At 43.2% G+C, this 144,179-nt stretch overlaps 2 protein-coding genes across 6 annotated transcripts in view; both read right to left on the minus strand.

Moving 5' to 3' along the window:
- The window catches only part of LOC121868786 (vacuolar protein sorting-associated protein 13D-like), a 226,289-nt gene extending 219,223 nt beyond the window's left edge, over positions 1–7,066 (minus strand). For 4 of the 5 annotated variants that reach the window (XM_042369702.1, XM_042369700.1, XM_042369703.1 and 1 more), the window contains exon 1: positions 6,876–7,061. The gene's annotated coding sequence lies outside the window, so the exon portion shown is untranslated. Of the gene's footprint in view, positions 1–6,875 lie in introns of all 5 variants that reach the window. The other variant, XM_042369704.1, reaches the window with a different exon arrangement.
- Positions 7,067–36,536: 29,470 nt separating this feature from the next.
- On the minus strand, positions 36,537–95,518 carry LOC121868787 (insulin-like growth factor 2 mRNA-binding protein 1). Its single transcript, XM_042369705.1, is given in 12 exon segments — positions 36,537–40,962; positions 41,608–41,751; positions 44,215–44,313; positions 47,456–47,647; positions 49,411–49,686; positions 59,594–59,759; positions 62,039–62,187; positions 62,472–62,765; positions 72,166–72,247; positions 72,249–72,285; positions 89,561–89,932; positions 95,432–95,518. Coding segments are annotated over 11 exon segments (1,551 nt in total). The 5' UTR covers positions 89,577–89,932; positions 95,432–95,518; the 3' UTR covers positions 36,537–40,866.
- Between the last annotated feature and the right edge of the window lie 48,661 nt (positions 95,519–144,179).

A 144,179-nucleotide genomic window follows, 5' to 3' on the forward strand; every position in this document is an offset into this window, starting at 1 on the left:
TCACTTCAATTAAGTGATATTAAATGTATATAAAGACTTAGGCTATGTTATAGTGGGATTTTAAACAGTTCTGCAAGTACAGTGTGGTATGCATAGACGGCATGTGTTTCAAAGTACATTTTCAACCTAAGAACATCCGTAAGATTGGAACTCGCACGTAATCCGGGGACTGCCTGTATTGACAATATACAGTCTTTGGTAATACCTGGTACTTCACAAAAGATGATTGGCCTTAGTGTTTTTGGTCTGGTTAACCTAGGTTTGGTTTGATTAGTTTTCTTTACTTGATGAACGATAAATTGTAAAATGCAACAATATTTAAAAAAAACGATAAGGAGGGAATGTTATTATATCTTACAAAAATAAAACAGTAAATAACTGTAGTATTTTAGAATAGGTTAGGTCTGGTAAGTTACTTTTCTTAATGCCACATTATGAAAAAATTTTTAAGAATACAGTGGTCCCTCGGTTAACGAACGCCTCGGTTAACGAATTACCTTACATAAGAATTGTCATTTCAGTTAACGAACAAAAATTCGGTTAACGAAAATCTTACGAAAAATTTTTGACATGCTTTGGCTTGCTCATCAGCTGGAAGATTAGTCCGCCAATACAGAAATCGGTTCTTGGACTTACATTCGTTAAAATTGGAGTAAAAATCAAGAAGGTTGTACTATTCAATAATTTTCCAAGTTTTATATTAAAATTTTTAGTCATTTTAACACTTATTTAACATAATTGCAGTACAGGGAACTAGTTTTTGGTGTGCCCATCAGCCACTTCACTCACCCACCAAGGCCTCAGTTTGTATCTCTGTTCAGTGGAGGAAACATCTTGCTTGTGGGTCTCTTGAACAAAGAGTATTTTTACATTTTTACAGTACAACTGTTGGTCATTCTGACATTTATTTTACATATTGACAATATATAGTGCAGTGCAGTGTTAATTTAAAGAAAATAATCTTGAATTACACCAAGTGAAATTAAAATTTTATGGGTGAAATGACGGCATCAAGCATGGGGTGATTTCTCTTCCACCCCCACTTCCTTCTCTTCTCCCTTCTCCTCCATCCCCACTTCTAATTCCCATCATCATCATCATCATCAACCAGGAGCCTTCTACATACACACCACAAAGTAAGTGTACTTTAACGCATTTTTTTTTCACATTGTATGTAGTTTTCGGTGAGCTGGAACCAATTACCCAAAATCCATTGAAACAATGGTTTCGGTTAACGAGCGACCTTCTGGAACGAATTGTGTTCGTTAACCGAGGGACCACTGTATACAGTATAGCTTTATCCAGGAAAAAGAATTATATGAAACTATCCAACTCTCAATTACAGAAAATAAATACAGGGGACCCCCAAGTTCGCGGATTTTTACTTCGCGGATGACACCCTGGATGTACCCAAGATTGTCTGTGGGTAGTTTTAAAGTTGCAGGCATTTTCGCGGCTGGGACAGGGTGCCATTCGTTCTAGAGACAGTAATTTCCTTTACCTGTATTGTAAATATGTGTGTGTGTGTGTGTGTGTGTATAGACACACACACACAAAACAATAATAGCGTAATTTGAAAATACTATCACAAATAATCACAAAGAAATGTATTAAAAATGTGAGTTTACCCTCACATTCGTTCTCTATTACAGTACTTTATTAATAGAGCACGGATGGAGGGAACTCACATTTTTAATAAAAAAAATTCTGATTATTTGTGAGAGGGTTTTTCAATTATTATTTATTTGTATGTGGGTGTATGTGTGTCCGCGCGCACGCACGCACGCACACACACACACGCACACACACACACACACACACACACACACATACAATACTGTACTACAGGTAAAAGAAATAATTATCCTAAGGACAAACACATAAAGGGAATACAGTATACAGTATTGCCCCGCTTTACACGGTTTCACTTTCCGCAATTTCTCATTTACGCGGTACCTTGCCAGAACCGGACTTTCACTTTCCGCGGTGCATCTTCTCATATACGCGGTGAAGTATAATTATTTTTTTTTATTTAGCTCATAAAATTCATACAAATTACCCGGCCAGAATATAATTTACATTGCTTGAATTCTTACAATATGATGACCATTTGGAATATAAACATCATGGATTTTGCATTAGACATACAAATTTTAGATCTAATGTAATAATTTGGTTTAAACAAAGCAAATATTTTATCGCTTGTGCAAAATATATGAAGTTTACATTCAAAATATTCCCTGACCTGCAAGGAATCCAGAAATGTCATTATATTATCCTAACTTTAGTCTGAGGTATTATTTATTACTAAACGTTAAAATCTAGTGTTTTCACCCAAACATTTCTCAGAGAGGTAGGAGCTAGTGAGCTGGGAAGAGGGGGGGAGGGGATTTGAGTCCATTATTTGAATGGACATTAACCTGGCGACTGTATTTCTCTTAAATATTAATTGTGTGAGCATACCATCATAAAATTAAGATGTTATTTTTACTACAACAAAGGTATTGTGTCAGAAAAAGTGGAGTTTGGGGGTCGGGCCAGTCTCTATTGGAATTAATCCCATATGTTCTGTTGTTCACTTACCGCAGTTTTCACTTTCCGCGGTACCCTGTGGGTTCAATTGACCGCGTAAATCGGGGTACTACTGTACATTTTTTTTTACACAAGTAAAAATGCCCCCCCTCCCAATGTTATTCACGGATTTGGCGATTCGCTGCCATATTGAGAACCTAACCCCCACGAATTTGGGGGCCCTCTGTATGACAGAGACAGCTCTTCCGAATAAAGAAAAAAACACAAAAAATTGCAACTGTGATAACATAAACTGTAATGTACTTCTGCATATTTTAGTTTCTTAAGGTAAATGAGCTTTTATTTTCTATGGAGAAAATTCCTTAAGTTGGTGCTGAGGCCAGACCATTGATAAAGTACAGGTACTGTACTGTATTACTTAATCTTGTCCCCAACCACTGGGGTGGCAACCTTAAAACCATATACCTGTATACTCTATTTAACCCAAGTACAGTATGGCTGTTGAAATAAACAACAGTCCCTAAGTATGGCTGACAGTGAAGATTCATTAGTGACCATAATGGGAAATTAACAACCAAAATAGCTTTCCTAATATTTCTAATGGTCATTTAAATTAGTTGATTTTTATTTACTTCACTGATGCATATTTATTGATATGAACTGCTACCAATGACAATGGTTTCTTACAAAGTGGGTAGGGCTTTGAAGATGAGAGAAAATTTAGTGAAAACACTAAAACAAAACACCAACCAATAATGGTAGGAGAGATGGTTAGGACCACAAGGACTTTATGGAACTGCACCAAATTTTCACATGTTATTTGGATGACACTAAATGTAAGAACCTGCCCTAACCTCACCTAACTTCCTAACCTGTATACTGTATTATTATTTAAAATTTCTTACTGTCATCCAAACAGCACTTCAATAAACACTAAATGAATCCAATCCAATATAAATCGTGGTAAATTTGCATAAGTGGGCCCCAATGCAATTGAATAACAAAACTAGGTATATGTTTTCCAGGTGGTTTTTGAAGTGTTTTGAATGACTTTGATGTTCATTTCTATTGAAAATCGCTCATTTTGCGATAACCCCCCCCCCTTATCCCCAGTTTTGGGATGGAGAAAATCATAAAAACCAGTGATTTCCGATAGAAATGAACATCAAAATCGTTCAAAACACTTCAAAAACCACCAGGAAAACATAGTTTTCCTAATCTAACCTAATTCTTATCCTCGAGCCCACTAATACAATACAGTACAGTAATACCTAAATCTTAATAAACACGCCAGATGAGATAATCGTTCGTTTATTGACATGTAAACAAAGACTGCGATGCTCCCGTATAGCTGACGATGTGAAACTAAAACATGGTCACCATGGGAGATCTGATGGCGCCATAATTACGGCAATTAATTTATTTATTCCCCTACAAAGTACGTAGACGTGAAATCACTGGTATATGATCTGTATTCATTGTTTTTACCCCATTATTTCCCTCTCCTTTAATGCCCTGCCCACTAACTGTAGTACAGTAATTTATGATCAAAGGATAGGCTAAAAGGAAAAAAACTACAATGTTATCATTTCGATTTTAATACTCAGTATCATCCAAACATCTGAAAATTTGGTGCAATTCCATAAAGTCCTTCTGGTGCAAACCATTTCCTCCACTATTACCCACCAATCTAACCTTTGAGAACCTGACCTAAATTTTCCTAATCTAAAACAATGCATATTTTTACAAAAATCTTACCTTATTTACCTGATTAAGGAGCATATAGTGATTCTATGTGCCTAGTTTCTTACACGTTCAAATATGTTTATTCCTTCTGTACATGATATAGACAGGATCAGGTTACAACAACACTGACGGATTTTAAGTTCATGAAAGGCGGCGTCACACCGGCATTCCTTCATCGATATTTTGTCAACTTTCAGAAAATCGTCAAACATTTTGTTGTGCACCATCACCCGCGTTTAGAACCAACTTGCCAGTTTCCCTCATTCGACAACTGTCAGCAAACAAGATGGATTTAACTAGCGAAGAAAGCGCAGCAATTCTACGCCTTTTTTGGTACTGTACTGTATATGAAAAGTCCTGGTGATCCCAGACAGCAGCGCTGCCTTATCTGGTCCACCAAGAATTCGTCAGAGAGGCGTGTCCATACTTGGCAAATTACTTTATCTGTTGGCTCAGTCATGTTGTTGTTATTCTCGTGTGGTGAAAATGTAAACAACATATGCCATTTTCTTACCCTTTTAAAATCACGAAATTAAACATAATAATTAGTAATCTTGGGAAGAAGAGTAATAATTTCTTCAAAATAATTTTAGCTTTATATTTTAAGTAAAAAAAAAAATTTACAACTTTGTAGTATCAATTATAGATATTGAGTTGACAAAAAACCAACGATAACGCAGATGATTTGTGAAAATATAGACGAGTAATAAAAAAGTTAATAATAGAAATGCTAGTGTGATGCCACCTTAATGACACTTTCATGGGATACTATATTCATTTCATATTAACACGAGCTTCACATAATCAGCTTGACCAATTCAAAGACACTAATTTTTCTCTCGAGAGAGAATTATGAATACTCAATAATTTCATCTAGAAGAATTCCTTCGTGTTATGGCTTCTTTGTGACGAATGCATACACAAAAATAAAACAAGAAGGGAATCACTTAATACTCCTCCACCAGTTAAATTAGGTAAATTTTTGTAGTCAGTATTAGGATTTTTTGTAGGTTAGAAAGGGTTAGGTCATGTTCTCAAAAGTTTGACCAGTTATTAATTAGTGTTCTATTTTACTTTATCCTCTTTGCCACTGATCAGTCTGTTAACTGCTTGAGCATTCGATCACATCTCTGTTATGCACTGTTGGCAAGTACTGGGCATGTACTAGCTCCAGAATGTAATCAGTACCTGTACCATTGTTGATTAAGTCTTGGTCTTGAATGAGCCCACACTCAGTGCTGTCACAACACTGGCAGCCTGTTACAGAGTTCACAATTCTCACTCCAAAAAAGTATATGCCCTGCCCACTTTCTGCAATTCATTGTTGTATCTCAATAAATGGTAATACTGAGCAGACGACTTACACCAGGGGTTCTATTTGGTTAATATTTTTCACAAATGTTCTTTGGATTATAATAAATGATGAAAACAATACGACAAATTTTAATTATAAGTATTTGTTATAGTTTTTTCTATCAATTATCATAAATCACCTGTAGTGGGCAGGGTATGAAAGATGAGGGAAATTGAAGGGTATACCATGGTGAAAATTTGATCATATGACACTAAATCGATGTCTCTACATGCTTTGTATGTTTGGAAATTGTTCACTGTAAATATTCCTAAAAAAAATATCAAATTGTTGGCCCATGGTGTTGTCCACTCTGTTCTCACACAACAACCGACCTGCTCAGTCCAAGCATACTCTCGCGTCCACCAAAAACATAAAACTACACCATGCTAATTCCAGAAAGTTGCTTTCATTGGAACCAGATATCCAAGTAAGTATATTCTGTTTAATATGACGGGGAGCCCCCTGGCTAGGAAGTTAGGTAGGTTTCTTTGGTTTGTTAGGTCAGGTTTTTATTAGGTTCTGTGGGTAAAGTTTTAGTTTCGGTCATCTGCAGAATCTTCTAATTTAACTATGGAAATCAATAGTTTAGACAATTCTAAGACACTTTTCGTTGGCATTTTCCTCGCAAATAACCTGACCTAACTTCCTAACTGAAGGCTCCCCCCACCCTGGCATTTGTAAGTCATTTGCGAGGGTAACATCATAAAAGGAAAGTAACTGTCTAAACTACTGATTCCAATACTTAAATTCCTGAGATTCCCCAGATGACTAAAACTAAAATAATACCGTTCTGTGCAAGGTAACTTTTTTTTTTATTCGGTCTATTTTCCAAACGTGTGAAAAAAAAAAGAATGAAATCAAAGCATTCTGGTGTTAGCCATCTGCTCCAGGATTACCCCATAAATATATCAGTGATGAAAATAAGGGTCAAATTATTTTAAATTGCCATGAAAAACATGAAAATCCTATTTTCGTTAATAATTTCCCATTCCGGTTGCTAACTAATCTTTACTTGGCAAACAAAATAAACATGTTCCTAAATATGGCTGAAGAAATGCACTAACTTCAATACACTAAATCAATATCTAACGTTAGACATTGATTAAAATAATATATTTAGTTAATATATCTCTTAAAAAATCACTAGAAATAGGTTCCGCAATTTCAGAAAGAATATTTAGGTAATTGACACCCATGCATTATAGACATTTACAATTCAATTAAACATAGTGAGTTTTCTTACCCCTGTATTCATCGAGCAATGAGTTGGGAAACATATGCCATTCTATTTGATTAATATTTTCCGTGGTGTGTAGTAGGTTCATCCCGTGCCCGTCCACTGAAGCTCACATACAGCTGAGGTTACTATCATACTGTGGTCACGTACCTCGCTAACCCACAGCCGAACAGGAACAATTACTGTACACTTATTTATTCACAGATTATCCTCTCGTTTTTTTTTATTGTAGTTGTTTTCTAGTATTTGGACCTTAATTGGAGTGCGTTCTGAGGAAATTTAATTGCTTAATGATGAATCCCAAAAAATACAAATAAATAACAAAAATAACACAGAATTGCTATTACTGTACTAAATTTCCGAAACCTTAGCGTATTTTACACATTTCAAAATAATGACACAAATTTTCTGACAGTTTATTATTAGGCTAACAATTTTATCCACTCACGAAAATCACTTAGACAAGGAGAATTTTCAAGGAAATCTGTTGTATATTTTGTAATCATAAATAAGAATGTTGCAGTCCTAATAATGAAATCATTGTAAAGAATTTGAAAAATCAGGTTTCATTTCTTTCAAATATATCTTTGATATATTTTACGCAAGGGATTATGGGTGATATTTTCATATAAGTTTAGGACCTGCTAATGCTTTATTCAATCAGATGAACGGCGAATGATTGACTGGTAACATGATCGAGCATTGATAATGGAGATCAGTTTAACAAGGTTTCTGAATAGTAACAATAGTTAGTGTCGCAGCACGAGATCCGGAAGGCCAGTCTAGCGCCTGTCTGATCAATCAATCAATCCGAGTACCATTCTCATTACTTTTTTTTATCCTCTTCGCCACTGATCAGCTCGTTAGCCGCTTGGGCGATCGGTCACGTCTCTGTCACGCACTGTTGGCAAATACTGGGCATGCACCGGCTCCTGAATGTACCTGAACCCGCTCCAGTGTTGGTCAAGTCTTCTCTTGAAAGAGCTCACACTCGGTGCCGTCACAACACTCTCTGGTAGATTGTTCCAAGAGTTCACAACCCTCACTCCGGAAAAGTTTGCCCTCACGGTTTTCTGGACTTGTGGCTTCTTCAATCTTGAGCTGTGACCCCTTGTGGGGCGAGCGTCCGCCAGCTCCAAGTAAGGACACTCAACTGAGTAGTGCCCCCTGAGATGCTTATACACCTCAACTAGGTCCCCCCTTGCCCGTCTGTAGTATAAGCTAGGCAAGTTCAGGCGCTCCAATCTCTCAGGGTAGCTGAGGTGCCGAAGTGCAGGCACCAGTCTGGTGGCCCTCCTTTGAAAATTTTCGGGAGGAATCCACTACATCCCAACGAGATGACGAAACTGCATTATTTGAGACTGAATGTGAGAAGGACCGAGGTGTGTATGTTGACAATGAGCTGAAGTTCTCGGGCCATTGCGAGAAGAAGGTAAATCAGGCAAATAAATTATTGGGTCTTATAAGAAGGTCGTTCAGTTATCTAGACGGTCCGTCCCTCGTAACGATCTTTAAGATTGAAGTGCTTACCCTGTACTGCGCACATCATTGTCAATCCTAAAAAGAAAAAAAAATAATTCATATTACGCTACATAATATTCAAATCCGCCTAGCTTGTAGAATCTCACAGAACGGGAAACATTGATAAAGGATAACTCACCTACTCAATGTTACTGAATCATGTGTTGTATTGTACCCAGGTACGGTTATTTAATATTAATTGTATGTATTCATAGCATTAAGGAGAACTCAATGATCTGGAAAAAGGATAAATGTATCAGAACTATGTGAGGTGTTGGGAGTGACCCAGAAACTATACTTGAAAGGAAATATCTTGTATGCATCGGTGTGAACTTAATACACCTCGACTCCTCGGGTGACGTATACCCACGACAGGTGCAGTGATCAGAGAATCTTATGTCTGTGTTCAAGTAGTGCAATGTGTGAGAAGATCCCTAATTACAGTTTTAAGTGAAGTGGATACCCACTCTATGAACATTCAGCTTTGGTTTCAAGGCAGCGTCCATTGTACCCGGCCTACCGGTGTGAGTTGTTGATATAGCCCACTTAATTTCCCCAAGAACTGTCAAGCCCGAACCGTGTTCTAGTATGTAAGTTAGGATTAAAATATGGATTTCTAAGACACCAGGTCACAATAAACGGGAAAATGGAGATGTGAGAACCATAAGAAATCAAAGTAAAAATTAAAGATTGGAAACTGTAGGCCTACGCAGTGAGGAGATGCAGGGCACTGCCCTCAGTATCCTTCGTTCTCCCATCACCTAAAGTCCCACGCGGTTGGAGTGCCTTGCTGGGCGGCGGCCATTATCCCTGTGAGTGCCCCACCATGTGAGGTGACTACTCCCAGCTATGCTATTCCACTGCGAACCTGTGGATTCCCAGCATACCACCCCAAATGAGTAGGAATACATATGGAAATGCTCGAGAAGCTCTGCGGTCGTCACTTGGAGCGACTTATAATACCAGGTGTAGAAACAGTACCGGTATGTCTCTTGGTGTAGCCCTCGTCTCTACCCACCGAGGGCGGTGTGCGAACGAGGTGCCTGATATGTGTACCTAGAAATTACAAGGAGTCCCATACTTGCAGGTGTGGAGTGTAACAGGTGTGGTGAGATGGTGCTACAGGGAGGTGAGATGGTGTTACTATGTATGATGACCTTAGGTGCTATATTCCATACAGGTGGAGCAGTCTGACGTGTTGAGTGTTATTGTAAGAAGAGTAACCCAAAATCTTCATTGTTCTTCTGAGGAAGGCCAACTCATTTGTGTTTTACCGGAATGCAGTATGTTTTATAAGGAATAAATTAGTTGAGACATGTAATGGTTTCACCCTTTCCCCTTATCGATCTGGTCAATGAAAAACCTAACCCAATGCCTAGTCCACTCTGCCCACTACCTAACGAGCTACATACTGCCCAGAGGGGGTCTGGTGACAGCAACCCTTAAAATTAAGACTATAGTTAAGCTATCCCTTTAGACTTAGTGACCCCAGAATCTGGCAGTATACCCCATCTGGAGTACTGTCACCCCGTCTGGTCCCCGAGATATGCTAGAGACTGTCAGTTGGTTGAAAATGTTCAAAGGAGGGCCACCAGACTGGTGCCTGTGTAAGAGCGCGATTCCCTTACTTCATATTTTATCTTCCAGATTATTCTTTTCTGTTATTATTATTCCATACTATATATATATATATATATATATATGTAACCGGTTGGAATTACTGGACTTTAATTTCTCACTAGACTTGGGGTTTATTAAAGATTATTAGATGGTAATTGCAGTGGAAGCGCCCCTTTGAGAGAAATCCCGAACCAGCACAAGAACACTTAAATTTACTAAACAAAATGAATTGTCCGTGACCCGTGGAAGGATAGTGTCTGTGACTGGGATGAATGAGACACACTGTAAAATTTAGACACTTATATTCCCTCTAACACTACAGACACAATCAAATAATGGTACACCAATATGCACACCTTTTAACCTGAACTTAAAACACACTTGACAAACTCCACAATTAGAATAACATTAAACACATCCTGTCAGTTCGGAAGGAACAACATGGCACTTTAACTCTCATTCAGTGGTAGTACACCTGGGGGAAAATTCAACTACTACTATCAACAGTACCGCTGGTAACACCAACATCCATGGGTTCAATACTTAACCTGGGATACTATATTTCTACTAGTCAACCCCAACCATAGATTATTAATACTGCTCCATACTTATAGCCAAGATCAATGTATGGACAACAGCCACCAGGCGGAGTCCATGGTGAGGGAGATGTTTACACTGACAGCAAGCTGAGGTTCGCTCGCAAGGAGTGCCTGGGGGTAGACTCTCTCCTCACGGCGTTCTCTGGGTAATCTTGTCGTCTTGCCATGTTAAAGACATCCTTCAAGAACCATCTTGCCCATAGGCGTCCATCGAACCTCAGTAGGGGTCTCAACACAAAGTGCCTGGAGATGCGTCGAGGAAAACTCACGAGAAAATGTATGTCTAACTTTAACTATACAAAACATACGTCTGGCAACGATACAGACGATATTTACGTTACTCGACTTATTTGGCCGGGATATTTCACTATGTTAAAACATGAACACTGATATTCACAAAAATTTACTAAGTTAAACTGACTTAACATGACGGCGAGAAAAAATCATTCACATACCTGGAGATGCGTCAGGAAAATTCACGAGAATGTGATTTTTCCTTGTGCATCGGTATATATGTGAGCCTGGGGCACTTCCCGCCCACGTATCCCTACCAGAAAGATTAATCTCACCAACAACAGACCTTCTATTCAAATTGGTCGCTGTACACCTAGCTGTAACCATCAGTGTCACAGGTCAGGCTAATTTTCCACATCTATCTTTATAATCTAATCAGAGGTTGAGCGTGTCAGGAAAGAGGTGAAATGGAGTTACATACGCACTAACAACTCTACTTGCCGGAAACCACAGACCACAGCCCAGGAAGAACAGCCGTTAGGTCTTGGAGATTTTGAGTTTGACAGAATCTTTTCAGTAGGTTAATGACTTTTTAAAATAGACAACTGACACCAACTAAACTACAAACATCAGGTTCCCTGATGTTTGGGCAACAAAATAAGTCAGTGCCAGATTTAGACCTGTGGAGGCCCATGGGCAGCCTCTTTGTGGAGGCCCCCCTCATTATAACTACCCAAGAGGGTGGGGTGGCGAATGAAGCGAGTCTAAACATCTGGGAGTTCCGGGGGGCGCTGTTAGCCCCCCGGGAAAATTTTGAAATTTGAACACTTCTTTGGAGAATTTTGAAGCCATATTCAGTTATATTGAGGAAATTAGAACATTGAGAAATTTTTGATTAATTGTATATTTATTGATAGTGTACAAATTCCCAACACACACACACACACACACACACACAAAAGTGAGACATGACTGGAGTCATTCATGTAGTTTCAAGTCGACCAGCCCTGATATAGCTACTACCGCACATGTCAAAAAATTTTGGAATTCTAAATATATTATTAGCAACACAAACAATAGCATTCATTAAAAATATACGGTCATAGGAAAAGCAGGTATTCACGAATTTCAAGGAGTAGCTAGCCTAATTTCTATCACGCTTCTTGCTGAACATAGTTTTACGTGATGGAATAGATAAACATGAATTTTAAAGAATGAAAATAAAAATAATCCAAATGAATAAACAAATAAATAAAATATTGTAATATGTGGATGCCCCTTGGCAGCTGCCCACTTTGCCCACTCCTGAATCCGGCCCTGACTTCAGTAGCGATCGGAAATTCATGGATATCCCCACGGACGACATAAAGATATGCCATTCAGACTGACAAACTCGACACTCACTTACTTGACAAGTTTTACGAACAATAAGGACAGTTGAAACTTTCAACACCACTCACAATGGATCTTGAATGTCCCAACTGTAAACAGACATATCTAGGTTGCCTCACCAATTGCAACCACAGTTGCAATTTCAAATTCTGTCATTACTAAGGAATAATGAAGTCTCGGGGCTATTGAGCGTAATATGAATCGTCTTATTTTACGTTAACTGATGTGTATGACCGTGGTCGTTACACCTGCACTTCGGCACCTCAACTACCCTGAGAGATTGGAGCGCCTGAACTTGCCTAGCTTATACTGCAGACGGGCAAGGGGCGACCTAATTGAGGTGCATCTCAAGGGGCACTACTCAGTTGAGTGTCCTTACTTGGAGCTGGCGGACGCTCGCCCCACGAGGGGTCACAGCTCAAGATTGAAGAAGCCGCAGGTCCAGAAGACTGTGAGGGCAAACTTTTTCAGAGTGAGGGTTGTGAACTCTTGGAACAATCTACCAGAAAGTGTTGTGACGGCACCGAGTGTGATCTCTTTCAAGACCAGACTTGACCAACACTGGAGCAGGTTCAGGTACATTCAGGAGCCGGTGCATGCCCAGTACTTGCCAACAGTGCGTGACAGAGACGTGACCGATCGCCCAAGCGGCTAACGAGCTGATCAGTGGTGAAGAGGATAGAAGTAAAAAAGTAAAAGATAATACTGTATATGTTTCTTCCCAAGTACAATAACTTCTCCACTTGTTTACATTCCCAGTTGCCTTATCAATGATTCAAAATAAATAACTCAGTAATAATAAAACGACCTTTTGTAAACCATATGGCACATATTTTATCCACTTCGCCACTGATCGGCTCGTTAGCCGTTTGGGCAGGGGCGGATCTAGGTGTGTCCTGGGAGTCCGGACCCCCTTTTCATCAGAAAATTCCAATACATTTTAATTAATGCAGTATTATACTCAGGCTTTTTTATAGTAAAACGTAATTACTATTGCCCTCAGAATATCTCTCAATATCAAGTGCACATGGCTTCGAAATGTCCATGTTATTGGTCAGATTAAAAAAAATGGGGGCATACAACGCCCCCCCCCTCCCAACGCCCCCAGCTGGGTGGGCTCGCTGTGCTCGTCATGTCCCCCCACCCACAACTTCTTGGGCCCACCTCCCCTTTTGATATTCCTGGATCCGCCCCTGTTGGGCACTCGGTCACTTCTGTTACGCACTGTTGGCAAGTACTGGGTATGCACTGGCTCCCGAAGGTATCTGTACCTGCGCCAGTATTGGTCAAGTTTGGTCTCGAAAGAGCTCACACTCGGTGCCGTCACAACACTCTTTGGCAGATTGTTCCAAGAGTTGTCAATCTACAATTCAAAAGAGTTTGCTCTCGGTTTTCTGGACTTACGGCTTCTTCAACCTACTCGACTGAGTAGTCCCCTCTAAGATATTTATAAACTTCAATTAGGTCACCCCTTGCCCGTCTATATTATAAGCTAGGCGGTTGCAGGCGTTCTAATCTCTCTGGACAGCTGAGGCGCTGCGGCACATTTCCAGATATATTCAAGAATCCGTACATTATTCCGTACTAGCCAATAATACGTAAAAGAGAACTGACCTATTGTCTAGTAAGATGACAAGTGGCGAAGAGATGATGATACACAGGTAAAGCGTGTATTTTTCACCCATACGTTTTGCCGTTAAGGGTTAGCGTCCTGCTTGGCCCGGACGCATATTCCTGAAGTCTATTGTTATACGGCACCATTAGAAATTACATGGAGTCAAATGAGGGCAATGGAAGGTCCATCGCTAAACTAATTATGTGAAAATGAGAGTTTCGAATTTGTGTCTGTTAGAGATGCGTGGTGCAGAGGTAACGCGCGCGTAACTCTCACCAATATGTCAAGGGTGCCAGCCTGGGTCGTGACCCTCCCAAATATCACAGGTTCCCAGTTTCCTCCTATACTAACACTGGATTGCCCAAACGGCTAGTAAGTTGATATTTAACGAAATTATAAATAAGATTAGTGATTTTGTTGAAGTTGTTCATGAAAAAATAATTTTATTTTTCCTGGCTCGTTAAGTGGCACCACGTGCGCAAATTGCCTAATGGTACTGTATAACAATGGACTTACGGAATATGTAGCACGGACACACGTGGGAAGTTGTTTTTTTTACGGGGAATAGTCCACCCGGGCTACGTTTCGGTGAACAGTATTAGTATATGGTAACAAATTTAAAATTTGTTTTTAACGTTATTTGCCGGAAATAAAGCTATTTAGAAGAGTTAAGAAAATTAATTTGGGTGGATATAACAAAAACTAGTTCCTGTACCTTATCAGATAAAGACGAATAACCAAACCCAGATAAGGAATTTTGAAGACAAAAAATGTCAGTAGATAATTTTACGTGATATTGAGAAATAATAGACTTTAGGGAAGTAGTATTTTTCAGTTTTAAAGCGACTGGTAAAGGCGGAGGAATACTGGTTTGGACTTGGAGGGAAACGTGCAGAAGGAACTGACCTCCAGACCCAGGCCATGAGGACGCTCGCTCTCTTGTTACTGGCTGTAACTGGTGGTGCGCTAGTACAGTCCTTCAGTAAGACACAAGATGAAGAGAGCACTACAAGGAAGGTACAGTGCAAGGTAAAGTTCAGAAGTGGGAAACATCTCAGCTGATACGTGACAAAATGTTTGATGACTTGAGTTAGGATTATACTGTACTCTTATTATGTTATTATCGGGCGGATCCAGGGGTTCGGACCCCCTTTTCATCAGAAAATTCAAATACTTTTTCTTTAATGCATTATTGTACTCAGATGTTTTTGTACAGTAAAAAGTAATTACTATTGGCATATGGGGAGGGGGGGGGCTTACAGCGATCCCCCCCCCGCCTCATGTCGGATCGGAATTGCAGTTTTTGTATTTCACGTAATTTTTCTTCCTATGAAAATGTTAGTCCGTCGCCATTTATGAAGTGTTGTCACATGAACACTAGCGACTGTTACATTGTATCATGAACCTACTTAACCTAACCTATAATTTCTATAATCGATGTAAAATCGTTCAACGCTCGCCAAGCTTTAAGAGAAGTGATATGCAAATTATTTTTCAATATTTATGGTTGAAATAATTACTCGCGGAATGAAGTGGAAGATATTTTAGGTAGTTGATCTGTACAGTGGAAACTTATACTACTGTACTGAGTTTCCTACACACACACACACATATACCAGTGCTCTTTCGGCCTACATTAGGTGGATTGCCTTTTTAAGTGAGTTTGAAGCTCCTTCAGATAAATTGCTGCGTCCGCTCGAGTCGTGACGAGCTATTATTAGTGGTGGGTCCATCATCCACGACACTGTTCTCATTCTCCATTGCTGTGTGTAATTGACAATGGTAGAGACCGTTGAGGGGTGAGTGTGATAAAGAGTGGGATGGAAAAAGGCCTGTTAACCTTTCTTAAAACCATTAAAGGTTGGAGTGTGAATTTCATCCACATCCAGTATCAGGGTCCGACTAATTACCCAAATGTAGCCGCAATGAAGTCAAATAATGGTCCTACATGAATAAATCGGACTGCCAATCACTTCTCGACTGGTATTTGGTGTCACTAAGTCACAAAAAATTGGTAAACTTAATTTAATCTGAGTTAATAGATCGAGTGCATGTGCCTAACCTAACCTAACCTAACACAACTCAGATTAAATTAAGTTTACCAATTTTTTGTGACTTTATGACTCCAAATAATAATCGAGAAGTGATTCACAGCCCGATTTACGCTTGTAGGACCATCATTTGACTTCATTGCGGCTACATTTGGCTACATTTGGGTAATTACTCTCTCCCTCGGTACATGCACGCGATCTATTAACTCAGATTAAAGTAAGTTTTCCAATTTTTTGTGACTGTGACACCAAATACTAGTCGAGAAGTGATTAGCAGTCCGATTTATTCATGTAGGACCATTATTTGATTTCATTGCGGCTACATTTTGTTACATTTGGGTAATTAGTCGGACCGCAGTATCATGGTTTAGTACTTTTACCATTTTGTTTTAATCCTAACTACTACTAAATTTTTAAGTTTGTCATAATTCATTCTTCTGATTGCAGGAGACCAACGAAAACGCTTATCGCAAGGACAAACGGATCTGTCATAATGGTAAGTTAAATTGCTAAGATTTTTGGTTGGTGTGATTTAACAGAACACCGAAGTTCTCCATGAATTTGTTAAGAAATTAAATATGGAGCCTTTGATTAAAGTAGCAAGGGATTTCTTCCTCAGGCTGCTTGTTAACCTTTCATCCCCCTTATTGATTTTTATCACTGATTACATGTAATGAGGCTTTTAAGGGAATGTTCACATTTTTAGTTCCACAAGTGACAGACAATATTGTTTTCTCACATAATGCTAGACAAGTAAAGGAGAGTTAAGTGCTTGTCAAGTCTAGTCTTGAAACGACACGCACTCGGTGCCGTTACAACACACTCCGGCAGGTTGTTCCAGGAGCTCCCAACCCCGAAAAAGTTTGCCCCCACAATTTTCTGAACTTGCTGCTTCTTCAACCTCGAGCTGTGACCCCTTGGGGGGCGGGCCTCCGCCAGCTCCAGGTATGGACACTCGACTGAGTAGTGCCCTTTGAGATGTTTAACACCTCAATTAGCCCCCCCCCCCCTCTTGCCAGTCTGTAGTACACGCTAGGCAGTTGCAGGCGTTCTAATCGTTAGGCTACAAGCAGTTCCAACTCTTCTTTGGACTGAAAGGTCTTACAGAACACTTATTTGTAAAACCTGTTGAGAAAAAAGTTTTCCGTAGTTTCTTTCGATTTTTAAAAATAAATAATAAATTTTGTTATTATTCAGCGCCTAAAACTACAAAATAATCACGTGTCTACTAAAATATTAACTTCATCAACCCGAAAAATATTGTGATAATCCTACTACGAAATTTAATATAAAAGTTAACCCAACGTAGGTTTATTTGAGTTATGACGCAGTTATCAGTACTGTACAAGTGTGAGAGATTATTGACTGATGAAGTTCTTGCAGAGACAATACGGTATTCTGCAGTGCCATGAATGAATGGAAATGGAAACACTGATATGTGCTGGGAAAGGATTGATAGTGAGAAATATATTCTTAATTTTAAGTAATAAAAAATATCTGTATCGTGTAATGATCCTCTGTGTTTAGTGTCTTGCTGTAATTCATTTGGTAGTGCCATTGATACATTGGGCAGTAGAGTGAAACTGATTTGCATTTCACTTGTCCACAGGATGTGCACGAAAGTTCGACGTGTCTCCAGCTGAGAAGGAAGCTTGTAGGTTTGGCTGCAAAATCATGCTTAAAATAAATCCACATGAGGTGAGAATATATACAAGTACATTTTATATGGCCACAGTGTAGGGCATATTGTTGTTAGGAGCAGAGGCAGAGAGGCGCCCTTCTTGAGACTGTGATTTATAGTTAGCTCGAGACTGTGTTCTATAGTTAACACGAGGCTGTGTTCTATAGTTAACATGAGGCTGTGTTCAATAGTTAACAAGGCTGTGCTCTATAGTTAACATGAAGCTGTGCTCTATAGTTAACATGAGGCTGTGTTCAATAGTTAACATGAGGCTGTGCTCTATAGTTAACATGAAGAGGTGTTCTATAGTTAACATGAGGCTGTGCTCTATAGTTAACATGAAGCTGTGTTCTATAGTTAACATGAGGCTGTGCTCTATAGTTAACATGAGGCTGTGTTCAATAGTTAACATGAGGCTGTGCTCTGTAGTTAACATGAGGCTGTGCTCTATAGTTAACATGAAGCTGTGTTCTATAGTTAACATGAGGCTGTGCTCTATAGTTAACATGAGGCTGTGTTCAATAGTTAACATGAGGCTGTGCTCTATAGTTAACATGAGGCTGTGTTCAATAGTTAACATGAGGCTGTGTTCAATAGTTAACAGGAAGCTGTGTTCAATAGTTAACATGAGGCTGTGCTCTATAGTTAACATAAAGCTGTGTTCTATAGTTAACATGAGGCTGTGTTCAATAGTTAACATGAGGCTGTGCTCTATAGTTAACATGAGGCTGTGTTCTATAGTTAACATGAGGCTGTGTTCTATAGTTAACATGGGGCTGTGTTCAATAGTTAACATGAGGCTGTGCTCTATAGTTAACATGAAGCTGTGTTCAATAGTTAACATGAGGCTGTGTTCAATAGTTAACATGAGGCTGTGTTCAATAGTTAACATGAGGCTGTGTTCTGTAGTTAACACGAGGCTGTGTTCTATAGTTAACATGAGGCTGTGCTCTATAGTTAACATGAAGCTGTGTTCTATAGTTAACATGAGGCTGTGTTCAATAGTTAACATGAGGCTGTGCTCTATAGTTTACATGAATCTGTGTATTATAGTTAACATGAAGCTGTGTTCAATAGTTAACATGAGGCTGTGTTCAATAGTTAACATGAATTTGTGTTCAATAGTTAACATGAGGCTGTGTTCTATAGTTAACACGAGACTGCGTTCAATAGTTAACACGAGGCTGTGTTCTATAGTTAACACGAGGCTGTGTTCTATAAACACGAGGCTGTGTTCTATAGTTAACACGAGGCTGTGTTCTATAGTTAACACGAGGCTGCCGTTTTGGGGCGACGTGAAGCAAGAGCTTGGCTCTGACGAGCCGATGATCAATGTAACAGCGGTCTGAGCCATGCATGGCTCAGGTGATGAGGACATCTCAAAGGTATCTTTCTCTGACAATGACATAGTCAATGAGATGCCAATGTTTGGATCGTGGGTGTTGCCATGAACCCTTGAACTTGTCAGCTTGCCTAAACAAGGCATTGATAATAGTGAGGTTGTGTGAAGCACACTTGCTGAGGAGGAGTAGGCCATTGGGATTACACTTGCCTAGTCCATTTCTCCCTATGGTTCCCATATGTCAGCATCTCTGCCAACTCTGGCATTGAAGTCACCTAGGAGCACAACCTTATCTTCTGGGGATAGAGGTTAGCACTCTGACAAAGCTGGCATAAACGGCCTCCTTGATGTCATCCTCTGCATCTAATGTTGGGGCATATGCACTGACGAAGAATGCATGACGTGAGTGATTCAGTGTGACTCGGAGCGTCATGAGGCACTCTAATATGAAGCGAACACAACAAAGTTATCAGGTTGATCAGTGTGAGAATAAGGAATTACGACCATTTTGTTAAAAGTCCTGGGTCAGAACAATTACAGTTTGCGTACGTGAAGGATGCGTACAGTAACGTGGCCAGGAAGTACAAGTCGGGGGGGGGGGGGTATCGGGAATAAATGCATAAACCTGCGGAGGCCGATGGCACCAAGGAGTTCCTTGGATGGTACAGTGTATTGTGAAGCCATCAACTGTTACACTACCCTTTATCATCCCTCAAGCTACTTTTATAAGTCATTAACAACACTTTAAACTTAAGTTCTTTTAAACTTTGAGCCTGTGCTTAAGGCGTTTGTTTCTAAAAAATTTTACAAAGGAGGTACAGGTATGATAACATCACAGTATTGTATGTATTAGAAAGTCACAGGATACAGTATATTACTTTTTAATCAAACTAGGTCATAAAGATGTAGTACAAGGTGGTTAGGTTAAGTTAGGTTTAGGTAACATGTAATAGTTTCACCTAACAAGAAAGGCCCCCTAGAAGATTAGAGTTCTTCCTAAACCAACGTTTGTCTCGAACCTGCTCGGTGTGCCCTAGGATGTAAAACTGACTGGTAGAGCAATATGTTGACATGCCAACAATGCTGATACCAAGTGAGGATTGCAGCTGATAGTAGTTAAGTGAATTAAGAATGATGGGAATATTTATATTGTTTGTGTGTGAAATGAGAATTAATGTATACATAGTGTATAGAACAGATGCCTGTGTGCACTGGGTTATCCAAGTTCAAATATTTCATTTATTTTCAGCCTCCTAATAAAGAAGAAGACATGGTAGGCATAAAGGAAATTGAACAGCTTGTCGGTAACAAAACTTTTCAATCGTATAGGGAGAAAAAGCAGCCAGTTGGCGTAAAGGAAAAATCTTTTGAAAACGTCTCTTTCGCTCTCGGAGGAAAGGTTGAGAGTAAGGCAGCGTCAACCAGTAAAGTAACACCAGAACTTTCAGCTCACCATACAGTTACTGGTGCGGAGACGGAAAGACAAAAAAATATCACAGTTGATATTCTGGGTAAACTTGGGAATAAAACGAAAGGGAGTGAAACTGTAACAACGCACGGGAAAAGGGGAAAGAAAACTCTGGCAAAGAAGGAAAAGAAAGGAAAAGAAAAAATCTCACTCGATCTTAAAACTCTGTTAAAGCGGAATGGTTCAGCTTTCGAAAGAATAACGGAACCAAAGGCAATGAAGTTACCAAGTAAATTTATTAGTACAGGAGAAGTGAAGCCGACAGGTGCAGTTGAGAAGTCCATATCTAAAGTAAGAGTGGGTCCCAAAATGAAACCCCAAATAATTAAAAAGAAAATTCCTAGTAAGGTCAAGGAAATGAGGCCCGTTAAGAAAGTGAAGCTTGGGAAGGGAAAGAAGTGGGGAAAGGGTAAGAGAAAGAAGGTAGGATGGAAGGGTAGGGGAAAGAAGGGAAAAGGGAAGGGAGGATTGAAGGGAAAAAGGAAGGGAGGATTGAAAGGAAAGAGGAAGAGAGGATTGAAGGGAAAGAGGAAAGGAGTATTGAAGGGAAAGAGGAGGTGGGGAGGAGGATTGAAGGGAATGAGGAAAGGAGTGTTGAAGGGAAAAAGGAGGGGGGGAGGAGGATTGAAGGGAAAGAGGAGGGGAGGAGGATTGAAGGGAAAGAGGAAAGGAGTGTTGAAGGGAAAGAGGAGAGGGGGAGGAGGATGGAAGGGAAAGAGGAGGGGAGGAGGATGGAAGGGAAAGAGGAGGGGAGGAGGATGGAAGGGAAAGAAGAGGGGAGGAGGATGGAAGGGAAAGAGGAGGGGAGGAGGATGGAAGGGAAAGAGGAGGGGAGGAGGATGGAAGGGAAAGAAGAGGGGAGGAGGATGGAAGGGAAAGAAGTAGAATTTCTTATCACGTTACTAAGTGTGGGAGACAGAGGGGTAATTCACGATTTTTATGTATTTGATCTAGTTATTTGTGAAGGAAATGTTATTATCTTTATTATTTGGTACAGGTGGGTATTATATGTATTGTTTTGAGTTTTAGTATTGTGATATTTTATTTTATTATATACTAATATGGTTTTCTTGAATGAAGTTGGCTAGAGAGACTAACATTTTTAAGCCACAGTGTATGATGAGAGTCAAGTAAATATGTTTATTTTATGGGGAAGTTTATTTTTTCATTAAAGGAAGATAGTAAAGAAAACATTTTCAAATACAAAAAAGATATACTATGCACCGTTGTGGAAGATATGATAAATTGCTGGAGTAGATACTGTATTAGAGCAAATTTATGTATTGGATGAGATGAAAACAAAAGTACTTTTGTGATTTGCGAGTTAACAATGTAATTTTATTTAAATTTTCTCTACTACTTAAGTAATGAAAGTATTTTTCACGTGTTTTATATCATTAAATATTTAAAAAAGTTTTGTTTTTTTCGTTTTATCCTCAATCATAGTTTTAGTGGTTATTCTTCTGTGACACCCAGACTTATTCTACCAAGAGACAATCAACCTATACACTTCCTGCCCTTTTCCTTACACTTGGTGCCCTCGTCTTTATACTTTGTCTTCATACTTTGTCCTCTTTGTCCTTACATTTCCCACCCTCTTCACTAAACATTTTCTGTCCTTTTCCTCACACTTCCTACCCTCTTTTCTTTACACTCTCTGTCCTCTTTTTCCTTACACTTTGCACCTTCTCTTCCTTACACTTCGTCACTCACCCAATTTCCCCACAACACAAAGTTGACAGTATTCTAACAAAGACAGGAAGAATGCGACTTACAGTAAGGATTACAATATTGATTTCAACATGTAACACACTTCAAATAAGTACTGTGTATTTAAAATATGCAGGAGTCCAATGAAATAAAAAATTAACTTTGCAACTCCTGTTGTCTTAGTCTATTACCTTCCCAGCATCTACCCTGCCAGCCTATACCCTGCTAGCATGTGTTGTGTTATATTGTCTCACAAAAAATCATCAAAAGATTTTTTTTTTTTGGTGGGTGTATGTCAGGGAAGAGAGAAAACTAGGAACTAAAAACTATGATTAATAACTGAAATGATTATTTGAGAGTTTAAATGAGTGGAGGTTTGTAAATCATCTGAAGATTAGCCACCCCAGCTTATTTCACCTTTGGATTAAATTCACTAATGTTACCTGTGGGGGGGCAGGTTAGACTAGGTTGGCTAATCTTAAGGTGACTTAAGCTGGGGTGGCTAATCTTGAGGTTAAATAAGCTGGGATGGCTAATCTTGAGGTTAAATAAGCTGGGGTGGCTAATCTTGAGGTTAAATAAGCTGGGGTGGCTAATCTTGAGGTTAAATAAGCTGGGATGGCTAATCTTGAGGTTAAATAAGCTGGGATGGCTAATCTTCAGGTTAAATAAGCTGGGGTGGCTAATCTTGAGGTTAAATAAGCTGGGGTGATTAATCTTAGGTTATATAAACTGACTACTGAGGTGGTTAATCTTAAGATGAATTAAGCTGGGTTCGTTAATCTTAGTTTGTGGTACAGCGGCATTGCATGTAACTCACCAATATGTCAAGGGTTCGAGCCTCGGCCCGGACACGTGAGAAGGATGTTACCCAGTGTGACCCTACCAAACATCACAAGTTTCCCGGTCCCTGGTTTTCTCCTGTACTAACGCTGGATGGAGTGGCCAAATGGCTATTAAGCTGATAAGTGGCCAAAAGGACGTTAAAAAAAATGAAATACCCGTAAGTTGGGTTAGCTAAACTTATGGTGAAATAAACTGGGAATGCTAATCTTCAGGTGGTAACCCATTATTTACACCTTCTATGTGAATGGATATTGACAAGGAACTTAAAGTTCTCGGGTCATTGGGAGAAGAAGGTGAATCAAGCAACGAAACTAGTAGGTCTTATAAGAAGGCTGTTTAGATATCTAGATGCTGATTTCCTGTGGCACACACACATGCCCTACAGCCCTAACCTCCAGAGGAACACACACACATGCCCTACAACCCTGACCTCAAGGAACACACGCATGCCTTACAAGCCTGATCTCCTGCAGGACACACAAACATGCCCTGAACCCCTGGGGGGGACAGACATGCCTTACAGCCCTGAACTCTTGGGGAACACAATCATGCCCTAAAGCCCGGACCTCCTGGGGGGAACACACACACACACACACATATGCCCTACAACCCTGACCTGGGGACACGCGCACACACCCATGCCCTACATGCTTGACCTCCTGGGGGACACACTCATACCTATAACCCAGACCTCCTGGGGGACACACTCATACCTATAACCCAGACCTCCTGGGGGACACACTCATACCTATAACCCAGACCTCCTGGGGGACATGCGCATTCCCTACAGCCCTGACCTCCTGTGGCACACAAACATGCCTTGCAGCCCTGACCTGTGGCACACAAACATGCCTTAGAGCCCTGACCTCCTGGGGGACACTCATACCTATAACCCAGACCTCCTGGGGGACACGCGCATTCCCTACAGCCCTGACCTCCTGTGGCACACAAACATGCCTTGCAGCCCTGACCTCCTGTGGCACACAACATGCCTTGCAGCCCTGACCTCCTGTGGCACACAAACATGCCTTAGAGCCCTGACCTCCTGGGGACACACACTCATACCTATAACCCCAGACCTCCTGGGGGACACACTCATACCTATAACCCAGACCTCCTGGGGACATGCGCATTCCCTACAGCCCTGACCTCCTGGGGACATGCGCATTCCCTACAGCCCTGACCTCCTGTGGTACACAAACATGCCTTAGAGCCCAGACCTCCTGGGGACACACTCATACCTATAACCCAGACCTCCTGGGGACACACTCATACCTATAACCCAGACCTCCTGGGGACACACTCATACCTATAACCCAGACCTCCTGGGGGACATGCGCATTCCCTACAGCCCTGACCTCCTGTGGCACACAAACATGCCTTGCAGCCCTGACCTGTGGCACACAAACATGCCTTAGAGCCCTGACCTCCTGGGGGACACTCATACCTATAACCCAGACCTCCTGGGGGACACGCGCATTCCCTACAGCCCTGACCTCCTGTGGCACACAAACATGCCTTACAGCCCTGACCTCCTGGAGTACGTACGTACACACACACACACACACACACACACACACACACATATTCCCTATAACCCTGATCACCTGGAAACACACACACACATGCTCTACAACCCTGACCTCCTGGGGGACACATACATGCTTCCTTATGCTTATCAATGATGCCCTAAGAGAAACCTCTGCTCGCTGAGAATATGTTGACGACTCCACCATTGGAATCAGCGTCAACAATTCTGCTCCCGACTATACCGCCCTTCAGGATTAATTGAACAGTCTCCAAACCATACCAAGACCATGGTTATGCACATCAACCTCTCCTACGACGTTATCCCACCCCCTCCATTACTTTAGGTCCCAACACACTCCAGGTTGTAGCTTCCACTAAGCTCCTCGGCATCACCATAGACAACAAACTAAATTGGAAACCACACGTCAGTGATGTCAAATCCTCCAGTTTCCGTTTCCACCTCCTCCGTCGACTCAAGTCTTGGGGAACACACACACGTCCTACAACCCTGACCTCCTGGGGAACACACACACATGGCCTACAGCTCTGCCCTCCTGGGGGTCACATGCCCTACAACCCTGACCTCCTGGTGGACATTCACATGTCCTACAGCCCTGACCTTCTGAAGGACACAGCCTACAGTCTTGACCTGGGGGACACACACACACACACATGCTCTACAGCCCTGATCTCCCGGGGAACACACACACATGCCCTACAGCCCTGACCTCCTGGGGAACATACATATGCCTTACAGACCTGACCTCCTGGGACACACACATGCCCTACAGCCCTGACCTCTTGGGGGGGACACACACAACCTACATTCCTGACCTCCTGGGAGACACATATATGCCCTACAGCCTTGACCTCCTGGGCGACATACACATGCCCTGACTTCCTGGGGAACATACATATATGTCTTACAGACCTGACCTCCTGGGAGACACACCCAACCCATGCCCTATAGCCCTGACCTCTTGGGGGACACACACACAGCCTACAGCCTTACCTCCTGGGGGACATACAAACATTCCCTACAACCTGACCTCCTGGGCAACATACAAACATGCCTTACAGCTCTGAACTCCTGGGGAACACATATATGCCCTTCAGCCCTGACCTGGGGGACACTTCCTACAGCCCTGACCTCCTGGGGGACATACAGGTGCTCCTCTACTTAAGAACGTTTAACTTACAAACTTTCAGAGAAACAAACATCATCACTGAAGGGGGTTACCTGCCAGAACAGGTGTTTCATGCGGATTATTTTGAAGAAAATTCCAGATAGAACAAACATTACCTAAGAGGAGAAGAGTGAGACAGGTTTTAAGGCTGTATTAAAGGGTATAACTGTAGCAAATATCCATCTTTTCATTTTGTACAATATGTTTGGTATCTACAAGAATAAAGTTGGGCTTACAAACAACTGGACTTACAAACAAGCCTCAGGAACATAACTCGTTCGTACGTAGAGGAGCACCTGTACACACATTCCCTACAATGCAGTGGAAAAAAAGCTTACCTTTTAGCTTATCTCCTCAGTAATGGTAAAGGAATTACTGTATCAAGACTATATGTATGAAAAATATTATTGCAATATACCTGCATGTTATATTTTGGGTACTTTGTATTTTAACCATTATGTGCTCACGAAATTAATAACAATGTGAGAAATTAAGTTGAATATGGTAAAAACTTCTCGGGTAGGTGTTTCCTCGGATCCCCCAGCTCAAATTTTTTTTTTTCTTTTTTCAACACTGAATCATATCCCTGACTAAGCTAAAGGACTACATTTTTTCTCTCTTGTGCGAACTATGAGATGTTTATACTCAAATTAATCGCTATATTGCAAGGATTCTAGCAAATTTGTGACATTTCCTAAGAGAAAAACTTTAAGCCTAAAACCACCTTCACCCTCTAAAAATCCTTACTGTATTGCCTTCTGGGGGAGGAGAGGAGGAGGTGCAGTGTTGACAGCCAGGAGGGGAGATTATCAGGGGAGGGACGTCAGGATTATACAATAGAGGGAGTAAGATTTTTACTTATAAAATGCCACTGACTTGACTTAGCAGAATATAACTTGCATTGCTGGAATTATTGCAAGGTAAGTATTAATCTGAGTAAAAACATCCCATAATGAGTACTAGAATTTTTTTTAGTCATTAACTTAGTAATTTGAGTACAGGTTGTGATAATTGTAATTATTTTTCCACAACTTTCATAGCATTACTGTTGACTTTTAGTAGTTGTGGAACATATCCTAATTTTCCCCATAAAAATAAGTATTCACTACTGCATATGTGTCCCGAACCATCAAAGCAGCCAGACTATCGGGATCCAACCAGTACATACTTACATCTAAAGTGTCGGTTTAAAAAAGTTCAGTGGAAGACAGTTCCCCTGATGATGATATGATCATTCCTGATGCCCAGAGGTTTAACCTCTTTGTCCTGGTTGACGTTCCGGAACGCGCGTCGTTTCGTGGCATTGTTTGAATGCCTCGCGTGGGTTATCAGGTTCCAACATGATTATTTGCGTGTCACGCCACAAGCTCGGCCACAGGGAAGCTTCCTGAATATAAGTACTATTGTTTCATTTTCACTGTTTGTCCATTTTATTATGTTGTAATAAAGTAATATTGCTGAAAGTAGTGTAGTATTACTGGAAAATAATATTTAATTGAGGAATTATTATTCCAATAATTATTTACTTGCTCTCTCAAACACAAAGACAGCCTGGTGACAGACTGCGTGTGTCGCCAGGCTATTTTTATGAAAAAAATTGCAAATAAAATTCTAAATGAATTACTTATAGGAAGTAAGTATTATGATCAGTAAATACTGTATATGCAGTACTGGCCATTCCGGACACAAAACCAAGCAGAAAATGGCCGCTAAGTGCATAGTGACCACGAGTGCTAGCCATCAAAACAACACTGTCCCATTACCTCCTTTGCCACTGTGCCCCCAGGGAAGCTTCTAGAGGGTCAATATATAGTTTCTTAATTCTTTTAATTGCTTTATCATTTTAAAAAAAAAATTAAAACATTCTTGGGGAAAGTTTATTTTTCTTAATTTACCCCGCGTGGTATAAGGGTGGGGTGTTTTCTTCTTATCCCTTATATTCTTATTTCATACTTCTTTCTTTGTCTTATTTTCTTCATTTGTTCTGTCTAATTATTTCATTTCATAATTACTTCATAACCTCTGAACTTTGGTAGCATGGTGAGGGTTAGGGCACATGGGTTCTGTAATTCTGGTATCTAGTTATTGGACAAGAATAAAGGCAGATACTGAGGGAAAATGATACCCCTAACATACTCTAAAAATGGTTTATTAATATGAAATTCAATTTGATTAAAGATGTCATTAACATACAGCTACAAGGATCAACTCCTTGGCTTTACTCATCTGCAATTCCAATTAGATACTTTATCGTCTGACATCATTACTGGTTGTACATTTCAAAGAACACACCACATGACAAACTTACATATGGTACCTTCACTAGAACTGTTGGTAGTACATATGGAGGATGCACTCGCAACACATAACACGTTATTACTGATACTATCAATTTTTATGGGTTCACTACTCAACATGGGATAATAATATTTTGGTTAATTATCTCCAATTATATAGAACACTAATACTGTGGACCATATAACTGTAAGGAGTGTCCCAGGTATAACACTGGTGTCTCAACAAATGAAGATCGCTGTTATGGTCAGTTGTAGTCTGACACACGGCGAGAGTCTGGGGTCTAGTTCCCAGGATGCGGACTTGAGCAGTGAGGGCCTGCACAGAAACTGCAGGTGATCATCCTCGTGCACTCCTAGGAGTGGTGTTTCCACGATTGGCAATGACCACAGATTTTTATGGGTTTCGATAAATTGGTCGAGAGGACAGTTGTGAATAGGTCCTACATTCACCTTTGGGGGAAGGGGGCCCACCCACCAGCCAATGAGTTCGTTGGATGGACGTTTGGAGACTGAGTTGATGCGGCGCTCCATGTCGAGTAGTTGTGGGAGAAGAAGAAGATCGCCGATAGGGATTTCCCAGGGTACGTGACGAACCATTACCTTGGTACGACGAGTTTCTGGGTGATGATGGTGAACTTCAGTATCACCTCCCCCTAAGGAGTAGGAAGCCCACTTAAGTGAGCAGGCGTACCGTCTCGTCCAAGTGTGTGGTGACCATTACGGCTGTAGGACCTCGGGGGAGGCTAAGTCTCGAGTCCTGAAGTGGAAAGCAGTGACAAGAACCAGGTCGTCCGTGTGCTCAGAGGCATGTCCCGAGGAAAGGCGCGGCGGGGCAGGGAGACGAAGGGAATCCTCTATGCCCATCATCAGCGGACGGTCGGTCATTGAGCCACATGTAAGCTCACTTGGGGACCCCGACAACAGGAGGAGGTCACCCTTTACAGCCTCAGACGGGGTGCAAGGGGGAGCCATAGCCCCTGCTGGAGACCCTGACTTCTGAGGTTTCTGCTTCTTAGACTTGTCTTCAAGATGAAAGTCGTCATTATCACTGTCACCTATTGCCGCCGTCTCCAACTTACAGGAGAATTTAACGGCGGGCATAGGTGTTGGCAACACTGCAGTTAGGGAGATAGTTTGGCTTGTTTCGGGTGGAGTGGTAAAGATGTCACTGCTACGTCACACTTCACATTGCGCAAACTTGAAAATCTTCGACCAGAGGGACCGGGTGGTAAGACTTTTTTTTTTTTTTTTTTTCAAACAAAAATTAGAAAGTCCAAAACTTAAAAAAAAAAAAGTGTGCCATTGTGCTGATAACTGGGTCTTCCTATAATTCTCTGCACAGAATCGGATTAGTAAACTCGCTGAATTCGTCAGAAATATGACTTTTAAGGAGCCGTCTCTTCCAGCCTTTGTTGACACCCACGGCACGCATGCGCGTTTTCACTCACTGGTCGGCAGACGTCCTACGTAACCCCCTTCATCCGTGAAGAACCTTAAAACTTCCTCGGGAGGAGGAGATGGAGTTTCCTGGAGGAGATGGGCTCGGGTACAGCCGAACCACCTTCACTTGGTCTTAAAGCAGTGCCATGTCCACGTGGTGTATGTACAGTCAGGGTCAAAAGTTCACTCCTTCCCAATATGAAGCAGTATCAACCCCAAAGGAGAACAGCACACCTGCACCAAACGATAGTCAGAGTAAGTATGTTCAGAGACTCATTCCCGCAATTCGGTTTCACCACGGGAGAGAACTTTTGTCTATGACTGTACAATCCTCCAAAAAAGTATCATTAGCCATGGGATCAGTGTGATTCGAGGCTTTCTGAGCAATGTTACTTGACCTATTTCTGAACGGTTGGTAGTTCTACATCCACGACGTTTGAGCATGAATGAGTATACTGCATACATTTTCAAATGATTCATACTTTAATATAGCTTAATGTTATATTGAAGTATTTAGTGAGTCGTGTAAGGATGACTCCTTCCTCCAGTTGTTGTTGGTATGGCGAGCAGACATAGCAAACTTACGAGGATGCACTGTGGATCATACCAGCATTTCATCTGGAGTTTCAAAATGAATCAATGGAAAACCTAATGATACTTCTTGGGGGAACTATACATTATTTTTTTTACAGGGATTAGCCCATCTAGGCAAGGGTCACCGACCTACATTGTGGCCTGGGGGGAAACAATTTTGAACCAAATATAAATACAGAAATTGAAATAAAATCACGAGTGAAATATTATACATATGATGTGTTGTCAAAGTCAGAGAAACAATTGAGACCTGCAATTATATGTAAATGAGGCAGAAAGTCAGTCAGATCAACAACCTGAGACTTGTCACAATATTTGTGATGCCATATGGCAGCAGGGTCTACCATTAGACAACAAACTAGGATTCCAATATCTTACCAGGCAGTAGTACCTCCCGGTTTGATAGATGCCAACTACCCACAGTGCATGTATAATTCCTCCTTTATGGAGGGAGAAAAGAATAACAGCAAGACCTGCTACAGGACACAAAGGCAGACCCTCATGTTTCATCATATCGCCCTTTGGTCTGCCTGCATCACAAGCTCAAGAAGACAGCATCTGCTGGGGAGTACAGTTAAGTGTATACAATAGTATATATTTTTTTATTTACAATATGTTGTGCGTGTACAGTAGTGTTTCCATAAATAAATACAGCTGTATGTCTGTCCGACATGAAAATATTCCAGAGAAGTGCCATTTTTTCTGGGCATAAGAAAACCCATCTCGATACCCACATATCTCTCAAACCCAGAACTGCTCTGTACAAATTATTCTGGTTAATGGGGGGATTATTCAGTCCCAGCTGCTGGCAGTTCCAGCACGTGTCATCTTCCACAAGCAAATTTTAATTCAGTGGCAATCAGTGCAGTGCTAGATCATTTTTTGGCGTTTTCATTTATTAATGTGTCGAATAAACTGTATGTAGCAAGGTCTGTGTTATTTCCATTTAGCAGCTATAAGATCATTAACACTGGAGACACACACAACGTATGCCACACATGGTTGTAATGTTTTTTCTTCGTCACTAACCAAAGTTTTTTTTTTTTTTTTACGGGATTAGCTCCACCCGGGCACATCGGGGCCTGGGGGGCAATAATAATAATAATAATAATAATAATAATAATAATAATAATAATAATAATAATAATAATAATAATAATAATAATAATAATAATAATTCAAAGAAGTAAAATTTATAATAAAAAATACAAAAATATAAATAATAAAATAATAATGATAACAATAACAACTCTGCAATAATAATAATAATAATAATAAAGAACCATAACAAAGAAAAAAAAAAGATCAAGAGCAAAAACAATATATGTATGTTGTGTTGTCAAAGCAAGAGAAAGAAAGTCAAATCGGAAACCTGGGACTTGGTCACAATTTTCGTGATGCCATAAGACAGCAGGGTCTAACATTAGACAACACATTATGCTTCCAATATCTTCCCAGGCGGTAGTACCTCCCCGTTTTTTGATAGCTGCCTACTACCTACTATTGTAACCTTATTACAGGTTGACTATCACTTATCCGAAATGTTTCGGATTTCAGACTGGTTAGGTTAGGTTATTTTATTTATTTTTTTTTTTTTACGGGGATTAGCCCACCTGGGCACAAGTCACAGACCCACATCAGGGCCTAGGGGGCGAAAATTTAGTAGTAGTAATAATAATAATAATAATAATAATAATAATAATAATAATTAATAATTAATAATATAATAATAATAATAATTCCTAGGTCTAGGTCGTGTTTTTCACTTTCGATCTTTTTTCATTCTTGTATTTCTTTATTATTATTATTTTATTAATATTTTTATTATTATTATTATTGTTATAATTATTATTGTTATAATTAGTACTGTTATAATTAGTATTGTTATTATTATTTTATTTTGGTGTATTTTTTATTAAAAATTTTGTTTACTATGAATGATTATTATTATTACGACATTTTCGCCCCCCAGGCCCCAATGTGGGTCAGTGACCTGTGCCCGGGTGGGCTAATCCCCCGTGTAAAATAATAATAATAATAATAATTTTTGCTCCACTAAAAAAAACTTTCGGTTTTCGGAATTTCGTATAAGGGATTGTCAACCTGTAGTTATAATTTGAGAACTTTGTATAGCAATAGTTTAACAATTTACCTTAATTATCAGTAATTTATATCTTACTTGTTCACAACTTGCTTTGTAACCAAGGAATTTTTCTTCTGGATAAACATTTGTAATTGTATTTTTTTTTTTAAATGTTGTACATGTTAAAAAAAATTTTCGAGGTAGTGTAACTTCACGGGGATATGTGACATTTGTGGCAACTTGGGGATGTGTGAGGCTCTTAAGAGCTATTTGTCTCCGAGGAGGCTGATTGATGCTCCCATAAGGTCTACATGATGCTTCTAGGGGTGCTCATAAGTTGCTAGTTGTGTACAACTAGTAAGGGCTATGTGATGACACCAAAGGCTGTCTGTTACTGTGAGGGACTGTGAGGCTACCAGGGGCTAGGTGCCGAGGCTTGTCTGAGCCCCCTACTATAGAGATAGGTGAGACACGTCGACCAAGGTACACTGGTAGCCTTGCATGATCCAGGTTGGGTTCCCCTTATGGGACCCTGTGTACACAGGTTGTAGTACCATAAGGGGAACCTAACCTAGCAGTAACACCCTCTGATGTCAATCATTACAATAAATATTGGAACTATTTGTATAGTAACTTACTGTGTCGTATAGATAAAAAAAATACATATTTTTCGTTTTTTATATTAATCCTAAGAAAAAAGTTGAAAACAAAAGGGTTCCAAAGGCAAAAATGATAGAGCCAACTTTTCTACTTTCCCAAAAAGTAGAAAATCTATTTACGATCTTTTGAGAATTATAAAGATTGAAAGTTCGAATTCTCAAAAGATCATAAGTTATTTTTTATCTTAAGCTCGAACTTACGATCTTTCTAATTCTCAAAGGATCGCAAGTTCGAACTTAAGAGAATAAAATAACTTACGAGTAGATACTTACAATCTTTTGGTAATTAGAAAGATCGTAAGTTCGAATTCTCAATAGATCGTAAGTATCCACTTTTCGGGAAAGTAGATTATCTACATCGATGTGAGCCTGCACTGCCTCCTGCATCGGATCTGGAAGTGCCTCAGGGGAGGAAGCTCGTGCCCAGTCCTCCATTAAAGAACAGGCAAGGGAGGTGGGGTCAGGGTGGGGAGGAGGCCTCCGTCGAGTACCCCGTATAGCATTTATCAGATTCCATACATATGAGGGTGACGACTGGAACGATAGAGCCCCCGTGAAGGATAGCCAGTCCGCCTCACGACTCAGCTGATGCTCCTGAGTTGCAAAGGAGCACCAGTTTTTTAAGTCTGCCCAGTCCTCTGGAGAGCGAGACCTCCGTATGGCAGAGTGGAGACCACGGGTTACCTGCCGGAGATGTCTCATGGCAGGGATACGATACCAGTAGTTGGTGGCACTTCTGGGGTGACGGGGAGGGCGTGGAGGGGCAGCGCGACTGACAGAGTCATACACGGCATCAACAAAATCACCACTGTAAGAATCAAAGGACTGAGGGACAACATAGGAATCCGCCCAGGTAGAAAAGTAAAGGAAGGAACAGCATCTTGTGTGAGACGAAGGCAAGGGGATCGATAAGGAGCTGATGTGGGGGCAGAGGAGAGCCTGAGATGGGTAGTAATGGCAAGATGGTCACTATACAGAGCAGGCTCGGTGCAGACAGTAGGATGAAAGGAGGTATGACCGTTCAATAGTAAGCCAACATCAAGGAAACTATGGGGGAGGCGAGTAGGATCGTCAGGACAAAGAAACCGAACATCATCATCCCCATCAAGAACTGTGGAGTGGGATAATCTGGAGTAAGAGTGGGATGGCAGGCATTAAAGTCACCAAGAACAATATTGGGAACCCCATCATGGAGGTCATGGAGAACCTGGGGGTCCAGAGAATCACTCCTGAAATGAACATGGACTACACGAAGGGTCCGGTCACCAAGAGTAAGGGAGACAAAGTAATTCAGATGGGGGTCCAAGTGAGTCGGGTGAAGGGAGACGAACAGATGGAATGGTGTTATGCACAAGGGTGAGGAGGCCACGAGCCTCCCCACGGTTCCGAGGCAGGGTGTAAACAGAATAGCCAGAGAGGCGGAGTGGAGTAACATCGTCTGTGACGGTTTCCTGAAGTAGAGCAACATCTACTTCATGGGAGAGCACAAACTGGGCGAGGTCTGTCCAGCGAGGTCTAAGTCCCTGGATGTTGCATTGTAAGAAGAGGAGGGAACAGCCTCCGGTGAAAGATGATTCAGTGGAGATAGACAGGGCTCCGGAGGAGGTACCAAATTCTGTTTAAGATATTGGAGAGGGAGAGCGAGGGATGGATCCTCCATCTCAGGAGAAGGAAGGAGGCTGGTCACCAGGGCTTGCAAAGTGCACCCCTGTTGGGTCAGGGTGTCCAGATTGAGTTGTTGCCTCTGCAATGTTGCAATTGTCTCCACAAACGAGTTGAGTTGGGCAGAGAGAAGGTTGATTTGCTTGGAGTGGAGATCCAGGCAGAGTGATTGTTTCCATAGAATCAACTTGGTGTACTTGTGCAGGAGCTGGAGGTGGCGGGGAGGGCCCGACTGGGCAAGAGGTGGTGGTGACGGAGAGGAAAGGTAAGGACTCGGGTGAGCAAGAGGTGGTGGTGCTGGTGAAAGACAGCTGGGGTCGAGGTGGGCGGGAGGTGGTGGTGGTGACTGTGTGGCAGGGTCGGCAACGACCTTGTTCCAAGAACGGTAGGGAGGAGAAAAGATGGGTGATAGGGGGGGGATGGTAGAGGAGAGGAGATCAATGGGAAATCCTTGGCGGATGGAAGAGGCGGTGGTGGATAGGAGTGAGGTTTGGTGGACAGAGGCTTCGTCAGAGATGAGGGCGGTGGAACAAGGTAAGCGTTCCCCGAGCGAGTGCCAGGACGCTGTGGGCAGTTGGCATTCCAGGTGTGGTGACTGCCATGGCAGTTCACATACAGTGAAACAACTGGGATTTTGTTCTGAATTTTCGCTTTGCATTCCACTGTGTCGTGAGGACCTGCACAGAAACCGCAGGTGATCATCCTCGTGCACTCCCAGGTGCGGTGTTTCCACGATTGGCAACGACCACAGATTTTCAGGGTTCCGATAAATCGGTCGAGAGGACAGTTGTGAATAGGTCCTACATTCGCCTTCGAGGGGAAGGGGCCCACCCACCAGCCAATGAGTTCGTTGGATGGACGTTTGGAGACCAAGTTGATGTGGTGCTCCATGTCAAGTAGTTGTGGGAGAAGAGGGCGAATATCATCGATAGGGATCTCCCAGGGTACGTGGCGAACCATTACCTTGGTACGACGAGTTTCTGGGGTGATGGTGGTGAACTTCAGCATCACCTCCCCTTGGGGAGCAGGAAAGCCCACTTGAGTGAGCAGGCATACCGTCTCGTCCATTTGTGTGGTGACTATTAAGGCTGTAGGACCTCGGGGGAGGCGAAGTGTTGAGCAGTGATGGAAGAACCAGGTCGTCCGTGGGCTCAGAGGCAAGTCCCGAGGAAAGGCGAGACGACGAAGGCGCTACGGGGCAGGAAGACGAAGGGAATCCCCTATGTCCATCGTCGGCGGAGGGTTGGTCATTGAGCCACATGTAAGCTCAATTGGGGACCCCAACAGCAGAAGGAGGTCACCCTCTACAGCCGCAGACGAGGTGCGAGAGGGAGCCCGAGTCCCTGCTGGAGACCCTGACTTATGAGGTTTTTGCTTCTTAGACTTGTCTTCAAGAGGAGTCATCATCATCACTGTCACCTACTGCCGCCGTCTCCAACGAACGGAAGCGATTAACGGCGGGCATAGGGCATGTTGGCAACGCTGCAGTCAGGTGGAGTGGTAAGACGTCACTGCTACGTCACAAACTGGAAAATCTTCGATCAGAGGGACCGGGTGGTAGGACCAGATGTTTTTATCAAACAAAAATGACAAAGTCCAAAGGTTAAAAACAAAATAGATGTCACCGTGCTGATAACTGGGTCTTACTATAGTTCTCTGCACAGACTGGGATTACCTGGTAGTAGACTCGCTGAATTCGTCAGAAATATGACTTTTAAGGAGCAGTCTCTTACAGCCTTTGTTGACGCCCACGGCATGCATGCGCGTTCTCTCAATCATTCTTTGTCATTTAAGAAACACCACTGTCTCCATGACTGGCTTAACCTATAACCAAGAAAATTGTAAGAAAAAAAATGGCATAACAGCAACGATTATAAACAACAATTCAACAAACAAATAAAATAACATAGTATAAAACAATAATGTTTAAATATAAATAGAAATTATTGATGTGTATATACAGTACAAAACTTTTGGAAGTACTGTACTGTACATAGATTTTATATAGATTTAAGATATTGAAACCCATCTTGGCATGTTCCTAAAACATTTAGTCTACTGTATATTTTGTTTGTCTTTATGAACTTTCAAATGTGGAAGGATTTTGCTATCAAGGAAGGTAAAATAAATACTCTATTAACCTGAAATTGTTTATTACTTGAACCAGTAGAGAGGAGAAGCAGTGGCTGGTACCCAAATGTGGTGGTTGTGGAGTAGTTGTGGTGGTGGTGGATTGTGGTAGTGGATTGTGGTGGCATGGCCTGGATCTGGTATTCAAGCTCAGCTTCAGGCAGACTGGTTGGTTACAGTAGAGGCATAATGCGGTAGGATGCCCCTCCAGGCTGGCCCAGGATTGAAGTGGTTACTTGGCTGAGGTGAGCCCCCCTTCAACAGCAACAGCGGCGCGAGGCACACGGTGGGAGGTGCAGAGGAGGCGGGATTGATGCTTTGTACACTGATGTGGAGCGCCGCTGGGTCAGGAGGACACAAAGACTGGGCAGATGAGCCAGACCTGTTGTACTGAGGCACCCTCCAAAACAGAGCCAATGTTGGTTCTGAGAAATGTGGCCAGCTGAATAAAACACTGATCAACCCCGGGACCAATTGACTATTGGATTTAGAGGGGAAGGGGGGTGGATAAAGTCAGAGGCACCTTGGAGAAGGGGGGAGGGGGAGGGGTTATGAGTGCCTGTCTGAAGGCGCAAGGCCCCACTGGCCTCGGTTACAATTACCCACCTGACTACCATCATCCAAAGTTGCCAATAACAATTGGCCAAACAGCAACATTTTGGACTCCATGGCCACCAGGCATTATATATGTAACCTTGAAAAGTCACTGGCACTCAACCTTTCCTATTTGATTTCAAGAATAAGCAATGTTCAAGTGACAGCACTCAAATCATTTCAAGAAATAATATAAGTCAATAATCCATATCTGATAATGATTTAAATAATCATTTATAACAATAAAAATGTTGTATCCTGGAACCAAATAGGAGAGACTGCTGTCTAATAAACTTATGGGCCACAAGGGGACACCTTGGAACAATGGAACCCTCAGCATGGCATAGATGGAAGTGGTGGGGTGAAGGTCTGGCGAGGACAAACATAGCTCATTTTATATTACAGAATCCCAGTCATACCCACACCCACACCACCTACATCTGCCGCCCACAGTGGGAGATACCGCAAAGTAGCTCTATGTACGTTAGCTACAGCTGTACGTACACTAGGGCTGCAAAGACGACACCTTCCAAACACCAGCGAGTGGAAAGAAAACCGTAGGGTGGAAAAATGCAATATATCCTTTTACCTATTATTCGAAAACAACAAATAATAAATATAATAGAAAGAAAGGGAAAAAAGAAAATTTGAAAGAAAGGAAAAATGGTAACAAAAAATATGAGAAGGGCTACGACAAGTAGGGTTGGGGGGGATGGAAAGGAGACAAAATAGACAAGATAAATCTGGGGTGATATGTCAAAAAGCAAGTAAGCACTGAGCACTCGACAAAATATTAATGTTATATGAAGAAAATATATTCTTCAAATACAACTTAATAGATTTAAAACATCCTTTCTTTCCACCCGGAAGTCTTCAAGTGCTGCACAACTAATTCCAAGAAGTGAACCATGATGGGTAAGAAGTCCTCATACATAATCTAAACATAACAGCTAAACAAACTTGAAGAGTACTATGAAAGGAGCCCTTTGCCTGAATACTTGCAGAAACAAAAAATGTGCCAATTTGGATATGCAGGATAGATTAATGTGTGTTTTTAATAAGTGTGATAGTGAATGTGGGGTTGCAACTTCTGAACTCCCAGACCAGTAAAACGATTTTTCATCAGATCATATTTTTCTACAAGCATCCAGACGGAGGGGCCCGAAACCTGTCATCTGAAAGGTTATCCAGTGAGGAAACTGTTACATACACTAGCGCAAAACCAAGTGCTGTTTATAATCAGACGACAAATGTGGTACCATTGGCGATTTTGAATGCAAGATAGCATTTCAATAGGACTTCAAATTTCTGTTGCAATTAGTAAATGAATCACTGATGCAATATTTAAGTATCATAATCACCAATCATATCATATACAGTCCAGTGGGAATACAGGCAGAATAGAATTTTTTTCATAACCGTAATCAAACAGAGCATCTACATGGAACGCACCTACAACCAACATGTATCTGCAGAGGCTTTGGCCTGTACTCCACAAACATTACTTAAAACCAGCATGGCAGAGGAAAATAGTAAACCAATTAGATCTAATAACAACATTTACAATTAACACAGCCAATCACATTTCAAAGCCAGTCTATGCAAGAATCTTTAGCTGATTTCAAGTTATGTTTTAGAATCATGGCCTTCTTGTTGCCCAACACTGAAGGCACAGAAGGGGAAAGGGCATGGTATAGTTAACTTAAAACAAGCCCAGTTGTGGTTCTAACAACCCAGTATTTTTAATAGCTGCTATGGGCTATGGTACACCAACAGGTGCAACTCCCTAAACTTAATTGGTCATTGAGAAGCAGTTGAGAGCTCTGAATGGTATGTTGTTGCGAACACTCACACAGTTACCAAGAATGCTGGGATACCAGTGAAGCCACAAATTAACTAGCCAGTATCACATATGGAAGTTTCCTTTACTATACCCTTAACACTTCCATTCTTTGTAATGGGGCAATCAGCAGCAGGTCTCAGTCCCACAGCATCCTAGCAAGTCCTCAATTATTAATTGAAAATTAGGTACAGCAACAGCTGATAACACACATGCAAACACCCAAGAGACTCTCACACAGAATGGGTATGTAACAGGATCAGCTGATCATACACATACCTTTAGGTTAATAATTTCTTGGCTGCCTCTTAAGCGTAACTGGAGAAAGTGGTCCAAATTCATGCATATTTACATATATTTCAAACAATTCAAGTGCTGATCATGTCTCATACCTTTTAAAGGCAAACATTGCAACCATTCCCCTTAGTACAATGCAAAATTGATTAGTATCTCTTGGTGCTTTCATCAACATTAAATAAAAATAGGAGAAGCTTACACAGGATAACACAAATGGTAGAAGGGAATTTCGCATAAAGTTTCAAATGAGGAATTGCTCTGGTGCTGCAGGGATGAGGGTTGGCATAGGAGTGAGGTAGCACAGGTGGGGTGGGGGTGAGGTGTGCGCCCCGTGCCGCCACCCCACAGTCACAGATGCAGCACATGGCACACCTGTGCTGCATCAATCAGCTTCTAGAGTCACCTGAGTGAAGTATTTCAATGTTCATGGTACTACAAAATCAGTGGGCATTTCATATAGAGTATACATCATTTCCTGTTTTGCATACATTGTTTTGTTTTGTGAGTTCGGAATTTTGATCCCCTGTAATAGTTTCTTAAAATTTCCTTGTCAAACTGTGGTATGGTGTCTACCTTTATGGAGTAGCGGAAAACGATGCGACTTGAACGCATGCCAAGTCCCCCATTGAGTCAGTCTAGGATCTACTGACCTGAAGAGAGGTGGTATGTGGAGAGTGCTGACAAGGCTTTTTTTTTATATAGCATTTTCCATGCTACATTACAATATTTTCCTTCATTAAAAAAAATTTAACAAAAAAATTGCTCCAACAATGTATCAAAAATAAACTTTGCTATAACTTTGCGTACAAAAAAGACCATATTATAACAATGGTCCATTATATTCCACAAACTTTTGTACTAGTTAACTAAACAGCGGAGCCCTGATATCAACAGTGCCCACACTAACTAGACGAGCAGACAACACCACTTCAACACAAGCCACTGGGCTAAAAGTTGCTTGGTGTCTAATGACTCGTCTTTGCTGGCCGCGAAATTGACTGGTGCAGCCAACAAGTGTACACAGGGGGTCAGAACTCAACACAGGAGCCTCAGGTGCATTCAACGTATGCACACACATGCCTACGTGCACACAAATGTGCACAAGCGGCTTGGGTACTACACAACACAATGCTCTCTCAGTTACTTGATGCACCTTTGTCACAACTCGTGTCTGGGGCCCAGGACGGGTGACAGCCAAAGCAAGCGCACATCACACTCATTGTATAATGACAAAGGTATTACCTGAATATCTCTTTAAAGGCAATCACTAGAAGCATTTCACATCCGCTGTAAACAAAATCATATTCTATGATAAACAAAACAAGACCCTACATATACATCAACGCAAATCAATCCAACAGCTACAATGCAAATACTCTACTTCAGACAATCCCCCTGAGATACGTGATGCGTTAGTCAAGCTCAGGTCAACCAGCCTGGGCCCCAGAGGCAAAACAAGCAAGCAAGCGAGGTCAAGTGAGGGAAGCCGCCGACACACACAGTCAGTCCTAAGCTCCAACATCTCCGTCTCTTTGGTATGTTGCTTGGGGCGTGGCGCTGGCATGTGGGCAGGACTTGGTTACGATGTCATCTCTATCAATGACCTCACTGCATTCGTGATGTCAAGGGTACCCGGCTAAGACGCCCACTGCTGGGAGCTGTTGACATCTGGATGATAGCTCTGATACGGCGTTGGGCTGACTGTGGATCAGAAATCATAAGCATTAGTACAATATTGAACAAACCTTTATCTTATTTAACCAGTACAGTAATTGCAAAAATCTGGTTGAAATCATAAACAAATCATGTGGATTTAGCCTTTCACATTGTTAGTCCTGTAAGTGTCTGTCTTCAGCCAATCTCAAGAATAAAATGGAGGCATTTTCAGGTTTCAGAACAGTAACACTCATGTCAGTAAACATGGATCTTTTTGCCAAGACTTTCTCTGAAACTTTCCTTCAGAAATTCCAACCAAATAACCAAAACACTATTATTACATAACAATCATGTTCCCTACCAGTCTCAAGAAAAAAAAAATTGCATGTGGAAAACATTGATAATACAGACATATTCGTGGGAAAAAATAAAAACAATCAGGAAGTGAAAAGAAAAAATGGACAGAGGAAGGAAAGAAATAACAGAAGGAACGGGTAAAAATAAAGATTATAATTTTTTTTTTACTGTTTCATCAACAACTCCAAATGTTACAAAATATAGCAACACCCCAAGACATAATAATAAAAGTAGTGATAAATGCTACAGTATGAAACTACGGCAACTACTCACTACTACTAGTGGCCTAATATTAACTACTGTATATATAATATAAACAAACAAAAAACTGACCTGTACAGAAAAGAAGGGGCCTACGATGTGGACGGTAGTTTCTTCTGAAGTAGTGGATCCTTGCTGAGGAAGCTTGATTACTGAACCTGTTTGACGCTGAAGGTCACGCACATTTTGACCTCCTTTACCAATTATACGTCCAACCTGTGAAAGATGCAAGTAAATAAATACTGTATGCAATCCTGCAGATTTATGAACAAACATGTCAGTGCAAATGGTACTGTCACAATACCATTAAATTACATAACCAACATTAGATTTCATTTCTTTAGGGCTTGCAGTATGTTGCTTCAACACAAGGACATCAGCAAAACATTTTGCTGTTCTAGCAAGTCCTATCTGAACCAAAAATTACCCAAAGAAGGAAGTTAATTTTCATTAGGGGTGCACCGAATAAGGTATCCGGCCAGATAATAGCAAATGTCCAATATCCGGCCAGATAATAGCAAATATCCGATAGCCGGCCAGATACCTCTCTTACCCAGCCGGATAACCAAATAATAACTGGGTTACTAGTGGCTTTTCTTCAGCAGAATAATTTGATTGGTGTTAACCAGAAGAATCTTTCCTTGCATTTTACAAAAGAATCTATAAGGGTACCAATATAAAAAGGTAGGTTAAAGGTAAAATTAATTTTACTTTAAAATGAAAAAATTTGACTTGGTTCCAGCTGGAAAAAAATAAATTATTGGTACCTGAAGTTGAAACCAATCTTAATTATTATCCAAGTAAAATTTGCAACAACTATAGCATTTAAATTAATCATATAAAGCAATAGGTTGTGAATTGTTGCTATTAATATTATAATTAGGAAAATTAGCTAATTAGCTATTTTATGCCAACATAAATTCTACAAAATGAACCAAATTCAACATGGTGCTATCAATTGTGTACAGTAAACCCTTGCTATTCGCGGGTTTGCAATTCACGATTTTGACTATTCACAGTAAGCAGATGGTAGCTAGCTTACGAGCCTGCCTCCAGCACAACGAGTCACCCCATGTGCCTGCAGCATCTCCTCACTGCGCTCAACCATTGCCTGTGACACAGCATCTCGTGTTGTACAGTACCGAAAACCTTAGTGCTAGCTGGAATTCCTCAAACCCGGAACTCTCCAATAGCTGGAATTGAAATTTGCTTGGAATTTTGGGGGAAAATTCACTAAATTCTGGGTTTGGGAACAAATTCTGAGGCTGAAAATCAAAAGCATTTTCTGAGAGAGAGAGAGAGAGAGAGAGAGAGAGAGAGATATAAAAAAATTTATTTCTGGGTCTGGGAACAAATGTCGATCGAGAAATAATGTGCAATTTCCTGAAAATCTGAGAACATCACTCAAAATATGTCTGCTCAGCGCCTGAGGACAAGGGTTTCCAGCATTATGAAAGAATGCATCATATTTAGCTGTATCCTCACATGGTTGGTGCATGGGTGGGTTGACCAACAGCTTGGGTAATGCTGGATTTTTCTGCTCTTGGTCTATTTATAATTACTGTGCAAATATAAATATTTCTTTAAATGTACATAAAACAAAAAATAAATAAATAATGCAGTGATAAATCAATGTAATTCCGAGCTGAGCTAACAAGGCAAAGGGTGAGGTGATGGAGTCAGGTGGTGAGGTGACATGCCAAGACACTAACACAGCACACACATTAACAGCTAACCAGACGACTTTCTCAAACCCAGGAAAATTCCTTATCCCCGGAATCTTTTCCGGTTACTGGGAAAAGTTTATGAGTGTCTGAAGTAGACATCTTGCACACACAGACACTGGCCCACTTCCCCAGAATGTTTCTGGGTGCTGGGGATGTTTTCCTCTAGTCTAAACTACTGGAGTCCGTAAATGCAGTTCTAATTAAGTTAGAAACTCCATTTCTTTACTATAATAATCCAGAATAGTTTATCTAAAAGTTTGGTTCAATAAATATATTTAAAAAATAAAAATCTATAGGATATGGGTGTGAATGAAACTGTGTTACAGCAAAGACTTATTTTCCACTCCCATGGAGCTGTGGGGGATTAATGGGTTTCATGTAACTGACCTGACCTGATGCAATGTCAGGTGGAGGTAGGGTGGGGGGTATAGTGGTCTCATTACTAACCTTCTGATGGAATGTCAAAAAATTATATTTCGGAATATAAAATATTTTTCTTTTATTTAATTTTCCTCAAAATACATGAGTATATGAAGAGAAATTGTAAACGGGCAACTGGCTCAGTGCCTGCATGTGGTGGTGTGATTGACAAGTCTACGTGTCTTTATGTGAGTTTGAGGAGTAAACTATACAGTGACTGTAAAAAAATTATCAAACATGGAAAGATTATTTGTAGATATAATATCATTGAGTGTTTGAGAATAATGAAGTAAGTTAGTGCAAAGGTACTTGCAGAAACTAATAATATAACCAAGTTGAGCTCAAGAAATATAGTTTATTGCATGTTTTCCTTGGACACAAGTTCATGACAGTATCCACTTTATGTAATTAGCCATTTTAAAAAAGGACTCCTGGTCCCAAACATTTTGGATGACAGACTCTAGTATATGCAGGTTAAAATTTGTGAAGAAGTTTTGAAATTTGTCTCACATCTTAAGTGTCATCAACTCACCTGTGATGATGGAACAACAATCTCCACAGTTAATCGTACATCCTCTACGCCAACACCATAACCTTCCTCACGTATCTTCTCAAAGATCAGGAACTGTGCCTGGAAAAAGAAACCAATTCTACAAACCACAAAACTTATGAACTACTGTGACAATAAATGGCACAATTACAAAACATAATGAGCCTCAAGCCAAGTGTTTGCAACAGTTTGGCAAGTAAATAATAAAAATAAAAATGACAAATCTAGTTTGAAAAAATGCACTTGAAATGAATATGTACAGTACACACATTATAAGAAATAGGAAAATTTACACAAATTAAGACAAGTACATGAAATATTGTAGAAGTGTTTTTTGGGAATACCTCATTTATTGCAAAAGATGCATTCCCAAAAGTCATTAAGAAAAATGAATTTGCAAATATTGGGGCAATTTTCCCCCAAAAATCAAAGTACTGTATAGTAATGGTGAGGGGGGAAGGAGGTGCAATGGAGTCATTGGGAAGGGCACTACAGGACTGTCTTCCACCTTGTCTTGTAAATCATCATCTGCTTCAGGCTCTGCTCTGGGGGTCAAACAATTATCCAAAATTGTTTGACATGTACAGCCCATTTTCTCTTTGCACAGCTCACTGTAGCAACTTTGAGGTACGTTCATGATTGGTATCACTAGCAGTAAAGATATGCAAACCTTCCTCTATACATTATGTGCAACCCTTTAAATATTTGCTTTGTAGTCAACTGAAGTGAGGTGGGTGGAGCTTCTATATCCTCCTCTTCTCCTGCAGCTTGCTCTTGTTCCAACAACATCAGTTCCTCATTAGACAGATCTTTTCTATAGGACTATAGCAACTCATTCACATCATCTTCTATGATTTCTGCAAAGCTTACATCATTTGTAGGTGTCAATGTGTTACTGAACTAGATGTATACAGTACTTTCTGCTTGGGGAAAACCTTCACAGTCATGGATACACTCTGGCCATGTGTTTGTCCAAACACCAGTCATAGCTGATGATTTCACTTCATCCCACAACTCAGCTATGCTCTCCAGTGTCCATGATAAAACTTTTTCCAGAAGTTGCTACTGTAGGTTTACCCTCCCTATCAATTGCTTTTATGAGTTGTTTAATAGTTCTTCTTAGATAATATGCCTTGAAGATTACAATCACACCTTTATCTATTGGTTGGAGCAAGGCAGTTGTGTTCTTGGGGATAAACTCCACTCTCACATGATCAGAAAGATAATTTAAGTTCATTGGGTGGCTTGGTGCATTGTCTCAGAGGAGTAATGCTTTGTTGGGTATATTATGCTTGTCACATCTTTCAACACCAGGGTAAACATAATTAGTGAATCAGTCTTGAAAAAACTCATTAGTCATTCAAGCCTTCTTATTTGAACAAATAATAGATAGATTAAGCTTGGTGTAACCCTTGAAAGCCCTTGGATTTTCAGAGTGATACACGAGTAAGGGCTTTAATTTCATATGAGCAGCAGCATTTCCTCCCACAAGAAGAATTAGGCAATCTTTTGAAACTTTAAAACCTGATGCTGACTTTTTTTCTGAGAAATAAATGTCCTATCAGGCATGCACTTCCAAAAACTCCGTTTCATCCATCTTGTACACTTGCTCTGGTATGTAGCAACTTTCATCAATAATTTTCTCCAGCCCAATAGGATAATTACGTAGAGCTTCTGTGTTGGCACTTGACCCTTCACTGATATTCTTAATGTTATGCAAATTCAGGCACTACTTAAACCTTTCAAACCAAGCTTTACTAGCCTGAAAAGGTTTTTCTACAGAAATTGCACCCTCCTCTTCCTGCAAATCAATATACAAACTTTTGCTTTCTCTTGAATGATCACGAATTTATTGGCACACTGCATTGTTTGTGATCTTCAATCCACACACACATGAGCTGTTTCATTTAGCATCACATCACTTCTATGAAAATAAAATGTATGGGCAGTTAAAGAAGTAGGTGCTTGAGCACTTGACCAAATTTTGTCTTTAATTATCATGCATTATACCCACTGTAGACATAACAAGCTCTAATGTTTTTTTTTTTTTTTCAATCTGGTTAAGTTTTTTGCTTGCATCAAACCTCCGTAAAGTATCGTTTTATATCCAACATTAATTCCTTTACTGGCGCTGTTTTAGCACCACTGCTTTTACTTGCACTTGATGGTCGCTTTCCACTCATCTTGAATAAGGGTAAATCAAAGAGCTGGGCTCGAGAGATCAAGCATACACACTGGGAGATATAAACACAAAAGAGTACGGCGGAGTGGGTTTCCTACTACCCACACTTGGTGGTACATGTAGTAAACACCAAGAAATTCACACCAAATAAATCAAGTAGAGATATTTTTCCCCTATATGGTGATATTTGTGTTGAAATTTTACTCCATTTACGTAAGGTTGAATTTACAGGCTGTATCCAATGTTTAGTGATCATAATTTACAAATTCTGGAAGGACAAATTTCCGCAACCTGAATTTCCATATAGTGGGGGATATCTGTACTGCCATTTTAAGGTGGTCACGGAACTGGAATGGGAATTTTCCACTTGGTTCAGCCAGCAGCCCAACTCTCCTACCTCCTCTCTCACACAGCATTAACTTCCCACTCCTCAATTTTCTTACTTTATAGTTTTTGTTATACTGTACCTGTATTTTCTTTATTTCTAAGTCACAGTAGATAATTATATTACAGTATTATAGTTGATTATTTGAGAAATCTGAGGAGCAGTTTGGTATAAGGCGAATTTTAGTAAATAGAGGTAATACTGTATTATATTCTGGGTCAGAAACTTGTACATTTTCAGTAGATATAAGATAAGAGTCTTTGAAATGTGGTGCCATAGAAAAATGCTAAAGATAAGGTACACTGACAGAAAAAACAAAGTTCCTAAGATTGGTAAGAACAAAGACAAAAACTTAATTTATAGATTCAATCACAAGATACTTTGGCCATATACTTAAGGACAAAGGGATATGATAATGGTAGAAATATAAATGGGCAAATTAAGAGTTGGGAGATCAGGAGAAGGCAAAGACTGAGAAGGATGAATGATATTAAAAGCTATGTCCCCAAAGATGCAAAACCTAGGAAGACTGATAAAGATACCTTGTAGTGTGAAACTACTGTATGAAGAACAGAGAGCCATAGTTGCCAATCCCCAGACATGAGGGTAGCACCCTGATGGATTGAAAATACATCAAGTAAGGTACAATTACATACCTTCCACTGAGCTTCTGGCGTACCAACAATTGTTACTTTTCTTTCAGTTTGTTCTGTGGGTCGTCCTTCTTCCTCCAAAGGTGCAATCTTCACAGATGCTCCACTAAACCGAATAATGTTGCGAATATGTGAGCCTTTTGTTCCAATAATGGCGCCAACAGCAGAGTTGGGGATATAAAGGAATGCCACTTCCTGTTAATATAAATTAATATATATTAGTTTCTTTATGAAAGTACCAGTAGAAGATGACTGCTAAATGTCAATAAGTACCAAAAGTATCCCCCAAAAAAAAAATAAATAAAAAAACATAAATAATAATAATGCCAACAATATACAATTCTCATGACCTTACAGTACAGTATAGTGAAAGTGGGTCCCATAGGCATGACTGCCTGTTAGGGACATGAAAATACAGCACACTGTATACCAAGCCTTTGGTACACAATGAGGCAGCATGGCCAATACTGCTCTCAACCATATTCAGTAACCCAAGTTGCAAACTTGGGTACTCATTTATCGCTGGGTGAACTAGGAGTGCCCAAGAGTCAAACCACTGACCCCTGAAACAGGAGGAAAGCATTGTATCCACTTGACTGCCACACTCCTTTGACTTTATAGAACCTTTACTTTAAAAAATAAACACCAATGTTCATAAATACCATTAGCATTGAGGTAATTTTCATGATACATTCATTCATCAATTAAACTGTTGCATTGAATTCTATAATGTACACCACCAATTTTGCAGAGCAACATTTACTGTAGTTTCTTCCCAAAACAGCTTGGTAACCAACCAATTACACCTCCACATTACAGTATTCAAGGAACCAGAAACAGTGTGGTTCTTGTGTTGGGCAGGCAGTCCTGCTAGTCTTGAATTTGAATTTCCATATGAATAAGCAATGTGTAACATATCCATTGTGGAGCAGTACTAGTATATTAGTATAACCATTTCCTCACTGGCTTGTCATAAAAGCACACTTACTTCACAAATACCTTAACCATAGAGGAACAGGTTCCTATACTACCTCAATCAGTCTTTGATACCAGGCCAATGTGGCTGATGCCCTGGGCTGAATTTTAAATACCATGATGTTCTAAGGACACATCACTTGCGTAAATGTCACAGTCAAGAGACACCCTCTGTGAACCCATCCTAGTCCACTACACAGCTCACACACATGAGCACTTGTGAAGGGGGTGAATTTTGTTTGTATAAGCTCTCAAAATGAGTTTAAATAAAATTTAATCTCAGCTGGGAAAAGTACAATCCCTTTAGGTATCACCCACAAAAATATTCACAGTCAACATCTGAAGTTATCATAAGTACTCAAGAATGAAGAACTAATTCTTAAGGCTATTTTAACCCCATGGATGATAAAAAAAAACAAAAAATCTTTCAAATTACTGCACATACAAGAACAACTCTATGCTCTAATGATAGGGTAACAAATTTTTCACCACTTTCTTAAAATCACATTTAAAGTATTTTTCTTTAACTTTTTTTTTTTAAGGATTTTCTTGCATTTCACTTTTGTTTCCTTATTTATATTAATTATTTATTTTTCACATTTCAAATTTACTACACAATTGTTACTGGAACATATTTCATTTAAGTTTTAAAAAATATAATTTTCACTATTTTTAAAGCAAAATAATAATTTTTTTATTAGCCCTTATCATCTTTCTCCTTCCCATTTGTAATTTCCTAACCACATTTCAACTTCAAGACTTTTTTCATTTTTCAATTACTACAGACTACGGGGTTTTATGAGTTACTTACAATACTCTTCAAATTCATGAGCATATTTTTTTTCTTCCCCCAAAATGGTTAAGTGATCTAAACTGACAACAAATAGGATAAACATTTTACAATAATAATTTGTTTAAAAAAATAGCACTTTTAAAATGATAGCAAGATAAACAAATAAAAACAGACAACAAGTTACCATTACCTCGCACACCTCTGAACCTTGTGAACCTTGTTGACCAGGTATAGGTGTTGGATACAGTGGTGGATACGAGGTTGGCGATGACCCATACATGCCCATGCCGGCACCACCGCCACCACCACGTGGCAGACCAAATCCTACAGTGGACATCATGGCCATTGGATGTAAACCAGGGAACATTGCACTCTGAGGAGCGAAAGCCTGCAGATCACTCTCGTAGCTCGTCCTCAAGCGGGCACTAATCATATTCTCTGCCATAGCTATATCTTCAATGTTACCCTGCAAAATAATTAATCCATATATCAGTTTCAATTAAATATACAATAAAGTAGGTCAAATAAATGCAAACTTGTTAAATGGATAGATGCTTTTAATACAATGGTTATTTAATTTCCTTGTACAGTGGGGTATGCTATAACGAACGGATCCTACTACGAATATTCCTATAACAAACGGTTTTACCTATAAAATTGAGAATGCTATAACGAATGAAACTCCTACAACGAACATTTAAAAAAAAAAAAAAATTTTTTTTTTTACTAATTTATTGTTTTTGTATTACAAGTATTAATGATATTCTTTATTTCAGGGGTTTAGATGCATATTTATGCACTTTTTTAAATTTTTTACAATTTTATAGTATATTTTTCAGTGTTAAGTGGTTGTATTTGGGGGCCTGGAACGGATTAATCCTATAACGAACAAGGTTCTAGAACCAATTAGATTTGTTATAGCATACCCCACTGTACATCTCCCTTTCAAATTATATTCCACAATAATTTAAGAGCAAACAGACACAGGCTTTTCACTCATTCTTACTGCTGTAACAAATGTGATTTGCTATGGTATTCCCCTTCCACAACAAGGCCCCAGATATCTCTCAGGTTATGAATGTCACTTAAAAGTTTCACATTTACAACAGGCTAATTCTCAACAGTATTTTCTAAGTGGGTTTAGGAATGAATGGTGTGATATTAATGTAGGAGTGTGCTAGAGCAGTTACACTATATGGATGTGGTAGTGGGAGAAGGACAAGGTGAAAGATGCACACAAACTGAGAGAGATGGACAGTCAGGAAGCAACAGAATGTAAAAATGGGGGGAACACCTCTGAGTGATTATTATGAAAGGACATATTGCTGATGGGCGATGTTGACTTGTGTAAAGCGACTTAACTAAAGGTTTGAAGATTTATTTTTGAAAAGGTATACCAAATGAGAATACATTTTCCAGTAGTAAGCATGAATGAATGAAAACAATGAAGGGAGGGAAAAGTGTGTTTACTTGTTCATTTTGTCACCCACCATTGTGCAAGAAATGGCTAGAAATAATATACATATAAAAATCTGTAGTGATATAGGAATTAAGATGTTAGAGATATGTTAGGAAAGACTGGCAATGGCCAAGCAAAATTTGAGAAAAACAGAACTTGAGTACTGTACTGTGCTATATAGAAATGAAGATAATTCTCAGGAAAATGAATAAAAGAAACATGTGTAAACTGAGATAGTTCCTCAAACATGTGTGGATTAAAGTACTGTATTGCAATCTATCCAAGATTTATGGGAACACTTTTGCAGACACGACCGGGAAAGGTAGGCTATGTGCCAGGTAAGACCTAAAATGTGATGAGGTTTTTATAACATCTTATCCAGTGTACTGTACTAATTAATGGCAAGTTATTCATTTAACAGATTACTGCCATACAAGTTAAGGAGGAACAGCAATTAGATGTATCACAGTTATTCACAGATAATATAATGAAACTGTAAGAGGTGGACACACATTACAAACGTATGAAAAATTGAGGCTGTTCACTGCTGGGAAGAATCAAGAGTGAAAAGTGAACATAGGTCCTATAGGCTGGGTGAACTGGGAGTGCCCTGGGAACAAACCAGCAACCCTTAGGGAAAGGAGATGAGTGCTGTATCCACTGCACCACAAGAGAGATATGGAGGAGATAAAATACAGTTTTGTTTATTTGTCAGAGCAACAAAATTAATATGAAATTCAGTTATTCAAACATGTCTGTGGATAATAAACAGGTAAACCTGTTAAAGCAGAGGACAAAATTCATCCTTCCCTAAACATTCTATTCCAAAATACAATGAACCCTCGATGATTTGGACCCAGTAAATTTGGATTTCAAAAGATTTTCTGAAAAAATTTGGGGGTTCTGAAGGCTAAGAAGCCTCCCTGAGAAGCATTCCCAAAACAGAGCAAATCTCATCTTAGACCCATGTAACCAAGACATAGATGCCCGAGGAGGTGGAAAACAAACAAAATTGTAAATTGTTGTTTGTGGGAATATTATTTCCTTCGCTCTAGTAATGATACAATGTTTCTTATTATGTCATCGTAGGTAATTGCATGGTTTAAATGATTTGTTTATCACTGAGCCCGTCCCCATTTTCAAATTAGATTACAAGATATGTATTTCTCCCATACTTATTTTGATCGTACGCCAGGCAACAGGAGCGAGTCAGGGGAGTGAGTGACCGCTAGTTAGCGCATCGTCTGCTGTTATAACTCTCCTCGCTCCCTTCCATATTTCACTGATTTACTGTTATTATTAGTGTTTACAGTGACCCCTCGTTTAACGAACGCCTCGGTTAACGAAATTTCGGTTAACGAACTGCCTTCCATAAGGATCTTCAATTCGGTTAACGAACAAAAATTCGGTTAATGAATTTCTTACGAACCGACCTCAACATGTTTTCGCTTGCACTGGCCGGGCAACCAGCTTTAGTATCAGTCCGCCAATACATTAATCGGTTCTAGGGCTTAAATTCCTTACTATTTTAGTAAATATCAAGAAGTTTATAATATTCAATAATTTTAAAAGTTTAATATTAACTTTTTTAGTCATTTTAACAATTATTGAACATAATTGAAGGTAAAGAAACTAGTTTCTGGCGTGCCATCCAGCCTGTTAACACACCAGACAGGCGTTAGTCTCTCTCTGTTTTCAGTGGAGGTAACATCTTGCTTGAGACTCTCTTCAACTAAATGCTTTTTTTCTGTGTTTCCAAGCAAATTATTGGTCATTTTGAAATATATTTTACATATTGACAATATATAATGCAGTGCAGTGTTGATTTAAAGAAAATAATCTTGAAATACACCAAGAGAACTAAAATTTTATGGGTGAAATGGTGCCATGGGGTGACTTCTCTTCCACCCCAATGCCTTCTCTTCTTCCTTCTCCTCCACCCCCATTCTAATTCCCATCATCATCATCATCATCATCCAGGAGCCTTCTACATACACACCTCAAAGTAAGTGAACTTTTCTACCATTTTTGTTGAATTTAGGAAATTTTCGGTGAGCTGGAACCAATTACCCAAAAACCCATTGAAACAATGGTTTCGGTTAACGAACTTTTCGGTTAACGAACGACCTTCTGGAACGGATTGAGTTCGTTAACCGAGGGGTCACTGTACTGATATAATAGTGTTTATTAGTGATTAATCATGGCAATGTAATCAGGTTAGACTCATCACTGTAACCACCATGCTACTGAGCCAAGCTGTGGGGTGTTATGGTTATTTTTAAACTCATATTTTTGGGCAGATAGATGTAGCTTTCTTCATTTAACTTTATTCAATTAAATAAACACACCATCCTACATACATACTGTGAAAAAGAGTAAAATAAATAACCGTCCTAATGGCAAACATAAAAAGGGAATACAGTAATACCTCCATTAGCCAGAATCCCTCAAACCTGGAACTCTCTGATAGCCAGAATTTAAATTTTTTCGGAAAATCATTCCAAAAGTCAGGGGACCGGTGGTAGATGCGGTATCGTTCTTGCCTCATAAGCGAGATGTCACGGGTTCGATTCCCGGGCCGGTGGAAGTTGTTTGGACTTACTTCCTAGCCCCCATTAGTCCCTGTTCACCTAGCAGTAAAGTAGGTACCTGGTGTAAATCGAAAGTTGCGAATTCATATTCAGGGAAAGTTGTTGGAGCTTCCAATAACTTGATGACATAAAACCACTGACTCTTCAGGCTTCTACGCCCTTAACTCGTGAGACATAAAGGCAAGCATGAACTTAGCATGCTTCCCTGTTGGGCGCTGTAAACGCTTCTGCGCTTCACCTTACACAAGGATGTAGGGGGGTGCCCAATAAATAAATATAATAAAAAATAATAATTCCAAAAGTCGGAATTTTCAGGAAAATTACGATAAAATTTTCCCAGTACCCGGAAAATTCTGGGGATAGGGAAGTTTTTTCTGGGTACCACACCGAGATGAAAACCAGGCGCACTTTCCGGAAATTCCGAGAAAACTTTTCCAGTACCCGAAAAATTACAGGTATGGGGGATATTTTTCTGGGTTCGAGAGTTGAAATAATGCATCATTCTGGAACTTCCGAGAACCTTTTTCCATTACATGGAAAATTCCGAAAATTTCCAGGGATGAAGGATTTTTTTCCAGCTTTGAGAGTCGTCTCATTAGCCGGAAGTGCTCAGCACCAATTGTTCCGGCAAACGGAGATATCACTATACATTTCTTTATACACGAGTTAGCTGGCTCACAAGCAGGGAGTGTATGCAAATGGCAACTGGATTAAACTTTCATTTGGCTTTGATTTACTGGTCTGGCAGTACAGTACATTTTGTTGTAACTTATTTATTGATATTATTTTATTTATTCCTCACATTTACTGCACTGGTACTGCATATATTATTTTAAGAAAACTATGGCTACAGGAGGAAAATACACACAAGTATGTTTTCCTAAACACTCCCTGCTAAAATGAGGGTTGTGTCTCATATACTGTGTGCCATAAAATACGGGACTGTATTTTAAGTGTTTTTATATAATTATTTATAATTTTTATACATTTAGTACATTCACCGGAAGATACGGACATTCAGCTTTTGCAGACAGATGGTCGCCCCTTTTAGTCCGGATCTTCGAGGGTTCACTGTATAGGAAACTGAACAGGTTCATCAAGCATAAAATATCCATTTACTGTAATTACATGCTGAATTAATGCATTCACATTCCTTAAATGCTTTAAGATTCATCACTTCGCAGAGTAAATCAAGAGATTTGTACTTTTAATAGGGAATTTGACTTAAAGTACAGTTCACCAACATATTCCTTGACTTTAAATTGCTTAGTTCATTTTTTAATCTACAGAACTCACATCAATTATTTTTACCAACCATTTATAAAATGTTCTAGACACCAACACCATTCTATAACACTTTTCATCCATGTACCTATATCAATATTCATCAATCCAGGGAGGTCTGTTACTTATGTTGATTTTGATCAACTTTTAATAAGAAAGGTTAGTTCATATCCATTTTGAGGGAGATGGAATAAGCACTCACTCATAGAAGCTCACAGCAAATTTCACTCTACAGTACTTTCTCATTACAGGTAGTCCTCGACTTACGACCTACTCGACATATGACCATCTGGACATACGACCACCTCAGTCGGACCAAAAAATTTTCAAATTAGGTACATATTTTCCAGTACCGAAACGTTTCCGTCCCATACGAGAGCGTGGCGTGGGCTGGGCCGCCTCGTGGTGTACAGCGTCCACGCCATAGTGCGCTCAGTTGGTGATTGGCCGTCGTTGTTGTCGGTAGCGCTGTGTACTGACAATATTTTCAATGTTTTCGGTTCTAATTCCCTTTAAAATGACTGGCAAGCATAAAAGTGAGAATTCTGGTGGTGCTCAGAAGAAACAAATGGCAGAGGCATTTGCTACTATTAATATGGGGATGCAAATGTTTGACGAAATGGATCATAATGTTGAGCGTTTTGCAAAAGTTGACAGAATGATCCAAGATGCACTTGCTTGCTACAGGGAGATTTACAATGAAAAGAAAAGGCAAACTGTGCAGTCTAAATTGGACATATGTTTTAAGGAGTCCCCCACTGCTGCCTCTTCACTCCCTAAAGATGATCCAATACCTTCAACAAGCATGTTAGCCTGTCTGAAGAAAGCGACATTGATGACCCACCCAGCCCTGTCTCCTACTCTGCTTCATCCAATTAATGTAGTCTCCATGTTTAATTAAAAAATTATTGAGGCCCCATGTGCATTCAGCTGACTACATTAAAGGTAAGTGCACAGTAACAATTGATTCATTTTTCATTATTGATTACTTTTACTGTACTGTACAGTGAGTTCTGCTATAACGCGTGTTTTAATAACGCGAATTTGCTCTAACGCGATTTATGAATTAGGAACGATATTTGTATAACGCGAACGCTTGTTTGCTATAACACGATTTTTGCTTACTATTTCTCCAATTTTGTGGTATTAATTGTGAATATGGTAAAGAAGAATATCTCCATGAAGCGTTCTGGTGATAGAATTCCCGGTGATGATCGTAAAAGAAAGGATATAACACTTGAAGAGAAGCTCGATGTTATCAACCTCAAAATCACCCTTCTCCCCCATCAAGTTACATTCATATTTTTTCAAGGTAAAGTGTTACATTTACTGTATGATTTCATTATTAGATATGAATGTAACATTTATTTAGACTGTGCTATCCTTTGTGTTAGGCTAACTACTACATTTTTTCGATTTCGAGTAATCTGCACCTAACCCTATTTTCTCCATAAGCCCTGTTATTTCTATTACGCGATTTCCTATAATACGATATTTTACAAGAACACAATTATCGCGTTATAGCAGAACTACCTGTATTTCATTTTAGATTTTCTAGGTACACTGTATTATTTTTTCATTTTTGACGTACGACCTGGATTTGGATCCCTAACCCGTCGTAAGTCAGGGACTGCCTGTATATGCCATCTTCAACTCTTTCTCTTTACATCACTATTTTTCTTACAGCAAGTCTTGAAAAATGAACTTTACACATCTAGTTTTATGTAATACTTCTGGATCTTGGCAACTCAATACTTTACATTTACACATTCAATGACAAAAAAAAAATTAATCACAAGAATCGCTTAAAAAATATTATGATAGAAATAAATCTTACAAATACCAGGTTGGCAATCCCTTATCCGAAATCCTTGGGGCAAGATGCATTTCGGATTTTGGAATTTTTCTGATTTCAGAATGGTTAGGTTAGTTTTTATTTATTTTTATTTTATTATTTATTTTTTTTTACAGGGATCAGCCCACCTGGGCACAGGTCACTGACCCACATTGGGGCATTGGGGGCGAAAATATAATAACTGTAATTATAATAATAGTAATAATAATAAATCTTAAGTCTAGGTTATGTTTCTCACTTTTGATATTTTTTTCATTCATGTATTTCCTTATTATTATTATTATTATTATTTTATTGTTACAGTATTATTGTAATTATTATTATTACTATTTATTTTATTATTATTAATTTTACTATTATTTTATTATTATTATTATCAGTTATTTTATTTTTTGTGTAATTTTTATTATAAACATTATTTACTATGACTAATTATTATTATAAATATTATTAAATTTCCCCCCCCCCAGGCCCTGATGTGGGTCAGTGACCTGTGCAGAGTGAGCTAATCCCTGTTAAAAAAAAAAAAAAAAAAACTTTCGGTTTTCAGAATTTCGGATAAGGGATTGTCAACCTGAGTACAGAGAACCAAAACAGAATTTAACATACCAGTAATTATTAAATTTAAACCCAAGATATGTGACAACTGTCCAGTTTAAAGAAAATTTCCTTGTTCAATACAGTACAATACAGGGGTGTCCCAGAGTTACAAACGTCTGACTTACGAACATCTGTCGATATGAATGAGGTCCCATAAGGTCAATTATTTTAAGAATACGACAAACAGTAGTAAAGTACGAGAATTAGTTTGTGTGACGTAGTGGCGAGGTGGAGCGAGCGGCAGGTGGGGAGTAATGTTGTCACCCAGCCATGTGCCTTGAGGGAGCATCAGGACATTTTACTCTCACCTCAGTAATATGTGTGATTAAGTGCAAACTGATGTTTTTTGCTTCTTATTACTATTTTTCTGCCCTCATCCTGGCTCCCAAATGCAAACCTAATGCATGTGATAGTAGTGCATCCAAGAAAAGAAAAACAATTACAATGGGAGTGAAAGTTGATGTAATTAAACGTTCTGAAAAAGGAAAAACACCCTCAGTCATTGGTAAAGCATTGGGCTTCAGTCAGTCAACGATCAAAAAAATTTTGAAAGAAACAGAAAATTCTTGAATATGTAAAAAGATCTACACCAATGCAGGTTGTTAAGTCTCGTATTCCATGAAACGATTGCCAATTGGCAATGCAGTATTTTTATTTATTTTTTATTACTATTTATTCCTCACATTTAAATGGTACAGTAGACACACGACAATTCAGCAGGGAGTCATCACCAAGCTGACTCAAGAGACGTGTGGCAGTTTCCTGTATGTCGTGACGTCACATGGGGGGGGGGGAGAAGAGTGCGGCTGACCAAAGTTACAGGCCAGTGCCTCAATACATATATTCAAATCCCATACATACACACCCATGCTCATCAATTTTCTTATTTTACAGTTTTATAATATATTTTCTTTACTTCTCACCCACAGTAGAGTACTGTACTGTATTGTAATGGTGTGCACTTGGAGCACAGAATCCCCAGTTTTTCAGGTTTCCTTCCCAAATTTTTCTCAGGGAGTCAAAAATCGCTAAATTGAAAATTGACAATCATTAAATGAGTGTTATAAATTTTAAATTTGTAAAAAAAAAAAAATGATCGTTAACCGAGGGATACCTGTACAGTACAATGGTGAACAAAAGTTCCTTCCCTCAGCCAGCCACAATGTGACTGAATCCCCTGAGGTTCGAATAACGAAGCAACTGAGGGAGGTGCTGTAATCGTCCAACAAATGGCGTACTGTGTAGTGCGTATGACGGAGGATGGGGACCAAAGGAGAAAAGAGAGGGAGGGCTGAGGGAAGGGACTTTTGTCCACCATAGTACTGTACAGGTATCCCTCGGTTAACGATCTTTTTTTATTTTTTAACAAATTAAAAATTCATAACACTTGATCGCCTCGATCAAGTGCATACGGTGCTCTCCTCCTGTTACAGGGGTCGGCAGTTCAATACCCGCGCGCTCCCAGTTCAACCAGCTGTAAATGGGTACCCAAGTTTACAGCTTGGGCAGTAAATGCAGTCAAGTGCAGTACAGGCCATGCTGCCTCCTTGTGTACCAAAGGCCTAGTATACAATGTACGACCCTAACAGGCAGTCATGCCTATGGGATCCACAGTACATCAAACTTTTAAGGGGTAAAAATACATATGGGACTAATAAAGTATCTGGTAGGAGTTACTATCTCAACATGTCAATGTACAGTACCCAATGGCATGTCCTTGTATTAGCCCCTGTCTCATGGCAATAACAATTATATATAAATTTGGGTTAATACATTTAGTTTATATAATCGAATCACCCTACTGTAATTTTACATAAGCTGTGAGGTGCCATGTGCTGTTCACGTGAGGGGAAATTCCTCTATGAGTAAGCCGACCTTTAGAATGCCCAGCCTCTCCTTCAGAGCTCCCCTCACAGGCACCAGTCTTGACTTGAAGATCACCAGAATCGGACGGGTGACCTAACTCAGTCAAGCTGAGCCCTTGTCCTTAACTAACACTCACAGCTAACATAGTTAATTATGGTGCATCTACTAATAGACTGTGACCAATATAGTTTTACCAATAAATGGAGAAAAGACCATATTGGGTTTGTAACTTAACCCCTCAACTTATTTATATATAAGCCAAGTTAAGGGAACTCTACCCAAAGCTTATATATCCTATCTTCTGTAGTTCATTAATACCCAGACAAAAATGGCAATACAGTATCCTTATTCAATCTCAACAATGCCATACCATGTTGAAAGCATAGGTTTCTGGTCCGATCAGCAAAGTTAAGCAACACGGAGTTTGGATAGTACTTGGATGGGTGACTGCCCGGGAACACCAAATGCTGTTAGCATATATAGGATGCTTCTGGAAATAAGCATGTTGGCTTTGTTGATTATTCTTGGTCAGATTGTCTAAATATCAATGAAAAAACCAGACTGATCAATGATGCCTCAAGATACAAATGGCTAATTCATAAATAGCCTCTGGGAAAGCAATATGCCTGTGGGTTTAGTTTTGTGCCAAACTTGCCAGTACTGTACATTTGTACTTATTCTTATACAATGAGGAAGGTAATAAGTAAACAGATTTTACCTTTATTGTGATGATTCTTTCTAAGTTGAAGCTGTTGATGTCATTGATGCTAGATACTGTTATCTTAGTGCTTGTATCATCCATAATTTTCTTGATAGTAGTTCCTCCCTTCCCAATGATGCGGCCAATAAGGTTGTTGTGAGCAAGAATCTTCAGGGGGACCTCTCTAAAAGGCAATATAATAAAACATACAAAATCTTGCATTATGAAAATTTTTACATTTCATAAGCTGCCTAAAGCCATTTAAAAGCATGAATGTCTATAATAATAAAAAAATCATAAATCCCTATGCCTTATATACATGACACCTCACTTTTTTCTAAATTTAACTGCACATCACAGCCTATAAATACAGTATACTGTAATTATAAAAGGGTTTGTCTATATCACCTATAAATGCCACAAAACCTGTAAATTTTAAGAATATATCCACAATATTGCTATAGTACATTAAAACAGTGATTCAAAACAGAATATGCAACAGTAACCAACCAACATAGGGCTACAGCTATAAATTTCAAATTCACTAATTTCTGCTGACACCTTACATGCATAAAGTTAATTGTTCAGCCTGATTTAAGCCTTGAAAGTTTTATTTGTCAGTCCAATGTAATTCATTCTTAAAATTTTCAAAATTCTTGAAATTATAGTGTGTGTGTGTGTGTGTGTACAGTATTGTATAATATTTCAAGATAAGTTCTCATTACAAATCAGCAGTGAGCACAAATGACTGTGCTGGACATTATATAAATTATACTTGTTAGAATTTTTTTTTCAAAATTACCTTTAAAATACTGCATAATAAAAACTATATCTTTATGCTAAAAATAATGTCTTGTGATAAACAAATGGTTTTTTGTTATCCAACATTTTTCATTAATTCCCTATTAATGAAACTAGGGGGACTGCGGTTGATTCTCATTCATTCCTTAATTTATACAATGCGAATGATTCCTAATTTAATTTCTTTTTATATATGGTATAAACAGTAAAAAAAAAATTTACATAAATCAGAAATAACAATTTGGTAATCATATGTTTCCCATAAAAGGATACAGTGCTTGGCTTGGAATTAGTATTGCTGCATAATATTCAATGTTCACTATTAACTGCCCCCCCTTTTAATATAATTTGTGGCATAATTCAAAAGACAGGTTACTGGAAGTTGCAGGACCAACACTTCAGACTTAATGTAAGTGTAACAAGGACATTTTTTCCGATGGGATCCCTTACACAAAATTCAAGGCTCTTATCAATTTCTAAAATGTGTAGAGATAAGAGCTCATTTCTTAAAGTACTCATCACAGAAAAAAAAGATACTCAAAAAACGATACTCTATGTGTAAACTTGGTTACTAGATAATACATTAACATGTATATTGTAATTGTTTTAAATATTCTAAAATAATGTTTTGTGGCACTTTGCATTACAGATAAGGCGATTTTTTTTTCAATCCTGGCAAAAAATAACCTTAGATTTTATCATACTGTATACTGCACACTACATGGCTGGTTCCCTGAGCATTTAATCTAACAAAATTGTAAGTCATCTTAAAATTCAAAGTGTCATACTAATTACTATGCTAAAAATACAGTATATGTAAATCATGAAGATATGGAATGTTTTAATGTGATACAATTTATATCTTTTGATGTCTTAATCTCTTGGTATACTCCCATGCTTGAAGAGGTGGCCTTTGGCATATTCTTTCCTACATACTGTATTTTCCTACAGGAGCTCTTTTAAAACATTCACTGAAGAACTCTACATGCTAGCTCACCAACCAATCGCCACTTGCTTGCACAGTGAATTGTGTGTGTTTGAAAAAGGTGAGAGTTGCTGTAGCAAGCATACATAACATGGAAATTAGAAGGAAGCAGGAAGACCAAAGCACAATGTGAATAAAAAGTGATACAGAATGGAAAATTGTTATAGAGTATAATGTGGATGTCATGACAATGAAGCAGACTACCAAGTGGTGCTGCTGTATGAACATGGCTAAGGAAAATAATCACCAATGGATGTAAGGGCATCCTCCCACTGTTTCTCTCATGGTTATTCTTCCATGAGTGACCAAGGCCAGCCACCCTACTATTCTAACTGATAACATAAGTTATTAACCAAGGTTTATATTATTTACAATTAGCACAAAGAAAATCCCTCACCCCTTGCTTGTGTTTTCAGCCTCCTCTTGCAGGTCTCCCAAAACCCTGCAATCGATAGTAGTTGTAAAAATTTTAATGAAATGTCGTACATAAAAACTTATCCCACTAAACTTTTTAAAACATCGTCCTGGTTAACTTTTCTGTTACTTCCAGTACATCATTGAAATTATATTAATTATGAAACTGTAATCAATCATTCCCTGCAAATGACTTCATGAGTAAACTGCAGGGCACTGTTTTCATTACAATGAAATAAAAGTACTCATTTTGTTCAGCTTACCCTTTGTTTGTATTATCGGCTTCCTCTTGCATGACTTCTAGTATTCGTTTACAAGCATTGGTGCAATTCTCAGGATTGCCATAGATAGTGATGGCTTTCTCCAGAGAACCAGCATTATCCTTTCTGTGAACATCTACTCTGGCACGGGTCTGTTGAGAATAAATATTCATCGTACATATTACAGCAAAACACAAAGCAGTTTTTAAAAAAAGAAATAAACTTAAATTTTATACAGTTCATTCAAACAACCCTTTTCTTGCTAAGTAGTAAGGAGGCCAAACAGATGTTGATCCAATTCTTGGCATGCAGCAGTTGGGAAGTTACCCCACTCCCTTGGCTGAATGCTACTCAAGTAAAGGGTTCTTCCACCAACAAGGACATCTGATTGCTTATGCTGTATACATAAAAAAAGAAATAGTGATTAAGATCATACCTGCTGTGTGATTGTCCTGATTGTGGACCCTTGACGACCAATGATAGCTCCAACCATCTCGCTCAATACTAAGATACGAAGGGGGAAGTCTGTGTGTCGCTGAGACGGGGAGGTTGCTCCGGGGCCTCCCATGCGTCCACCACTTATTGGACCACCACCCATGGCACCCCTAGGTCCACGCCTACGATCCATTAAACGGTCCACACGAAGAATCCCACCTTCTAAATTGTAACCATTGAGTCGCTGGGCTGCCTCCCTTGCTGCATCCATGGTCTCATATGTTACATGCACCACCTGCAACCAAACATACAATCAACTGAAGGAATACAATTTAGCTCCTTAAAAATTTAACTAAGTACTGTAATTACTGTACAAACTACTGTAATTTATATTTCACAATACCATAACCAATATGTCATGTACAGTATCTCTCTTTTCCTAGACCAGAAAATGTATCTAATTACTGAATAAACACAGGAGAGTAACAATGATGAAAAATAATTCACAAAGCATTATTTGGTCACTACAGTGGAAAATATTCGAGGAGCTCAAGTAGCCTATGGATGAGTCCCGCTGCACTTTTGATAATAAAACCTGTATCATGTTATATGAACTTTTCCTTAATCTACCATTGGCTGAAAAATGGTTTGTGCCTATTCTGGACCAGGCTGGAAAATTGTAAGAGAGATCTAAAATAACTTCTCATTTTAGCATCCACATACAATAGACAAATGGAAAATTGACCGACAAACAAAATCAATCATGCACAGGTAACACTGAATAAAGTTCACCTTGCATATCTTAACAATTCAGTGAATTGTATTACCTTAGAATTGCATCAAAGTTAATTTATAGCCCTTTTATCTTTTGAGAGAGGAGGGGGATGAGTACTGATGATTAAAATGTGAAGATAAGAGTGCCTGGGAATGGAGACTGGTTTATGTGAATGAAATTAAAAGCCGAGTCTCCGGAAAGAGAGAAATTCGGGGAAGTTTAATAAATCCAAGTTAAAAATGTTGAGTGTGGAGGGGCAGGATTATCAACCTTCAGATATGATGGCACATTTTTCAATTGGTATCACATAACATTGATAATTTTGCCCAACATTTTGATATAAAAAAAAAAAGAGGAAAACACAAGGAAAATAATGTACTGTATATATGATCAAAACATCATCCCTGAAAGATGGTGTATACTTATTTTATGAATTAAAACAAATTGACCAAATGTCAGAGAAGGACAAATTATCTTGATCTGGGCTGCTATGTTGTCACACACAATATCAAATACAGTCAGTCCTCAACTTACGACGGGGTTAGGGACCGACAACCAGGTCATAAGTCAAAAATAGTACATAGGAAATCTAAAATGGGTGACTCTTTTTCTTCTCAGCACCACAAGAACTTTCACTTTTACGCTTGCCAGCCATTTTAAAGGGAAATACAAGTGAAAATTCTGTCAGTACACAGCGCGATCACTAGCGTCGGGACTCGAAAATACATAGAGTACTGTAATTTGAAAAATATTTTATACGACTGCAGCGGTCGTATGTCCGGGTGGTCGTAAGTCGAGTAGGACGTAAGTCGAGGAATAGCTGTATATATAAATTATTCAATATTTATTTTGTTTTTAAGTATGGCTCAACTAATACTAATACATTAATCAAGAATAGCCCAACCTTGAATGTAAATGGAAGTGTTTACTGCATTCCATGTAGCATTTGTAATGGAAATTATGTAGGACAGACTGGGAAAACATTGCAACTCAGCACAAGTACAATATTAGAAAAGCATCTGAAAGCAGTGCCCTGTTCGTTCATCTTAAGAACAATAATCATCCCATACATTGGGAAAACAGCTTAGAAGTGTGTAAATCATCATGTGTCACAGAAAGACATCTGGTTGAAGCAAGTTTGATTAGAAAATTGAATTCTATAAACCTTGGTGATGGTCAATATATATATATACATACACAGCTACGCCTCGACTTACGACCACCTGGACATACGACCGCCCCAGTCATACTCAAATTTTTTTCAAATTACGTATTTTCGAGTCCCGACGTAAGTGATTGCGCTGTGTACCGACAAAATTTTCTTTTGTAATTCCCTTTAAAATGGCTGGCATGCTTAAAAGTGAGAGTTTTGTGGTGCTGAGAAGAAAGAGAGACACCCATTTTAGATTTTCTATGTATTATTTTCGCATTTTCGACTTACGACCAATTCGACTTACGACCTGGATTTGGGTGCCTAACCCCGTCGTATACAGGTTGACAATCCCTTATCCGAAATCCTTGGGGCCAGAGGCATTTCGGAATTTTTCGGTTTTCAGAATGGTTATTTTTATTTTTTTTTAGCCCACCCACTCACAAGTCACTGACCCACATTGGGGCCTGGGGGGCAAAAATATAATAATAATTATTATAATAATAATAATAATAATAATAATAATAATAATAATAATAATAATAACAATAACAATAATAATTCATAGGTCTAGGTCGTGTTGCTCACTTTTTATCTTTTTTCATTCTTGTATTTTATTATTATTAGTATTTTATTAATACAGTATTATTGTTATTATTATTAATTTTATTATTATATTTTAATATTTTTATTATTGTTGTTATGATTATTATTTTATTTTGGTATATTTTTTATAATTTTTTTTTATTTACTATGAATAATTATTATTATAATTAGTATTACTATTACATTTTCGCCCCCCAGGCCCCGATGTGGGTCAGTGATCTATGCCTGGGTGGGCTAATCCCTGTAAAAAAAAAAAAAAAAAAAAAGCTCCACAAATACTATCGGTTTTGGATGAGTTGTCAAAATATATATATATATATATATATATATATATATATATATATATATATATATATATATATATATATATATATATATATATATATATATATATATATATATATATATATATATATATATATATATATATATATATATATATATATATACACGCTAAATAAATCACTGAGGTGCGCTATGGACTGAGTATACTGATAACCCATGAAAGAAGAAAACACTAAGTTCCTTTGTGGTTATCATATATATATATATATATATATATATATATATATATATATATATATATATATATATATATATATATATATATATATATATATATATATATATATATATATATATATATACATACAGTAGTATGCTATAACGTAATCTAATTGGTTCTAGAACCTTGTTCATAGCATTCGCTTTTGTTATAGATTAATCCGCTCCAGGCCCCAAATACAACCACTTAACACTGAAAAATATAATATATAAAATTGTAAAAGTAAAGTGCATAAATATGCATCTAAACCCCTGAAATAAAGAATATCATTAATATTTGTAATAATAAAACAATAAATTAGAAAAAAAAAAAATTAAATTATGTTCATGTAGGAGTCTCGCTCGTTATAGCATTCTCAATTTAGGTAAACCGTTCATAGAATATTCAGAGGTGATCCGTTAGTTATAGCATACCCCACTGTGTATATATATATATATATATATATATATATATATATATATATATATATATATATATATATATATATATATATATATATATATATATATATATATATATAAATAAAATTATTACTATCTAACCGCAAGTTTCCTTACGAATACTATCAGCTCTGAATACTGTACATGGAAATTATAGGCTTGGTATGAGGATTATCTAAACAGGTTGAAGGGTAACAGTTGTGAACTATACAAATCCTGTATCTGAGATTGATGAAATATCTTGTTTGCTAATTATTACTGTTATGCTCGCTATAATCTCACCATCACATGATTCTCATTTGCAATACCGTTAGCCGATCCGTGTTTATGTTAAAAGTACAATTAATACCATTAACAAACCCCATCTATATCAAAGCAAGTTGAATTTCAATATTTATTAAGGTTAGTCTAGGGTTGCCATACGTCCGTATTTTCCCGGACATGTCCTCCATTTAGGTCTCGAAATCTTCATCCGGAAGGAATTTTTAAAATTCTTCAAAAGTACGGAATTTCAGCTTCCATCATTTTCTCCATGGAAAAAACATGAAACTGTAATGACGGGAGGGCGTAGGATAGTTGGTGCGTGTTGTTGAACAAAGTGGCGGTATTTGTCAACTTAGCTGTCAAATATTTGATTGATAAGGGGGTAGAAGTTGATGTAAGTGTTTTGACCAAGTTAGTAACCTGAAGCAGTTTGTGGAAGATTAAAGGAGTGATGAAGAATTTAGTAATCTGCCAACACATAAAAAGTGGACCAGATACTTTGAAAAATCAAAGAACATTGAATGCCACTCAGAATTGCTAAGAATTGCACAATTCTTCTTTGCTATATCATCTCACAATGCAAATGTAGATAGAGTTTTTTCACTGATGCAAAGTCAATGGACAAAGGAAAGGAACAAATTGAGTGTTGAAACAATGAAAGGCATTCTGACTGTACAGTACAACTTCCGAGAAACACCTTGCAGTGACTTCTATACCTTTCTAAAGAGCAATCAGCCAATACTGAAAAAGATCCGATCTGCAGAAAAGTATGCATGGGGGAAGAAGACTGCAGCTAAGGGAATGAAGATGTTCAGCCTTAAGCAATGGTAATTTTTTTTTTTTAACATTTCTATACCATGTATGGTGTATATTAGCCTGTGTGTGCCTGGGGGTGGGGGGGAGTGTCGTCTTCGGGAGCGTCCTCTTTTTTTTAATGTTCAGATATGGCAACTGGGCAGTATGGTGAACTTCCCAAGGAAATTAAACGTGCTTCTTTGCGGGCTTATACAATATTGATGAAACGGAAGGAGCATGGTAAAGTTGCTTCAGCATGATTAATACACAATAACTTACCACATCATATCCACCACGAACGATACGACGTACGTAAACACGATTTCGTGACCGCTGGTGATGGGAAGTCGACCATAATTGGATCAGGCTTTTTTTTTTCCCGGATTAATCTCCATAATGATGGATTTCTCTGTCGAAGTACTTGCTCATTGCTTTCCTGGACGTTCCTGCCTCCTGGCCTTCCGCTCTATCTCATCCCAAAGCTACCACCGGGCCAACAGTCTTAGTAAACTGTTAAACAAAGAATATAATTTGAAACTTGACACTTTCTTATTTAAGATACTTTCCTTGACCAGATAGCTTTCAGTTTTAACACAATATAAACGCCAATTCTAATATTAATTATATATTAACTTTATCATTAACGAATTAACTTTGCCGCCCACGAAATGTTTATTTACCTCCTTAGAGTATTTAAATTGAAAGCATTTCACGTGAAAAACTACTGTAGCTTTAATGAGTGAAACAAAAAAAAATGGTTGACAGGTCTCAGGAAATTTATTTTATTTTTTTAATGCAGAATATTGGCAGCGCACACTACCCTGAGTTGATGAATGCTTCACTCGTGATGCTGAGTGGATGGGTGGCTTAATTGAACATTCAACTGTCACCGCATTACTTCAGACGTGTTTACTCTTGTGCGAGTCTTCTGGCTAAACTTTTTGTAAATAATTAACGAATAAGTATGTAAAGATGGCAACTCAAAAAAATCCCGAAGTGACTTTCTTCCCCATTTCAATTTCTTGTGTTCAAAAATGATCATTAAGTAGGCACATAAAGGGCGGACCAATAGTGAAAATCGTGAATTGTGAAATTAATGCTATACGAGAGGTACTCTAAGAAAATAAGGTTGAAGTTATTTCCAGAACAAATTTACTGAAACTAAGAAATTATCGTTCTCAATTAATAGTTCAGTTCTTTATTACAAACGTTCTTGTGCTGTATGTCGGGGTCTAATTGTTAATTGATAGCACAGACATTCCCGGCTACTGTCAACTTTTGCAAAAATCAGCAGGAAAGGACATGGATCATTATGTATACAGACGTTACATAGATGACCAGTTGGTTTCGGTCCCGCAGACACTACTCCCGTGGTATAAGTGTATGATCATTAATGATGGTGAATAATGGAAAGCGCAAACATCATTCCTGAATATATATTACCCGGTAAGAATATTAATAACTATTGGATATTGCATGATATTTACCATCTTGTACAATGAATACAACTCGCGGAGGTAAAGAAAATTACTGGCAAATATCCTGGTCACGGTTATACTAGATTTAAAATAGGTCTCCCGAACTCACCTGCACACTACATTTCAACATAATAAGAAATAAAATTGTAATGACAAATTCTAGGTCAACAGCAATGTCTATCTTGATAGTAACAAAAATAATATGCATTTTATTTCCCCAATTACTGTAAAATTAAAAAGTTAGGTCCACCAATATTTATCACCACCGCATTGGCATCAACTACGAAGTACCTGTAGTGCATTTCGCCAGCGCAACAAGTTATCTTTATGCCAAACCACTTCAGTTTAAGACCATATGGAACTAACATTAACCGAGTTCCATTTCACATTCTACCCATTTAATTTATATGAACACAATGATATACAGCCGCATTCTGCCTAACACTTCTGATGATGTGTTGCTGATGCAGGTGCAACTAAGAACTTTTACACTAAATATATGCATGAACGATATACAAGAAAACAGGTGTTCCAACGATTGCTCTACACTACTTCTGTGAAGAAAACATATAAGTCCTTACGAAACTTCATCGCTATCTTTATTTATTTTTTACTTAGCTCTTGTATTACATTTGATTCGCATGTGAAGAGATTTGCAACATTTACAAAATGAATAAGCTCTTCTGTTTTAATACACAGTGACAAGGTAACTTACTGCTGATACAAAGTGAAACATTGAAATATTTTTCTCGTCACTTCTACTGCAGGTGCTGAGAACAATATTCTAAGGAAAACCATTGCCAGAGTTCAAATTACTTCCCTTCAAAGAACCGTAGAAAATCTTTGTTCCCGGTAATAGTATCTCCAAACAGTATTTCAGCCAAAAAAATGTGTTCATTGTCCAAGGATTTACTTCTTCTGTACAGAAAGTGATGGTTACACTGGCAAGGCCACAGATTGCCTTCTGAATCGCAATATGGTCGAAGGTATAGTTTAAAATTTGTTGATGTGGTTTTTGTAATGTTTTATAGTCTTTCCCACTATATCACATGATGTTGTTTAATAATATTAAAGAACTCATTATCACTAAAATTGGGTCTACATACACAATAAACAGATTTGAATATGGCCATAGGAATCATCTTCAACTGAGGGCGTATAAGCAACTAACAGATTTTTGCTGTTTAGGAGAAACAACCACTTAAGCAAGCTCAGAACTGAAAACACTATTGCAGTAATTGCATGTGATAATAGCAGCAAGGATGTCTGACACGATACTAAGATCAAAACATTATACACGCAGCCATGTACACCCATTAAAAACTCATTCCACACCCGCGTCATATTGTATCCCGTCGTAAAGGTGCCGAATATTTTTTTATATACATATATATATATATATATATATATATATATATATATATATATATATATATATATATATATATATATATATATATATATATATATATATATATATATATATATATATATATATATATATGCATATGCATATACATATGCATATGCATATACATATGCATATACATATACATATACATATACATATACATATACATATACATATACACATACATATACACATAGATACATATACATACATATACATACATATATTATATATATATATATATATATATAAATCACTGAGTGCGCGTGATCTAGGTTATGCTGATAACCACAAAAGGAAAAAATAGAAGTTCCCAAGCATTTATCACTTATATTCTTTATATTATTTGTAATTCATTCCCCAAATATGTAACTGTATGATTCTCAGCCTTCTGGCTGCCAAGCTCTTTCAATAAACCGTTAATTATTATTATTATTATTATTATTATTAGTCTGTACTCACCCCTGAAGATGTGAATTACCACGGCTTGAGAACCATTGTTTTCTTCTTTCCTTGTGGTTATCAGCATATAGTACCTGGATCACAGCACCTGATTTACTTGCATATATATATATATATATATATATATATATATATATATATATATATATATATATATATATATATATATATATATATATATATATATATATATATATTCAACACCACTTCGAAGGATACAATATGACACGTGTTTGAATAATTTTTTTAGTGGTCTAGTTCACTCTCCAGATGAGCGCACTACACCTGATTCCAGTGCACGAGATGTGGCAATGCAACCTTAGTCAGGGCTGAATGCATGGGGTGAAACAGTGAAATTACCGGTTTGTGATAACATACTGTACATCGAACGACGTAACTTACAATGTAACGTGTTTTGCAGCATTGTTTTGTAGCCAACAAACGGTATTCCACAGTTTCACCCAAACCCTCACGCACTCGGGCGGCGTTATGTGGAGGCAACTGTATAGTATGTGTTAGTGAACAGGTGTGTGTACCATGTTTAGTGTTTTCTGTTATTATTTTAACCCACGAAAACATAGCAATAAACGGGGATGTTGACTCACTCAAGGCATTTATACAGAGGTACTGTAGGCTCAGTCAGATTCAATACCAGCAAATTCCACGAGTTTCCCCTCTTGAACCCTGCGCGATTAATTTTGTTGTTGCTGGAACAGTTTCCAACCATAATTACACACGACACTCCTTGTATAGTGGTGAAAATCACATTCAGTGTTAAGTAATAAGCTCAAGTACAGTTACCTCCCGCCGCAATAACACTATAGTAAGATAATTTATGATACTAAATTTGGTACATTGGTCTCCTTTGTTCATTGTTAAGAAAATTATGGTCGCGCTGTCGGCTGCAAGAAGAAAGAAAGGTTCTCTCTGCTGCCCTTCTAAGACCCTCCCAACTGGGGCAGCATTAAGCATCGAACAATTTTTCCTACTATTTGCGAGACACCTAACCAAACAAACGAAGTGAGCATGAACCAATAAATGGTGCAACGTTTCTCTTAGCGATATACAGTACCATCCACTGATTAACAACGAAAGTTCAAGGGATACTCCTGGGTAAATTAGACAACAATAACGAACTTTAATCAAGCGAACCAATTATCAAACTAAAACTTCTTATTCTTTAGGGGAAAATATTTATGCAATCCCACATTCAAAGTCACGTAATTAAAATAAAAAATAATCTTGACCCTTAAACCAGCGTTAAAAAAAAAATCATGGTAAGAAGTACTCCTATCTGTGGAACATGTTAAGTTGGTGAACATAATCTAAATATACAATAACACGGGCATGGGTGAAGATGATACCTGGGACAAAAGGGAGTCACAACACATCGTACAGTATATATCCAGGTGGCAATAACATCCACACCTGGAGGAGCTCAACCCTGCCTTCCTCCCACACATCCACTCCACCAGTCATTCCCCAAAATTCTTCATCCTATTCCACCTCCACATCCCATCCCACCTCAGTCTTTCCTTACTGTAGCCCCCCCTCACACCGTCACATCCTCTCCCCCCCTCACACCTGTCCCACAATCCTCTTCCCCCCCCCTCACACCGTCCCTCCTCTCCCCCCACACCTGTCCACTCCTCCCCCCCTCATACCTGTCCCACCTCCTCCTCCTCCACACCTGTCCCCCTCCTCCTCCTCACACCTGTCCCACATCTATTGTAGTTGCTATCAACTTACCTGCGTGTGACCGTCCTGGGCGTACTTTTCACACTTCTCCACGTCCCCAACACTGCGTAGGACCCGCTCAAGCTCTTCTGGCGTGTACTGGCACCCCGCTCACTACCGCGCGTCTCCAACCTGCAGAGGGAGAAAATGTGTGGAAGTCACTTGCTGGGGGTATGTCCAGCTCACCTGCTGGGGAGCAGTATGTCAGTCACCTGCTGGGGCAGTATGTCAGTCACTGGGGAGCAGTATGTCAGTCACCTGCTGGGGGGCAGTATGTCAGTCACCTGCTGGGGGCAGTATGTCAGTCTGCTGGGAGAAGTATGTCAGTCATCTGCTGGGGAGATATGTCAGTCATCTGCTGGGGAGAAGTATGTCAGTCATCTGCTGGGGGAAGTATGTCAGTCACCTGCTGGGGGAAGTATGTCAATCACCTCTTTGGGGAGCAGTATGTCAGTCACCTGCTGGGGAAGTATCAGTCATCTGCTGGGGAGAAGTATGTAGTCACCTGCTGGGGGAGAAGTATGTCAGTCACCTGCTGGGGGAGAAATGTCAGTCACCTGCTGGAGAAAGCATGTCAGTCACCTGCTGGGGGAGCAGTATGTCAGTCACCTGCTGGGGGAGAAGTATGTCAGTCATCTGCTGGGGAAGTATGTCAGTCACCTACTGGGGAGAAGTTTGTCAGTCCTGCTGGGGGAGAAGTTTGTCAGTCACCTGCTGGGGTGAAGTTTGTCAGTCACCTGCTGGGGGTGAAGTTTGTCAGTCACCTGCTGGGGGTGAGATTTATCAGTCACCTGCTGGGGAGAAGTTTGTCAGTCCTGCTGGGGAGAAGTTTGTCAGTCACCTGCTGGGGGGTGGGTTTGTCAGTCACCTGCTGGGGTGAAGTTTGTCAGTCACCTGCTGGGGAGGTTGTCAGTCACCTGCTGGGTGAAGTTTGTCAGTCACCTGCTGGGGTAGAAGTTTGTCAGTCACCTCTGCTGGGGTGAAGTTTGTCAGTCACTTGCTGGGAGAAGTTTGTCAGTCACCTGCTGGGGGAGAAGTTTGTCAGTCACCTGATGGAGGAGAAGTATGTCAGTCACCTGCTGGGGGTGAAGTTTGTCAGTCACCTGCTGGGGGGAGTTTGTCAGTCACCTGCTGGGGTGAAGTTTGTCAGTCACCTGCTGGGGGAGAAGTATGTCAGTCACCTGCTGGGGGTGAAGTTTGTCAGTCACCTGCTGGGGTGAAGTTTGTCAGTCACCTGCTGGGGGTGAAGTTTGTCAGTCATCTGCTGGGGAGAGTTTGTCAGTCATCTGCTGGGGGAGAAGTTTGTCAGTCATCTGCTGGGGTAAGTTTGTCAGTCATCTGCTGGGGGTGAAGTTTGTCAGTCACCTGCTGGGGTGAAGTTTGTCAGTCACCTGCTGGGGTGAAGTTGTCAGTCACCTGCTGGGGTGAAGTTTGTCAGTCACCTGCTGGGGGTGAAGTTTGTCAGTCACCTGCTGGGGGTGAGGTTTGTCAGTCACCTGCTGGGGGAGAAGTTTGTCAGTCACCTGCTGGGGGTGAAGTTTGTGTCACCTGCTGGGGTGAAGTTGTCAGTCACCTGCTGGGGGTGGTTTGTCAGTCTGCTGAGAAATTTGTCAGTCACCTGCTGGGGGTGAAGTTTGTCAGTCACCTGCTGGGGGTGAGGTTTGTCAGTCTGCTGAGGAAAATTTGTCAGTCACCTGCTGGGGGTGAAGTTTGTCAGTCACCTGCTGGGGAAGTTTGTCAGTCACCTGCTGGGGTGTTGTCAGTCACCTGCTGGGGAGTAGTATGTCAGTCACCTGCTGAGGAGAATTTGTCAGTCACCTGCTGGGAGTAAGTTTGTCAGTCACCTGCTGGGGAGGTTGTCAGTCACCTGCTGGGGAAGAAGTTTGTCAGTCACCTGCTGGAGGAGACGTTTGTCAGTCACCTGCTGGGGGAGAAGTTTTTCAGTCACCTACTGGGGGTAGAGTTTGTCAGTCAACCTGCTGGAGGAGAAGTTTGCCAGTCACCTGCTGGGGAGGAAGAGATGACTTATTCATGTCTCTCCTGATACACCTGTATGTATGTACACACACACTTGCCACTTTTAAGCACGTCTGCTTCTAGACGGGTCGGAAAGCTCGCGTTATCTGGCACAAACAGCAACTGCACACATCGCAGGTGTTCACACACACACACACACACACACACACACACACACACACACACACACACACACACTAAATGAATAAATAAATAAATAAATAAATGTTGCTGTATACGTGCACAATACTTATAAGGTTGTACGTTCTCATTAAAACTTGGGTGACCAGTTTTGCGTTTAACTGTACTTTAAGCAAATAGCAGAAACGGAGTGACTGAATACAACCAATAAAAATATATATATATATATATATATATATATATATATATATATATATATATATATATATATATATATATATATATATATATATATATATATATATATATATATATATATATATATATATATATATATATATATATATATATATATATATATTAATATAAATAAAAAAAAATATATATATATAAAAAAAAAAAAAAAATTATATATATATATATATATATATATATATATATATATATATATTTTTTTTTTTTTTTTTTTTAATGTGCGAGGCGAAAAAACATACCGGTACACCTGTATATAGAAAGGAATGATGCTGTTATGCCTTAATGGTGATCAACTCTGTACTCAACTTACATCATAAACACTACTACGATCAATAATTTTATGGCACAGTTTTCACAGTTTCGTAAATGTTTGTACATCTTAATCACCAGTGTGATGAAGAACAGATGCTTTATTCAGTCAAGATCACATTATCTTGAGGGGTGGTCATCTGGAAGAGTGAAATGAACAGAGTTAAACCATGTCCAGTAACCTTCTGGTGTATCTCTAACAAAGCCCTACATTAACCTCAAAGAACACACCCAAAACGGCGGGAACAGCTCGGCTACATCAAACGGTGCTCGTGTGCGCCACTGAGCAGAAGGAAAAATAAAATAAAACTGCTACTGGCCAGTGTGTTGAGGTGCCTGTAATCACACCAAGACACCGTGTCATTACATTCATCCTGGCAAAAACCTTCAGTCAGGCCAACAACGGTAACATTGGAAGCCTTCAGGGGTGGCAAACTACGACCAGCCTGCCTACTACTACCTATACCTACCCCACCTCCTCACCCAAGTTCAATACTCCCTCCTGAACGTCTATCTCGTTCTCTCTTTTGTCTTGCTCTCTCGTCTCGTATCCACTTTCTCGATATATCTCGCCTCTCTCTCCCGCCTCGCCCACCCGCACGCTCTCTCCCACCCTCTCTCTCTTCCGCCTCCTCTGGCTGGCTGGCTCTCTCTCTCTCTCTCTCTCTCTCTCTCTCTCTCTCTCTCTCTCTCTCTCACCTCCCCGCCCTCTCTCTCTCCCGCCCCCTCTCTCTCTCTCTCCCTCTCTCTCTCTCTCTCTCTCTCTCCCGCCTCCCTCTCTCCCTGCCCTCTCTCTCCTCTCTCTCCCTCCTGCCTCTCTCTCTCTCTCTCTCTCGCCTCGCCGCTCTCTCTCCCGCCTCGCCCGCCCGCTCTCTCTCTCTCTCCCCCTCCTCGCCCGCCCTCTCTCTCTCTCTCTCTCTCTCTCTCTCTCCTCTCCCCCTCCCCGCCCTCTCTCTCTCTCTCCCTCTCCCCGCCCTCTCTCTCTCTCTCCCGCCTCGCCCTCTCTCTCTCCCGCCTCGCCCGCCTCTCTCTCTCTCTCTCTCTCTCTCTCTGCCTCCCTCTCTCTCTCTCTCTCTCTCTCTCTCGCCTCACCTCTCTCTCCCACTCTCTCTTCTCTCTCTCTCTCCCGCCTCGCCCGCCCTCTCTCTCTCTCCCGCCTCCCCCCCTCTCTCTCTCTCCCGCCTCGCCTCTCTCTCTCTCTCTCTCTCTCTCTCTCTCTCTCTCTCCTCTCTCTCTCTCTCCTCTCTCTCTCTCTCCCTCTCTCTCTCTCTCTCTCTCTCTCTCTCTCTCTCTCCGCCCGCCACCCTCTCTCTCTCTCTCTCTCTCTCTCTCTCTCTCTCTCTCTCTCTCTCTCCTCGCCCGCCCCCCCCTCTCTCTCTCTCTCGCCTCTCTCTCTCTCTCTCTCTCTCCCCTCCCGCCCGCCCTCTCTCTCTCTCTCTCTCTCTCTCTCTCTCTCTCTCCCGCCTCCCCGCCCTTCTCTCTCTCTCGCCCGCTCCTCTCTCCCGCCTCACCTGCTCGCCAGCTTTCTCTCGCCTCACCCGCTCGCCAGCTTTCTCTCATCTTTAGTGTCTCTCGCTCTATTTCTCGTTTCGCTCCATCTCACGTTCTTGTCTTGCTCGCTCTATCTATCTCTATCTCATCTCCCTCGTTCCTGTCTCGCTCTCTCGTCTCGTTTAATTCCTACCCCCCCCCTCTCTCTCGGCCCACTACCACAGCGGCACCACCAGAGCCACTGATTCCTGAGAGATACCAAGAACCTGTGTCGTGGAAGATAACAGCGGCACCACCAGAGCCACTGATTCCTGAGAGATACCAAGAACCTGTGTCGTGGAAGATAACAGTTGATCCGCCAAGCCCTGACACGCCACCCTCAATGTGTATCTCTCTCTCTCTCTCGCAAACACTCAACTTGATTCTGGTTGCAGTTAGAACTTGAAAGCATAATGATGGAAGTATTACTGATAGCCACCATGCATGATCTAACGTGATTCTACAATTTGGATGTGGCGTTTGCAAACTTGTAAAATTCTGTCGTTAGAGGAGGACTTAAAACACCTGCAGTATAATAACAGCAGCTCAACATACATCTTTTCAGCATAATACTCTGCTGTGCCCCCCCCAAAAGGTCAGGTCACCACACGTCATCACTCATAGTTCCTGTACATGTGGTAGGTCCCTAATTATGTCAAGCCCACACATCATCTACGTCTAAGTAGGCAAGCTTGTACTCCACATGCTTCCCTGTTGGGCGCTGTAATGCTTTTGTGCTTCGCCTTACACAGGATTAAGGGGTTGCTCAATAAACTAGCACCTTAGCTGCGAGGGGACAAATCTGAACATGACATCTTGTGGTGGGATTTGAAGGCTTCTCATAGTCGAAAGATATTTACAACTTGATTTTCGTTTAGTTAGTTGTAAACTGCGTTGATTATGTGCGGATAAAGAACATCGGGGAGCCTACACAACACCCTAGAGAACACCGCCTTTCAACACGCTGCACATTATCACACATCACTGGGAAAAATTATGTAATTATATTTCTGATAAAAGGAAAATCACGTTAATAATTGTCTGCTACAAAGAAGATCTAGTAATTTTTTCCACTTTACATGTCATGATATAGCCATGGGACCCTTGTTGTTTTCAGCCCTGGCGTAGCTAATGGTTGTTTGGGGTTTCCTCAGCTCGCAGGCGCATGAATCCATAAAACAATGTTACTAAACACTAGATGCCTGAAATAATGTTAATGTAAGTAAACTTTTAAAACACTTTCACAATAAGTTAAAGAACATAATTATCGATATTTTAGCAGTAGAGTATGTTAGTAAATTTTTATAAAGAGGATTTGTTTATCAAGTCTAATGCAGACATCTTCCAAGCTTAGCAAAACGGTGATGGGCCCCGAGTTGTTCTGGCTGAGCTGTAGTGGACCCTCGCCTGAAAAAGGACGGGAACCACTGATTGGGATAATACTTTAATAAATATATACATGTTTGTATATTTACTGCATGTATATACACTGTCCACTAAGTCTTATTCTGGTTTTCAAATTCTATTACCGCGGTAAAAAAAAAAAAAAACAGAATTATGCAGTTTATAATCTGAGTGTCCGGTTCCTAACGATAGAAACTTGAATGAAGATGGCGACTACACGGGAGAAAGGATTACGTGGTCCCCGAGTTTGATTGTGCGTAACTTCCTTGAGGAAAACTTCCCTGGCAGATGGATTGGACGTGATGGAGGGTCCCGCCTCCTGACCCAATATTATGCCCTCAGACTGCTTGTGGGGTTATGTCAAGGATTATGTTTACTCAGTTGCTGACATTGAAACACTTCGTACAAGGATAACCAATGGTATCAGAAGACTGAAAAAGGATAGGATAACCAACACATGAACTGATACGGAGTATCAGCTGGATGTGTTATAGTCCAACAGAGCTTATGTTAAGGTGCACTGAAAAACACATAAAACTCGATGTTTGGCAAAAAAAAAAATGCAATAAATGTTTAAAACACACACAGAATTTGGTGGACACTTGTTCGAGGCTGGTCGGTCCTAAAGCGTGATCTTGTTGCGAAAATTTCGCCAACACAACAACCACATCCTAAATTAAACGAGCTGTACGACCCAGTGTCAAGGAATAATCCAAGAAGACCGAATATCTCGCCAACTGTGCTACAATCTACAAAGCATTTAACATCAATCTTGCTAATTACTGTTGGGTAGACAAAGTAAATGGTGTAAAGAAACTTGCCCATCCAGGACATCATTCGACCATGCCACAAAGACACTTTGTGGCATGGTCTGTGGCGTTCCCTGGTCAAGGGTTCGAGTCCTGGCTGGTGAGGTCGTTCATTATATGTTCGAAGTCCGCGTGTTATATGGACTAAAAATGGTATGTGTGTGTGTGTATATATATATATATATATAAATAAATATATATATATATATATATATATATATATATATATATATATATATATATATATATATATATATATATATATATATATATATATATATACTTGGTTGACGGAAACAAAACAGGGCTGATGGACAGACCAACAGACTTGTCGAATGAAGGACATGATAAACATACTCCAGCCAAAATTAACTGGAACCTTGCTTGACCCAAAAGGCGCGCACGCACGCGCGCACGCACACGCACGCACGCACACGCACACACACACACACAGTTTGGCTCACCTCACCCAAATAATGAGGTTTTTGTAGACAGCCATTATGTTTGACGGGTGAACACCAGGGCTGACTGACTGACGGGGAAACACTCGGTACACAAAAACATTACAACATGGCGATTCTCAGTATCACTTTCTGGTATAACGTGATGAACCACCTGCTGGGTGAGGCTTGATAAGATGGATTCATAGAAATCTCATCTCGGGGATCATGCAAATGGGCCTTTCTTTTATTGGCCTTTAAGAGAGCAGTGGTGTTTATATTCTGGGTAGGGAGAGGGAGGGGGTTTGGCGGATTCGTGAAAGAATTTCAACACCCAACTTCCTACTCACCATCACCTCGACAAAATACTAAGGTTACATAATCACCATACTAAATAGTAGTAATATTATATGATCATCTGACACTTGAGTGCAAGTACCATAAGCATTCAGATTACAATGTACAAATTTAAACTGTTAAAATCATTCAAGATATGAGTAGTCCATTCAAACAGTGAAATCCCCTGACTTAACGGTTGCCAAGTGAAATATCACTATCATGATGTGCTTAACATCATGAAGGAATAACAAGACACTGAAAAGCAGGATCTGATAGCCAGTAGGTAACATTAGCAAGAATAAGATCTAATAGTAAGTGGATATACTCGTATAATGTAGCCAAGCAGGGTGGTGCCAGTCTGACATACGACTATGGCGGCGACCTGAGAAGAAAGAGGAGCAACCCGCACTAGTTCTCACCACTAAGATATAGGCGTTACAAAATCACAATTACTAACAAGACTTACGGCGTCATCGAAGCGTTATCTGTCTTTCAGTCTAAAAAGATAATAATATTCTAATCTAGCAGCCTACGTTATGTTTCCGAATGCTCCAACTGAATTACTTTCTACTCGGCACTGAAAAAATGCGATTTCTAAATAATCTGGCTCCTTCATAAAATGAAAGTTGACTAACTTCTATAAATACGTTTCATACACCTCTACACACACACACACACACACATACAGTATATATGTGTACATATATATATATATATATATATATATATATATATATATATATATATATATATATATATATATATATATATATTAAATGTATATATATATATATATATATATATATATATATATATATATATATATATATATATATATATATATATATATATATATATATATATATATATATATATATATATATATATATATATATATATATATATATATACACACTATGTTATATCCATCAGGAATCAGGCTAACCTTTTTCCCTTGACAACTGGTGCTAATATCAGAGTACAACAATATGAACCGGAACAGGTGACTTAGCTCCCAGTCTTTGCTGCAGGTAAAAAGCGTTCCTTTGTACATTATCTCAAAAAAGCACCTGTCAGGAGGGTCTGATGACTTCCGAAATGCTACATGCAACTCGTCATGTCCCGGGAGGGTTGGCATGCATAGCTCTATGCCTTACTGACCCTACTACATTTGGTAACCGAACATCATATTAATTATTTAAGCTATGTTAAACTATATACCAAAGTAAGTGCATATCCCAATATCTATCATCCGTGGTCTCGTAATGCTTCACAGTGTGGAGATACTGTACATAAATCTTTTTCCTAAATGAATGAGATGCATTGCGTTTTTTCATACTAATAAATACACATACACAGTAATTACAAAATTAAGCAAGTTCCCCTGAACAAACCTGATGCATTAACATGTACCAGCAGCACTGTACCTTCCAACTAACTTTATGTTTAAGCAATATATCTTTACAAATTGTAAAGTACACAACAGATGTGGCACTTACGGTGATTCTAACTGTTTAGAAAGAGTTGAGGTACTGAACGTTGAGGAGGCACAGACCGCTCCTCTGGGGCCTTGGACTACTTACTGTACTGTATCAGACAAGCAGATAACACGTCCTATCTTGTTTTCTTACCCACTGACAATAACTGTATAGTCTTCCACAAACCACAGGACTATGTTATATTCGCTCTTTGATTCATCCAACAGTCATCAGTGCAGGCAAATTCTCTTCTCGATAATTATCTTTACGATACTGTCTTGTTCCCATCAAGAAATAACATACTGTACTCGGTTGCCGACTGGCAGCACAGGGAGGAAGCACATCATAGTTTTGCCTAACACCAGTTTGTGACAAGGACCTGCTTCTACTGAAGTAGCCATTATCGCTGGAAAAGAGAGGAGCTATCACTGTTCTCGTATACTGTGATGATCCCGAGTAACGGTGACCATCCCTGGCATTCCCTGAAAGCTGCTATAGTCAGGATAGCGACAACTGTGATAAGAGTTATCCCGCGGCTTGCGCTGCCACTTCTCAACTACCACATCACAATTTTTGTCATGGCCAAGATACTACACGTACAGGATAACGGTAACCATCCATGGCATTCCCGGAAAGCTGCTATCGTCAGGATGGCGACAACTGCGATAGAGTTATCCCGCGGCGTGCGCTGCCACTTCTCAACTACCACATTACAAATTTCTTCATGGCCAAGACCAAGATACTACACCTACAGGACGGACTCATTGCACAATTTTAACCCAGATTTATTAATACATACATTACAATCTTTTTCATCCAGATAAGATTCACGCGTTAAACTGAATAATAATTTGTGAAAACTGGCATCTAATATCGGGACAACCCAGTTGTACTCAACGAGGCTATCCATGGAACATTCTACTTCCACGTGTTTCAAATATATTCACATAAAAGTCTTTTCTGGCCACAATACTTCTGGCGTTAAACAAGGGCAAAAACATAACGAGTATTTGGCAGGTTGTAAAATGTGAGCCACTAACATGCCTAATTATTTCAACTCTGTGTTTATAATGATACCCACAAACGTTAACCTTGTTGGTGCAGGACCAGGGAGGTTAATGGTGACTTGTTCATGACAGAGGGTTGACAAGGTTAATTCATATACAAAGCATATTGTAATTCCTGGATAAATAAACAAATTATGGCAAACCTTTACAGAAAAATATTAACTTTGCACAGTACACAATCTGTTTCAACAGTTCAGTTGCTTGACAAGGCACTGGCTGACAAGTCATACACGCATTGTATATTCACCGCCGTACCTCCTCTCGGCTCCACCTATGACAGTTGTTACATATACATTATGTTGAAGTATATTTTTGTATTCATCCAAACATCTTTCATTGTCCCTTGCTGTACACAATTCCGTCTCACTTATCACAACTCTAAAGTTTGCGCCTCTTAACTCGAATAGAAAAAAAAAATCCTATTGATAACTCCAGTCCCGTTTCTCTCCTTTCAATTTCCATCAACCAAAAGAGTTAGCGGTTTTCTCGAGGAGTTTTTACAGCCAATGGAGAAACAGACGAGTAGCCTCGCCAACATCACAAAACTGGTAATAGCAGCTGTCAGTTCGTTGCATGTAAGCGTGTTTTACATTATATTTAACACGTGCGTCTTTGTAGCCGCTTTTGGATTTTACTTGTCCGGTTAGCAATGCATATTTTACAATTTCAGCGAACCAGCTTAACTTCATCTTTGCAAGATAACTATCCCGTTAACTTACGTTACCCAGACGCACTTCTCCGAACAGGAGTCTAACTTTTATTGAGTTTTAATGTAAAAGAAAATAACATAACCTATGAATCAATAAATTAAAGGAGTGATATTTCAGTCGTAGAAAGACATAACAGAATAAGACTTGGCAACTTTCACTTCGAAAAAAGGTGTACTATTTCGACACAGCGAAAGTTCTTCCTCTTATTTAGAGTTCATCAGTTTTCGGTAATAGCTAGATAAGATGCAATTTCACGTCTGGCGCTCGTAACCATAAAGCTGCCACAGTGGTAGATAAATCCCCCGTAAAGCCACAACAAAGTGTAAGTGGCCAGAACTTGCCAGAATTGGAATAGAAAACAGAGATTATCAAACTCTTCTTTGACCTTGCTGACGCACACACACGTACGTTTGGTTAAAATTCATTACTATTTGCTCTAGTTAACAGGTTCGCAACTCTTATGACACCAAACCGACACACTGACGAAGAGTATACATAGTAGCTACTGCAGGAACGGCGAGGAAAAGGCTCAAGCGGAGTAGCTCAAAGCTAAGCCAATCCTGCCATGACGTTACTTTTGCCATTTTTCTGTTTTCGTTATATCCTATTTTATGGACAATGGATAAACTTGGAAACTGGGATGAACCAAGTTTGAAATTTCTTAGTCTTTTCAGCAATTGGTAAATGCGCCAGTGTACTGTAGCAACAGATCCACAGGTAACAAACTGGGCCCAAACTTCATGCTGTTCCCTTTTTCAATTTAACGCAGAAACTGTAATTTAAGTGCTCTTTTTTTTCTGCGCCGCAGCCTCTGTCAACCAGTTAGGTGGAATCTTACATCTTACGATAAGAACATCCATCGTTCGGACCAGGAGAATCTGGACCGTGAACAGTATATGCATGTGGTATAATACAAGGAATGCCAATACAACTGCAAGTATTGGTTCGTGGGAGAAGCAACTCGCCGCAGCATACATACCTACAAGTGTTAAGACATCTGTCTCTCACATTACTACTCGTATGTGACGCTAACTTTCTTAACAGCTGGGCTCGCCATGTTCACAATATCCCAGCTTACTGCAGCTTTCCATCAATTTCTGCCGAACATACCCATATTTTTTCCGTTTTCATATTCTGCTTGCTCAAATAATGCCTGCGTAGCGTTTAAAATAACGTTATTCATTAGGCCGACAGCAAAGGTTTAGGGGGGAGGGGGGAGAGTGGGTACGCCTGCGTGGTGGAGACGAGGGAGGGTGAGCGCGAGGCAAGCACTGGCAAGTGGTAAGGCCGAGGGGGCGGAGTCCAGCGGTGCTAGGACAACACTCCAAACACCCGCCCGCTCATCCTACTTCCAATTATTTTTTTTCCTCGCGTTAACTTTTCTTCCATAACACAGATTAACTGAATAATAATAAAAAATAAATAAAAATTACAGACAAGTATGTGAGATGGTACGGCAGATGAAACATTATGGTACTAGTCGCTTATTTGTTACCATGATGAGCAACACCACCACCATGATGAGCAACACCACCATGGAGCAACACCACCACCACCATGATGAGCAGCACCACCATGTTAACCGAAACATTCCAGATAGACAGACAAAAGCAGTATAATGGACCTATAAAGACCGCCTGCAAATAATAATATTCACAATTACTACCACTGAAGATTATGTCGACAGGGCAGGAAAATTACTCCCCAGCTTTCTTTTGTACGTAAAAAAGAAAAGAAAAGTAAGAAAGAAGAAAGAAAGAAGTGAGTGTGTGTTTGTTGGGCAAATCCCCACCTCGTGCCAACATCCCCCCACCAGCCCCACATGCAAGTCAAAACAAAACACAATCAATACCCCCTTCGCCGCCGCCCCTCAGATTCCAGTCAATAGGCCCCACGATGCCTTATCACGAACTCTATTCTTTAATTTAAACCAAGGCAAGACCATTTTTTTTATTTTTCAATATATTTTTTTTTCATTCTCAAGTTATTAGTTGATAATGAGAGAGAAAGAGAGGGAGAGAGAGAAAAAGAGAGAGCAAGCGAGCCACGGCAGGGGCCGACGACCCCGTATCGACCCGCCGAAGGGGGAGGGGGCGCGCTCACAACACCTAGCATTTCACAAAACTACGTATTCTTTCATATTTTTTCAATCATCTGTCAAAGAGCACTATTTCCTTCTAAATCCCGTTCTATCCTCCCATGTCACTATCCTGGGCGACCTGTGTTTACAGAGTGTCCAGAACACCAATATATCTGCCAGCAAACCAACATTTTAGGAGAGTCCATCACTGCAACACCACATGTGTCGACTACGCCTCTCTAACGCCTACACCTTTAAGTCCGAGACGCATTCATCAAGTTGCTTGTGGGACACGGGGGAAGGTAGTGCCAAGCCACATCTTCAGCTTGGCCGGAACTAGGCCAGTCTTGGAGCGTCTGTAAGCGGCCGCCTGACCTTGACCTGACCTACTTCACCCTGGAACTTTACTTCGCGTCTCTGTACCCTGGCCACACTTCGCGTCTCTGTACCCTGGCCACACTTCGCGTCTCTGTACCCTGGCCACACAATAAGGGATCATACCACCTTATACTTTTCTTGGGAGTCGTGAAAAAAAAAAATAATCCTCAGTTCTTCTTTAAAACTTTGTATAAGCGAGCGCGAATCCCTGTACACAGACTACCACTACCCCCCTCACCCCCACCACACACCCCTTGTCCCCACCACCACCACCACACACCTCTTGTCCCCACCACCACCACCATACACCTCTTGTCCCCCACCACACACCCTTGTCCCCACCACACACCCCTTGTCCCCACCACCACCACCACACACCTCTTGTCCCCACCACCAACCACCATACACCCTTGTCCCCACCACCACCACCACACACCCTTGTCCCCCCACCACCACCACACACACCACCCTCTTGTCCCCACCACCACACCACACACCCCTTGTCCCCACCACCACACACCACACACCCTTGTCCACCACCACCACCCACACCCTTGTCCCCACCACCACCACACACCCCTTGTCCCCACCACCACCACACACACACCTCTTGTCCCCACACACACCACCACCACACCCCTTGTCCACCACCACCACCACACACCCTTGTCCACCACCACCACCACCACACACCCCTTGTCCCCACCACCACCACCACACACCCTTGTCCCCACCACCACCACACACCCCTTGTCCCCACCACACCACCCACCACCACCACCACCCTTGTCCCCACCACCACCACACCCCTTTGTCCCCACCACCACCACACCCCTTGTCCCCCCACCACCACCACACACCCCTTGTCCACCACCACCACCCACCACCACCACACACCTCTTGTCCACCACCACCACCACCACACACCACCACCACCACACACCCTTGTCCCCACCACCACCACACCCCTTTGTCCCCACACACCCCACACACCCCTTGTCCCCACCACCACCACACACCCCTTGTCCCCACCACCACCACCACACACCCCCTTTGTCCCCACCACCACCACCACACACCCTTGTCCCCACCACCACCACACACACCCCTTGTCCCCACCACACACCTCGTCCCCACCACACACCTCTTGTCCCCCACCACCACCACACACCCCTTGTCCCCACCACCACCACACACCCTTGTCCCCACCACACACCCACCCCACCACACACTTGTCCCCACCACCACCACCACCACCACACACCTCTTGTCCCCACCACCACCACACACACCCCTTGTCCCCACCACCACCACCACACACCCCTTGTCCCCACCACCACCACACACCCTTGTCCCCACCACCACCACACACCTCTTGTTCCCACCACCACCACCACCACACACCCCTTGTCCCCACCACCACCACACACCCCTTGTCCCCACCACCACCACCACACCCCTTGTCCCCACAACCACCACACACCCCTGTCCCCACCACCACCACCACCACCACCACCACCACCACCTTGTCCCCACCACCACCACCACACACACCCCTTGTCCCCACCACCACACACCTCTTGTTCCCACCACCACCACACACCTCTTGTCCCCACCACCACCACACACCCCTTGTCCCCACCACCACCACACCCCTTGTCCCCACCACCACCACCACACACCTCTTGTCCCCACCACCACCACCACACACCTCTTGTCCCCACCACCACCGCCACACACCTTGTCCACCACCACACACCACCACCGCCACACACCCCTTGTCCCCACCACTACCACCACCACCCTTGTCCCCCCACCACCACCACACACCTCTTGTCCCCACCACCACAGTCATAAATGGTCTTGGTGCCAGTCCCCTCTCCCTCTTCTGCACCACAGGAGGGGTATGGAGACATCTTTGCCATACCTCTTCTAAACAAATATTAGCCCAGATTCTCCCATGTAGTGAATAAGTAAGTGGAAGGCCCCTAAATATCCTTGGCGACACTCCACGATGGCCTGTGTTTCTGGTTTTCCCTTAAGACAGTTGTACACCTAAGAAGGGCTCAGTCGCTCCGTGCTAGTGGTGGCAATGGTAAGAGGTACCATGGCTATCTTAGTGTGTTTCATCCATTTTTTTTAAGAATGGATGAGTTGGGCGAGTTATCACATACCCCAATTAACACCCGAAAGAAATACCTCCGCGGCATTACGTAAAATCAAGACTGCCAGCACATCCAGTACATAAGATTTAATAATGAATTTAATCTTACTTCATCCTTTAGTGATATCGCCACTGCAGCAGGACCCGGAGGAACAGTAAGCTCTGTCACCCACACACACTGTTACTCTTGTTACCTGGATGTGTATTGTGGACCAAGACGTTAGTCCTGTCTGCCCAGACCTTCACCTATTTGAACGAATATAATCAGCATTAAATCTGTCAGTAAAACATACATTATGTTGAGCAACAATAACACCTATGGCAAACTTGTATGACCGAGATTACTGTAAGTTCTGTACAATTTCGCGATGACCAACAGGTTTTGTAAAACGTGACACCCAGAAGCACATGGACATGGTATTAAGAATCCTCGTAGCTCGTGGAAACAGCGGCTAGACCATTAAGAAGGTAAAGTCGAGCACATGAGAGAACCTGGTTTACAGCAGAACCCGCCTACGAGCACTGCACTTATCAAACTATCAGTTCTCTTAGCTAGAAAACTATTCCGTTTAGAGAACTGAAAAATACTGTTTCCAATGAACTAAATTTTGATTTGAAAATATGAAGACATATGAAACTACTTGAACTAATACCAATGGATAGGACACTTGAGGAAAGCTAGGCAGGTGATGAACTGTACAAGAAGATCTCACCAGTGTTATACAGGGTTACACCTACAGTACTTAAACACAGTATATATTGAAGCATCATTAAAAGTTGTTCTTTAATACTAGTCAACACTAACAGTATATATATATATAACACTTCCAAGAGTTTAGTTATGGTAGGGAGGATATGCCACAAGCCCGGTAACCTGAGGTCTGATAAAGATACCTATAGTCAGCTTTTATCTCTCAATAGACTCACCACAAGCGAACCCCAGCACCAAACTTTCGAATAACAAAACTATGCAAAATATATTGTCTTTGGAGGAGTAAAGGAATAGCATTTTCTGAAGTCGGCGCTGCCAATGCCTCACTGAAAAGCAAAATATATGATAATGCCGAATATGGGAGAGATCATTATATTATAAATCTATTTAATAACCAGTCGTAATCTATACAGGACATAGTGAAGCTGCTTCTGTGATGGCATATTTATTGCGGATTCGTGACAAAGTGACACTTGAGGACGTGACAATGCAGTAGTATAGTACAGGTTAAGCGTGTGTGTAAGAGGTTGTGTGACGGACAGTGACTTGTGAGCCAGTGTGTGGAACAAGGGTAGTAAGTGGTGCGACGCCCTCCATCCGTGCCCACCGCTACTCCTCTCTATACACCCAACATACCCACACATATACTCCCCACACATACAAACACATTCATCACACCCCTACACATGCACTACTCCTAATACAATCACCACATCCAAACACACGCAACACCCACCACCCTTTCCCACACGCATCACACTCACTTCACACCCACGCGTGTAGGTACCCATCCACACCATTCTCAAGCCCACACACCACCCTCGACACTCACAATTACTCAAATCCAAGCCAGTACACTCCATACCCATGCAGTACAAGGACATGTGTCCCCAAACCCACAACACACGCTCCCTGCACGTACACCCACTTTCCCAGATACAAAACCCACACCTTGACAAGTCTGTAGTGTTTCTGCTACAGTATGAAACTCACCATCACCCTGTCGCCTACACGCCCTAATACTACTGCTACATGCTTCCCGGCACTTTAATTCCCACAAATCCTCTAATCACTTGTGTATCCACGACCACTCGCCCTCACTCACACTCTCCCCATCACTGGCTAAGTGGCCTGTTCCTCCACCAAGACTCTCACGTGTCGAAGCTGCCTACCAGTGCTCCCATAACATCTACCCACTTCCCTCCTCCGTCTGTATGTTATCGAAGGCCGCTTCCAAATCCCATTCTTAACGATGGTCAGTCACACCTGTGGCAAGTGCTAGCTGTGTATGTGTGCGTGTGAGAGATGCATGCAAGCAAGCCACAGCAGCTGTGTTATACACAGAACCAAGCCTAACACCTACACCACATATACCCTCACTCCTCTTCCACCACACCCACTCCACAAAACACACACACACACACACACACACACACACACACACACACACACACACACACACACACACACACACACACACACACACACACACACACACACACGCACGTACAGGCTCGCCATCCCTCTATACACTCAAATTCTTCAATGACCCCCAGCTAGCCCCCCCACACTCACCCTTCGCCGTCGCCATTGGTGAGGGTGTGGTCGTGGTCGTCGGCAGTGTTGTCCGGGTGGGTGTTGATGTCTGCGGGATCCATCGCCACGCCCTACACGCCTCCCTTGTGGCTCAACACGCCCTGCTGCTACTCTCTGATCTTCACGCACCACCGTACAAGTTCTGGTTTTCACGTCACAGAGGATTCCTTTTTATCATATGCCGACAAAATTAATTCGGTCCAATATCTTTACACTCCTGAAGGGAGCACGTTCACTTCTTTGGGTCACAGCCTCACGTTAATGTGCTCTTGTTTACTGTACAGGAGGTGTGTGTGTGTGTGTGGCACACCTCACTACGAGTGATCCTTCAGTAAGTGTTACTCTTGGTCCCTGCGGAGGCAAACAAAATTACTGTTATTAAGAGTTGAGAAATGTGCGGGACTGTGCAGAAATCGTGCTGATGGTGAACACCCTCTACCCTGGTCAACTGTGACGAACGGTGGATACAAGTTCATTCTCGACTATTACTTTCACAAAAGCCATTCAACTGTTTTACAATAGTCCAGGAGCCATCATTAGAACAGTCAATTGTCACTTTTTTACATTTCTTAACGTCCTAACAAGGTGCATCGTGTGCACAGCTTGCACACCACTGCTGGCTTCTTATCATTCATTGTTTCAAAATTGTCTGGAGTCGGGTTAATCCTCGCATCTTGCCAAGGCAGAGTCCTGGAGCGTGAACCACAACGTATTTCGGTGATCTTGGTACTGTAACTCCCAAAACTAATGGAAGGATCAGTTCACTTGTCAATAAGCTGGCCACTATCCACCATGTTCCTCTGACTGGTGCCTGTGCGTGCATTATACTTTTCTACCTTATCTTATGAATTTTATTTAGTGTAAACAACAAATACTACATCACAAAAACATCACACTTAACACATTCTCCAAAATGATGAAGAAAATCTGGGAATATTAAGAGAGTCGAGTACAACCCACAACCAAAATTGCATCATTTACACCAACATTAAACTTATATATATCATGAATATTTAGAGAACACAAGTAATGCTACAACCTAACACGTTAGTGCCCACAATAAATTAAAAACTAGACTTAATCTGCACAACGTAAACTTCATCAAGGTATTTGAATTTATGATGGGCACTAGAGAATGTTATATGCCGTCCAACACATTAACAGTTCCGCCACAACTAAAGCCATTTCGGAAATGTGGACCACGTGTGGTCATTCCCGCTCACTAATTTCTTAACATTAGTCGATTTCGTTTCAAACTTAATTTTTTTTACCAAAACATCAATATGTCAGACAATTAATTTTTGGACTCTTCTTAAATTTCAATGTGAAAAATCGTATTCATGGTCTTTAGTTGTGGTGACTTGTTCAGTAACTTAGTGAGGACGTTGCCAGAGCCAGGTGGGGTCCAGCTCAGCTCACCTCACCCCAAAACCATTTACACAATTATAAGAAGAGTGATCAACGTCAAAGACAGAGTAACAGTGAATCTTGTCTGAGATGCTCTGTCCGCCCCCCCCCCCCATTAAACACACGCAATCACAATTCGCTTTCCCCAGTGAACTAGCTTGCTTAAAATTCTTCGCTTTGACGGCTCACTCACATTTATTAGTAAAGCAACGAACTAGAGCAGTCTTTATTTTCAGACGTTCGCCGGGTAGTAAGATTATGAAGGAAGACTGGTGGTGGTGAAGACTACAGTTTACCGAGCACAATTTATGCAAGGAATTCCACCTCAGTGAGCAATGTGACTGTCCTGGGCCATCTCACGCCAACGCTGACCACCACCACTACTAGTATTACCACCATTACTACCAACACCACGACCACCACCCCTCACCACCACTACTACCAACACCACGAATATCACCACCAACACCATAATCACCATATCCCCTCACTCATCACCACCACAACTACTACTATTACCACCATTATTACTACCAACACTATGATTATCACCACCTCGTCACCTATTTGTATCCGCCATTTTCAAGTTAATTCAGAAATAATTTTTATGATAGTTTCCCTTTCCTTTTTAAACATCTACTGCGGCTTTTGTGCGGCGGGTACCTGAGGACACATCGCACAGACAAGACTAACCACAACGTCACCTTAAGATTTTTAGGTTGACGGGACTAATAATCCCTCAGTGATCTATAGCTGTAGGTACGGTTGCCGCCGTCAACGTCCAGGGAGGACCTGGCTCAGCACACAGCCTCTAGGCCACGCTGACCACCATGAAGCATTGCCTCACTCGATTATTGTCTCTAAGTAATCCATGTTGACAAAAATCTCAACTCACTTTCTTGTATACAATAATTGAGTGCTATGCTAACCTGCCTCCTGACCCGCTATAATTCTAGGGATACAAAACACCAACGAAATAGCTAACATACATCAATTTGACTGGTTCTCTTGAAAACACAGGAAAGAGTAAAAAATAGTCTAACCATTGAGAAAAATTAAGTATCGTGAAAACAGGTAGTCGATACCCTATTGTAGAAGTGTTGACAACAATGGCACGAGGACCGCGGGAGCCAAGAGTGTAGCCCAGAGGCTGGCCAAGTTAACTGTGGCGGCGGGTGGTGGACCACGATGCTGCCAACATTACCATTGGTAACTGCCCCTGCGCATGCTGGCTTCCTTTGCCCCAGCCCCCGGCTCACTCCCACCAGGTAACCACCTAAGAAAAGGTAACACGCCATCCCACTAGGTATTTGACGCGACCCCGTTAACTCCAACCCGGCGCTCAGTTTCCATTTCGCGTTTTCGGGTCCTCGCTTGAGAGGTGGTGACGCCCCCCCAGAAACTACTGCCGATACCAAGGGGTGAAGAAAAGGGTAGCAGGGAAGGATGGGATAAGACATCCTGTGCGAGGGCATCCACAACCCTCCTGCAGAATGTATCAAAAGAACCAACATGCAACACCGACGGATCTAGTTTCACTTTAATTCAATCGCATTTTTTTTCAGTCAACTGAAGGCCAAGAACTCATCCCCCTTTCTATAATAAAAAAAAAAAAAAAAAGCGCGCGTTATTTCTCGATACTGACCATTAGTAGTGGTGCGCCGTTATGGGAGAGGGTGTGACCAAAGGGGTACCAAGATGGCGTTACAAGGTCCTGCCTCAACGGACACCATCACTCCCCTTTATGTCACATTTATGATCCACCTTCAGGTTCACTCGCCACAAACTACACAATAAAGAGTCATGCACCTCCACCTCCCTCCCGGGTAATTTGCCGTTCACGCAACTGCTATTCCGTCTAATTTGTCCAACTACAAAAACTTTGTTTTCCTTCACCCCCCACCATCTGCATCACCACCACCACCTGTAACTCTCAACACCACCACCATCTGCAATCACAATAACCGTGCTGGTGTCGGTGTTGATATCAGGACCATATTGTGACACCATAATAACCTTCAAGACAGTCATACCATGATATGTTCCTTCAAGCTCCTCTATCCCTCACTATTGCTCTGTGTAAATACAATTTTTTCAATGTAAAATAATGTATAAAATAATATTGTCTACGTCAACATTAAGTTCTGTTAATAGACAAAGTATTTAATTAAGTTCCAGACTTGTACGAAACGAAGCGTTCATCAATGTTACTATGTCTAATATTAACAGCCAGGTTACTGATACACTTACATTCACTGAAGTGCGAAACGACAAGGAAAAATATATGAACATTTTAAAGACTTCGGAAATGTTTCTATCCATTTTCATATGACCTTTATCCCAGCGACAAGATATTTTATAAGTGGATATAATTAAACTATGGAGTGAACCGTCTCCTTTAAATGTTACGCAGAGAAGAAAAAGTGTAAGGGCACCGGTGCCCGTCTTGCCGCATCACCACCAAGATCCACCACTTGTTCCTGTGATAAAAGCACCTGAGAATGTTATGTTAAAATCCATCCAGATCAGGTGCAGTCAACTACTAAAGTCCGTTCGCCTCTCCTCCTGAACCATGAACCCCGAGATACAGACAAGTGTGTCCAAAGCATTTATGGACAGAATAATGTATCAGTCTACTGCATCGGTTTCACGAGTATGAATCTCGGGTTCGTGGTTCAGGGTGAGAGGCGAACAGACTTTAGTAGTTGACTGTACACCACAGTATTCTGCCGGGGTGCAGTACAGTTATGATAAACCAACAAGTGACAGTGAAAGGATTTAGTAGCAATATTCTTCCATGCAGAAGTAAAGACTAGTAACAAGATTAATGACGATTAGTTGAAACTTTAGGCAAGAACATGTGGGACACGGAGCAGGTGTATCCATTAGTGTGTTGCTCCAGCACTGCACGCCATCTGTCAACTGAAGGCGCTCCTCTCTGCTGGTGAGGGCAGGAGACTTCTCAACAAACTGGTCAACAGTGTAAGACGGCCTCACGTTAAGATGGGGTCGGGTGCTTAATTGCCACTCAGCCCCAAGCCACCCACACACCCACCACTGTAACCTGTAAGCCCACACACCACTTGAATCTTCTTGCCCACAAACAACTACAATCTGCACGCCCACACACCACTTCAATCTGCACGCCCACACACCACTTCAATCTGCACGCCCACACACCACTTCAATCTATACGCCCACACATCACTTAAATCTGCACGCCCACACATCACTTAAATCTGCACGCCCACATACCACTTCATTCTGCACGCCCACATACCACTTCATTCTGCACGCCCACATACCACTTCATTCTGCACGCCCACACACATCAAAGACCATCAAGCGTAAATTTCAGAGTTCAAGGAAATTGACAAAGTCCATTTTTCTCACTCAGGTGGTGTGGGAAGGTGAGGTCAGCCGGGGTCACAACACCAGGTACATGATTGACTTGGCGTGCCAGGACGTTCCTCCCACTGCTCCCTCAACACGCTGGACTTTGCCTACGTAATGGAGATAAAAGTTCGGCTCCGCATCTCATCAAGACAAACTTCTCTCACCACCTCATCACGACCGAGAGAACCTCATCTTCCGACACGATCGTTCACCAGGTGCTGGTGAAACTGCGGTCTCCATGAGGGTATATTCTTACCCAAGCACGAACGCCATCCGTTTTTATGTGATTTTCGGTAATTCCTGGAAATCCGCCGTCCACTTCCACACAGTACTACTGGATGTGAAGACGAATTCTTGGTAAATAGTGAGAGAAGAAGAGAAAGGAGGCCAGGCAGGGGGTACTCAACATACCAGTTGGAGGGACAGAATACATGAAGGTAGGAAGCGTAACGAACAAGAGTATCTGAAACACAACGGAATGTTAATAACAAAGAAAAAACTTAACTGTAACTAAAGAAACGGGTTTACAACATAAACAAGCCGCCGCGCCATGACACTTGTCACGCGCTGCTGACCTACGTTACAGAACAGCCCTATCTCCAGCAAAATACTGAGCTCGGTCCAGGTTAAGTGACACAGTAGCTAATATATAGCATGGATTGACCACGCCTGAGTGACCACATCACACTGTTCATTAACGAAGGCCGATGAGCAGTTCTGTCTCTGGCAACTTGAGAAAGTAATGTGATTTTCGAGCTATAGAGAAAGGATAAGTCATGGTCTGAAGCCAAGTGATGCCGGTGTTTGGCGACGAAATGACTCCTGTCAAGCTGCACTACGGGTGACACCGGTGTACTATATAGTTCTACTGGAACGAGAATAACAAATTTATAGCGGAAAAGGTTAACTGATAAAACCGTAAGATTGTGAAGATTAATATAACCAAAGGGCGTTTTGTGACACTTTCCTAGGGATGATGAACAACTGTTGCGTGAACACCACTAAGCACCTCACTCTGGCACCACCGTCTCCAGCACACTGCATTACCTCTCCACAGGTTAATGACACACTGTTTACAATGAACACAATCAGCGGAGGGAACACTGCAGCGGACAGCAGAAAACCTTCACAAGTGGGGTATTAGGCGGACGCTGGCCTTAGATGTAACTAGCACACCTGCCGCGGTATCCAACACTTGTACCGATGTTGCCTGCACCTACAACAACAACAACACACATTTAACCACCGATCCGACCACCCACTCCAGTTAGGTCGGTCAAGTCATCAACACCAGCTAGTTACACGGACACCCTAGAGCCCCACACACTCACAGGGACACACAACACACACTGACCAACAGAAATAAAACTTGTGAAAACATCCGGTGTCGTCTGAGGTGTGTGTGTGTGGACGTTGCGGCCAAACACCTGCGACCTGCTGGCCACACCTGTGTTCCCAGGCTCCCCGCACACACTCGCCTCCACCATTACAAGTATGCATCACCAACAAAATTATAACCACTACAATACCTACCACAACAAATTTCACAACCACAAGTTTCACCACCACAGAGCCTACCACCACAACCATTAGAGGACCCACCAACACCACTACAGGACCCACCAATACTATTAGAGGACCCACCACCACAACAGGACCCACCACCACCACCACCACCACTACAGCACCCAACATCACCACTACAGGACCCACCACCACCACTACAGGAACCACCACCACTAGAGGACCCACTACCAAGCTAGTCAAGTACCTCTCAGCGACTCCCTGGACCACACACACACACACACACCGTCCCATGGTAACTCAACCTCTTGATTCAATGTTATCTCAACCCTAAATTCTCAGTGTGAGAGAAAAATGAGGAGAGAGAGAGAGAGAGAGAGAGATTGACTCATCAATGCACCTCATGTCAAATACAAGCCCTCATCTCTTCCCCTTCTCTTTCGGAAAATTGTTCATGTCAATTAACCTTTTTCGATATAACAGAAAGTGCATTTACCTCCGCGTCGACCAATCACGTGGTGGCCCTCTCACGACCGTCTTAAATTATTTCCCCGGAGTGTTGGGTGCCAGAGCAAGTCTCGACCCGCTCGCCAATAGCACCACTTGTGCTTTTTCGTCACCGATTTACCGCAAGTGGCGAGGAGGGAATGAGGGAGGAAGGAAGAAAAGGAGTAAGGGGAAGGAGTGAGGGGGAAGGAGTGAGGGGAAGGAGGAGGGGGGAGGAGGGAGTAGGGGGGGAGGAGGAATGGGGAAGGAGTGGGGGAAGGAGGAATGGGGGAAGGAGGTGGGGGGAAGGAGGGGGGGAAGGAGGGGGGGAAGGAGGGGGGGAGGGGGAAGGAGGTGGGGGAAGGAGGATTGGGGGGAAGGAGGAGGGGGAGGAGGGGGGGAAGGAGGAGTGGGGGAAGGAGGTGGGGGAAGGGGGAGGAGGTGGGGGAAGGAGGGGGGGGTGGGGGAGGGGGGAGGAGGAGTGGGGGAGGTGGGGGGAGTGGGGAGGGAGGGGGGAGTGGGGGGGAGGAGGAGGGGGGAAGGAGGTGGGAAGGAGGTGGGGGAAGGAGAGTGGGGAAGGAGGAATGGGGGAAGGAGGAATGGGGGAAGGAGGAATGGGGGAAGGAGTGGGGAAGGAGGAGTGGGGGAAGGAGTGGGGGGGAGGGGTGGGGGAAGGGAGGGGGGGAAGGAGGTGGGGGGAGTGGGGGAAGGAGGAATGGGGAAGGAGGAATGGGGAAGGAGGAATGGAAGGAGGTGGAGGGAAGGAGGAATGGGGAAGGAGGAGGAGGAGGAGGGGGGGGGGAAGGAGGAGTGGGGGGAAGGAGGTGGGGGAAGGAGGAGTGGGGAAAGGAGGAGGGGGGAAGGAGTGGGGGGGGAGGGGGGGAAGGAGGGGGGGAAGGAGGAGTGGGGGGGAGGAGTGGGGGAAGGAGGAGTGGGGGAAGGAGTGGGGGGAAGGAGGGGTGGGGGAAGGGAGGGGTAGGGGAAGGAGGGAGGGAAGGAGGTAGGGGAAGGAGGGGTAGGGGAAGGAGGGGTAGGGGAAGGAGGGGGGAAGGAGGGTGGGGAAGGAGGGTGGGGGGAAGGAGGGGTGGGGGAAGGAGGGGTGGGGGAAGGAGGGGGGGAAGAGGGAGGGGTGGGGAAGGAGGAGGAGGGTGGGGGAAAGGAGGGTGGGGGAAGGAGGGATGGGGGGAAGGAGGGGTGGGATGTGAGGCAGGGAGGGAGTTGAGGGAGGGAGGTGAAGGAGGGAGGGAAACAGCACGGGAGAGAAGTGTAAGGAAGTGGGGGGGACAAAATGTTGAAAGTTAGAGCATGGGAGACGAGATCATACCACAAAACACCCTACATAATGGACAGGAAAATAAAAGCTATTATTCTTTTATTTCTTCTACGGAGGGGAAGTACAGTAGGTAGTCACCCCATTTCACATAAAGGTTATTTTTTTATATGCGCAGTAGTGGAGCTCGGCTGAAGTCAACTGCTGCCCTCGTCTCTTGTCTGCCAACAGCCCCCTCTTGATCCTTACACGGCACCACACAACAATCAACACCAGACCTACTTTAAATAGGTAATCACATAACCCACCATTTCACAAAAGAATATCAACAGTAACCATGTGAAAGCAATCTGTACCATCAATAATGCGAACACCTATATACTGTACATGGGAAAGTGTAGTTATTTCTGGTAAAAATTTAAGCTCCTGGACCTTAACACACTCCAATAAATGATTTAAATTATATGAATGTAATTTTATGAAAATGCAACACCAAGAAGTACATTTACTTTCTACATTAACACTGTCAATAACCTGACCCTCTTTAGTGATGACGCACCACTCCGCTAATAATAGTTTTTACCATCCTAATGCTTGTGCTGTAATAACTACCTCGGGTGATCCTCGTCACAACAAGACTCTCGCCTCTGAATATCACAATGTTTTACGTAGCCGGTTTCTTCAACCTTTACTACCTATATTACACTACGCAATTTGTACCCAACGAAAACTTTTTCTTCAGTTGCCTGACCAGCGGACCCCCCCCCTTCTCTCCTTCCCTCCCTCGGTCCGTTTCCCCCTCCCCCTCAGCCTCCGTCTCCCCCCTCCCCCTTTCTCCGTCCATGCACGAATACGATGAACCCAAGTCCTTGACGATAGCTTCCTGGGCTCACCAATACCGAGAACCAAAGCAGAGACCACTCGTCAAAGTTCTTCACGACCATAATTCAGTGCATTGCAGTGTATGCAGATCGACATCAACCCCAACAGTAACAATCAACTACATTCTTCTAACCAAAATCACTATATTGTAATTCCTGGAAGACGATCAATCTCACTGCATGCGATGGTTGCTGCTAAATTACTGGGCAGATGACCCGCTGCGGCAACTGTGACAGCTTCCAGTGTACCCAACACCTCGCACCTCCACCCTCACGCCACCCACTCCTCCATCAGGAAACTCCCCCCAACCCCTCTTTCCACACACACAAAGAACCTATCCCCCTTTCCACTGGCAACCTGCAGCACGGCACATGGCGGCCACTAAATTTGGCTACCGCGCTGCCACCGTTGTTGAGCATAACTTAATGACAAGACCAACTTTTCAGCTGTTCCACATGTGACCGCTGCGGGACTCTTGGCCACCCATAAACCAACTCTTTAGACTCTTCCTTTCACGCTTCGTCCCCACTCTCCACTACACTTCATGTACACTTCAAACTTCCATTTACAAAGAATATTTTCTGTAGTAAAAGCAGCGACCAGTAGTACTTCAGTCTCGAGGCTTATTTAACGGCCTTGTCTTCTGACTCTGAAGTATGACTCTAGGAAGAACACATAAGAGGTATCACAATAACTGTATACAGAATGTGCCCTGAAAATTCACGTGTTAACCATATCGTGTATCACTCAACCTGTACAGTAACCCTGGAGAGACGACAACCAATCATTCACTTTTTCGCCAGGTTTTCATTAATGTATTTCAATTGATTTCTTTGTATCAGCGCCATCAATTGTATGAATTATAAACTAAACCAACACCCGGTGTGATTGGACGATCCTCTTACTGACATTTAGATCTAATACTCACTGTGATCACCTTCAAATAATCAAGCAAAATGTAGGGTAATACTTTAGAAGGGTAGAGGGTCGGTATCTGACACGTTCATATGACTCAACTCTCCTTGATTCGTCACATAAAAGGTCACAAAACACAAATGCATCTCAACAGAGCTCTTGTGTAAAATATTCCTATCTAGTTCCATCAAAAGTAATTCAAACAACACGTCTTGTCGCCCTTCATAACTGTGTCTCACAGTCAGGGGCAACATGGCAGTAGGTTTCCAACCGAGTTAGTCAGCCCAATCCCTGTGAAATTTCGTTTCCTCGCGGAAAGAACTAGAGTGGCCGAACACTACCTAGGTCATTATTGACAGCACTCGTTAATTGTGGTACATAAATATATTGTAATATACAACGAGCAGACAGGAAACTTGAGAGTAACCCCACGCCTGGTACCCTCAGCGTCTACCTCACCCAAATATTACATCATTCCCCTACACAATTAAATGTCAATTACACTAACACTAAGGTATGGTTTACCTCCGCTAAAATTCTAAAATCAAGCAGGGGCAAAAATCCGAATAAGTTGGTAAAAACCGATTATCAAAACTTAGCTTATATTCATTCCAGGAAGTTTTATAGATAGTGACTGGAAACGACTGAGTAAGGACAGACGAACAACAGTAGCTATATATTTTATCTGTGGCGAGAACATAAGCAAATTTATTTTTCTCCTTGGTACTGGCGTAGTACACTTCACTGATCAAACTAAGAAATATCAACTAAATATTTATACGTCCCCACTCACGGGCTGGTGGGGTGGATAGGTTTCACAGTAGCTGAGGCAACTGCCCATAAAGGTGAGTTAAAACCATACCTGGCCGAGTGAACGATGCAGGTAATATGCAGCCCACCTGAGCTGTAGACTTTTCTACTTCGTATAAAACTACTCACATCAACTTTTCTTTACATGTTAAACAACCATCCCAATAAACCAACAAGATAAATACACATAGTTCATTACTAGACGAAATAAAGTGTATCTTCTGAGTCGGCGTGAAAGTGAAGTTTACTACTGTATATACTTTAATGTATCTATCTTATCCAAATAAAACGTATCAGTAATGTTGACATACTCGAGACAATCATCATGTGCTCTTGTCTTATTTGGACTCTGTTTTATATATTTTTCACCTACTATCGTCTCCATATATCTGTGATCAACGCAGCACCTGACGCCGCCTCTATCGAACCACGCCATCTCCTACACCAACACACAGTTGCCAATTGCTATACGCGACATTTCGCAATATTCCCCGATCTTGTTCAATAAAATCTTTGATTCGGTAATCCACCTTTCGGGAGCAAGGAGGAAACTGAAGACGGAAAAGGTGGACGGCTGAACGTTAAACGCAAGGAACAGATTTTGTCCTCGAGCCCGGGGAGTTGACTCTACCTAACCAAGCATCAACCAATGACGACGTCTACCGAACACGGATAAAAATCAAATTCATGTATAAACAATGATTATATATCTATGATTACATAGCTCGCTTAGGACATAAAATATTACCACCAAGGTGTGGACACAGATACTGATGCCAAGGGCAATAGTACAGTAACTCCTCTTTCTACTGTGAATAGGAAAGTAAAAACAAAAAAAATAATTATCACCTGCACAAAACTGCCTCCAACCACCAGTCACATGTCCGAAAATATTAATCGTATTTTTTTTTCATGAAATTCTCGTGATCAAGTTGGCAGATTGAGTTGTGAAGCTGGACCCTCTCTTGAGAGTGTGCTTGACCAAACGCAACTTATCTGTAACCAAACTCAAACTAACGCATCAAACAAACAGTACACCTCCAGCCAAGGTACATCTACGGGAGCTAGGAACACGACTTTCATTTTTACATGGCACACTTTCGGTACTTCAAATCACTGCACGAATTGTGCGTTCTACAAATTACATGTTCTGGCAACTGGTGGGTTCATGCATGCATATTTTCGGCCGGAGGCTTGATAGCGATGTACCGCATGACCTCCGCCAGTCAGAACACTACCGGCAGGATATTAGCTCCATGGCTTTTGGTTTAGCTGGGTGTTAGGTTCGATTATGCTGTTACAGACGATCCTGACAATACCACTGCCCATCTGATGCTGGTGTCTCCTGACACGTCTGGGCCAGTTTTAGAATAATAAAAGTTACCAAATGATACACCTCGGTGTACTGAGCCGCCTCTTTTACCTGGGGACGTTTCTCAGGTGGTGGTGGTCTGTAGTGCTTACATGACATTTAGCTTAAAATTTTGCTAAATAACACGAATTGAGTGCCCCCCCAGTCATTCGACTATTCCCATCTTCCCTTACCAATTGGCCTGATCGAGAAGTAAAGTTATCAATAAGGACAGATGCGAGTGTGGATGAGCATCAGAGATTTGATGCGAGCCAAACAAGATGTCATGCGATAACAGCAGGGGCAGGTCCATCTTTTCATCAAAGGGGAGGAGCGTTAAATGGAGTCCACAATGAAAAGAAGGCGGACATGTGGTCACAAAGTTGGAGGGTCCGGCCCGGGAAATTTCCGAGTGTTCTTAAATGAGGAATTTCTGAGCCTACTGTATATAACAAATTCGTCTTTGGTGACTAACAATTAAAGATCATTTGAAATGTACAAATTTTTCATTTAAAAATGCAGTCTTCCATAACTTTTACGTAAAATATTACAACGTGTTGAGTTGTCAAACCCGTCACACCACCACCAAACACATATGTGCGCATTCACACCCACCAACTCCATGACACGCCCACTAGAACACTAACCTGGCGGTGCCATACATAATTCCAGCTCTCCCGTCAAGCTCGCCATACTCACCTGGAAAGATCAAGAGAAATACATTAATGAGATAAACATGAAATGGTGGGAGGAAGGTAAGGCGTGGTCACTCCCAAGCGTGGCCAGCATCACACAGGAGAACCACACCAAGCACATCTGCCTGGTGATCTCTCGCCACCAACAGTGACCCACCGCAACCCACAAGCGGTAATCATTTAGCAGTTGGGGGAAGAGCATGTCAACAGGGATTGAGGGGAGACTGATCAATATGCCAGAGGGCGATGATCAATACCTTATGACCAAGAATGATGAAGGAAGACCCCACAGCAACACACACGAGACAATTACACCAACCAACCAACCACCCTTCATACTTCTTCAATGGCTGTCTAGATCCAAATCTGTTAACACGTGAAATCGGTTTGATATCCTCACCTAACTAGAGAACTGTACTATGATATCCTCACCTAACTAGAGAACTGTACTATGATATCCTCACCTAACTAGAGAACTGTACTATGATATCCTCACCTAACTAGAGAACTGTACTATGATATCCTCACCTAACTAGAGAACTGTACTATGATATCCTCACCTAACTAGAGAACTGTACTATACCACAAAAAAAATTCACTTAACTACTGTACTCAACTCCATAATGTGCTCGATACACTTAATCTGACGATGCAAGTCATCCAAGATTGTAAATGTTGACTAGTGGCGGGTGAGCGGATCACCCTCGGACCGGAGGGAGACAAAGTGCATTCAGTATTCCATCAACAGAACTATTATCCTCGGCATAATACACACAAATCCCGCCTCACCTTTCCCCTCAGCTGGCGGCCTCGGTGCCTCATTACCAGAGCACGGGCAAAAATGGCATGGTCGAAATGCCAGCGTGACGTCTTTAGCCCTGCACCCCTGACACTCCCCATCCCAACCCACACCCTTACCGCCACCCACACCATGGACACCCACGCCCCCCTCCCCCGTCACCATCCACACTACGGACGTTCACACCGCCGTCGTCATCCACAATCCCATCACCTGCTCAGTTTGGGGCCACTCGATATGAGACAACTGGACAAACACAGGGCAGAAAAAAAAGGGGGGGGGGGCAATACAGTACCACTTAAAAAAATATATATATAATCCTTCTCAAGGTACTGTACTGTAGCATGTCAGGTTAAATCATTGGAGTTACATTGTTTGGTTTCGTCTGGTTAGACCCCCAAAAGCATACACCCCCCCACCCTCCATGTAGTAAAAAAAAAATATTAAAAAAAATTCTCGTCCTACTTCTGCCCAAATCCACCTAACTTACCCTAACATAACCCACCCTAACCTACTCTAATATAACCTACCCTAACCTAACCCATCCCATCTTAACCTAACCTAACAACCGTCGTTCTAGCCCACACTACCTAACCTAACCCTTCATCGTCTGTTTAACCCTGCGAGAGCGTACGGAAACCCGAATGAATCATCGTCAAAAAATACCAACACCAAACAATGCAACACTCGAACGGTTTAAGTCATGTCAGCGTTGTTGTTTACTTTGTTTATGTATCATGCTGGTTAAATAAACGTTTTCAATTGTAACTTCACAACTAGCACTAACGACCAAATAGTCACTAGGATACTGCAGGATAGGAGTCCCCGATTAGTGAGGCGAACGGGAGTCCTATAGGTGAAGGATGTGGTTGACTAAGCGCTTGGTTCACGTTCGATAGGTAACAGAAGTGCTGTGTCAGTTCCAACAGTGCTAGGCTAATGTCCGATAGTTAGGCCAATGGCCGACAGTTAATTGTAGTGTTTTGGTTAATGTCCGATAGTGTTTGGCTAATGCCTTTTCAAGTAAATGGTGAGGTACCTAATGTGAGTTGAAATGTTTCTTCGTTACTTTACAAACATATTAACACGGTTAAGAATAAATTTGTCCCTCTTAAATTTCCTGGGGCCTTTCATAACAGTGTGGGAATCAAGTAAACCGAGCACTGACTGGTCACTGCTCCGGGTTAAGAGAACGACTTCGAACATAAGCACCGCGTGGAAGGCTGGTTGTTAACACTGTTTACGCATACTGAAGCACTGGGGAGTGGAGCACAATAACCGTGTACACCTTACATTAACCGTGCACAGTACACAGTAACCGTGTATACCTCACATTAACGGTGCACTGTGTGCAGCACATAGTAACCGTGTACAACGCACAGTAACCGTGTACACCTTACATACCGTGCACAGTACACAGTAACCGTGTATACCTCACATTAACGGTGCACTGTGTGCAGCACATAGTAACCGTGTACAACGCACAGTAACCGTGTACACCTTACATACCGTGCACAGTACACAGTAACCGTGTATACCTCACATTAACGGTGCACTGTGTGCAGCACATAGTAACCGTGTACAACGCACAGTAACCGTGTACACCTTACATACCGTGCACAGTACACAGTAACCGTGTATACCTCACATTAACGGTGCACTGTGTGCAGCACATAGTAACCGTGTACAACGCACAGTAACCGTGTACACCTCACAATAACCGTGCACATAAAATTAACCGTGCACACCTTACATTAACCGTGCACCGTGTACAGAACAGTAACCGTGCACAACGCACGGTAACCGTGTACACCTCACAATAACCGTGCACATAACAGTAACCGTGTACACCTAATATTAAGTGTACCGTGTACAACGCACGGTAACCGTGTAGTGTGAAAGAGTAAGGCGGTGCTCCAGGGTCACCACCTACACTAAAATATCCAGGAGGCTGACACAAGCACCCAGGTGACCTTTGCGCGGTGCGCGCGCGCGTAGCGCTCCACCGTGTCTTGCTCACCTAAATAAATAAACAAGCAGTCGTATCTACGGAAGTCCCTGTTAGTTATGCATGAATGCCAAACAAATTTACATATGCACAAACTACAGACTAATCAAGCACAACTTGTGTGTATAGGTCAGGTAATCAGGCGCACCTACCTGTATGTAGCCCACCTGGTCTTGTGGTCGCCATTGGCCCAAACCTCTGATTTGCCCATGAAAAACTAATTAAATCGCAAATGTGGTAAAATTGGTTGTTACTCTGCGGTCACCATTGTTTCCTCGCTCTGTCGCCAGCACCCCTCCCCCTCATCGGTCTCAACGACCCCCCCCCTCCCACACACGCGCTGCTTCTCTCTACTCAATTTAGTTTGTATTAGTTACAGGTAAGTAAAATACAATGAGGTAGCGCCCAGACTTAAATTTTAATAATTGACATAAGTAATAACTAATGAATGAGGCATTCTCCAAATAATAAACTACCGTTCTCAGTACAGTAACCTGTTTTGTATTCTTCCCTTGTTTAATATAACTCTTATTTTTTAAACAATAAGAACAAGCAGTGATTTCTTTCATTTACCATCAACAAAGGTGGTGTCTTGGGCTGTATATGAACGAACACTAGCATCTAAACAACAGACGAAAGTGTAATCAACCGTGTATGTTATTTCTTCCAATTTAATAAAACATTCTATCACTTTCCCTAAAAAAATTCCAATTCTCTCGAGATTCCAGATTTTCTAAGGTACTGACTCATCATTCTAGTAAGTAGTTGGTTTAAGATCATTCCTCTTAACATTTAACAGTTCTTTGCATTCACTTTATCTTCAAATTTTCAAAGATGTCTAAATCTAATTCGGGTTAATGGTTGAAAAGTTTATTACGAGTCGATTGTTTCCTATAAGATAAGGGTTGACACTCACACAGAAGAGTTTGGGCAAGAACTTTTACCCCAGTGACCTTCATGGCAGTAACTAAGTAACAGGTAAATGACAATAAGGAGTAACAGCAGTACATTGGATAAAGATAAGGAACCAATAGGGCATCAGGAATAACATTACAATAAAGAGAACGACAACACTTGACCATTAACAGAAGGGAGAGGAAGGCTCAAAATACCCTCAAAAACTACATAAAAATCACCCAGAAATGTACTTATGTTGTATGTACAGGCAAAGGGTCACAGAATGAAGATTAATAAGACAAAGCACTCAAAACTATTAGATGATATTTCAATAAGTTCTAAGGCATGCAATTCCGTGAGTGAGTGAGTGAGTTATGGTTAGTCCTACGATATCAGTTGTTAAATGGAGGAACACAAATAGTTTGATCAAAGAGAAAGGGCGTCAGCATTCCCGGGACATGATGAGTGTGGTCAGGACTGAAGTACTGCGTAATGTCTGGCCGGTGTGCGGGGAGACATGTGCAGCGACCTAGAAACAGGGGTGTCCATTTTCCATTAAATTCTCTATTTTTACTTAATTTCTTATAGTAAAGCGTGGAGATACCAGGGACTGATAGAGGTGGAAGAAACGTTATCTGAAGCAGGTCTCAGTCCTCAGACCATTGCTAGGAGACTCGTTCCTCGAGGACGTGTGCTGACAGTGAACGAGCGAAACGTTCTTTGCATTGCCCCTAGAGTTTTGGGGGGGGGGACTACCACAGACACTGATAAACACTGTTGGTGGTTATCAGTTAGGCTTGTGATAGAGAGCTCTCAGGGGCACCACACGCCGGTACACCCCTCAAGTAGCCTACCACTGCTGCCCTCACACCACCACGCTTATTATCTTGTACATAAATTAACATTAACGGGATAGACGACACCCCTATAAAGCCCAGTAATGCTTCCCTCCAGCACCCTCACACTTGCTCCATAACGCCTCCCTACACGCACTTACTATTATCTCATACCAACCACATATCTCTGGCTCGACTAAAATTCAGTTGGCTCAATTTGCACTACTGTAGTTGCATTAATCAACGTGGAGGAAAAAAGTACAAAATGTCTTCTCCAAGCAATTAGAACTTTTCTAATATATAGAAATGATATAACTAATAATAATTTATAATAATAATAAAAATAATAATAATAGTAGTAGTAATAATAATGTGTTATCTGCAGAATCACTGGAGTGGTGAGGCGCGGCCAAGGTAAGGTGGAGACCCCCTAGCTCCTATGGTCCCGGTCCCCAAGAGGAGGACACCCTCCCCCCCACAATAGGACAATATAGCCCTCCCCTGGAAGATTAGGTAAAGCCTAGTGGTAGGGCTAGGGTGAGGGGTGTGGGTCCTGCAGCCAGGGAGCCGCGCTACTCACTGACGCTCTCCATACACACACAAACCGCATGCTCGACAACAAGGTCTACTCCCGCCTTCGGTAAGTATTCTATCTATTGCATCCTCTTCCTCCACGATCTTCACGTTAATCTGCTATATTAGACTTTAGATATTAATTTATTTTCTGGTGACAGGGTGGGCACCGTCCTTGGCCTCACCAACCAAGAGATAGAAGAGTCCGGTGATGAACACACAAGGCCAGTTCACGCTCCCACCAGATCTCCTCGCCGCAGCCGTCCAGGTATGAACGGACGCCAACAAAAAATCATATCTGGACAGTTTAATTGTTATCGATAACCGTCAGAATGTGCGGCTCTGCCAGCAATATCTCCCCGTCGTCCCGGTCAACGGCAGCCCGCCGCCACAGACCTAACACCGCCACATTTTTTCCCCATAATGACGGGAAAAAAGTTGAGTAAGGATGCTCAACGACCTCCGATTCTATGATTTTTTTACGCATATAAGAATATCCTCAAATTTCTAGCACAAAACCTCCAAATGTGATTTTTTTTTAATTACTATCCACATATGTAAATGTTCCGTTTCAAAATGGAATAATTCGAAAATGAGAAGAGCGATCAATGACAAATAATATTCCAAGTAGGATAAAGCCCAAGCCAGAAAGGAGCGTCCGGACGCGTTAGGACTAGAGCAGGGGAGGTTGGGTGGGGGAGAGCTGGCGGCGACACCACGGCGGGCTTCCCAAACTAAACCTTAATGACATTCTACCAACTACACGCTCCTCCCACTAGTGCATACCAGGCAGCTGCACGGGATTACGTCTACGTCGCTGCTTCCAGAGTAGTGCGACATGTTAGCTAGGTATGCCTACGGTAAATCACGCTTGGTGGTGCTTCCTGACGGCTAGCCATCGAACCCACAGTCGGTAGCGCCACCACCACAAACTACACCCTTTACCTTCCAAACTCCGCCCACTATTTTTCACCGCCCACAGATATAACACCAAATTGCTTTTTTTATAAACACTAAGATATATATCAGACAGTAGATACGGTGCGCAAACTGCTGTGTGAAATGTGGTGTGATGCGGAGGGTTGGAGTGGAGGCCATCACAGGCAAACACTGTGGCGGGGTTGGTGGTGGTGTTGACATGGGGAATCCCTTGCTCTCCCTCACTCCACAACCTCGCCTAACAGAAGCCACCACACATCTTAAAAGGTTATGACACTTAAAACACCAAAAAATTATGTAAGGTCGATGTAAATACAATATACAAAACATAGACATGGCATATACAATATATACACACACACCTCGACAATAGTCACAAAACCAAACACACACAATTGAATTCTTTATCAAAATTCAGTTCGGAAGTCGCACTCATCCATTCCTGACGCACCGACCCAGCTGTCCAGGAGAGGTCACTCACTCCTCCAGTCATGAACACGATCTTCGCCTTCATGACCTAAAATCAGGACACATTAGGCTCTTACATCACAGTATTATGACGTTAACGATAATTGCGGCACCATTTCACATCAGTGATTAATTATTAGTTTTAATTTTCGCTAATGGCTTTAAGTGACACTTGTAGCAAACGTTCAGTCTCGAAAATGATAATTACCAGCCATTATTACCTACTGGTGACTAAACATGAAGACTAGGTGGTTACTGACAGCTGGTTTCCATTGCCTTGTCTGCCAGGAAACATTCGTAGCTGGAGGCGTCTATTCCTTCACTAGTATCTTAAGATGATGCACAAGACGAGGCCACAGATCACGCCATCTCCCTTTCCGGACCAAACGTCTCATGACTTACGTTAAAATATGATTATATGATATTATTTACATTTTTCCATTAATTCTAAAAAAAAAAAAAAAAAACCAATCCTCACACACACTACCTCCTGTTGTCCCTTCACTACCAGTATATAAATATGACCAAAGGGACAATATCCTCACTTCCACCAGCAGACTCCGGCAGGTGAGCCAAAAATAACGCGGTGATCACCGGTGAGGGAATGGCTGTGGTCTTTATAATATCAAGTTTCACCGTAAAAATCTGCTGAAACAAAATCCCTAGTCAGTATTTCTTTTTTTACAGGTGAAGGAAACGCTCTCTATCTGACTCATTACTCACTCACTCAGACATCATCACCCTACATACACGCAGACATCACCCTAGATACTCACGCAGACATCACCCTAGATACTCACGCAGACATCACCCTAGATACTCACGCACTTAAACATCAACACGCTAGATACTTACTCGGACATCACCCTAGATACTCACGCAGACATCACCCTAGATACTCACGCAGACATCACCCTAGATACGCATTCCTTCACTCAAGACATATACCCTAGATATATACCTGTACTCCCTCACTACTCTGGGTATAAATGAGCTTTGGTTCAGTTGAAGTGCGGTTAGGTTAGGTTGAACTGAGGATAGATTATGTTTTACTGAAGTGATATAGGTCAGTGAAGTTAAATAGGCTTAGTTAAATTGAGATTAGTTTAGGTTAAGTTAGATTAGGTTAGGTTAGGTTAGGTTATGTAGGATTTACGGTACGCATAACCTGCGACTTAATGAATCCGACCAATGACTCAACCCGACTCGACACCCACTGAACCCGACCAGGACTCGCCAAACCCGACCCGAGACATTAATTGGATTAAAAGTTGATAAATGACAAGATACATAACAATAATTTATACCGAGACTAGAACAGGTAAGGAGGGCAGGGGAAGACAGTCAGGCAGGGCAGATGGCAGTCAGGCAGGGGAAGAGCAGTCAGGCAGGGCAGATGGCAGTCAGGCAGGGGAAGAGCAGTCAGGCAGGGCAAGACAGCCAGGCATGGCAGAAGGCAGTCAGGCAGTCAGGCAGTCAGGCAGGGCAGAAGGCAGTCAGGCCGGGCAGAAGGCAGCAGGCAGGGCAGGGCAGGGCAGGGTAGAAGGCAGTCAGGCAAGGCAGGGCAGGGGCAGAAGGGCAGTCAGGCAGGGCAGGGGAAGGCAGTCAGGCAGGGCAGGGGAGGGCAGTCAGGCATGACAGGGGAAGGCAGTCAAGCAGGGCAAAGGCAGCGCAGTCAAAGGCAGGGCAAAAGGCAGGGCAGACAGGGCAGAAGGCAGTCAGGCAGGGCAGGGGGAAGCAGTCACGCAGGGCAAAGGCAGTCAGGCAGGGCAGGGGAAGGCAGTCACAGGGCAGGCAGTCAAGCAGGGCAAAGGCAGTCAGGCAGGGCAGAAGGCAGTCAGGCAGGGCAGGCAGGGCAGAAGGCAGTCCAGGCAGGGCAGATGAAGACAGTCAGGCAGGGTGGGGACTGAGGAAGCTACAGAAGACATTAACGAGGACAGCATGAGGAAGGTGAGGCAGGTGAAGGAGGAGTGAAAGGCAGCAGCAGGAAGAGGAGGAGGAACAGTGAACAGCAGCAGGGAAGAGGAGGGAGTGAACAGCAGCAGGGGAAGAGGAGTGAACAGCAGCAGGGAAGAGGAGTGAGTGAACAGCAGCAGGGAAGAGGAGTGAGTGAACAGCAGCAGGGAAGAGGAGTGAACAGCAGCAGGGCAGGGAGTGAGTGAACAGCAGCAGGGAAGAGGGGAGTGAGTGAACAGCAGCAGGGAAGAGGAGTGAGGAACAGCTGCAGCAGGGAAGAGAGAGTGAGTGGAATGTTGGCAGCAGCAGGCAGCAGCAGAAGAGGAGTGAACAGCAGAACAGCAGGAAGAGGAGGAGTGAACAGCAGCAGGGAAGAGGAGTGAGTGAACAGCAGCAGGGAAGAGGAGGAGTGAGTGAACAGCAGCAGGGAAGAGGAGGGAACAGCAGCAGCAGGGAAGAGGAGTGAGGAACAGCAGCAGGGAAGAGGAACAGCAGCAGGGAAGAGGAGGGAGTGAACAGCAGGGAAGATGAGTGAGTGAACAGCTGCAGCAGGGTGCGAAGAGGAGAACAGCAGCCTGCAGCAGGGAAGAGGAGAGTGAACAGCAGCAGCAGCAGGGAAAGGAGTGAGTGAACAGCAGCAGCAGGGAAGAGGAGCAGTGAACAGCAGCAGCAGCAGGGAAGAGGAGTGGGAGTGAACAGCAGCAGCAGGGAAGAGGAGTGGAGTGAACAGCAGCAGGGAAGAGAGTGAGCAGCAGGAAGAGGAGGAGCAGCAGGAAGAGGGAGTGACAGCAGCAGGGAAGAGGAGTGAGTGAACAGCAGCAGGAAGAGAGAGGAGTGGAGTGAACAGCAGCAGGGAAGAGGAGTGAGTGAAAAGCAGGAACAGCAGCAGGGAAGAGGAGGAGCGAACAGCAGCAGCAGGAAGAGGAGTGAGTGAACAGCAGCAGCAGCAGCAGGGCAAGAGAGTGAACAGCAGCAGCAGCAGGAAGATGAGTGAAACAGCAGCAGCAGCAGGGAAGAGGAGGGAGTGAACAGCAGCAGCAGCAGGAAGAGGAGTGAGTGAACAGCAGCAGGAAGAGGAAACAGCAGCAGCAGCAGAAAGAGGAGGAGGAACAGCAGCAGCAGCAGGGAAGAGGAGGAACAGCAGCAGCAGAGGAGGAGTGAGTTGAGTGAACAGGAGCAGGAAAGTGCAGGGAAGAGGAGTGGAGCAGGAACAGCAGCAGCAGCAGGAAGAGGAGTGAGTGAACAGCAGCACGGAAGAGGAGGAGCAGCAGCAGCAGGGAAGCAGAGTGAGAAGCAGCAGGGAAGAGGAGTGGAGTGAACAGCAGCAGCAGGAAGAGGAGGGAAGAGGAGTGAGCAGCAGCAGGAGAGGAAGAGGGGGAGGGAGGAGGAACAGCAGCACGTTGAAGAGGAGGAGCAAACAGCAAGGCAGGGAAGAGGAGTGAGTGAGCAGCAGCAGGAAGAGGAGTGGTTCAGCAGCAGCAGCAGGAAGAGGAGTGAGTGAACAGCAAAGCAGGGGAAGAGGAGTGAACAGCAGCAGGGAAGAGGAGTGAGTGAACAGCAGTAAGCAGGGAAGAGGAGGGTGAACAGCAGCAGCAGCAGGGAAGGGTTGGTTGGTGCAGTGAACAGCAGCAGCAGCAGGCAGCAGAGGAGAGGAGGAGTGAACAGCAGCAGCAAAGGGAGGAAGAGGAGTGTGTGAAGGAGGAACAGCAGCAGCAGCAGGAAGAGGAGGAACAGCAGCAGGGAAGAGGAGGAGTGAACAACAGCTGCAGGGAAGAGGAGTGAGGAACAGCAGTAGCAGGGAAGAGGAGTGAGTGAACAGCAGCAGAACAGTAGCAAGAGGGAGTGAGTGAACAGCAGCAGCAGCAGGGAAGAGGGAGGAGTGAACAGCAGCAGCAGCAGGAAGAGGGAGGTGTGAACAGCAGCAGCAGAGGAAGTGAGTGAGTGAACAGCAGCAGCAGCAGCAGGGAAGAGGAGAGGAGTGGCAGCAGGGGAAGAGGAGGCAAGAAACAGCTGAACAGCAGCAGCAGGGAAGAGGAGGAGGAACAGCAGCAGGGAAGAGGAGGAGGAAACGTTGTTGTTAAGCAGGGAAGAGGAGGAGGAACAAGCGTTGTTAAGAGGGGAAGAGGAGGCAGAACAGCAGCAGCAGGAAGAGGGGAGGAGTGAACATGCTGTTGCTGGTGCAGGAAGAGGAGGAGTGAACAAGTTGCAGCAGCAGCAGCAAGTTGCTTAGCAGGAAGAGGGGGAGGAGTGAGGCGCTGTTAAGCAGGGAAGAGGAGCGGAGCGGAAACAAGCGTTGCGCAGGAAGAGGAGGAGTGAGTGAAAACAGCAGCAAGCAGCAGGGAAGAGGAGTGAGTGAAACAGCAGCAGCAGCAGGGAAGAGGAGTGAACAGCAGCAGCAGCAGGAGGAGTGAACAGCAGCAGCAGCAGGGAGGAGAACAGCAGGCAGCAGGAAGAGGGGAGTGAGGAAGCAGCAGCAGCAGCAGGGAAGAGGAGTGAGTGAACAGCAGCAGGGAAGAGGAGTGAGTGAACAGCAGCAGGGAAGAGGAGGAGTGAACACAGCAGGAAGAGGAGTGAGTGAACAGCAGCAGGGAAGAGGGGAGTGAACAGCAGCAGCAAAGAGGAGCAGTGAACAGCAGCAGGAAGAGGGAGGAGTGAAACAGCAGCAGCAGGGAAGAGGAGTGAACAGCAGCAGCAGGGAAGAGGAGTGAGTGAACAGCAGCAGGGGAAGGAGGAGAGAGGAGCAGGGAAGAGGAGTGAACAGCAGCAGCAGGGGAAGAGGGGAGGAGTGAACAGCAGTAGGGAAGAGAGGAACAGCAGCAGAGGAGGCAGGAGTGAACAGCAGCAGCAGCAGAGGAGGAAGAGCAGGAGTGAGGAGTGAACAGCAGCAGCAGCAGCAGCAGGGAGGAGAGGAGGAATGAACAGCAGCAGCAGCAGGAAATGGAGTGAGTGAACAGCAGCAGCAGAGAAGAGGAGAGGAGGAACAGCAGCAGCAGCAGGGAGTGATCTGTTGCTGTTAAGAGGAGTGAGTGAACAGCAGCAGGGAAGAGGAGTGAGGAAACAGCAGCAGCAGGAAGAGTGAGTGAACAGCAGCAGCAGCAGGGAAGAGGAGTGAGAAGAGGAGGAGTGAACAGCAGCAGGTTAGGAAGAGAGGGGAGTGAGTGAGGAACAGCAGCAGCAGGGGAGGAGAGTGAACAGCAGCAGGGAAGAGGAGGAGTGAACAGCAGCAGGGAAGAGGAGTGAGGAACAGCAGCAGGGAAGAGGGAGTGAGTGAACAGCAGCAGCAAGAGGAGGAGGAACAGCAAGGTTAAGCAGGGAAGAGGAGAGTGAGGAACAGCAGCAGCAGCAGGGAAGAGGAGTGTGTGAACAGCAGCAGCAGGGAAGAGCAGTGAGTGAACAAAGCGTTGCAGCAGCAGGGAAGAGGAGGTGTGAAACAGCAGCAGCAGCAGGGGAAGAGGAGTGTGAACAGCAGCAGCATGGAAGAGGAGTGTGAACAGCAGCAGCAGGAAAAGCGGAGAGAGGCGATGGGTGGGGGGTTAATGCCAGGGATGGGGACGGTGGCACGCCAGGTCCACTAGGCATACTAAGTTCTCCTGGGGAGGTAAACTCGGTCAAGCGTCAACTCCTGCACCTGCCACGGCCGCTCAACCATTACCTCTCATACTAGACTAGTCGGGCCAACAGGTGTGCACACCCAGCCCTACCCTGAGACCTCATCAGGCACCTCACCTGTACGCCTGGCACGCAATCCTTACCTCCGTCAGGTGGGCAAGGAGCGTGGGCAGGTGGAGGAAAGGTGTGGGAAAGTACGGGTGAGGTGTGGAGAGAGAAAATAAAGGTGATGGTGTGAGAGGGAAGGAGAGATGAGTGTAGGGAAGGGAAGGTGAGGTGTGTCAAGATGTGGGTGTGAGGTGTGTCAAGGTGTGGGTGTGTCAAGGTGTGGGTGTGAGGTGTGTCAAGGTGTGGGTGTGAGGTGTGTCAAGGTGTGGGTGTGAGGTGTGTCAAGGTGTGGGTGTGTGTGTGTCAAGGTGTGGGTGTGAAGGGTGTGGGTGTGTCAAGGTGTGGGTGTGAGGTGTGGGTCAAGGTGTGGGTGTGAGGTGTGTCAAGGTGTGGGTGGGGTGTGTCAGGTGTGGGTGTGTCAAGGTGTGGGTGTGTCAAGGTGTGGGTGTGCAAGGTGTGGGTGTGAGGTGTCAAGATGTGGGTGAGGTGTGTCAAGGTGTGTGGTGTGTCAAGGTGGGGTGTGAGGTGTGTCATGTGGGTGTGAGGTGTGTCAAGGTGTGAAGTGTCAAGATGTGGGTGTGAGGTGTGTCAAGGTGTGGGTGTGAGGTGTGTCAAGGTGTGAGGTGTGTCAAGATGTGGGTGTGAGGTGTCAAGGTGTGAGGTGTGTCAAGATGTGGGTGTGAGGTGTGTCAAGGTGTGAGGTGTGTCAAGGTGTGAGGTGTGTCAAGGTGTGGGTGTGTGGTGAAGTGTACAGAGAGAAGAGGTAAGAAGGTTAGTGAAGGAGAAGAGGGAGGAGGAGGGGGAGTAAGAGAGGAAAATGGGTCAAGAGGAAGGAGGGATCATTAAGAGGACGAAAGGAAGGTTCCAAAGTGAAGAGAAAGAAGCAAAGTATGGGGGCGGGAGGAGGTGTGGGTGAGTGCAGGTGGTGGTTGGGAGCGAGGGTAATGAGGGAGGGAAGGAGGTTATGGTTAACAAGCGACCATCTGGAGCGACCATCAGTCCCTCACACACACAATCATAGGCTCCTAGGTGCAGGTACCTACCACGGGTTACCTACCTGCACCACCCCTACCACCACCATCCCAATCACTAACACCTGCCCGACCGACTAACACCGCCACGCTCCTAACAAACCCTTTCCTACAACTAACACAATCACTACTAACAAAGCCTACCGCTACCATTCTTATCCTTTTAACATGAGAATTTTTTATTTATTTATTTATTTATTTATTATTTATTTATTTTATTTATTTTATTTTTCAGGCCTAAGTACGCTAGTACAAACACAATGCTTTAGGTTTGCTTTCTGGACAAAGTTTCCAGTTTGGACACATGTTTTTCCCATATCTGAACAATCAAAAGTATTTACCGATATACATACACGCAGTACACATCATTTGGTATCACAGATCTGAGGGAACTGAGAGGCTCCATACAAGAGTTCTATGACCCAAGGGAACAAGACAAGAACTAACCTCACCATCTTCAACCATCACCTAAACCACGTCACCGTTGCAACCCAAGAACGAACCTAGTACGCTATACCACCTTCCCAAACACCCAATCTATACATCACGCCTTGTACTCACCTGCCTACTCAATCCACAACTTCCATGTCTTCTGCCAACCCTGTAATCACCGTGACGAGGACAGACTGTAGTGTGGTAAAGACTCGACCCCAAAAATGGCACGAAGGAGAACAGAAGAATCTTTTAACACTTTCCCAGTCAACATAATAGCCCCTAATCTATTACAACCAAAATCATCTCATCTTCACAACCAGAGGCACAGGAGTACTGCTCCACCATTCCCTTAACCAGAGGCACAGGAGTACTGCTCCACCACCCCCTTAACCAGAGGCACAAGAGTACTGCTCCACCACTCCCTTCACCAGAGGCACAGGAGTACTGCTCCACCACTCCCTTAACCAGAGGCACAGGAGTACTGCTCCACCACTCCCTTAACCAGAGGCACAAGAGTACTGCTCCACCACTCCCTTAACCAGAGGCACAGGAGTAATGCTCCACCACCCCCTTAACTAGAAGCACGGGAGTACTGCTCCACCACTCCCTTAACCAGAGGCACAGGAGTACTGCTCCACCACTCCCTTAACCAGAGGCACAGGAGTAATGCTCCACCACTCCCTTAACCAGAGGCACAAGAGTACTGCTCCACCACCCCCACAATGGTGTACGTCCGGTTAAAGAGGGCTTGGTTAAAATGGTCAGAGGCGGGCAGGAACAACAGTTGGGGTACAGCACTGTTGCGTGTTTAAGATGGCCACTTTAATACCTGGCGGTCAAACGGGCAAGTCATTAAAACCTAATTCCAGGGTAACCTTGTCGTGCGTCCCTCCGTAACTGATCGGTCCCGAGCGTTGAGTGCACCCACTGTGTCCTCCTTCACTAGTGCTAGTGCAGCAGCCTCCACCCCTGTTCCCTCCACCAACAGCCTCTCCCACTCCTATGCATATTCCGCACATCGCACATTACACCCACCATAAAACTTTTTGCCAGGTTTTTTAATCTTGTCTTTAATTTCACATTTAAATTATAGAGCCATTGACGCTCCTTGTCTATATAATCTTGCTCGCAAAAACTCGCCATAAAGGCATAATTATGACTGAGGGCCAGTGTAGTTCCCTCCCAAAGTTGCCTCTGCTAGTGCGGTTCTGGAACACTACCTCCTGCATGGCTCAGGTCACGCCACCACCTCCATGCCCATTCTCTCTTGCTTGCCTAATTGACAACATCAATCTGCACACTAATATACATGAACACAACTTCTTTGCCACTAGTCAACCCGACCTGTCACACTACCATCAAACACGCATCACCACCCTAAGGTGACATGGAAGAAGTGTCACTTGTGGGTCCCTCCGACACTGCCCCCCCCCCTACCCGGGACTGGAGTCTTCCTGAGTATCATCAGCCGAGCAGTCTTTAATTTTCCAACTCCGGTGTATCCCATCATCAAGATGGCTACAACCCACATATCTACCCAGCCTTAAACTCCATCTATTTTATCCAAGCCACGAAACCCAGAATCATTCACTGTGCTTGGAGACTGTCTGTCATCCATCTGCGCTTGGAGGCGAGGCCGGCCGTCATCCATCCTACCATTCAAGGAACCTTTCAGCCCACCGGGCCAGGAACCTTCTTATCCAACCTTCGTAGTCTTGTTGGGTCGAAAACTCTCTTACCCAGCCCGGCCTGGGTCCTTCTTGCCCCAACTTGCATATAACCTCCGTAACCAAGAGGGCTTGGGAACTTTCTTAACCCACAGGTCATGGATGCCATCTTAGGCTTTCCAGACAGGAAGGTTCTTACCTTAGTGGACATTGAACACTTAACCTACTGGACCTGGAATTTTAACCCACAGGGCCCGAAGTCGTCCTAGTCTTCAGGATCTAAAACCTTCCCACACAGACCAAAGTGACAGTGACCATACCTTACCCACCCACGCCTGTGTTGGAAACCGTGGAAGGTTAGTGGGCAACCCTATATTACCTCTAAATCAGCACCGGAAGATCAGCAAAAAATGGAGATCAATTTCTACCTCGCACTCCCTCCCCAGGTGACGGCTCACAACCAGGTACAAGAACTGCACCTCGGCAACGCTGACTTGTGAATATGAAAAATATTTAATTAACAAACCAAAAGGCACAACGTGTGAACACTTCAGCGGCAGGAGGAACATCACTGGCTACTGTGGAGGAGAGAATAACCACCACCCGAGTCACGGTACTCCCGACATCCCCACCTCTTAATCATGACTCGGTGCTGGCCAAATGATAACATTTATTCCTTTAAGACATTAAACGTTAATATTGAACACAGTGACAAGAAAAGATCTTATGAGTTGGGTGGGCGAAGTTGCAGCGTCGCCCGTGAGCGGAAGACCAGGGGGCGGCTGTATGCAGGGCAGCGGCCGCCGGCGGTGTTCCAGCAGACTGGCCGTTGCGCCATCGGAAATGACCAGCATGCCTCCAGCGATACGCACGGTTGGACCTGCAACGCCGGCACCACCAGGCTGCCTCCAGCCACAAGCACCCTAGGGCACCACCGGGGTACTCTTCCTCCCAACAACCATGGCCACCCATCACACAAGTAAGTAGCTCTCAAACCTCCCCCGTGACGAGCAGGGTGCTCCCCCACCCACAATGAAAAACGCCCCAAAGGTGGCTGCTTCTCGAAAGAGAAAGGACCTGATCTTCTCCATAAACTATAATATGTTCTCAGGATAGTTCTCGTCCCTCTTAGCACCCCAACCATATGGCGAACCAGCAAGCGACCACCACACTAACCACCACTTCCTATATATATAATCTCATGTGACCCAATCTACTTGCCCTGAACTTCATGACTCACGTCTGTCCTCCGCCCATCCACACGTAGAAAAACGTCTGGTAACATTATTCCGATATTTATTATTCTTGGAAATCTGTGCTTTGTTGTACAGGGCATTGGCCATATGTTATTACCGGAATGTATAAGGGTGACTCGCGATTACCCAATAAAAACCCTTAAAAAAATGGAAACCTTGTTGAATTTAGTCAGCTGGTGGGTTTGTTTACCTGCATAAGAGAATGTTATAAACGACAAATAATGCACAACAGATAAATGGTTTGGTTCACCAGAAAGTATTACTGTATACTGTAGTCTTATGTCTAATACGTGCGTAAAGCTGTTGCTCTTCCAGTCCTCCGCACGAGGTATATCACAACGTTTATTCGCTCCAAAAATAATATATAAGCGTTTTACTTGTATGGACGGAGAATGTTGGGAACAGAAGCTTGGTAACGCACAGTGAGGGACTAGACCAACCAGAAGTTATTGGGCGAGTTTTATCTTTTGAAAAATAAGAAAATACCACATATACGACATCTTTGAAAATAACCTCATCGAGTTATTTATCATAAGTAGTTGCGTCGGGGTTACGTCAGCTTTAGTCGTGTTAATTTTATACAATGGAAGAAAATCAGTAACGAGATCAATATATATGCAGCAGCCACTACTAACCTGGAGCTTTCATCTACCACTGTATACTAACCTCCAAGATAACTGGCATCACTCCTCAGGTAGGTGTCGTTGAGGTCCACTATTTTTTCCCCCACCGACATTTCAACCTAAACTTATGAGAATGAAGACCAGACCAGGCTAGACCACACACTGACAGACCGAGTGCAGTAGCCAGCGCCTACTGTGAGAGCGAGTAACGTCATCTATTTTACAGGGTTTTTAGTAAAGACACAGCTGCGTGAGTCTAGGGTACACACACACACCTTTAGTGTTTTAACCCATCACTGCATTCAGTCAACAAACGGAATTCAGTCAATGCATTAAAATGTGAGTCATTTCCTCGCTAGTGTTGCAGTAAGAAGAATGCACTTGAATGTTTTCGTTTCCGGTTCGTCAGCCAGATCCTAAAACGTGTGATGGTGATTGGAATGCACTGCTGGTGTAGTGCACTGTGTTCTGAATGCACTGCCAGGCTTGGGTAGTGTTATGTTTTGAATGTACTGCCTTGCTAATTGTGTCGTGTCTTGAATGCATTGTTCCTCAAGTGTCGTGTCTCAAACGACTTACTTGTTAAGTGCTGTGTTCTCAGTGCATTTTTGTTAATTGTGTCGTGTTTACAGTGCATTCTTGTTGAGCGTCATCTTCACAGTGCATTCTTGTTGGGTGTGTCGTGTTTACAGTGCATTCTTGTTGGGTGTGTCATGTTTACAGTACACTCTTGTTGGGTGTGTCATGTTTACAGTACACTCTTGTTGGGTGTGTCATGTTTACAGTCATTCTTGTTGGGTGTATCAGGTTTACAGTGCATTCTTGTTGGGTGTGTCGTGTTTACAGTGCATTCTTGTTGGGTGTGTCATGTTTACAGTACACTCTTGTTGGGTGTGTCATGTTTACAGTACACTCTTGTTGGGTGTGTCATGTTTACAGTCATTCTTGTTGGGTGTATCAGGTTTACAGTGCATTCTTGTTGGGTGTGTCATGTTTACAGTGCATTCTTGTTGGATGTGCGTGTTTACAGTGCATTCTTGATGGGGGTGTCATATTTACAGTGCATTCTTGTTGGATGTGCGTGTTTACAGTGCATTCTTGATGGGTGTGTCATATTTACAGTGCATTCTTCTTGGGTGTGCGTGTTTACAGTGCATTCTTGTTTAGTGGGTCGTGCTTTGAATACAGTGACTAGACAATACAGGAAAGTGAGAAAGAAAAATGCCATGAAGGAAATAAAGTGACGTCATGAGGATACAAGGAAGTAGTGAAGGAAAGAAATGAAGGAAATAGTGACGTCATGAGGATACAAGGAAGTAGTGGAGGAAAGAAATGAAGGAAATAGTGACGTCATGAGGATACAAGGAAGTAGTGAAGGAAAGAAATGGTAATATTATGAAGTTAAGAGATAGTGACGTCACGAGCGAGACGAGATATGCTCATGAAGATAATGTTCGTCACTGGTGAGCGAATCCATTCAGGAAAGTGACACCCTACATCCAGGAAAGTGACACCCCCCCCACATCCAGGAAAGTGACCCCCACATCCAGGAAAGTGACACCCCTTCATCCTAGAAAGTGACCCCCCCACATCCAGGAAAGTGACACCCCTTCATCCTAGAAAGTGACACCCCACAACCAGGAAAGTGACCCCCACATCCAGGAAAGTGACACCTTCACACCCAGATTCGCAGCTTAATTTCATAAATAAATACGTGAAGAAAGAATTAATATAATTTCTTTCATTTCTATTCAACAACTCGAGGTTACAATTTCCTTCATAACTCGGGTAAGGTAGGGTAGGGTAGGGTAGGGTAGGGTAGGGTAGGGTAGGGTAGGGTAGGGTAGGGTAAGGTAGGGTAGGGTAGGAGTAAGGTGGGGTGGGGTAAGGCAGGGTAAGGTAGGGTAAGGTTGGGGTGAGGTTAGGTAAGGGGTAAGGGGGGTGGGGTAGGGAGGGTAAGGAGGTAAGGTGGGGTGGAGGGTAAGGTAAGGGGGGTAGGGGTAAGGGAAGGTAAGGTAAGGTAGGGTAGGGTAGGGTAGGGTAGGGTAGGGTAGGGTAAGGTAAGGTAGGGTAAGGTAAGGTAGGGTAAGGTAAGGTAGGGTAAGGTAAGGTAGGGTAAGGTAAGGTAGGGTAAGGTTAGGTAAGGTAGGGTAGGGTAAGGTAGGGTAGGGTAAGGTAAGGTAGGGTAAAGTAAGGTAAGGTAGGGTAAAGTAAGGTAGGGTAAGGTAAGGTAAGGAAACTTAACTTTGTTAGTTGTGGTTTTCAGTCAGGCTGCCTCACTCAACCTCCACGTGTCCAGGAATTACCGAGGTCTACCTCCACCACGTGTCCATCTCGAGTACATACGTGTCCACCCCCACCACGTGTCCGCCAACACCACGTGTCCACCCTTACCACGTGTCCACCTCGTCTCCATCTCTTCTTACAGTCTGTGTTTCCAGGAAGCCGGTGGTCGAGGCTCACCCTGGCCAGTGGTCGTCATTCATCGAATATTAATTTACCCGTCTTAGATTATACATATTTTACCGGTTTAATCTTCACTCGTTGCCGGCACGAGAGTGAGACCAAGAGAACCAGAAAAAAGAGAGAGAGAGAGAGCAGTATCTCTTAGCAAGACAAATTTTTCACACACACACACACACACACACACACACACACACACACACACGGGGGTCATCTGTAATCCTTACCACCAGGGCAGTGAATCTGAAAGTTGACCTCGTGTAACACCTGGGCCGCGGTCACTCTCAGGTAAGCTGGAGTGTTACCTGCAATTGGCTTTCGGGGCTTGTACAGGATGCAGGTGGGAGAGGGGGTGTGGGGGTGTGCAGATGAGAAGGGGTGGTGAAGGAGAGAGGGGGGGTGAGTGTGCAGGTGAGGTGTGGGTGAGGAGGGGGAGTGTGGAGGCAGGAGGGGGTGTGAAGGAGAGAGTGTGAAGAGGAGAGAGGGTGTGAGAGTGTGGAGAGGAGAGAGGGGGGGGTGTGGAAGGAGAGAGGGGGGGGGTGTGAGGAGGGGGTGTGAAGGAGAGGGGTGTCTCTCTGGAGATGGGGAGGGTGGTGGGGAGAGAGACGGGTGGTGGTGTAATTGAGAATGGGGTGTGTGGGCAGGTGGGGGTGCGTGGGGGCAGGTGGGGGTGCGTGGAAGTGATATGAGGTGGGGTGTGGTGGGGGTGTGTGTGGGGTTGTGGGACATGGAGAGGGGTGTAGGGGTGTTTAGGACCTGGAGAGCGGGTGGAGTGGGGGGGGTTGTGGGGCTCAGTGGCACTAGGTGAGGGAGGAGGTCCACCCTCGTTTCGTTCTAAAATGTGCCATTATAGAACCATGGAGGGCTGTGGCTCCTACAGCCTATACCCATCACTTCTTTATCGCTGGAGTGTGTGTGTGTGTGTGTGTGTGTGTGTAATCCCTAAGAAGGCATAAAATTAAGATACTTCAATAAAATCCACAAGGTGTAGGCAGACCAATGAAGACAAACTTTATTATCAAATGTAGTAAGGACCACCACCACCACAGTCATTGAAGCATAGCGAGAAAAACAGGAACAATGACAACAATATACTGTACTGTGGGTACATTTCTCCCCCCGGGCACTCTCACCCGGAGTGTACCCTGCACTAGTCACAGGTGTGGAGGAGAACCACCTAACCCCCGTCTGTGTGTGGTTGCAGGTGAAAGTTGACGACGTCTGGTCTCAGGTGTACTGCGACCGTTCTACCACCACCACCTCCACCTCCACCTCCTCCTCCTCCTCCTGCAACCTACTCCATGCAAAACTGGTCCACACGCACGTCTACACAACACTCACCCACCATCTAACACATCTCTATTTTTATCTTTTAAATTCTTCCTGTAGACATCTCGCTAGGACGGCTCTATAGTAAACTGTAAACCGGATATAATAAGTCACCGTTATAAAGGGAGTACGCCTCAATACCACCCCCTTATATACAGTATAACACTGAAGCAATTCCTCTCAACATATTATTTTAGCCTTGACAAGTACCATACTGCGATTTTGGTTTCACCTTGTTAAAAGGAACCACCACTAATGTCCCTTTCTTCTGTTAATTACACGATACATAAGAACACACTACTGCCAGTATTAAGTATATTCACTAAGGTGTCCCCTCGTGATGATTTTACCCGTTGGAGACAAAAAATAAAAAAAAAAAAATAAAAAATAAAAAGAAGATAAAAATTTGAAAAATGGGAAGGAGTTTCAATGTTGGTCCAGGATGTAAATATATTAATAAAATGGGTCAAGTCATTGTGTAGGGAGGCAACGACCCCGCGCCAGGTAGAGGGTGGGGTGGGGGGTGGGGGGGGGACTGCGTTATGTGCGCCCTACACCACCGACGTGTTACATACACCCACTAGTCGAGCCCTTCTTAAAATTTCTCGTACGGTATAATAATATCGCGATTCATTTAGCTATGATATTTATTACAAAAATACTCATTTCCTAACTATAAAATTTAGTCATATTCCGGATTATTTTTTATTATTTTCATGCAATTCTTTCCCTTTTAATTTTTCTCATGTGCTGCTCTTCTCTCTACAGTGACGGAGTCTACACTGTCATCTCGAAAGACAACCAACAAACATCTAAGTCTACAGTAGTCTTGGCGACACTCCCGCTATGACACAGTACCTGGCGTCGATTGCAGGGCTTTCTCCCGCCCGCCCGCCACGCTCATCTGACCAGGAATACTAGTAGTGATGTTCCCGGGGATAATGGTAACACGACCCTCTGCAGGATCGCCTCTGGTAAAAAAAACAGTCGAAGGAACAGCACCGGTATGTCTTCGTATGTTTCTTCCACGGAAGCTCGTCTGGATTACTCGACACATTCCCCAGTGCTCAGAAGACTTCCTTATTGCTCAGCCCTAAGGCACGATTGTTAGGGTCTGGTCGCTGTCACTGTCATGGCGTAAACTTTCCTCGGCGATATTTAGCTTAACCTTTGTCTTTCTCGTATTTACCTTATAATTAAGGCTATTACATACTGTATAACCCTTATATTTCTTAGAAGTATTTACATAATTCCATGTCACATTCAATTAGGTAAACATTTATGGCCAGTCATAACAACACCTGGTGGGGTCATGTAAGGAGCGACCTACAGGATCACACACCAGAGTGGCTGGGTGTGTACTGTACACCCCCAATTCATATCACCGTCTGCTAACATATTCTTGTGCTGTATTTTACACCGTAGAATTTGTGGAGAAAGTTGTTGGTAGAGATAGAGGGAGCTGACAAGTTTTTAGATCCTCGGCGTTCCCTGGGTGAGTCCGCCATCAGTGGAGGGCACGCCGAGGCAGCTCAAGATTACGGGTTACTCAGCTGGTGGAGGCGATCTCCTCCTCACACAGGATTCATCAAAACGGTGCACTTCACAATTCTAGCTCGTGTATCACAATATCCTCCTGAAACCTTGTAAAATGTTACCGATAAAGAAGCATTTTAGTCTAAATGTTATTGAAGTATATCAGGCAGAGCAACAAATGATTCTGGGAACTATCACTAACGTATCAACAAGCTTAAGAAACATGTCTTCAGGTGGTTCACGAAGTAGTGACCAACATAGCTGGTGTAGGTGGTAATTCGGCAAATTATCAGAGTAAAGCCTTTAGCGGCTCTCAGTTCTGCTTTTGTTATAAACAGTGAAGAGTACAACTGACAATGTGGTAAAAAGTAATTACCACATCACGCTCTTCCTCTACCCACCACCGCACCACTTTGTCCTCTGCCCCAAGAACCAATCTCCAATCTCTCCTAATCATCGAGTACTACAATGCCGCCGCCGTTGTTGCCGCCATCCCGTCACAATTAGTTCAGTGTACCGTCTTACATTTTCGTTGTTAAGAGGCTGGGCTCCACGCAACCCATCCTCCATTTTCCTGGTGAGGGGCACTAATACTGCTGGCCTCGCACGCCTGCCGTCAACACCACTCCTCACACTCGCCCTTGTATTAAAGGGATAAGCTGGCGTTGAAACTTAACTCAGTCATAGTGACTTGCTGACATTAATGAGGGCTATCCAGGCGCTGACGACGATTATCTAGCGTTTACTAGAGGTGAGTCCGGGGAGCTGCTTCTAACTCGCAGTTGGTCTGGGACAAAGCTTCCCGGGTGACAACATAATCCAGCAGGCTGTTGCTGCTTGTCGCCCGCAAGTTGTCCAGGCACAGATTCAGAGTTTCATACAATTACAACTTTTCTAAACCCAGAATGTAAGACTGAACTTACCTGGTTCATTTACGTCCAAAAATATAATAAATTACACAAAGATTACCTCACCAAGATGTTTCCTTACCACCAGTTGAGCGACAAACTTTAGAGAGAATCTGAAAGATGTACTATGCTAGTTCTAATACCTACCTAGTCCTAAATTAAGGAGTCTAGGAAGAGTTTGGGTGTAATTTTGCAAGTTAGTTTTCGTAGACCAAGTACAGTTAAGTTTGTCTCTTGCTTCTTCGGGTACAAGAAATATTTTAGTTTTATGAATCTGGATCCTGGCGATGAGGGTTGTGGTGGCGGCGATTGCGGGAGACACTTCCGCGGGAGTCACCAGCGGTGCTGCGGGCCCATTGATCTCGGTCACGTTGGTGGGGTGGTCGGCTACCGTCGCTCCGTCGCTCACGGCGGGCGGCGCCTTGCCCCACCGTAATTGGTGGAGGCAGGTCCTCCTTCCGACCGCAGCTTTGTCCAAGGGCGGAAGATGTGTCGCACGGTGGGTGGATCATCGTCCCGCTCACCCCACCCTCTCATTATGCTATGGCCGCCTCACCATCTAGCTAGTGTACCTGGTCTCTCTAGCATCACTTCTGCTCCCCATCTCCTAAAATTGACCTACGCCCCCAACTACACCCACATCCACTTACCTCACCTAAAACTCCCTGATGGAGACATGCCAGGAGGAGGAGGAGGAGGAGGAGGGAGGAGGAGGAGGAGGGCAGGCAGGCAGGCTAGGATGGTGATGGAGGCAGGCCAGGGGAGGCAGGTTAGGATGGCGTAATGGAGGCAGGCCAGAGGAGGGAGAGAGGGGGGTTGAGATGTCCTGTATCGGTGTCCGGCGGGCAGGGCGGGCGGGCAGTAGGGGGCAGTCATCAGCTAGCGACCAGCAGTAACTAGGACAGACCCACACACGGGTGGTGGACTCTTCCAACCACCAATCCTTCTGTCCTGTCATCGTCAAGAGGTGGTAGCGGTGACCAGATGTGTGAGAAAAGGAAAAGTGCCCTCACCACACGTCATTGTTCCTTGAACGTCAGTCGTGATTACTTGGTTGTTAATACCAGCGCGGGTGGAGGAAGAGGCCCAGGTACTGGATTACAACGTGGTCGGGGTGATGCTCCCACACTGCCCACTACCGCCATAATTAATAGCCCAGCTAGTCCGGGTATTAACTCTATAATGACACGTTACAGTCTGCAGCGCGCCGGTGGGAAGCAGCCTGTGGACGGCGGCAAGGCAAAAGCTGGGCCTACACATCACCAGCACCCAGCACGGCGGTCACTACGCTTGTCTCCCCTCCACCAATGCCTGCCTCTACTTGCCCTCCCGCCATGATGTATGGCCACCACCCTCAGGCACTATCACCAACACAATTATCATGGTTCACGGCGTTTAGAATCATTATTTAGACTTATGATGCAGCGCGGCAACCTGCAGACGGCCAGCCCAACCAACAGGCTGCCACGCCCTCCACCCTCACATAACATACCCACCCACACCGGCGTAAGAACACTATGTCCTGCCTCCACTCAAGTTTCTGTTAGATAACCTGGTGATCTGGGTGAATATTCCTGGTAACTGAAGAATAAAAATGCACCCGAGTGGTTGACTTAAGTTGCGTCACGAAAATACCGTCAAAATAGCTTCAGTTACACTGAAACACTGCATTAACTGAATACTTTCACTTAGAAACAGTTTAGGACCAAAAGGGCAAGAGAATTTCCCAAAAGATTTTATCCTTCAATTTTCTCAGGTGGTGGTAAGTGAAAGTATCTGGTTAGGGTCGGAGTCAATTGCGATTTTGTTGCTATTTGTTTGTTCTTTAGTTAAAATTAATATGTTAGGTGTATTCTGATATCTACAGTTAGAGGAATATTTCACGTACGAACCTTTGTTAATCATGACTACAATTTAAATGTCACCTGAGCATCAGTAGTGTGTGGTGACGTGACAGCTCCACACCACAACACTCTGTGAATTAAGTCCCCTGACGATTACACTTCCAGACCCATTAACAGCCGCAAGTAACGAGCGGTGAAAAAATCGCCATCAATCTCTAACTCGGTCTTACTTGACACATCTTGGTGGCAAGACGCAACAGGTTGATCCAGGGCCTCTTGAGCGGAAGCTGTGGCGTGGGGATGAACGGACTCAATCCTCTATACATTGTGTGCAAAAGGTTGAAAATACTTAAGGGTTTATAAAGGGTTCACAATTGGCAGGATACTGCTTTTTGGAACCTGTGTGTGTTATTTAGGGTCAAGACGTTTATAGTGTCTCTGAACTTAAATAAACAGCATTAGATCTACTTAAACATAACGCCAATCAAACTTAGGGTGTTGTGTAAATCAACATATATTTCTGCAACACCTAACGCTAGACTCTGATTTTGGACACACACACACACACGACAACGCCCCTCAATTGGTGTGGTGGTGAGAACAGACGTCAATAACAGGAGGATGAACGCTGAGAGAAGGAAATAAATATGGGTGAAGGAGCAGCGGGAGGCGGATTACCCCAAGAGAGTATGAGAATGAGGAAGAGGAAACAACTTATCAAAATCCCATCAATCCATCATGTGTCATAGGAAGGGAGGAGGGACCGACAGCTGTACGACAATGTAAGCCTGTACTTTCTACTTTCCACTTAACTGTACATCAAATGTGTAATTCAACCTAATCTAATCTACCATAACTTTGCCTTACCTTAACCTCCCCTATTCTAACATTATCTACCCTAACATTAATTTCCGTCAGGTTACATTTGTTTAGGTTAAGTTTGGTCAAGTCAGATCAGATCAAGTCAGATTTAGGTTAAGTCACGTCAAATTAGATTTGGTCAGGTAAGAATGTACAGTCCCTTCACAAGTGCGTTTACAGACACACGAAAGGTTTTGTGCTTGTTTACATTCGACAGAAGGAAACTCGCAATAGTAAACATACTATGGTATCAAAGTAAAAGATACTAAAAAAATATCTCAATGTAATGATGTGAAATGTTTATATGACGAGCCCCTGTAAACGCACTAGTGAAGGGGACTGTATCTTTGACCGGATACGTTCGCTCATCTCCAATTAAGAGGTAAATTCATCACACGAAACTAAGATGCTAACCCCCACCCCCTCCCCAGCAGACTCGCCCGTCCATGGTCAAACACGTCTGCAAAAACGTGAATTTCATATCTGATGGAGGACGTAACATTTATGGATTTCGTGGGAGTAACGCGTCGCCGTGTCATGTACCTGGGTAACCTCGGGTGCTTCTTAAACAGCATAAAAAAGAGAGTTGGGGAATTGCCTGCAAGAACAGGTTTCGTGTACATAATGGTGGAGCGCATCGAATTTTGCTGTCCACACTTCCCACATACTAAAGCAGAGAGGAGGGGATGACGAGAGAGAGTGTGTGTGTATGTGTGTTAAGCGGAGGACGGAGACATGGATGGAAAGGGAAATACGGGTGAGAGGGAAGAGTGAGCAGGGATGGTGTGGGTTCATGAGCCAGCCACCCTCAACACGACACGCCCCGTCAGGAAGGATACTCTGAGTACAGGAAAAATGGTTTACAGGCTGCTCAGGTACAGATGACAGACAAGCTGGGTGTGTGATTCTCAAACGCTCGTACTTTATGGTCTCCCTTAACACAGTAACTCCCAAACAACTCCCAAACTAGGTAAATTACCACATTACAGGGTAATTTAACCTTTCATAGGGTAATTGGGTCCTCATTAAAACACAGGAAGGTATTATGAACCAGGAATCAAGTGGGGGGGGCATTATGAAGGTAGCCATAACAAAGAGGCAAGGACTCAAAAACTTGGGGACCACTCACTGCCTTAGATGCAAGAAGGTATCTCACGGAGGTTACGACAAGAGGTAAAACTGTGGTCAGAAACGCAATAAGACTACTTTGACCAGTTACTTTCTATTGCCTTCAGTTATGAGAAGGAAATACCACCATAACGAGGCTCTGAGCATGTATAGTATCGCGTCGTTAACCTCAATGTTAGGGGGGGAACAAAAATACTTCTGTCCATATACGCGTTTGAAGGATAAATATACCTGAAGGTTATCCAATACAGGGAAGTGTGACGGGGGGCGAGTCTGGGACGATGAGTACAACAAAACATGACTAGCAAGGTCCATCCCCAGCAGGTTGACGAGGAGGAGGGTTATGGAGGATAGTTGAATGGAGGAGGAGGATTAGGATGAGACGGAGGGATGAGGATGAGTGAGGGATGAGGATGAAGGAGTGAGGGATGAGGATCACATTAGTGCATGCCGACAGCCCCTGCGTGCATATCTGACCACGCCATGACAGCAGGACCTTTCCTGCTCCTGCCTTCAGTCTTCACAGCTCCTGATAAAATCTAGCGTTTGTGTCCTGCTTCCTGGTAGGTGGGGAGGTGCTTGCGTGCCGGGGCCAGGAAGGAACCCCTCGCTACCTGCATGCATACACTTTCCCAGAACACCAACCCGCCCATCACCCTCTCTTGACCACCACCACGCTCATCCACACCTCCAGGGCTGTCAGTGTGATGATACGTCTGACAGTAATCTACCACTGCCCCACCCATTTTGACCACCGACGCGCACGCGCGCGCACACACACACACACCCAGGGCTATCAGGAGTCAGAACTACCCGTGTGTGATGAAGTCCACCCACCACCCAGCCACGAGGATCCTCTGCCGCCGGAAAACTGAACACCCTACAAGGTATTCAGGTCAGAATTCTATACCAGTGGTTTGCCAACATCAAGCGTCTCACTTCTTTCACCACCACAAACCACACAACTTCCTCAACTCTCTCACCAACACTTATACCACACACACACCCTTGGCTGCCGGAGTTAATACAAGTCACACACATTAACGCTGGTCAATCAGGTGTAAACATTTAATAGGTGGGAATACTATATAAACGTCCATAAAAGACTAACAACTAGGTACAGCAGACACACAAAGGCAGTGTGCTCTACCGGAAACCACAAACACCTTCTCAAAGTTTTTATAATTCGTCTTAATTCCACTAAACTGGACAACTCCGACCACAACCACCTCAAAGTTTAAAAAATATATATCTTATTTTTATCTTTAAACTCAATACCTTCAACACACCTTCAAATGTCCAAAGAAGAAGTTGTAATTTCTTTAATAACTACACCCACCTGAACAATTTACACTAAACGTTTCGTCTTTTAGTGCCAGATAATGATAACCCACAACTCAATCATGTATATCGCAACAACTTGATATTCTCTACTTAGGCCGTTTTTCATGTCTAAAATCAACAGAAATTTACACCTTCAATAGAACACACAAAAATAGCTAACGCAAGAACAGTTACTTCCGGCTGTATATCCCGTACCTGGCAAACGATCAGGCTCTGAGGTGTGACGACTATGGAATCTCTATCTACCTATAGTCCAGGTACCTTGAGGTCTGGACGAGAGGTACAAGTGGGTTGGGTGCCTGCAGTTTAAAGAGTTCGCTGCTGTGGGGTAAGGAGTTGGCTGGGTGAAGGAGAGTTCGCTGGGTGGGGGAGGGTAGAGAGTTCGCTGGGTGGGGGAGAGTAGAGAGTTCGCTGGGTGGGGGTGGAGGTTCGGTGGGTGGGGAGATAAGAGTTCGGTGGGTGGGGAGGTGAGAAGTTCGGTGGGTGGGAGGGTAAAGAGTTCGGTGGGGAGGGTAAGAGTTCGGTGGGTGGGGGAGTAAAGTTCGGTGGGTGGGGAGAGTAAAGAGTTCGCTGGGTGGGGGAGGAGTAGGTTCGGTGGGTGGGGAGAGTAAGAGTTCGCTGGGTGGGGAGAGTAAAGAGTTCGCTGGGTGGGGGAGGGTAAAGAGTTCGCTGGTGGGGGGGAGGGTAAGAGTTCGCTGGGTGGGGGAGGTAAAAGAGTTCGCTGGGTGGGAGATGAAAGAGTTCGCTGGGTGGGGAGGTAAAAAGTTCGCTGGGTGGGGGAGGGTAGAGATTCGCTGGGTGGGGGAGGAGAGAGTTCGCTGGGTGGGGAGGGTAAAGAGTTCGCTGGGTGGGGAGGAGTAGAGAGTTCGCTGGGTGGGGAAGGGTAAAGAGTTCGCTGGGTGGGGGGAAGTAAAGGGTTCGCTGGGTGGGGGAAGTAAAGAGTTCGCTGGGTGGGGAGAGTAAAAAGTTCGCGCTGGTGGGGAGGTAAAAAGTTCGCTGGGTGTGGGAGAGTAAAGAGTTCGCTGGGTTTGGGTAAGAATTCTGGGTGGGGAGAGTAAGGGATTCGCTGGGTGGGGAAGTAAAAGTTCGCTGGGTGGGGAGTAAAGAGTTCGCTGGGTGGGGAGATAAGAGTTCCTGGGTGGGGGGTAAGAAATTCGCTGGGTGAAGTAAGGAATTCGCTGGGTGGGGGTAGGAATTCGCTGGGTGGGGAGTAAAAATTCGCTGGGTGGGGGAAAGAATTCGCTGGTGGAGTAAAAAGTTCGCTGGGTGGGGAAGTAAAGAGTTCGCTGGGTGGGGAGAGTAAAGGTTCGCTGGGTGGGGAGTAAAGAGTTCGCTGGGTGGGGTGGGTAGAAAGCTCGCTGGGGGGGGTAAGGTAAGAAGAGCTCGCTGGGGGGAGGAGATAAGAGGCTCGCTGGGGGAGGGTAAAGAAGCTCTCGCTGGGGGGAGGGTAAGAGCTCGCTGGGGGGAATGAAGCTCGCTGGAAGGTAAGAAGCTCGCTGGGGGAAGTAAAGAAGCTCGCTGGGGGAGATAAAAGAAGCTCGCTGGAGAGTAAAAAGCTCCGCTGGGGGGTAAAGTTCGCTGGGTGGGAGGGTAAAGAGTTCGCTGGGGGGTGTAAAGTAAGGGCTTCAAGGGTCAGGAGTAGCTCTAAAAGGGGTCAAAATGGGGGTGGGTAGGTGGTGGGTGGGGGTCATCATAAGAAAGGTGGTGGATCAGGGGAGAGAACGAATGGGATGAAGTTAATAGTGAAAAGGAGATGCTGGTGATGGAGGGGCATGGTGGAGGAAGGCTGGTGGTGGAGAGGCTGGTGGTGGAGAGGCTGATGGTGGAGGATGGATGCTGGTGGTGAGGCTGGTGGTGGTGGAGACGCTGATGGTGAGAGGCTGATGGTGGAGAGGCTGTGGTGGAGAGGTGGTGGTGGAGGCTGGTGGTGGTGGAGAGGCTGGTGGGTGGTGGGAGAGGCTGGTGGTGGAGGAGAGGCTGGTGGAGAGAGGTTGGTGGCAGGAGAGGCTGGTGGTGGAGGCTGGTGGTGGTGAGACTGGTGGGTGGAGAGGCTGGTGGTGGAGAGGCTGGCTGGTGGTGAGAGGTGGTGGTGAGGAGGCTACGGTGGTGCTGGAGGAGGCTGGTGGAGGCTGGAGAGGCTGGTGGTGGAGGCTGGTGGTGAAGGACGGGTGGTGGAGAGGGGGCTGGGGAGGAGGCTGGTGGGTGGAGGGGTGGTGGAGAGGCTGTGGTGGTGAGGCTGGTGGTGGAGAGGCTGGTGGTGAGAAGGCGCTGGTGTAAGCTGGGCTGGTGGTGGAGAGGCTGGTGGGGAGGAAGCTGGAGAGGTGGTGGTGGAGGGCTGGTGGTGGAGGTGGTGAAAGAGACTGGTGGTGGAGGAGATGGGGTAGGCTGAGTGGGTGGAGATGATGGTGGGAGAGAGGCTGATGGTGGTGGTGGAGAGACTGGTGGTGAGAGAGGCTGGTGATGGGGTGGGCTGGTGGTGAGGCTGGTGGTGGAGAGGCTGGTGGTGGAAGGAGTAGTCTAATAAGCTGGTGAGGGGGGAGGAGCTGTGAGAAGGGGAGGCAAATGGGGAGAGAAAGGTAGAAGGATGGAGGAGGAGGGGGGGAGGAGGGAGGGAGCAGAGATGGGATGGAAGAGGGAGGAGGGAGGCTAGGTCCTCCCACTCTTTCTGGCTCACTCTTTCCAACACTCTAACACACACACACCACTAGGCCCAGACTCCCACAGCAGGTCATGTTCCGCTAATTGCTACACAGAGTACTGGGGAGGACCTCACACAGGTCGCCCCCCACATACTGACGGGGAGGATCACGCTGAATATTAAAGGTGGGGGGTGAAGGATGAGTGTGTGAGTGAGGGTGAGAGTGAGTGAGTGTGAGGGAGAAGGAAGATATAGATGAGGAATGGGTAAATAGCATTAACCATAGGAAGGAGTGAGGGTGTGAATAGCGGTATTAGTAAGGACTGAAAATGAGGGAGAGGAAGGAGGGAGGGAGGGAGGGAGGGAGGGAGATATAGTAAAGGACTAGGGTTGGGGATGGTGTGGGTGAGGGAGGAGGAGTAGGAAAGTCGCTGGTCTAGGAGGAGGAAGATAATCGCTGAAGATGGAGGAGGAATAGCTAGGCTTGGAGGGGGAGGGCAGTCACTAGGCTTGGAGGAGGAAGTGTGCCGCTGGGCCTGGAGGAGGAGGAGGAGGAGGAGAAGGCAGCCTCGGTCGCAGGTCACAGCGGGTCGATAAGCCGCGTCCTGCCACCACTCCCACGACAAATCTAAAATTAAAAGGCAAGTTTCCCATTATGCGGCGACACACCTGCCCACACGAGATGCACCGCCGCCAAAGTTCATCAGCGAAATGAGGGGAGGAGGGAGGCAAGGGGAAGAAGGAGAGGGGAATGGGCGGGATGAGAGGGGCTAGCCATAACGCCCGCCCCCACCTGTTGGGTGGTGGTCACGCTGTACACACACACCCACACCTTCTATTGTTGTGCCGCCACCATCCACAACACCACCGCCTTAGTATTTATGAGGGAGGCAGCTCTCTCTGTTGGCCATGCATGGGGTCATGCACTCAGGGCACTGCTCATGATGAGATGAGGGAGGGGAGGAAAGCCGCGTTACGCCTCACATCCGCGTGAGACAGGTACACTATACTACACTACCAGCACAGGTACACCCAGGTGTCGTGCCATTATCTGATCGTCACACTCAGCCAGTGACGAATAAAGTGTATTTTAATATTTTCATTACTCATACACCAACTTACTGAACAACCCGGGTACATTAACAATATGTTGTCGTCCTTATCCGAGAGTCCAACAAGAAACTGGATAGTGCGTTAGATTCCATCGTTTACTCAAAAAACCCCAAAACAAAACAAAATTACCACCTTTATAACTGTCCCCTACAACACCTACAACCCTGTCATACTCCACACACCCCACCACTACGCACCACATCTCTCCAACACACCTGCAAAAAAGGAAAAGGGAATTAGATACTAAAGTCTGCGCCACAATTGTAATCTAAACAATACAATATAAACAAATGGGGTTCAGGTACAAGACAATGGTTAAGTAAGAGGCAGGTGTCATGAACCGTGCACCAGGGACGCGGCCCACCCACAGGTTAATAACTCGTTAAAAGCCGGCAGCTTCATCACCAGGAACACGACTGTGTGTTGTATCACATACGAGAGTTATGTTCCGGTCACCTACACCACCTCGCCTGTGAAGCTCCCACTAACCCACTTTATATACGTCTATGTATTTAACTTCTCTCAATATAACAATTATATCCTTAGTATAACAGGACTGTAAGTTATATACAAGAAATTATGGTAAATAACTACACTACAGAGTTTAAAAAACAACTTCAGCAGAGGAACACCTATCTACCGACTACCGTTTCATCCCCCAAGGTCAGCACACACAGGTGGAGGGAGGCTGACTACACCTCCATGACGGCCAATCTCCCACTTTCTAGTAAACTAAGGATACCAAACCGTATATACGGACGTTTACCGTATATAGCCTGAACTGTCTGATCAAATGTCCTTCCTACTCTCAGATTTCTCAGCCTTGTCACCCGCGTGAACACGAACACACACACACACACACACACACACACACACACACACACACACACACACACACCACACACACACACACACACACACACACACACACACACACACACACAAAACACACACACACACACACACACACACACACAACACACAACACAAAAATAAAAAATAATAATAAATAAAATAAATAAATAAACTTAGTGAACGTATAACCAAAATAAAGTCTGTGTAATATTTATGCCATATTTGACGTTACTTCAGAGCATTTACCTAACTGACTCGCCTAGACGTGCTCTTACTTCTGCAATCCTGATCATAATTCAACATAGGCACACCAACCTAACCTAACACAAGTGCTGGTCTACCATAAAACATCATCATCGCTTAAGTGTCGACCTTTAAGATGGACGTTTTCGAGTGTACAAGCAAATTTCTTATTCTGTTTAGCAATGGTGCACACACTCAAGCTAATACAGTCGTTAACTTCACGGTCCATCAGAGGAAACAGGTGCCAGAGCTACCTCACACCACCTATAATTTATCTCCCCACCACCTATGATATATCTCCCCACCACCTGTGATATATCTCCCCACCACCTGTGATATATCTCCCCACCACCTATGATATATCTCCCCACCACCTGATATATATCTCCCCACCACCTGTGATATATCTCCCCACCACCTGTGATATATCTCTACCACCTGTGATATATCTCCCCACCACCCTGTGATATATCTCCCCACCACCTATGATATATCTCCCCACCATATATTCCCCACCACCTATGAAATATCTCCACCTATGATATATCTCCCCACCACCGTGATATATCTCCCCACCACCTGTGATATATCCCCCACCACCTGTGATATATCTCCCCACCACCTATGATATATCTCCCCACCACCTATGATATATCTCCCCACCACCTATGATATATCTCCCCACCACCTATGATATATCTCCCCACCACCTATGATATATCTCCCCACCACCTTTGATATATCTCCCACCACCTATGATATATCTCCCCCCACCTATATATATCCCCACCACCTATGATATATCTCCCCACCACCTGTGATATATCTCCCCACCACCTATGATATATCTCCCCACCACCTATGATATATCTCCCTCTTAATAAGTAAACATAGTACTAATTAAAGTAAATATAAGTTTAAGATCAGATATTATTACCGAGAAATAAAGACACCCGGGGGTTCAGGTGTCCAGATTTGGCAGTGGGGGTTTAGTGACTTTCCTGAAGTAGTAGGATTCATATCTCTCTCCTCCCTCTCTCTCCTCTCTCTCTCTCTCTCTCTCTCTCTCTCTCTCTCTCTCTCTCTCTCTCTCTCTCTCTCTCTCTCTCTCTCTCTCTCTCTCTCTCTCTCGTGCGCTCGCTCTATTTTTCTCTCCATCCTTCCATCCCTCTCTCTCTCTTCATCCTTCCATCCCTCCTCTCTCTCTCCATCCTTCCGCCCTCTATCTCTCTCCATCCTTCCATCCCTCTCTCTCTCTTCATCCTTCCATCCCCTTCTCTCTCTCCATCCTTCCACCCCCTATCTCTCTCCATCCTTCACCCCTCTCCCTCTCCTTCATCCTTCCATCCCCTCTCTCTCTCTTTCATCCTTCCATCCCCTCTCTCTCCCTTCATCCTTCCATCCCCTCTCTCTCTTCATCCTTCATCCCTCCTTCTATCCCCTCCTCTCTCCCTCCTTCCATCTCTCTCTCCTCCCTCCTTCATCTCCCCCCCTTTCTCTCCCTCTCTAAAAAATCCACCGACTTTCATTTCCGTATCATTAGAAAGGAAAAGAAAAAAGTAAGCTAAAGGAGCAGTACCAGGATGACTCTTAACTTACAAAACGGATCTGATTTAACTTCATGAATTACCAATGATCTTGCGTGTAGACCAGAGTAACGGGGTGGCGTATGAGAGGGTGGGGAGTGGCATGGGATGGTGGGGTGGCGTGTGGGATGGTGGGGTTGTGGGATGGCATGTGTGGGATGGTGGGGTGGCATGTGTGGGATGGTGGGGTGGCGTGTGTGGGATGGTGGGGTTGTGAGGGGTGGGGATGGGACGTGGGGTGGTATGTGTGGGATGGTGGGGTTGTGGGATGGTGGGGTGGCGTGTGTGTGGGATGGTGGGGTGGCGTGTGGGATGGTGGGGTGGGGTGGGGTCGTGTGTGGGATGGTGGGGTGGCGTGTGTGGGATGGTGGGGTGGCGTGTGTGGGATGGTGGGGTTGTGGGATGGTGGGGTTGTGGGATGGTGGGGTTGTGGGATGGTGGGGTTGTGGGATGGTGGGGTTGTGGGATGGTGGGGTTGTGGGATGGTGGTGTGTGTGGGATGGTGGGGTGAGGATGGGACGGTGGGGTGGCGTGTGTGGGATGGTGGGGTGGCGTGGGTGGGATGGTGGGGGATGGGATGGTAAGGTGGCGTGTCTGGGATGGTGTGGTTGTGGAGGTGAGGTAGTGTTGTGGTGGATGGTGGGGTTGTGGGGATGGGGATGAGCCGGTGGGGTGGTTTGGTGGTGGGATGGTGGGGCTGTAGAAATGGGGTGTTATACGGTGGGGTGGTCGTGGGTGGGTTTGGGATGGTGGAGGTAAAGCGGAGGGTGGATGGGGGTGAGGTGAATGGCGGCCTCATCAATAATGTACGGGCCTCATCTTGACACTACAAAACACTGTAATTGAGAATCTTGTATTCGTCGAGTCAAATTAAAAAGTAGAGTTTTTAAGCACATAGTCAATTATCTGAAGTCAGTCTCGAGTTGGTTTATGGGGACTCTTCTCCCCCCCCCTCGCAGCATCCTGGGTGCGGTGGGGGGGGGTTCTTACTGACTTCTCGACAGCACGGTACTAGTTCCTTCAGTCAATGAGCACTGTAGGACAAAATAATCATAGTAGAGAATGATGGTTAAAGCCGTCCACATGAACCCTTAAATCGTCCCATTGACTCCAGTCCTCCCAACGAGCTTCTTGACAACATTTATCAGGTAGAGCATCAGGAGGACTTGACCACAGTCTCGCTACCACCCATTACTCGTCCTGCTCAACGTGTTAATTGATGTGGGTGTGATGAAGAGACACCTGTGATAGTCAACATGTGTGTAACGAGATTGAGAACACTTCGAGACCTCTCTCCTCTTCGACATCCTTCTATTATTTTTTTAAGCGTGTCTGACTTCTTTCCTACTCTGTTCCCTCACACGCCTTTCCTCCTTTCCATTCCTCCCTCTCCCATTTTTTCATTTCCTCCTTCTCTCCCTTTTTCCCATTCCTCCCTCTCTTCCTATTCTCACGTCTCTTTCCCTTCCTCTCTTTCACTCTCCCTCCTCCTTCTCATTCCCTTCCTCTTCATTTACTTCTCTCCAATCCTTCTCTCTCCCTTCTTTCCCATTCCCCTCTTCATTCCTATTCCCTCTTCTTTTCTTCCCATCCCCCTCTTCTTTTCTTCCTATTCCCTCTCCATCTTTCCAATCCAGCCTTATTTTCCCGATACATTAACAACACAATCCAGTTCGACCCCTAGTGGTGACCTCATCAACCATATCACCACCGCTGATCTGTCGACCCCAGTGCTGGTGGTGACCTCATCAAGCAGGTCAGCACACCGCCGACCTCCTCATCACTGATTACCTTGACCCCTAAATGGTGGTTGACCTTATTAAGCAAGACGCCGACCTCGACTTTTTTTTTTGTTAAGTTTATTGGGCATCCTGTGCAAGGTGAAGCGCAGAAGCGTTTACAGCGCCCAACAGGGAAGCATGCTAAGTTCATGCTTGCCTTTATGTTTTCATGAGTTAAGGGCGTAAAATCTGAAGGGTCATAGGTTTTTTTTTAGTCAAGGGCGTAGAAGCCTGAAGAGTCAATGGTTGGAAGCTCCAACAACTTTCCCTGAATACGAATTCGCAACTTTCGATTTCCCAACATCGCAAGGCTAACTTTTGACCCCTTACCTAGATGTCGCCACCGTCTACTCCCCCTCGTCAGCTTTGAGTCAGTGTAAACAACCGATTGGCTCTTGGGTCTTTTAACTCGCACACCTGTAATACATTTGTTCCTTATACACTGCTAATTAATGCTCATAATTTGTTTGCCGAACCTCCTTACCGCCATCAAACAGGAAATTATGACGATATTTTACCGCCAATCACTCACTCCCTCCTAAATTTCAGGTAATTAAAACTTGATTCAATTTCAATGTCATCTCATAAAATTTTCTTTACTCACTTCTCGTAATTTGCTGGAGAGATCTGGTTTTTCTTTCCATCAGATCACTTCACATTTACATCTTCTTAAATGTCGGGTTCCTCTCTCTCTGTCTGTATCTCTGTCTGTCTTCCTCTCTCTCTCTCTCTGTCTGTGTCTGTCTGGCTCACCGTCTGTCTCAAGATGGTTTACTCCCCGTGAGCCATCTCTTACCATTAACAAGGACCCAACGATGATCTAACACTACACATTGTGACATAAGATATTTCTGAACCATTTTTTTTATGTTCTGGAGGAAGACTCAAGATCAACTTTATTATATACAATAAACACCAAACTCTCCTAATTTTTAGACTTCTTTCATCTATGTTTAATTAATCTCACGTTTATTGTCGGGTTTTCATCTGTCCTGTGTTTCCCCTCTCCTGTTATCTTTCTCAATCCCATCTCTCCATCTTGGTCATTTCACGAAGCTTGATTCCGAACACTACACCAGGTCTCAATCCTTACACTTCATTACTAACTGACCATCAAATAACGTATCTAAAAGGCACCCAAAATTAGTTTTAAAATTAACGAAAATGGTCTAAAAGGCACAAAACACATAAAAACAGAAAATGGCACTAAAACGGCGCCCCAACAAAGCACTCCATCACAGCACCCGCATGACCTTTACCGCTGTAACAAAGCCAGGAGGGGAGACGGCCATCAAGCAGTCGTCGCCCCCCCCCCCACTACGTATCATAAAAACGCTGCTAACGAAGTTGGACGTGTTACCTAGCGATCGGTGGTCAGATCTATCTATAAATCAATCACACTGCATCGATACCCCCTCCCTACCTTCCCCGAGAGCAATATGTCAAGGGGTGGACTGCTCACCCATAAATCCTTAATGCCATTCATGGCTGGCAATGGCAGACTTGGGGCAGGCAAGAACGGCAGGCACAAGCAGCCTCAATAATGTGCGACGATCATCCATACTCCAGAGACTTATTCAAATTTTAATATATGCATTTGTGACACAAACGGCGGCTGAGTGGATGTACAGTAGCGCTCGCCGCCTGTTCTAAGGTTCACTGGTCACCTCAAGTCCACCCAGCTGACTTTACAATTGGGCCCAGTGTTGACCAAACTTTCTGGTGAACCGATATGCTTTGTGTTCACCTCCATCAATCATTGGTGAGGACTCTAAACGAGATATATTACTAAAGGGTAAACTATGCTATATTTCCCTTTTTCACTTTTACCTTCAGTAATGTAATATAACAAAAACAGTCTAAGTCTACCTCCTCTTACCTGCATGGGTCACTGCCCTTTCACAACTCTCACAAACCTCACAACAGCACACAATCCTCTGCCACCATCTGGATCAAACACCTTAAATATAATATCCAAGTGCAGTCTGGACCACACCACCACACCCTGACACACTCTTTTAATAATACCAGAACCCCAAATGCAGTGTGGGTAGGAACACACCACATCAAAACACACACCTTCACGATTGTCCTTTATCAACTACTTCTTAAATAATAACACCCTAAATGGAGTTTGGGGCCACAACAGCAATACTGTACTAAAAAGGTCAATAAGTAATGTTTCAATTTCATAGCTAAATTGGACGCGAGATTCTCCGTAAGTAACTTGGCATTCAGATGATAAGGTCAGCAGGTAGTCTAGTGACTGATGGTCAACCATAGATCACACACACACACACACACACACACACACACACACACACACACACACACACACTACACCTTGCTTACCATTATGTACCAGCAACAAAAGTACCCCCACCCACAACGAATTCTGTTTATGAAATACAATAGTTAAATAGTTGAATTAATAGCTATACACTTTAAACTCTCCCAAGGTCCTTTCTGGGGAGATGGTAAATGAGTAAATTCATGTTTCTATGCACAAGGAGGGATAATAGTTACACCCCACAAGGCACTGACATGACAAATCATAATGACAACAAAATCTTCACGAGACACTAATATCAGTCACCAAAATTGTATATTGTCTTTAGCTCACTGGGGAGACTACAATGTTCACTCGCACACAGCCTGTCCGGGGGCGGTATGACCATGAACATATCTCCCTATATGATATTTCAAAGGTAAAGTAATAAGGCCGAAAATCTCTACACACACTGGATGATTATTGTCTTAATTATGTCCTAAATTATCATCGTCAACTTCTGGATGGACGACACGACAGGCTCTTGTGGCGTCCCTCTTGTTGTTTCAGTGGTGTCAGTATGGCCCGAGGTTCCTCACCCCTGCTGGGCCGGGTAGCGCGCCGTGTTCCTCTGGGTGAGGTGTGCACACAAACACGGATTCTGAGTAGGATGATCAGGAAAGTGGCGGGTCAGAAAGTGGCGGGGGTCAGGGTGTGGTGGGGTCAGGAAGTGGTGGGGTCAGAAGTGGCAGGGTGGAAGTAAGCGGGGTCCAGAAGTGGGGTCGAAGTGGCGGTCAGGAAGTGGCGGTCAGGAAGTGGCGGGGGTCGAAAGTGGTGGGGTCAGAAGTGGGTGGGGGTCGAGGTGGTGAATCGGTGAGTGACGGCCAGCTTACTGATTGTTAATGGGTGGGCGTGGAGGTGGAGTGCACCGGGGTGATGATCAAGGCAGATTGTTTAATGAGGTCAATGTTGAATAAGAGTCATCAGTGGAGTGGCGAGAAGAGACACTACTGGAAGGCCAAGTGACAAGATTACACTGTGGTAAGTGGCGGATTACACAGTGGTAAGTAGCAGAATACACACAGCGGTAACAGAATAGACATCAGTAAGTGGCAGAATACACACAACGGTAAGTGGCAGACACACACACAGCGGTAAGTGGCAGAATACACAGAGTGGTAAGTAACAATAGACATCAGTAAGTGGCAGAATACATAGTGGTAAGTAGCAGAATACACACAGCGGTAACAGAATAGACATCAGTAAGTGGCAGAAGACACACACAGCGGTAAGTGGCAGAATACACACAGTGGTAAGTGGCAGAAGACACACAGTGGTAAGTAACAATAGACATCAGTAAGTGGCAAAATACACAGTGGTAAGTGGCAGAATACACACAGTGGTAAGTGGCAGAATACATACAGTGTTAGTAACAATAGACATCAGTAAGTGGCAGAATACACACACAACAGTGGTGGCAGAAGACACACAGTGGTAGAGTGGCAGAATACACACAGCGGTAAGTGGCAGAATACACACAGTGGTAAGTGGCAGAATACACACAGTGTAAGTAACAATAGACATCAGTAAGTGGCAAAATACACAGTGGTAAGTGAAGACACGCACAGCGGTAAAGTGCAGAATACGCACAGTGGTAAGTGGCAGAATACACAGTGGTAAGTGGCAGAATACACACACAGTGGTAAGTGGCAGAATACACAGTGGTAAGTGGCAAAACACACACACAACAGGTAGTGGCAGAATACACACACAGCAGTGAGTGGCAGAAAACACACACAGTGGTAAGTGGCAGAATACACAGTGGTAGCAGAATACACACACAGCAGGAGTGGCAGAATACACACAGTGGTAAATGGTAGAATACACAGCCTTAAGGTACTGAGTGGGTGATGGCAGACAGTGGCAAGACAGGTAGGTGTGTGTGTGTGTGTGTGTGTGTGTGTGTGTGTGTGTGTGTGTGTGTGAGTAAAACCAGCTCAGGCCCCACCCACCACAAATATGGGAGTCAATACTAAATAATGAACCTTTATATTGACGAGTCATATCAAATGTCGGGAACGTCAAAAAACACTTTTACCAAATACGACATCGTGCCTTCCAATCGTTGCTTGCATCACGCACTTAAATCAAATCGAAACGTCATTAAAACTTAACATTGACCTTGCTCAGCAAATAACATCCAAACAAGGCTTAAAAATAATACCATTTTAAGGATGATCAAGAATTTTGTCTCGGTTGGAAAAAAAATAATGCTAAAGAGAGGAGTGAGATCATAAGGCGGCACTTTAGGGAAAATATGTTTAACCTTTACGGTACTTGTCTTGATCTAAGTTATGAGCCATCGGATCATGTGAAGATTAGGCACCCCAGTTTATTTCACGTGAATATTAAGCATCCAAACTTAATTCAAATGATTAAACCTCCTAACACTAACTTAACCTCATAAATTCACTTAACCCCCCGGTTCGCGTTTGAGTGTTTAATCAAATAAAAAAAACTGGGGTGCTTAATCTTCACGTGATTCAAACCATTTCGTAATGTTTACACGCAACTGGTTTTCAAAGACGATACAAGTCCCTGGTGAAAATAATTCCGGGTTTCAAGGATTTCAAGACGAGAAGCTAAAGAGAAAAATTCTCCCACTTTCTCGAATGTCCAAGACGTAAAATTAATCGACAACGAGTGGGAGATAACCATGAGTATCAAGGCAGTGAGAGTGATTACCGAGTATCAAGGCA

Source organism: Homarus americanus, unplaced genomic scaffold (genome assembly GCF_018991925.1).
Source record: "Homarus americanus isolate GMGI-L3 unplaced genomic scaffold, GMGI_Hamer_2.0 scaffold30535, whole genome shotgun sequence".
Taxonomy (NCBI): Eukaryota; Metazoa; Arthropoda; class Malacostraca; order Decapoda; family Nephropidae; genus Homarus; species Homarus americanus.